The sequence below is a fragment of the Staurois parvus genome, unplaced genomic scaffold (assembly GCF_062004578.1).
Source record: "Staurois parvus isolate SC_StPar_1 unplaced genomic scaffold, SC_StPar_1.0 ptg001698l, whole genome shotgun sequence".
Lineage (NCBI taxonomy): Eukaryota > Metazoa > Chordata > Amphibia > Anura > Ranidae > Staurois > Staurois parvus.
The window spans coordinates 377,153-483,026 of record NW_028319494.1 but is presented as its reverse complement, the minus strand read 5'-3'; the positions used below and the strand labels follow the sequence as shown (position 1 = coordinate 483,026).

General features: G+C 42.6%; 4 protein-coding genes across 5 annotated transcripts; all 4 read left to right on the top strand.

Annotated features, from left to right (window-relative positions):
* The first annotated feature begins 17,099 nt into the window (after positions 1-17,099).
* On the top strand, positions 17,100-20,914 carry LOC149434712 (nuclear factor 7, ovary-like). The gene has a single exon (XM_089663494.1). It carries the CDS (start codon positions 17,100-17,102, stop codon positions 18,528-18,530), a length of 1,431 nt encoding a protein of 476 aa, XP_089519620.1. The 3' UTR covers positions 18,531-20,914.
* Positions 20,915-32,585: 11,671 nt separating this feature from the next.
* Positions 32,586-35,567, top strand: LOC149434711 (E3 ubiquitin/ISG15 ligase TRIM25-like). The gene has a single exon (XM_089663493.1). The coding sequence runs from the start codon at positions 32,734-32,736 to the stop codon at positions 34,348-34,350; it is 1,617 nt and encodes a 538-aa protein (XP_089519619.1). The 5' UTR covers positions 32,586-32,733; the 3' UTR covers positions 34,351-35,567.
* Positions 35,568-51,329: 15,762 nt separating this feature from the next.
* On the top strand, positions 51,330-95,024 carry LOC149434709 (E3 ubiquitin-protein ligase TRIM39-like). Of its 2 annotated transcripts, XM_089663490.1 has the most exons (3): positions 51,330-52,757; positions 94,245-94,350; positions 94,818-95,024. In XM_089663490.1, the coding sequence occupies exons 1-2, from the start codon at positions 51,335-51,337 to the stop codon at positions 94,337-94,339; spliced, it is 1,518 nt and encodes a 505-aa protein (XP_089519616.1). In that variant the 5' UTR covers positions 51,330-51,334; the 3' UTR covers positions 94,340-94,350; positions 94,818-95,024. The 2 variants fall into 2 exon arrangements, with proteins under 2 accessions (XP_089519616.1, XP_089519617.1); XM_089663491.1 differs by lacking the exons at positions 94,245-94,350; positions 94,818-95,024 and having other exon boundaries at positions 51,330-55,668.
* LOC149434710 (E3 ubiquitin/ISG15 ligase TRIM25-like) lies at positions 70,051-79,367 on the top strand. Its single transcript, XM_089663489.1, has one exon. It carries the CDS (start codon positions 70,131-70,133, stop codon positions 71,709-71,711), a length of 1,581 nt encoding a protein of 526 aa, XP_089519615.1. The 5' UTR covers positions 70,051-70,130; the 3' UTR covers positions 71,712-79,367.
* Positions 95,025-105,874: the final 10,850 nt, after the last annotated feature.

The following is a 105,874-nucleotide window of genomic DNA, read 5'->3' as shown; positions in this document are numbered from 1 at the left end:
CCAATGTCCGTGTCACATGCAGTATGTGGGGCGGACGACCAGACGTCTCCGTGACCGATTGAGAGAACATGTGGCCAACATCAAGAAAGGCTATAGAGAGCACTCACTCTCAAATCATTATAAGCGTTTTCAGAATTGTGACCCTTCTTCCCTCAAATTTGTGGGAATTGAGGTAATATCACCATACTGGAGAGGTTTTACTAGGGCCGTGTCACAAGCCGAAACAAAATGGGTTTTTGAATTAGATACTTTACATCCCAAAGGACACAATATCGAAATCGATATTAACTATTACATAGCTAATAATTAGCACCCCATACACCCATCAATAGGCTGTTTTGCACAAACCCCTCTTGTCCTATTGCTTTGCAATTCTTACAGAGTGTCTCATCAGACTGACCAATACGGATCTTATACCTCTATTTTGAACTATTCCATTCATTCTTCATTTTAGCTATCCTATTCAGTTTTAGTTATCTTATTCATTTATGGAAATAATATCCTTTAATCATCCCAAAGGGAATTTGAAGTTTTATGTACTTATCCTCTTCCCCACATTGGAGGGTTGGAACTCTTATCTGTGTTACATTAGCGTTATTTACCACTGCATCTAAACACCGATATCTGCCAAGGATTTATCAATGGTACCTTCCCCCATAAACCCATCGTGTTTGGAGACTAATTATCATATAAGGGATTGGATATTACCATTATCTCCGTGAGATCATATCTTCTGATTTGATTGGTCCAATCTGATTTGCCGATTTGATTGGTCCAATCTGTTTGGTCGATTTGATTGGTTCAATCTGATTGTTAATACAATCAAATCAGACCAACCAACTTGGCCAATCAGATTGATCCACTTGGGTCGTCAGATCAATCCAATCAAGAAAGAAGAAGAAACAGTGCGCTGAAACAGAATAAGAAACAGTGCGCTGTCGTTAGTATCAGTGGGAATTGTTGGTGTCAATGGGAGGAATAGTCCAATCTGATTGGTCCAATATGTTTGGTCGATTTGATTGGTCCAATCTGTTTGATAGATTTGATTGGTCCAATCTGTTTGATAGATTTGATTGGTCCAATCTGTTTGATAGATTTGATTGGTCCAATCTGATTAATCCAATCTCATTAGCCGATCCGATTGGTGCGATCCCATTGGTGCGATCCGATTGGTGCGATCCGATTGGTCCGATCCGATTGGTCCGATCCGATTGGTCCGATCCGATTGGTCCGATCCGATTGGTCCGATCCGATTGGTCCGATCCGATTGGTTGATTTGATTGGTTCAATCTGATTGGTCGATTTGATTGGTCTAAATTAATTGGCCAATCCGATTGGTCCAATCCGATTGGCCGCTTTGATTGGTCCAATCCGATTGGTCCAATCCGATTGGCCGATTTGATTGGTTCAATCTGATTGGTTGATTTGATTGGTTCAATCTGATTGGTTGATTTGATTGGTTCAATCTGCTTGGTCCAATCTGATTGGCCGATTTGATTGGTCTAAATGAATTGGCCAATCTGATTGGCCGCTTTGATTTGTCCAATCTGATTGGCCGATTTGATTGGTCCAAACCAATCAACCAATCAGATCAGACCAATCAAATTGGTCGTCCAAATCTGCAGATCAGATAGACTGGTCAATTGGGCCAACTAAATTGGCTGATCAAATCGGCCGATTTGATTGGACCAACTATTTCAGCTAATCAGATCAGACCAACCAAATCTGACAATCAGATTGGCCCAATCAAATTGGCTGATCATACAGGTCCTCTCAGATCTGCTGATCAGATGGATCCAATCAAATTGGTCGACTTGATCGATCCAATTAAATTGGCAAAGCAAATTAGACGATCAGATCTGGATGATAAGAATAGTCCAATCAAAAACAGCGAGCCAGATGGTCCAATCAAAATGGTCCAATTAAATTCGATGATCAGATTGGTCCAATATGATTGGCTGATAATACTGGTCTAACCAGATTAGTATAATTAAATCAGCTAATCAAATTGGTACAATAAAATTAGCCAACTAGCTTGGTCCAATAATATTGGCTGACAAGATTGGTCAAATCAAATTGACCGACCAGTTTGGACCAATAAAATCAGTCTACAAAATTGGCCAGTTGATCCAATCAAATTGGCTGATCAAATTTTACCAACCAAATCAGCCAACCAAATTAATCCAAATTGGCTGATCAAATTGGACCACTAAAATTTGACCAACCAAATTGGCTGACCAAATCGGCTGACCAGATTGCTCCAATCAAATTTTTTTTGATTTAATTGGACCAATAAAATGGGCTGATCAATTTGGACCAACCAAATCAGCCAATGTGATTGGACCAATCTCATCTATCGACCAAATCGGCTGACCAGTTTGGTCCCATCATATTGGTACAATACATTGGCTGATCAGATTGGTCTAATTACAATGGTCCGACCAGATTGATCCAGTTATCAGTATCCAGTAATCGGCTGATCATATTCACCATAGTGAACTGAGCAAAAGTGGGAGTGGTTACCTGTCAAAACCAGGTATCTGCTGCCCTCCAAAAAAGTGCCAAATATGGCAATGGAGGGGAGGAGGCAAAGCTTGCACTTTTGGGTGGAGCTCGGCTTTAACAAATTACTATCTGCTAACTCCAATGGCTGCTACTTCATCCTCTCATTACTAGGCCTTCCTGCTGCTTTGATACATTGACTACTCGCTTCTCCTCAATAAACTCCGCCCTCCTGGCCTCCCACACTCTGCTCTCTCCTGGTTCTTCTCCTACCTACCACAGTGTTCCTTCAGTGTTGCCTCCAACTCCTCTCCACTTGCCTCCCAAGGCTCAGTCCTCAGACCCCTTCTCTACATCTCCTCTCTTGGTCGCTTGATAACCTCTCATGGTTTCCAAATTCTGAGAGGTGGAGACCTACCTGGACAACATGGAGGAGAATAGAGATGGTTGGGGTGTGGAGCCCTTTTTTAATAAAAGAAATTAGCAAGGCCTCAGTACATACAGTAATAGGATGTAGGGCAGTGTGCAGGGCCAGTAGCTTGTAGGGCAAAATACAGGGGCCAGCAGTTTCAGGTTGAGTACAGGGGTCATGAGTGTGTAGGGCGTGTACAGAGGTCAGGAATTTATAGGGCATATTATAGAAGTCAACAGGACACAGGAAGGGGAGTCAGCAGGGCAGTGTAAAGAGGTCAGCAGGGTGAAGGTCAGTGGGGCAGTGTACAGAGGTCAGAAGGGTGAAGGTCAGTGGGGCAGTGTACAGAGGTCAGAAGGGTGAAGGTCAGTGGGGCAGTGTACAGAGGTCAGAAGGGTGAAGGTCAGTGGGGCAGTGTACAGGGGTCAGAAGGGTGAAGGTCAGTGGGGCAGTGTACAGGGGTCAGCAGAGTGAAGGTCAGTGGGGCAGTGTACAGAGGTCAGAAGGGTGAAGGTCAGTGGGGCAGTGTACAGGGGTCAGAAAGGTGAAGGTCAGTGGGGCAGTGTACAGGGGTCAGAAGGGTGAAGGTCAGTGGGGCAGTGTACAGAGGTCAGAAGGGTGAAGGTCAGTGGGGCAGTGTACAGGGGTCAGAAGGGTGAAGGTCAGTGGGGCAGTGTACAGGGGTCAGAAGGGTGAAGGTCAGTGGGGCAGTGTACAGGGGTCAACAGAGTGAAGGTCAGTGGGGCAGTGTACAGGGGTCAACAGAGTGAAGGTCAGTGGGGCAGTGTACAGGGGTCAGCAGGGTGAAGGTCAGTGGGGTAGTGTACAGGGGTCAGTAGGGTGAAGGTCAGTGGGGCAGTGTACAGGGGTCAGTAGGGTGAAGGTCAGTGGGGCAGTGTACAGGGGTCAGCAGGGTGAAGGTCAGTGGGGCAGTGTACAGGGGTCAGTAGGGTGAAGGTCAGTGGGGCAGTGTACAGGGGTCAGCAGGGTGGCAGTGATTTTACCCATATGAAGAGCAGAGACATATTCCTCTGGTGTCTAATCCCTGCTTGCACTGTTTTCAGTGTAGATATCAAGATTTAAGTTGCAAACATGTAGCTAGTGCTATTAGCAATGTCTTCAAGGTATAACAAAAAGGCAGAAAACATATTTCTCCTTTTACACGAAGGTCACTCTATAATATTTAAAAGATTGGAACCTGAAAAAATGTGTGGTTTGAGTGTGGACGAGGACATAGGGGCCCCATGTTCCCCTATTGCCCGGGGGCCCCATGAGTTGTGAGTCCGCCCCTGATATATACCATAGTTTGTAGGAGCTACAACTTTCACACAAACCAAGCAACAATCACTTATTGTGATTTTTTTTTACCAAAAACTTGTAGCACAATATATTTTGGCCAACATTTATGAAGAAATTAGTTTTTTTAAATGTGTTTTGTAGCAGAAAGTAAAAATTTATTTTTTTTGGATCCAGGGCCAACAAGTGTCTTAGGTCACCCAGGTTAGTGCAGAATGGGGTGTCTCTTTTCTGTGCAGAACCTCAGGAGTCCAGTAAGACCCATGTAGAATGTAAAAACTGGGTCAACCTATGGAAAGGAGATACATACTTCCCTTGATGGAACATTCAAATCAAATTCCTCTGTTTGCTTATAATATAGAGGAAACTTGCCAATGAATGAATGTAGTATTCACACCTAGAGAGAGGATATCAACCCCTTGGTGTACAGTATGATGAGATATGGTGGCAAGTTGCAAGCGGATAGCTTCTTGTTTGGGTTTCACCCAATCCTCCTACCCTTGGGGACTGGATTCAGGAAATGGATACACGTAATGTTTGAGAAATATACCTGTTTTCAACGTAACGCCTCTCAAAAGTTTGAAAATATGTAGAAAAAAAATGGATAGATGTAACACGTTCTAATTTTTTTTTTTTTTTGGGGGGGGGGGGGGCTGTTGGATTGGCCTGTTCTTTATATACTGTTAATAATACAGTATATTGGTTGCTCTGCAATATTTTTCAATATCTCTAGAAAACTAGATGATAACTAATCAAATGTATTGCTGTTATTGCCTTGTAGTTAAAGTGATTTTTGTTTAAATTTTGGGGTTTTTAAAATATTTTTTTGAATTTTCTTAATGAAAACTTCAAAAATAAAATCTGAAAAAAAAAAAAAAGATTTCACCTTCACAGAAAGGTTCTTCACAGTGAGAGCTGTGAAAATGTGGAATAGACTCCCTCAAGAGTTGGTTCTGGTCAGCTCAGTGGATTGCTTTAAAAAAAGTCCTGGATTCTTTCCTAGATACACAGAATATAACCGGTTACTAACATTTATAGGTAACGTTGATCCAGGGAATATCCGATTGCCTCTCGGGGGGATCAGGAAGGAATGTTTTTTCCCTGCAGGAGCAAATTGGATCATGCATTGCTGGGTTTTTTTACCTTCCTCTGGATCAACTGTGGGTATAGGATTATAACTTTTTTTTTTAATGGTTGAACTGGATGGACTTTTGTCTTTATTCAGCCAGACTAACTATGTAACTATATGGTGGATTTTACTAGGTCATCCAGCAGCTGGTTATCAGCCACTACTAGATGTAGGGACCTGTGCCACTTGACAAAGTTGCAGGTACTAGAAAGGGAGATGTATGCTTAGGGAGGACTCCGAGTGGAGTTGTTGAATGTACTTAAAATATCTGTTGCTGTATAGCTGGTGAACAGTAAAGATGAGCATAGATCCTGCTGAACTGGCCGAATTTCACTTTGTGTGTGGCCCTCCCTGTTCAACAGAAGTTGATCATTAGATTGCCTCCTGTAGAACGGTTCTGTAGAAAAACCTCTTTTGACCAGCGGCTTGCAGCCAGTCAGCTGCAGCACTGATCAATGTAATCTGACAGTAGCGGAAGCCATTGTCAGAATACAATGTTTCAGTGAAAGGGATTCCTCCATCCACCTTGCTTTTGTGGAAATCTGTTTGTAACGGTCAATGGCCAGCTTTAGAATTCTGAAGGACCTTCAAATTTGGAAGCCTTGAAGTGTTTTTGCAGTGTTTTTGCTGTGTATTGTGTTTTAAATCTGCCTACCAACAAGAACATTTTAAAAAATTAAAAAGAAAAAACACAAAATGCATCAAAAACGCAAATGCAAAATGCAATGCAGAAATGGCTCAAATGCAACCTGCATAGGTGTTCACCTAGCCTTGTCCTAGGTGTACTGTATAAAGTGAGTTGTGACTAATATTTAGTCACATTAATAAATCCCATCTCCCAGCTGTTTTTTTTTTCTTCAAAATGGTGCTTAGCAGCTTAAAAACATTAAAAAAAAAAAAAGATCTGCCTACAAGACTCACCTCCATTCCAATGCAGTCATTTTTTTCCACTCAGTCTTTTGGGTTATATGACAGCCGGTTCCATTCAACCTGGAAGACTGAGGATGTATGGTTAGTGAAGGATGTCATGGACCCAGTCCCTAAAGTAAATGGCACCCCTGCCTTGACCCTGTAATATTACAGAGACTGGCCCCCATTGAGGGAGAGAGGACCTAATGGGGGTTATTCGCTAAAACTGGACAGGGCATAATCTGGTGCAGCTGTGCATAGAAACCAATCAGCTTTCAGGTTTTATTGCCAAAGCTTATTTGAACAAGCTGAAGTTAGAAGCTGATTGGCTACCATGCACAGCTGCACCAGATTTTGAGTGCTCCAGATTTAGTAAATCTCCCCCAGTGTGTCATGTGACTGGTCTGAAGACATCTGGTACATAATGAAGCCTAATATACTGTACATGTGGGGAACCGCGAGGGGAAAGGTGGGTTGGGAGAAATGATGGGGAGGAGGAGACCCTGCATTGGACTTTCAGAGATAACCTCCATCTGGATAATAGTGATACTGTCTATCAATTAAACTGTATGTGAAGAATTATTACCATAAGACTATACCCCTAAAAAGGCATTTTGAGAATGGCGGCAGTGCCAAGCGAGCATTGGTTGGTGCTCCCCATGACTGTGAAATTTGGATGCGCTTAAAACAGCAACACACTGTGCAAAGACAAGTGCCTAGTCTGCCAATCAAAATATAAACACACCAGGTTGAATAAAATATATACCCAAAATAAATATATATATACATAAATAATATTAACGTGAGACTCCAATCCTTGAAATAATACAAAGTGACCCGTGCTTAAAACCAGCAACACTGTGTAAAAAATGCCTGGTCTGCTAAACAATATGTATACACACCAGGTAGAGTGAAATATACCAAAAATTAGACATCCATTATTAATATATCAAGTGATAGGTGCAACAACACAAATGGAAAAAAATAAATAAACGACAATTGAATAAAATCATTTAGTGTAAACATCGATAGTGACCCGTCCAACAAAAAGTGCTTCAATCTTCAGTGTACACTATAAGTGCTCTCAGTGACACTCTTTGTGACTTATCCCACAGTGGCTAAAGTGCCTCCTCACTTCCTAACATCAACCCTTAACCCTTTGAGGACTGTAAGATTTTGGAACACCAAAAGAATCAATTTTTTTGTTTTTAAAGTTCGTACACTTCAGTTGCTGTAACTAAGCCATTTCATGAAATAATTGACAAAAAGCTAGATTAATTTGTTGTTTGTTGATAAGAACTAATATTTTGACTCAAACAAAAAAAAAAAAAGAGTTTTAAGTTCTTAATCAGATGATACACGCAATTAAAAACATGGGACAAATACGTCCCTTGGTCCTCAAAGGGCCACAACACCTTGGGTAATCCTCAAACCAGACGGCTTCCCACACTATGGCTCCACTGACTCAAATCGGGCTCCGATTATGGCTCAGCGCATCAAATATCCCTTTCACACAATAGGCTCAGGCATGCATGACAGGGGTAAAGAAGATCTGCTGGATCCAGAGGTCTCCTTAAGGATATGCGGGTATTCAGCCTGGGTACAGGGCTCCCTCCTCCTGGATGCAGGATGTATTTGGATTTCTCTGTGGGTTTAATAGCTCCTCAATTGGAGCCAAAAAGAAGGGGGTGCCAATAGTGTAGTAAATTCTGGTAATTTTATTGAACAAATGCTTAAAAAGTAAAGTGCCAGAGTGCATGCACAAGTAAAGTGCCAATATGTGTGAAAAGCAGAGTACTGCAGCACTGACCCTAAGTAAGATGGCCGCCGGACCTCCTCAAGGTCTCGGCCTTTAGGAGGAGCTGACAGCGTGTGACATCATTGCCGCCGAGACCACGAGGAGGTCCGGCGGCTATCTTACTTAGGGTCAGTGCTGCAGTACTCTGCTTTTGTCACATATTGGCACTTTACTTGTACTTGCACTCTGGCACTTTACTTTTTAAGCATTTGTTCAATAAAATTACCAGAATTTACTACACTATTGGCACCCCCTTCTTTTTGGCTCCAATTGAGGAGCTATTAAACCCAGAGAGAAATCCGAATACATCCTGCATCCAGGAGGAGGGAGCCCTGTACCCAGGCTGAATACCCGCATATCGTTAAGGACCTCTGGATCCAGCAGATTATTACTTCACCCAAGCTTGATGACCATTTCCCTGAGGGAAGCTCACCATCTACCTGCTGTTTAACTCCATCTGATAGTTATATACATGCGCATTTCCTATGCGCAGTCGGTGAGTGCGCACTTCTGCCATTTGTTTCCTGTCACAAGTTTTTACGATATCTGCTGTTGTGATTACCACTCGTGCCATTTATGAGATATCATCATTTGAACGAACTTACTATGAACAAACTTTTTGTGTCATTTATTCACTATTAGCGCTGCACTTTATTTATTACAAGTTTAAGGTTATTGTGATTTCCTTTAAGTGTTCCAGCAGCTATCTGTTTATAGAGCGCTCGCTTGATCATTTTTTATCAATCAGATTGCATAGTATATGCTCAGCATGCAAGCAGACAGCATGGAGGGGAAGGAGTTAAATGTGGAACTTTGGTTTCCACATGATAGTACACAATGCATGTTATGTCATGTGACTGTACACATAGACAGCTGAGAAGAAAACATTAACCTTCTCGGAAATCTTGTGGCTGGGGCTCATCACATGATCAGTATCCTGACCAGGCTATGGTGTGGAGGCGGTACCCTAAGGACACGCAGCTGTGGAATCAAACCAACAAGGGAGAGGCTCCCCAGACTGGTATAAATGTGAGTTTGGGAACGGATTGGTGTAACGCTGACAGTCCTGGTAAGGACTTGGATCTGTGGAGTGGCTGGGATTGGGATGGGGGTGGGGGATGCTGAAAGAGGATACATCTGCCTCGTCATTTCACCCTGTCATACACATTTGATAGAATTCTAACTATTGGCTCGTATTCTTTACGTATGGATTGCACAATACCTCTTCTCCCGTCCTGTACGCTGGGTGTTATTCTCAGTATGTGATCTTATGTTTTAAGTATAGTGAACTCGGTGTAGAGTCATTCACCCTGAGGTCATCACAGAGGACAAGGGGGCACTCTTTACGTCTGGAGGAAAAGAAATTTAATCTCCAAACACGGAAAGGTTTCTTCACAGTGAGAGCTGTGAAAATGTAGAATAGACTCCCTCGAGTTGGTTCCCACCAGCTCAGTGGATTGCTATAAAAAAGGCCTGGATTGTTTCTTAGATACACAGAATATAACTGGATACTAACATTTATAGGTAAAGTTGATCCAGGGAATATCCGATTTCCTCTCGGGGGATCAGGAAGGAATTATTTCTCCTGCAGGAGCAAATTGGATCATGATTTGCTGGGTTTTTTTGCCTTCCTCTGGATCAGCTGTGGGTGTAGGAATATAACTTTTTTTTTTTTTAATGGTTGAACTGGATGGGCTTTTGTTTTTTTTTCAGCCAGACTAACTATGTAACTAAGTATGGAAGCTGCCTGGTACCACTTCCTTGTTCTCCTTTCTGGGTGCAATTTTCAGTATTTGTATTTATTCTGAGTGTGTGGACGTATTGGGCGTAAAACTTGGAATCCATTCATATTTAGTATGTATCGATGCTACACATTGTCACCTCTCTTGTTCTGTATGCTGGGTTTAATTCTTGGTATCTGTTCTTATTCTATACGTATAGAATATACATGTAGCGCTACCCCCTTAGGAGTCGCTAAAGTTTGGGTCCTCCTATAGTCCTGCACAGCCAGGCAACATGCATTTCCTTCATTCAGACTTGCATCCAGGAGGCAGTAACCAGTCCTTGAGCTTTGTTTTAAAGTTTGATTAGGGGATTGAATTTGGATGGGGTAAGGGGTGTATGGGACGCCCAAGGATAATGGCTCGAGGACAAAATCCTTAGCAGCTATATACACAGCAGAAACTCTTCTGGAGAGCCTATTGTACCACCCCAGACCTTAGTTGAATCCTCTCCTCATCCAGCTGTACTGGGTGAAAACCTGGGCAGGGGATCCAGTGCATGCCACTGCAGTGTGAACCAGTCCTGGGTAATAAAGCTAATCCAGTTTCCCACTAGTGTGTCTCTTTCCCCTTACTGGCCCAGGGGGTACAGGTCTACTCATTCAGTCCTTTTCCTATGCTACTGCTGGGTCGGTGGCTGCTACCAGGTCTTCTAACTGGGCATCCTTCCATGCTGCATGGGTGGTTCTTGCTTTGGGGGCTGGCAAAGTCCTGAGCATTCCTCCCTCCAAGGTCCTCTGCCTGTAGATGAGCCCTGTCACATCTAGGCTCCCTCCCTTGCTCCTGCTCTCCAGCCTCTTATTTCTCCATCTTCCACCCAAAATGTCCTGCTGCGAAGCAGGCTGTCACTTTTAAGGGGTGTCCTGCCACATGCCAAGCCTCCTGTTGGGGATTGACCAGGAAAACTCAAAAGTGCAGATCATCCACTCCTTACCTCCACCTTACAGAACCTTCTCCAAAGATCCAGAGCAGGGGGGAATCTCAGAGAGCTGGTGTGCAGAGCCTCTCAGCCCTGAACTAAATATGACCATGCTGACTATTCCCCAGGCTGCTGCTCAGCCTTTCTACCTATTAGATTGTAAGCTCTTACAAGTAGGGCCCTCTTAATCCTCGCTTTGATTGTATTGTAGCTGTACTGAATCCCTTTATATTGTAAAGAGCTGGCACACTGTTGGCGCTATAGAAGTCCTGTATTATATTATTAATAATAATAATTTGACCTCCTGACTATTTCACAGACTGCTACTCAGAATCTAGCTCCTCCTAGCCACCTAGGAGGGTGCTACATACGAGGGGCGACTGAAAAGTTCTCAGCCTACCCATGAAGCATTTGTCTTAGCCCAATTTTATTTTTGCTACTCATAGTACATATCTTTGCAAGGTTCCATACCAAATTTCTCACAAATAGATTTTTCTTTGTTTCAGTTATTGAAGACGGAAGCGCAGAAGGTCATCATTGTCTGCAAGATGGAGAAAGTGAGCAAACGTGCTGTTATCCAATACCTGCTGAAAAAGGGAATGAGTGGACAGGACATCCACAAGGACATGATGGAAACATTAGGGGAGGATGCCCCTTCCTATTCCACTGCTAAAAGTGGGTGGTGGAATTCAAGAGGGGGAACCCCTCTGTCTCTGTCCACTCTGGCTGAAAGTGGTGAACCCATGCTTCGTCCATGGTCACAAAACGTTTGAGAAATTTCACAGGATCTGCCTGAAGGAGGGTCAAGTTTGTGGCAGACATGACGGGGTTTATTTACTAAAGCTGGAGAGTCCAAAATCAGACTCCCTCCTGCATAGAAACCAATCAGCTTCTAACCTCAGCTTGTTCAATGAAGCTTTGGCAATGAAACCTGGAAGCTGATTGGTTTCTATGCAGAAGGGAGTCTGATTTTGGACTCTCCAGCTTTAGTAAATAAACCCCGACGTGTCTGTCGCGTTCGTTTTCAGCAGTCAACTTTCTATGGACCCACCGACTTGACACCTTGTGCATGTCCAGCACTACTGTTTAAAATGTGTCCAACACGTTCCTGGGATATGCCTACTTTTCTCTGCAATGAAACGTTCTGTCTCACGCCTGTCTGCCATCATGAGATACTGGATTGAGGTGATGTTTTCCTCCATACAGGCAGTTGCTGGCCTTCGATTGCGAGTGGCATCTTGAACAGAGGGGTTCCCCCTCTTAAATTTCACCACCCACTTTGTAATGGTGGAATAAGAAGGGGCATCCTCCCCTAATTTCCATTATGTCCTTCAGGATGTCGTGTCCACTCATTCCCTTTTTCAGCAGGTATTGGATAACAGCACGTTTGCTCACTTTCTCCATCTTTCAAACAATTATTACCTTCTGTGCTTCAGTCTTCCATAACTGAAACAAAGAAAAGCTATTTGGGAGAAATTTGGTATGGAACCTTGCAAAGATATGTACTATGAGTAGCAAAAATAAAATTGGGCTAAGACAAATGCTTCATGGGTAGGCCAAGAACTTTTCAGTCATGCCTCGTACATGGTACCACTTCTCTTGCGTCCTGAAAGTGATTCTTATTCACGAGGTCTAAGTGCACCGTACACTTTTCAAATTTCTGCTGTCCTTTGTTCTGGCCATACACTGTTAGAATTCTGACTGATTCAGAGGAATCTGCAAAATATTGTAACAATGGGTGGTTTATTACTTAATGTGGAAGTTTAGTCAAACACTAAGGCAGGCCATAGACTATGCGATTTTTCTTTCTGGCAACCATGGGTTGCATTGGAGAGGAGGGGGCGGAGGGGTGCCGCCACCTGTCTCTGCCGAGAGAACACCATGATTGTTGATAGTGGCTATAACTGTATTTCACATGTTTTTTGTTTTGTTTTTTTACAGGCGATGTTATTAGTCCCACTACTTAAACAATTTAGCCATGCCCAGTTTTCTTTGCTGTATGCAGCACTTTCTCACCATCTTATGGGGCCCAGCATGGCTTACCTGCCTCAGAGCTCTATATTCCACCATGACAATATCACCACACATTTTGTCCATCATTTCCATATCACCCCATTTGCATTTCATCAACATCTATGGTACTCCACGTATGATTGGCTTTCCATAACTTTATCCAACTGCTGTGCCCATGTGTATTTAACCACTTCATCACCCGGTTTTGTTCAATGGTGATATCTTCACTTCTACTTACCACCTCATACCACTCCATTTCACTTCTAAGCATGCGCTACACCACCCCAGATTTTCGTTGACCCCCCCTCCCCCAACAGCCATCCACACCTCCTGCCTCCATCCCGACTGCTGTGCTGTGCATCAAACTTCTCCCAGGGCCGGAACACAGCTGGTGTAATGTAGAGGGGGAGGGGCAGGGCACCAGTATCATTGATCGCGTTGGGCATCCATTCACTACCCCAGCTGCGATCTCCAGCACTCGCATCTCTTCAGCCAGGGAAACTACCCCAAGGTTCCTCCTCCTATTGATCAGTGAAGAAAAGGGTGGTGAACAGGGGCGGACTGACCATTCGAGCACTCAGACACTGACCAAGGGCCAGGGGTCAGTAGGGGGCCCCATGAGATGCCCCTGGTGCCTTAATTTGCTTTTTCATAGGCTTTTTTGGCTGTGGGTGAGGACACAGGGGCCCCATGATCCCCTATTGCCCGGGGGCCACATGAGTTGTCAGTCTGCCCCTGGTGGTGAACAGAAGTGAAGGAGTCAGAGAGGAAATTGGAAAGGATGGAGGCAAAGAAGGATGTTCAGGATGGAGAGCATGCATTTATAGAGAAGGATCATAGAACTACAGAAGAGTTACAAAGGGAATGAGAGTGATTGTAGATGGAAGATTTGTGGTGGGGGGGGTAATGGGAGGATTTATGGGGGCATTTGTACAGAAAGGGATGGGGGATTGGGTGGAGAGGATAGCATCAATGCTCATAATGGGGAGGGGGTGTAAGAGGATTTTTTCTAGAAGGAGGGGCTGGGAGTGCAGGGTTTATGCTGGAAAGGTGCAGGGGAAAATAAGAGGATTCATGGTGGCAATTGCACTAGAAAGGAGGGGTGGATAGGATCTGTGCTTGGAAGGCAGTCTGGGAAGGAGGTGTAAGTGGATTTAAGCTAAAATCAGGAGTTGGGGGGACTAAAATGATTTATGCTGGGAGCCCCTCCCACTGTTAGGGCCAGTTCACACCATTCCCGCACAGTAACGCACTGTACAGTCCTGTGTGATTAAAATGCTGTTCTGTGTAGTGCGATTTCAGCCCATTGTTTTTGAATAGGATAAAATCACACCGCCCCAAAAGTAGTACATGCACTACGTTTTAAAACGCACTGCAACTGGATTGTATGGTACAAAAGTACCATGCGATCCGGTGAGGACAAATGCACTGCATTTGGGGTGTCATTAACTTTGTATTGGCACCCGCTGCAGATCGCTAATGTAGTCCATTTTGCATGCAGTCCGAATCACACAGGAACACATAGAACATTCTTGTGCATTTCAAGTGACCTTTGGTAACTTATTAATGAACCATTGCATTCTGTGTCCCTTTTAAGCCAATATTAAGCGCAATGATGGCCACACCCAATATTTGCCCTAGCACTTTGTTTTTCACAGGCAGTAGAGTCCAACTTATGATCTTGCACACAGGCCTACTGTGTTCAGAGAACACTCTGATAACCAACCTTACTGAGCAGGTGGAAAATACACCATCTTATGTCACTCTTGTTATGTGAGAGAGCTGAATCCCTCCCAAAAAATACATACAGCCCTGAGTGTGTAGCTGGCTGTTATGTTGCAGTTCTGACCTGTGAATTGCCCAGATCCGGAATGGCAGCCCAGCTGCAGTAGCTGGCTATACACTGTGCTGTGGGTAAAAGAATGCAATCCCAGCCGTGTGCTGTGTGGGGAAAAGGAGATCTGCCACCTGTGCCTAGGCTGTGTACAATGCAGGGATGGGAAAAGGGCTCTGTTGAGTGCTCTGCCAGCAGGGACCCCCGTCCTCCTCCCTGCTGACACCTGTTCTTCCACCCTGCAGACCTTTGTACACTGCCTTGTTGACCCCTGTGGACCCCTGTGCACTGCCCTACTGACCCCTATCCTCCACCCTGTAAACCCCATACACTGCCCTTCTGCCCCCTGTCCTTCGCACCTACTGTCTGTACACAGCCCTACAAAGTAATGGTCTCTGTACACTGCACTACAAACTGCTGACCTTCCATCCTCTGTCCTCGTGACATTTTTTACTGCACCCCCACAGACAGGCTAGACCTGGCCCTGCTTCTAAGGCTTCATGCACAATGGACGCATGAGGCCAGACAACATAAATTGTGGGTGTATTTTCATGCTCAGGAGACACAGCTGAAACATACAGCCACCCATAATGAAAGGCTGTACATGTATTATATAGGCTTGTGTGGGTTTAGTTGTATATGGCATATACCTACATACAGCTGGTCAATACTAGGGGCTGCTGTATGCTGCAATTGTGTCTCCTAAGCATGGAAATATGCCTGCAGTTTACATTGTATGGCCTCATGTGACTGTTTGCCGGAGACCTGAACCTCCTTAAGTATGCTCCCCTAAATTTTCCATACGTTGCTCCATTTATCCCTATCCTACTCATATCACCTTACTTCTAGTCAACCATCACCTACTTGCATTCCAATCCTGCATAGTCTCTATGTCTCTCTATGTTTACCAAACTTCCCCACATCTTTCCATCCTCCCTTTCAAACCTAACTTTTTAGCCTTCTTCGATGTCAGTTCCATTCTTCTACTTCATGTTAGCCCACTTTCATTTTGAATCTCATGTCATGTCAGCACAGGCTTCTGGGCTTATTCAGTCCTGCTGAGACATTTCGCTCAGTCATCCAGAGGGAAACTGACAGCACCAAATGATCCTATAGTGCATCCAACCAAGCAATGCCACCTGGCAACTATGAGCTGTTTTAATCGGGCTCTCCTGCTGACCCAATGGGTCCAAGCACAAGAGGGCTGCCTGTTTCCCCTATCAGCAGATCTGAAATGGGTATCAAGAATAGGCAGGGGGCTGTGAAGAATGGGGAACTTTGCATAAGCACACAAGCAACCCCCTCCATAGACAGAAACATGCTACTAGCCCTAGAAGAGGGGGTATGATTGCTGTGGAAGGGGAGGACTCACTGCTTTTGAGGAGGAGGAGTCACTGATCTGGAGGGGTCGAAGTCCCTGCTCTAATTCATGTTTGTGAATTTCATCTTGAGCTACTGAGCTCTGGTAACAACAGCATTAAATAGAGTGACTAAGGAATGCCTTAAAAGGTGTACAGATACCAGGAGCTACCAGTATAATAACAAAAATAATATGATGTTTCATCATTACCAGACACAAAAAAAGGAAAAAAAAAATTAAAATTAGTTTTGTAGTGTTGACTGTAATAATAAACAAAGGAAATATATAAAAAAAAACTATTATAAGTTCTGTAGCAAACCTCAGTATTGCCCCTTTTGTTTCACACAAGAAACATTTTTGCCAAAGCTTTTTTCATTATAAAACAATTACTTGTTTCCAGATAGACCCATTTATTTGTATAAAATAGTTTTAAGGATGATCTATGTCCCTCCATATATTTAACTTCTTCATGCCGGCCGCACACATATATGTGGCCTCTCAGCATGTGGGCCTCAACACCGAGAGGCTGCATATATGTGTACCAGAATGTAATCCAAGTGTGCTGAGAACACGCACCCTGTGTGCTCCCAGAACAGTTACCGGCAGCTAACGGAAATCTCTTGATCTCTACTTGAGAGCTGTCCGATCATGTGACTGCTGTCACAGCCAATCACAGCAGTCACGTGATGATAAAACCCTGCCCCACCTCCTGGCATCTGAAACCCCTTAAAGGGTTGGAGGCTCCAGCTCCAAGTGGTTAAGTCTGGCTATAGATGGATTGGTTTTCAGCTGGCTGATCAAAAAAACAGAACAAATTCCCTCTTCCACACAAGCAAAGTGGGTGGGGGAATCCTCCCTGCTGTGCTTTCATATTCTGACAGTGGGGACGACTCCTGATGTCACAATACACAGAACAATGCTGCAGCCATTGATCAAATGAAAATTTTCTAACCAAAGATTAATCAAAATTGGGTTGGCCCCAGCTGAATTGGACAAATCTTGATCCATCTATGGCCAGCTTAATCCTGTGACTGCAAGATGAGTCACAATCTTGGCCTTGCTTCATCCAAGCTTGCGTAAACAAACCCGCTACAGCTCTGTGTGTGTTACAGGCTTTAATATCAACTCCCTCTTCTGCTTTCAGCAATGGCATCTTCTGATCTGAGAGAGGAGCTGAAATGTCCCGTTTGTTGGGAAATTTATATAGAACCTGTAAGCCTGAAATGCGGACACAGCTTCTGCCAGGATTGTATCATTCGTCAGCTGATCACACAGAAGGGATTGGGGTGTTATTCCTGTCCTCAATGCAAAGACGAGTCCCGGGAGTGGCCTGCGTTACACAGGAACATTGCTCTACGGAACATATCGGAACACTACTTATCTAAACCCTCACTAGAGAACCAGCAATGCTCTGCCCACAAACTGAATCTGAAGTATTACTGTGTTCAGGACGGTGCCTGTATTTGTGAAAAGTGCTCAGAAGATGACCATCAGGGACACCAAATGGAGTCACTGGATGAAGCCTCCGAAAAGAAGAAGGAAAAACTCAAATGTGTTCACCGCAAATTGATGATAGAGAAAGAGGAGACAGAGAACAGAGCTAGGAGTCTGCAGGAACACAGGAAGAAAGTAGAGGAAAAAGTAGCTATGGAAAAAGACAGAGTCACTGCTCTGTTCAGAGACCTCAGGAGACAACTAGAGGACTTGGAGAAGAAGGTCCTGAGCCAGATTGCCATGGAGGCAGAGCGGGTCTCAGTCTTAGTCTCAAATCTGATTGATCAGCTGGTGATAAAGAAGGGCGAGCTGTCAAGAAAGATGTGTGACATTGACCGAAAGCTGTGTAACATGACCGATCCGGTGTCTGACCTAATAGAATCAGCCATAGGTGACTTGTGTAATACTGAGGATGGAGATAATGAGGAAGGAGGAAGACAAGATGCAGTTGATCTAGATGTGGCTGGGATTTCCCACACAATACACACAGGTGTTGCCCATGTAACAGGGGTAACGGTATGTTTCTATTTACAGAAACCTGAAGACCTGTTACTGGATATAAACACGGCTCATAACGATCTACACATATCAGAAGACATGAAAGCTGCATCCTATTTACCAAACCAGAATCACCCCAAAACACCAGAGAGGTTTCAGGATTATACTCAAGTGATAAGCAGTCAGAGTTTCTCCTCCGGGCAACATTACTGGGAAGTGGATGTTGGAGGATCAGAGTATTGGAGTATCGGGATGTGTTACCCCAGTATAGACCGGGTAGGATACCAGTCCCAGATTGAATGCATTGAAAAGGCCTGGTGTTTGCGCAGGAGTGGCAATCGGTATTTTGTGATACATGATAGCACCAGGGTCCGGGTACCTGATAATATATCACCTCACAGAGTCAGAATATATCTGGATTATGAGGCTGGAGGGGTCTCATTTTATGCCCTGTGTGACCCAATCCAACACCTCCACACCTTCACGGCCAACTTCACTGAGCCCCTCCATGCAGCATTACGTATATGGAATGGTTGTATAAAGCTATCAAGAGGGGAATCTAGTAGAATATTAGTTGATACTTAGAATACCCTCTGTACAATTATCAAAGACAAAAAACTAGTAATAGAACGCTCAATAAGCCACCACCTGCATTGACATGTGTTCCCACATCTGCACAAAAAATTAGACCGCTTGGATATAGGCAGATAGAAATGGATGATCATTGGTTGCATCTGCCCCCCATAGACATACATTGTGGTTCAGTCTGGATCCGTCTGAAAAACTGATGGATGTATTCAAATTGAACGCAACTTAAAAGCAATTGCCCCCTAAAGAGAATATCAGATCATAAGCCTCCAGTATTCAGCTATTCACCCACTTCCGGTATACGTGATGATGTCATAGGCTCTGCCCCTGCATGTTTCGCCACTAGCCATGTGCCTTTGTCAAAGGACTGCTGCACTAATTTGAAGTGAACTATAATAATTTAGTGCAATTGTATCATCTTTTATAATAAAACGTGGTTTTAAAGTAATGGAAAGTGCAATGATGGTCTTTGCTTTAGTGGTCCAGAAGAACTATTCAGGAAGGAGTCATGGTGACCATTCCCATTAACCCCTTAAATGGTAAGGTGCAGTGAGACCCATTTTTCCATATAGGTATACATCTCTAGGTGAGAGCATAAGGCGACATGTGGAAGAGCACATGGAATTCACATCTTTGGATTTATTCACTGGCACTGGCTGGACTTACACTTAATTTTTTTATTGATTTATTCTACTTATTTTTATTTGGTTATATTATGTATAAAATTTCCAGCAAGCTAGTCAGTTTTTGAAAATTTGGCACTGCTAATGGACAAAAACATTGGACTTCTATTGTAGGATTGCTGGCTTATTTTATTTGGTTGCATTTATTGTTTATATTTTATACATATAACATTGTAAAAAAAATTCCAGCATGCGCATTATTTTGTGAAATTTTGTGTTAAGTACATTTTGGGTACACAATTGTTTTATATGCTGATAGGATGAGGCAGTGTGCAGGGACTGCTGCCATTATCCTGCCTGGTTTTGTAGTCAACCACTTTTATATGAGGTTTTTCCATCTGCCTTCCACTGACCACTGTGATTTGCTCTCATAAGGGCCCGTTCACAGATGCAAACCAATGATCATCCATTTATATCTGCCTACATTCATGGCCTTTGGGTCCATTTATTTGTTTTTTTTTGTTTGTTTTTTTTTTTTTAAACGGAACAGAGTTGCATTCCCTTTCATTTAGATGGACCTATAAGGGATATAAACAGATATTGTATATTTGCTTCAGTTCCATTTATGTCTGTTTTAGGCACAAAAAAAGGTTTTTTTGTATATACTTTTGTCATCTACGATTGGTTTCTGCATTAATTAAAAAAACATGTTGCAAAACTAGATGTAGACTGATTTACGCTGAACTGAATTGAAGTCAGCTGAACTGAACTGGCAACTAATGTAAACTGAACCGAGTATTCATCATTTTGTCTTAACAAAAGACATGACTGAACTGATGACTCCCCTGTGAAAGGAACCTTACTTTTTTATTGCTCAGATGACAGCTAGCCTTCTTCCTATTAAAGTGTTATTAAACCCGTGACCCTGCATTCACTATATCTGGCCTGCCACAGTACACAGAACATTGAAATGCAATTATTTTAATAAACAAACTGCTAAATACCTTTTCTCATCAGCAGTTAGAGCAGTCTTGTGACTTCAGTGTCCAGCTGAGCACTGGTTAAAGCTTGTAAGAGGTTAAAGCTTGTCATTCTTTTCTGACTGCCCTGTGAGGCTGCATAACCCCTGACCCTCTGTCTGAATGCACTGTCTGCACAGATTAGTCCTGTGCTGATTACATGGTCCTGTGCTGATTACATGCACCCTCCCAAAAGAAAAAAAAAAACTCTCTAGCCATACACAATAAACTGAGCATGTGCAGAGTGACTCCTAGAGCTCTGTACTATTAGCAGATGGACTGAGGACAGCAGAAGAAGGGGAGGATCAGAGAAGACAGCCTTTTTACACATGTGGAGGATTAACCCCTTAGGTTCAACAGTGGGTATAACAAGCATGCTTTACTGCATATACAGACTGATATTACTGTTGTGGGTTTAGTAACACTTTATTCAAAAAGGGTGAATCTGAAAATCCCCCTGTACTGGTAGCTGCCATTATCACTTTCACAAAGTAATTCTGTAATGGAGATCTTTATGCTACAATTCAGTGCATGCCTTAATCATCTATCTTGAAAAATAAATAGAAAATATAAGGACAACAATCAAAAGGTTGGTGTCATTGTTTAGTTTTATCTTTTCAGTTTCAGTCTGGTTGTGTGTTAAGGATTTGTTCATGAATGAAAGAATGTGATTGAAATACTAATGATATAATAAAAGTATGTATCAATAAAGTGCGTGTTAAAACTGAAGTTTTATCTACTTATGTTGTTTTGCTTTTCCTGGTTCTTTCTTTCTTTTCCCTCTCATCAACATGGTAATTAAACTTTTAGGGTCCATACACACTGGGTTTAAAAAAACACCAGCTCCATTAGCAGAAAAACAAAAAACACTCATATAGAGCATTTTTGTACAGGCATTCAAAAACATTTTAGCATTTTTTTCTGCCAGAAGACCCCTCTCAAAAACAAACCAGAAGGATTTTTTACTCTGCCTCTAAATGCTGGGCTTAAATGATACCTCTAAACTTCCTAATGTGCATGGCCACAGGATAACATTGAGCTGCTTCTACAGGCAAACCAAAAAACTCCTACAGAAGAAGAGTTTTTTAAGCCCAATGTGCCCAGACCCTTAGAGAAACTGTATTCGTTTTCATTATATACCTTATTTTATACCCTATGGTGCCATCTCTGTGCAATGCAGGCAGGTTATGGCTAATGGGAGGATCTAGCAGTGTCCTCTGATGTCTCACCAAAGCCCCCCCAACGAGACTCCTAAAAAAAAAAAAAAATAATTTAAAACCGGTTAAAAAAAAAAAAAAAAAAAAAAAGTAAAAATGGTAAACTCCCCCCCCCCCCCCCCAAAAAACAAAAAACAAAAAAAAAAAAAAAAAACTACTGACACCAGTAGCGAAACTACCATGGTCACAATGGTCAGAATGGCTACACTTGTGACCAGGCCATTGCGTTCCGCCACCATGCTCAGATAGAAGGTCCCCAACTGAGGGTCAGGGGGGCACTTCATGGTTTCTTGCACCGGGACCCTGAAGGTTCTAGTTATGCCACTGCCTCAAGTGCAACTTTTGAAAATCAACTGAGGGCCACACATAAAATTCAGTGAATATTCAGTGTCAGAGAAAGCAGACACAACAGGATATAGTCAAAGTCTACAGGAAAGAGATGGTCAAAGACTGTGGACATAATATAGGATATGGTCAGACACTGCAAATAGGATAGAAGAAATGGTCAGAGACTACAGACATACAAGAGATGGCTAAAGACTGCGGACATTGTACAGGATATGGTCTGAGACAGCAGACATACTGCAGGAGAATGTCAGAGACTGAACATGCTGTAGGAGTTGTTGGAGACTGGGGACATGGTTCTGGAGAAATTCACTGATTGGAGACATATTACATGAGACTGCTAAAAATCACTATAAATAGGATACTAGAGATGGTCAGAGACTGTGGTTATAGTCAGTGGTGTATTTAGTTCTTGTGCTGCCCTAGGCAACACTGAAATTGGTTGCCCCTCACCAACCATCGCCCCCCACCACTCTGCAACAACCAGCCCCCCCCACTCTCCGACAACTCCCTGGCCCTCTCCACTCTCCGCAACCCCCCCCCCCCACACCCCCGCTGAGAGCAGCTGGCCTTCCCTAGAGCAGAGCCAAGCCCAGTGTGTTCCTTCCTTGTGCAGGAAGCTTACACCCTCCAGCAACGTACAGTTTCCTTGGATTCCATGGCGGAGCCTCACCAGCTCCCCATCTCTGCCACCCCTGTCCCTTCTTCCGTCCCCCCCCTACGAAAATTGGAAAATTGCTGCCCTAGGCAAATGCCTTGTTTGCCTTGTGGTACATACACCGATGGCTATAGTACAAGAGAAACTGCTGACATGATATAAATGATGATTAGAGACTGCTCTCATGATATAAGAGATGGTCAGAGACTGCTCTCATGGTACAAGAGTACAAGAGATGGTTGGAAACTTTGGATGGTATAGGAGATGGTCAGAGACTGCGGACATATTGCAGACATCTGTCAGAGACTGAACATGTTACAGGAGTTGTTGGAGACTGGGGACATGATTTAGGAGAAAGTCACTGGCTGGAGACTTATTACACAAAATTGCCAGAGATCACTGCTATAACAGGGCAATGGGGAAACACAGATTAGTGTCTGCAGGGGCCCCGAGGGCTGAACAAAAAGTGCCAAAGGTCTGCAGGCATGGCACCAGGATTCTTAACACTTGCTTTGCAATATACAGTACATGCGTCAGTCTTGAGGTAAGATTTGATTAAGTATGGTTCTCCCTATGCAGCATGCAATCACTTGTGATAAAGATAAGATTAGTTTTATTGGCTGCAATATTTAGAGACCTTTGGATTGTGATTCAGAAACAGTAAATGATTGCCCTTTGGAACTAGTCACAGTACAATAATGAATAGGCACAGTATGCCCATACAATCGTGTATTTTCACCATTGAGAAGCAATTAATCAAAATCATATTGATAACTGTATTACCATGATTTATTGAACAATTGCAAGGGTGAAAGTGCAGGATTATATGGACATATCTATTCATTATTACACTGTAAGTAGTATTGACTTGTAACTAGGGGACATGTCTTACCCACTCAGTGATATTGGCACAATGCATCTTGTTTGTTGTCTCACTTCATGCTGCTTTTCATGTTTCAATTTTGAAAGTGCTATTGTGCAATGTAGAATAGCGTAAAGCCTCGTACACACTTCTAGTTTTTTTTTCGTCCATCGGACGCTGCCCTACACACAGGCTGAATGTCGTCCGGTTTCTAACGAACCAGCCGATGCTGCCCGACATTTGGCTATTGTGTACTAGCATTAAAGGATAAGTTCACCTTTTAGACAAAAACAATAAATGCACATTTTTGCAGGCAAAAAAATGTGCATGAATTATTTTTGTCTACAGGAGCCTGGAAAGCATTGCACCAGCGAGTTTCCTGCAGACCTGGCAGAATATCTGCTTGCTGTACAGGATGTACGAACAAGCAGATATTCTGGCAGGAAGCTTCAATGAACTACCACAGCGTTCCACAGAGCTCATTGAAAACTACAAGCCCACAAAGCTGCTAAGGCTGTTGGGACTTGCAGTTCATTCATGGAAGTCCGTAAATGAATGATGCGGCTATGTGGGTGGAGTCCCACACGGCCGTGCTGTTTTCTGTCGTACTATCTTGAGGGGGAGGGGTGGCAGCATCTGCGGTTATGGGAACATGTTACACAAAGGTGAACTTATCCTTTTAAGAGTGGGGATAATGTAATGTTGTAGGCAGCGGTGATACTAACGCAGGCCATACATGGATCGAATTCAAAATTAATTTTCTTTAGAAAATTGGAAATTTCGTACATTTTGAAAATCCATGGTGCCACCATTGATTTCAAGATTCGACCAACCAAGCCTTCAATTTCCCATGTTGCTACAGAAAAGAATTTTCGTGGACAAGAATTTTCTTTTCTTTCCAGGTCACAGCTCTTGCTTATTTCTTTTTCAATTCTATTTCATACATGAGTCTCCCATCACGGATTAGAAATTCCTTCATTTTTAAAAAAATTTCCAACATATCCGATCACTCAAATTCGATGGTCGCACAAAAATCGGCCAGATGACGGAGATCGCTGGGGGCGTGCGGGAGGGCGCGATCTGGGAGGACATCATATGACGCCCTCCAAGAACTGGAGAAGCCGTCATATAAACGCAGTTTGCAAGTGTACAGGAGATGAGCGATCAGACAACAGCCTATGTGGATAGTACTTAGTATTGAAAACAGGAGAAGTGTGTTCTGGGTTTTGTAAAGCTCACTAAATACTATAAAATCTGATTGTGCAAACTTCTTTTGATCTACCATCAACTATGTAGTGCAAGGACCTGCCTGATTGGATACAGAGTGATTGGATAGATGGTGTGTCCTCCTATGATATAGTTTTGGTAAACCTAAAGGGGATTGTACAATCAGACTGTTTAATGTATGGCCACTTATACACTTAAATAATGGCACTGAAAATGCACCTACTTAATTTTAACAGCACACCAAACACAGAAACAAGCACACAATTTGACATATGAAAACTCGCAGTAGAGAATGTGCAACCCAAATCACGACAAAATGTTCCATGAGCTACTTTGCCACGTGTAACACAGCCCACTGAAATCAACAGGTTGCCCTATGTGTGTCACTGGAAAAACAAGCCAAAAGACATGCTCCCACTATTCTCGGTGTGAATGGGGTCTGAAAGTGAAACTGGTTTGTTAACACAAGAACAATAGGACTTCATTTACATCTGTATGTTCTTGTGTTATTATGTTAAGGGCACCCCAAGTGTGGCAAATACACCAAAAACTGGTAACGTGCCGTGCTCCGCTCCAAAAAAAGTTTTGGCGTTTCTCTAGGGCGATAGTTGTGTGTAGGGCAGCCCATTCTAAAGTGAGTTTTTGCTACGTGGAGATGCGGACAGGACCTGACAACTGAGTGTCTCCGTCCACTCCCTCCTATGTACTTGTATAAAGATGGCCATATACTATGCAATCTGATTGTACAATCTCTGTACAATTTCCTTTAGATTTACCAAAACTTTGGAAAAGGAGAACACCTGAACAATTTATTCAACTAGTATCAAATCAGAGAGGCCCTTGTACTACACAGCTGATGGGAGATCTATAGGAGATTATACAATCAGATTGTATAGAAAGTGGGCGGAAGGTAGCATTGTAATGAGGGGGGTCTGGTCCAGAGTGGTGAACACACCCTATCACACCCTCTGTGGTGCAACAAGGAAGTGAAGGCTTCTGGGAGATGGCCTAAGGGAGGTGAATGCAGAGAGAGGATCTACAGGAAGTGATGGAATCTGAAAATCATTTAAAAAATTTAAAGAGAAAAAGCACATTGGATGGCTGGGCCAGAAATTGCATTGGTAAACACTTCTATTCATTATGAAAAGTGAAATTCTGCCCGAAAAGGTGAACTTATTCTTTAACTGCTTTCCCAATGCCCTATAGTAGAACTACTCCTACAGGGCGGCAGGGCTGCGCAAAATCACGTATATATATGTGATTTGCATCTCCAAATAGGGGCACATGCGTGCCCTGCCCTAACCGCACCACCATTGGAGGCTAGGGATGTCAATCACCAGGTCCCGGCTGGAGATTCACCGCTGGCATCAGGCGATCATTGGGCAAAGCTGACAGGGGAGAGACCTGTGTGTAAACAACACAGCTCTCTCCTGCCAGCAAGGACATGCTGCTGTGTATTCTTTTGCACAGCAAATAAATACAAAGCAGCATGTCTCCCTAGTTAAACACACAGAGCACATCATGTTAAAAAAGCACACAGTTAACCCTTTGATTGCCCCAGTTAACCCCTTCCTGCCCAGTGTCATTAGTAACAGTGTCAGTGCTTTTTATTCGCACTGATCACTGTATTAGTGTCATTGGGATGTCAGTGGCAGTTAGTCAGTTCCCACCCAGTGTCAAAATGCCCGCCACAGTCCTGCTATAAGTTGCTGATCGCTGCCATTACTAGTATAGAAAAATTAGTAAAATAAAAATTCCAGTAAATATACACACCGCCATTTGTAGATGCTATGACTTTCACGTAAACCAATTTACATGTATTCGGATTTTTTTAATTTTTTTTTTTTAGCAAAGACATGTAGAAGAATACATTTTGGCCTAAATTTGTGCAGAGGTGATCAAATACCACCAAACGAAATCTCTATTTGTGATAAAAAAAAAAAAAAGGACATAAATCTCATTTGGGTGCAGCATTGCATGACCACGCAATTGTCAGTTAAAGTAACGCAGCACCATATCGCAAAAAATGGCCTGGTCAGGAAGGGGGGGTAAATCCTCTGGAGGGCAAGTGGTTAACTACCCAACCTATTATAAACATTTTCAGCCATTCTTAAATGTTTACATTTGTTGTTTTGAGCAACCAGTATGAAGGAGAATTAGTGGTAAAAAGGACTTGTGGGTTTACCCAATCATTTTCTGTATATGCATCCTTTATGATCTGCATAACTAGGGTCATGGTAGAGGGCGTGTCCTTTGCTTTCATACCTGGCGGTGAAAGGTGTCCCTCTTTCCCCATCTCAGAAAACTGGGAGGTATGCAGGTACAGTAAAACACTGGTTCATCTGCCAGAAATCCAGTGAACTCCTAACATCCTGTGTTCTGTTTCTCTGCTGCAATAAAATCCCAAGCATCTCTGCCTGAGTTCTGCTGAATTATACCGCCCTCCTTATCTCCATAATATAAATGGGAGGTGTTCTGTAATCCTGCAGCAAAGAACTGGGCAAGGTTGACAATTATTTTCCTAGCATAGCATTGCTATGCATTAATTTCCAAGATGCTGTCCATGTACTGTGTGTAGGGAAAGGGCTCTTGGGAGTTGTAGTTTTGGTGGGCTTACCTTTGTCAATAGGAAACTACCTAGTTCCTTCCTTCCAGCAGGTGCCTCTGCAACAATTTTAGAAGCATGGTAATGACATCATAGGGAATAATAAAGCTGTTTCTCACAGGATGAACAACGTAAAAAAAAATTATGCACACTGTAGAGGGAAGAGGTTGGAATGGGAGTAAATTTAGGTCATGACATTGTGGGCAGGCCTACCGTGTTCATGCACTGGAAGTACCTTTGCCTGAGGTCACGCTCACCAATGCCCAGAACCAAGCAGGGACTGCGGTCATGTGCAAAGTAAAACATTAAGGCAGTTCCCCGACTGTAGTAATGAAGTGGAGTTGCTCTGTTAGGTGATGTCCCATCACTCTACACACGGTGACTTCTACTTGTTGGAGTGGCCGGTCAAGCCGCACCACCTCCACCAGTCAGCGTACCTCTGTTACCTCACTCCCAGTAACAGTATGTGATCCCACCAGACACATAGCGCGGATCTCATGTGTGTCCTGCATTACGGTTCGTCATCCATGCCATGCAGCTAAACTGAAGGTCTCTGTGACATTGGTCTGCTCCCGGTTGCTATAGCACAGGGGTCTCCAAATTGTGGCCTGAGGGCCGGATATGGCCCTTTGCTACCCTTCAGGCACTATTCCTTCCACTGAGACCAACAATGGGACAGCACTTCTTCCACTGAAACCAATGATGGTGTACTATTCTTCCCACTAATACCATTGATGGGGCACTACTCCTCCTACTGACCATCAACCCTGAGGCCATGTTTATTCTCACTGATGCTGGGGCTAGAATATTTTCTATCCTCACTGGTCCTAATCCGTCCATCCTAAAGTCTGAAGGTCCATATACTGGCCCATTGTTTGAAAAGTTTGGAGACCCCTGCTATAGCAGATGGACCATGAGGTAGAGGGCCAAAAGCAGTGACCCCCCCAGCTACTGGAGGACACCTCACCCTGCCCAGGTACCACACCTAGGACTCGTTGCCTTGTATCTTGAACACGTACTTGGTTACAATTTACAACAACCTTGCTCTTCCTTAACCCACTGCATAGACATTGTAATGTGGTGTTCGGTGAAGCCATTCTCACTCATGCACTATATTGTACATTATATACTTCTCACCATTGTCTTAACAGTTGCCGGGAAGCTGCTGTACCCAAAGGTTTTTTTTAACCTAGAATGCATGAAGGTAAAAAAAAAAAAAATCTGCCTTTATAACCACTTTAATGAAGGTCTTCTGTATGGTAGGCTCAGATAGATAGTGTACACAAAATCAGATGTAATAGAAGATGGGTTTTTTTTGTTTTAAAATGATTGTGCTGAAGTTTATACATGTCTGCAAGACTCATGCTTGTAGTACGGTAATGTAAGCCTATTTTATGGGTACAAGAAGGCTTTTGTTTTAGTTAACCACGCCCCTTTATGCCCCTCCCACTGCTAACCTAATTTTGAAATGTAGAAACCTAGAAAAGTGACAGCAAAAAAAGATAGTGGTCCATCGAGTCTGCACGTTTTTTGTGTGTTTTTTTTGTTTTGGGGTTTTGTAGATCTATCCTGGTCTCAAGCATGTTTGAAGCTATTTACTGTTGACTGGCTCACTACCTCTGCTGGAAGTTTATTCCAAGCATCAACTACTCTTTCATTAAAATAGTACTTTCTGAGATTAGTTTTGAACTTTCCTCCAGTTAGTTTAAGGTCACGTCCCGTGTTCTTGATTTTGTGTTGAAAATACTGCACTCCTGAGCCTTATTCACCCCCTCACATTTGCCACGAAGTACATAGCGTGCCACATTACTTCCCCACCTAAGGTTCTCAAACACTCCTCAGGTCTTTTAAAATCTTACCAACACCCCAACCACAATGAAAACCATGCCCACTCTTTGCTACAGTGCACTAAGCATGCCACAATTTAACCAAGCAATGGGCCCAGCCTATGAACTTGCACACAGTCCCAAACATTTCATAAAACGCCCATGCTTCAGACCAGGCTCAAGGAAAGTTTACCAGGCTTTACTGAATCTCTCAACAAGATAAAGTGCAATACAGTTCCAGACTAACTGAACTTTGTGACAGCCCAGGCATACCTTCTAGAGGTGAGAGTCCATAGTGGCTATTCCTGGTAGTACTCCAGTATTCTCAGTAGCGGCAGACTACAGGACACAGCAGTCCCTCCTCCTGGGTCTCAGTGGGAAAACACAACAGCAGAGCCCCAGGTAGGGTTGCCATCTCATCCCTTTAAAGCCAAACACATATTAATTACACAGGTTCTGTGGCTGATTAAAATGGTAATTAAACTCAGTGCCTTATCTGCATTAAATTAGCCCCAGAACCTGTGTAATTAATGTGTTCGGTTTTAAAGGGATGAGGTGGCAACCCTATACAGGACACAGCAGTCCCTCCTCCTGGGTCTCAGTGGGAAAACACAGCAGCAGAGCCCCAGGCCTCAGCCTTCCTCCAATTTATACCACAGGTGGGCCAACTGAAGTCCAAAATAACAGCAAACCGGGAATAATCAGATTAACCATTTCCCTACCCAGCTTGGGCCAATCACTGACTACCTTAAGCAGTACCCAACCTACTTGCACCTATACCAATCCTTTGGCCTCGTTCACACATGTGATGGTCCTAATGTGACAGCCATGCTCCCGGTTGCTATAGCACAGGGGTCTCCAAATTGTGGCCTGAGGGCCGGATATGGCCCTTTGCTACCCTTCAGGCACTATTCCTTCCACTGAGACCAACAATGGGACAGCACTTCTTCCACTGAAACCAATGATGGTGTACTATTCTTCCCACTAATACCATTGATGGGGCACTACTCCTCCTACTGACCATCAACCCTGAGGCCATGTTTATTCTCACTGATGCTGGGGCTAGAATATTTTCTATCCTCACTGGTCCTAATCCGTCCATCCTAAAGTCTGAAGGTCCATATACTGGCCCATTGTTTGAAAAGTTTGGAGACCCCTGCTATAGCAGATGGACCATGAGGTAGAGGGCCAAAAGCAGTGACCCCCCCAGCTACTGGAGGACACCTCACCCTGCCCAGGTACCACACCTAGGACTCGTTGCCTTGTATCTTGAACACGTACTTGGTTACAATTTACAACAACCTTGCTCTTCCTTAACCCACTGCATAGACACTGTAATGTGGTGTTCGGTGAAGCCATTCTCACTCATGCACTATATTGTACATTATATACTTCTCAAACACTCCTCAGGTCTTTTAAAATCTTACCAACACCCCAACCACAATGAAAACCATGCCCACTCTTTGCTACAGTGCACTAAGCATGCCACAATTTAACCAAGCAATGGGCCCAGCCTATGAACTTGCACACAGTCCCAAACATTTCATAAAACGCCCATGCTTCAGACCAGGCTCAAGGAAAGTTTACCAGGCTTTACTGAATCTCTCAACAAGATAAAGTGCAATACAGTTCCAGACTAACTGAACTTTGTGACAGCCCAGGCATACCTTCTAGAGGTGAGAGTCCATAGTGGCTATTCCTGGTAGTACTCCAGTATTCTCAGTAGCGGCAGACTACAGGACACAGCAGTCCCTCCTCCTGGGTCTCAGTGGGAAAACACAACAGCAGAGCCCCAGGTAGGGTTGCCATCTCATCCCTTTAAAGCCAAACACATATTAATTACACAGGTTCTGTGGCTGATTAAAATGGTAATTAAACTCAGTGCCTTATCTGCATTAAATTAGCCCCAGAACCTGTGTAATTAATGTGTTCGGTTTTAAAGGGATGAGGTGGCAACCCTATACAGGACACAGCAGTCCCTCCTCCTGGGTCTCAGTGGGAAAACACAGCAGCAGAGCCCCAGGCCTCAGCCTTCCTCCAATTTATACCACAGGTGGGCCAACTGAAGTCCAAAATAACAGCAAACCGGGAATAATCAGATTAACCATTTCCCTACCCAGCTTGGGCCAATCACTGACTACCTTAAGCAGTACCCAACCTACTTGCACCTATACCAATCCTTTGGCCTCGTTCACACATGTGATGGTCCTAATGTGACAGCCATGCAGGTGAGTGGCCCCAAACACACTGCATTCAAGTTCTGCACAGCCACGGAGTCCTAATAGACTTGAGACACTAACGGACACTGATACCAATTTAATATATAAAAAAAAAAAATCTTCACCTTTGACCGTGACCTTGACCCAAACACTAACCCTGGCATTGAACTAGATCAAACCTTGATCTTTTGATTTTTTTTCTTTTATTTTTTAATATTTATCTTTTTTTTTTTAAGCGCTTCCTGACCGGCCTATAGCAGATATACTGCGGGTGCGCAAAATCGTATGTATGTATGAGTGTGTGTATATATATATTTATATATAATGTGTGTGTGTGATTTTGCATTTCCGGTAGGGGGGTGCATGCGCGCCCTACCCGTGCCGCCATTTGTGGCCGCAGCTGTCAATCACCGGGTCCCGGTCGGTGCTTACTCGCTGGCGCCCGGTGATTGCTGAGCATTTCTGACAGTGAGAACTGTATGTAGACAAAACAGTTCTCCTCCCTGTCAGCTCATGCACACTGCCTTACATGGCTGTGCACAGCACAGCACAGCCATGCAAAGCAGTAAGCTTACACTGAAGCACATGGATACAGCCCAATGTAAAACAGCACACAATTAACCCTTTGATTGCCCCTTCCAGCACCTGGAAGTTGAGATGCCACAAAAAACCGCCCCGGTCAGATTATACAGGCATCATTGCCCATGTGAACAAGACCTTAGCAAAAATAATTTACAGCTGTATTATTTTGCACATACATGGTTACATAGTTGATAAGGTTGAATAAAGACACCAGTCCATCTAGTTCAGCCTGGGAACATACATATCCGTTTTGTGACTTTATTTATTAAAGCAACATTATAGTCATTTTTTCAGATACTAATATAACGTATATGTATTAGCTGTTTTTCTATAAATTTCCTCTTCTGAGCCTATTTTTTTTAAACTGTCCCCCAGTCGCACTGACATTTATTTGTGCCCTTTGTATCACCTCTGGAGTCGAGTCCCATAGGAGTCTTTTCTATGTGCGTGTGCAATCCCCCTTTGAACTATAACTGTACTTGCAGCTGTTCACACTCATAGGCAGCCCAGATCCACTGTCAATCACTGCTGTCAGAGGAGGACAAGCATGGCTTCTCTGAATGACTGCATGTACAGTTGTAGTTCAAAGCATGAACGTGCACACACAGGAGACTTCTACGGGACTTCATAGGTCCTAGTGACAGAGGGGGGTACAAATAAAACAGGGGTGTGTTTTTTTACAGTTTAAAAAGTAAGTTCAGAGGAAGAAATTTATAGAAAAATCAGCTAATGCATGTAAGTTATATTAGCATTTTTTAAAAAGACATTCATGTCACTAAGTATGCAAATAATAAATATGCAAATAATAAGCCCTTGCTACAAATGTATCTAATCTTTTTTTGTATTACCTTTATTCTTTATCTAAACAGGCAGCTTTGACCAGGGATTCACTTATCAAGGTTGCTCTATGTGAACAATCCTGTGAATGCAGCATGAGTCACAGCCCCAGCCTCACCCTGGGTAGGAACACGCACTCTCAGCAGTCTGAAACATCCTCATGTCTCTCTGCTGGCAGTGATGGCGTCTGCTAATCTGAGAAAGCTGCTGGAATGTTCCGGTTGTCTGAACATTTACACCGATCCCGTTTTGCTAAATTGTGGACACAACTACTGCCGATCCTGTATTGATCGTGTGCTGGATACACAGGAGGGGGCTGGAGGTTATTCCTGTCCTGAATGCAGAGAGGAGTTCCAGGAGCGACCTGCACTGCACAAGAATATAATATTAGGTAACATAGTTGAGGATTTCCTGTCTGCTCAGCCAGATCAAGAGGAACCCGGCATCTCCTGTACTTACTGTATTCATGCTCTTGTGCCTGCTGTTCAGATCTGTCTGCTGTGTGAAGCTTCTCTGTGCAGTAACCATTTGAAGGTCCACAGCAAGTCACAAGAACACGTCCTATCTGACCCCACAACTTCTCCAGAGGATAGGAAAAGCTCCCTCCATAAGAAGATCCTGGAGTATAACAGCACTGAGAACTCTGAGTCTGTCCGTGTGTCCTGCTGTCTGATTGCAATACATAAAGGTGACCAAGTGGAATCAATGAATGAAATCTCTGAGAGGACAAAGAAGATGAAAAATATTCTGCAGAAACTGATGACAAAGAAAGAGGAGATGGAGAAGAAAGTCCAGAATCTGCAGGAACATCAGAGGAAAGTAAAGAAAACAGCAGACATTGAAATAAAGAGGGTCATTGACTTGTTTTTGGAACTCAGGAGACAGCTGGACAACCTGGAGAACAGAATCCTAAGTGAGATCTCCAGGCAGGAAAATGAGCATTATCTTTTAATTTCAGATATGATCCAGCAGATAGAAACAAAAAAGGATGAATTGTCCAGGAGGTTGAATCACATTGAGGAGCTGTGTAGCAAGACAGATCCACTGACTGTCCCACAGGAACTAGACACAGGTGACTTGTGTAATACTGTGGATGAAGATAATGAGGACACAGAGACATTTGCAGAACAGCTACAAACTGATGGTGATCTGAATGTGACTGAAATCTCGCAAATATTACGCAAAGGTTTAGCTAATGTAATAACAGAGGTTAATGGAGGGATCTATATACAGGAAGCCATAGACATTTTGCTGGATGGAAACTCTGCTACCCATAATATTCATATATCAGATGATATGAAAACTGCAACCTTGTTGGGAAACCAAAATCGCCCAGAAACACCAGAGACTTTTCAGTTTTATCCTCAGGTTATAAGCAGAGGGACCTTCAACTCAGGGAGACATTACTGGGAAGTGGACGTCAGGGGATCCCATTATTGGAAAGTCGGCATGTGTTATCCTAGTATACAAAGAAAAGGAGGAGAAAGGAGTGCAGGAGGCCTGTCTGGTCTACAGGAATTTGGATATAATGACAAGTCTTGGGTAATGGAGAGGTGGAATACTGACTATTTTATGATACATGACCACATAAGGTTCCAGTTACCTGATATTATCACAGGTGATAAGATTAGAGTATTACTAGATTATGAGGCTGGGCAGATTTCATTTTATGATCTGGGCAACCCAATCCACCACCTGCACACCTACATTGCCACCTTCACTGAGCCTCTCCATGCTGCTCTACTTGTATGGGATGATTATGGTTTTTTAACAATATGTGGGGGTAATCGACATTAAAATGTGAGATTTCTACCTGAAACTGGTGAGATCATAGGGAATTTGACTAGGTTGAATTTACAGCCAATGGAAATAGGTAGTGTCACTCAGTGTCCTGCCATGTTTTCTATAGAATGTTCCTCTTTTATAGAGCCCAGCTGTCAGTAATGACTGTTATACCTGAAAAACCTGTCATATTATTGGACTCCTCAGATGACCAGAATACGTCAGCACTTGGGGAAGAGTGCTGTTAGGTCAATCTTAACCAACTCCTGTGGCCAAGAACTTGGGTCTTCCCACACCTCAATTTTGTCCAGCAGGCTTATCCATCCTAGTTATCAGTCAATACTTGTGATAGGGACCCAAGCACAGGAGCAGGCTGAGATTTATACAATAGAGGGACCCAGATTTCAGGGCTCCCTGAGTGCTCTACAAGGTATGACTGGGCTGGGGGGCATTTGCCACCTAGGCGAATGCAAATAAGATATGTTGGGCTGGTGGCACCATTGAGACCATGATTAGAATGAGACCCACATTCAATGACAGCTGCTGGCCATTCTATAGATACCTGTCTTCCAGCACCAATTTAGTTGGCAGCTCCAAGATTTCATGTGCCATGTAATTTCAATGTGGAGAGCCATAGAGAAAGATGATGCCATAATATGTGATCACAATCCAGTCTTACTGTCTCTCCTCTCTCCCCGTCCTCTACAATCCAGACTTGTTACTTCTTTCTAGCTTTCTTAATCTCAATGCCCCCAAAAATTAGCTAATGCCCTATTGATTTATGCTTCTTAAAGTGTATGTATAGCCAAACATTTTTTTTTTTGCATAGAGTAGGGAAGGGTAGCATCTTCTGTCAGGTTATTTATTGCTGACTGCCCCACTGGGGAGATTTCCCCTTCCTTCCTGTTCTGGATGCACAAGAGAAAATGGAAATGGAAGGAATAAAAGGGAAAACTAAAGGGAATTTCCATCTTTGACAATTGTCAGCAGAACCTTTATCCCCAATGGAAAATTTCCCCTCACCTCCTGCTCCGGTGCCAACTGTAAAATTTTGCATTTCCCAACACTTTCTGGTCACCAGGACAAAACATGGAGGGAATTGTATTATGTGAAAATAGTTATGCATTTATATATATATTTAAATGAAAATGATATGAAATAATCCTTCCCTACTTCATCCAAAACTGTAAAAATGTTTTTTTACATACATTTTAATAAATAAAATGAACTGAGTTTTTTGAGTTATGTGTTTTTTGAGTTAGTTATCTAAGATTTTGGATAATTGAATATTGTCTGTTTACAAATATATATAAATGGGCCACTGTACAAGAGACTCAGATTTCCAGTATGACTGCTCTCAGAGCACCCAACTCTCTGTACTTCCAGACCACAAACAATAAAAGTTGCTGAGGATGCATTTTTTTTAAATTTCTTAAGCGTGAATTGTATAATAAAGAAAATACAAAAATGTAGGTGAATAGCATTCATTTTACATTTTAGTTCTAAAATTTGTAGGCTTATTTGATACAGTATATTCACACAAGAGCAAACCGCTAAATGCAAAGCATAATAGCATAGAAACCGATGGGAGCTTTTCAATAGTCTGATCTCAGTGAACCAAATTCTGATTGGTTGCTGCGGATTACCACACTGCTTGAAATTGTAATTGCATAGTCTGTATCTGTCTTGCTCAGAAATTTTTTTTATAAATTCCATGTGAAGTCTGTTAGGGCAAAAATATATGCTATACATGCATATTATGTTTTATTTCTTAAAAACCCTGCAAGTACAGAAAAATACCTGTTGATCTGCCAGAAATGCACTCAGCACCTAAATTCTGGTGTGTATTAATACAACAAACAGCATTTCTGTGGTCCAAGTGGTGTCAGACCTGCCCAGTGTTATTTGTTAAACTACTGAATCTCCCCCTCCTTCTACCTATCTCCACACCCTAGAAAAATCATTGTTTTGTAGTCCAAGATAAGCACAGCAAAAGGTTAATAACTTCACATCATCCTCCTCCCTCACCCCTCGGCGAAGTGAAAATTTTCCCCCTCATTCCCAACCCCTGCAACCTCCTGAGCAGGGGCGGACTGACAACTCATGGGGCCCCCGGGCAATAGGGGATCATGGGGCCCTTGTGTCCTTGCCCAAACTCAAAAAAACTATGAAAAAGGCACAGGGGCATCTCATGGGGCCCCCTACTGACCCTCCGGGCAATAGGGGATCATGGGGCCCCTCTGTCCTTGCCCAAACCCAAAAAAGCCTATGAAAAAGTTACCAGGGGTATCTCATGGGGCCCCCTACTGACCCCGGGCCCTCGGGCAGTGCCCGGGTTTCCAAATGGTCAGTCCGCCCCTGCTCCTGAGACACACAAGATGTCCCAGGGGACTGCGGGACCATTCAGAAACCACACTTTGACTTGCACATGGGATCCAGCTGTGAAGCCCCAGGAAGTCACAGCCAGCTTCCCACCAGCAAGATGGGGACCTGATAACCAGCAAAGAACCAGCCGGGGTAATGACAGCACTGGATTATGTATTTGTAGCTGCTGACTTATTTTTTTTTCAAACATAACCGGAGTTCCTCATTAAAATGTTAGTTCATCTATAAAGAAAATCTGTAGGGTGACCTTACACTGGACCCCTTCCTCATCCCCCCCCGGCCCTGCTGTACTAGAGTCCTCTGCTGTCAGACACTGGCATGCTGCTTCTCTCTTCATAATTCAGAAAATTTGCTGAATGGTGAATGTTTTTTGGAGAATAAGGATATTAGTTAACCTCCCTGGGGGTATTCCCAAGTGTAGCTCGGGGTAAAGTTTCAGCACCACAAGCGGTAACCCCGAGCTACATTCTGGAATACCCTGCAGCGTTGTTCCAGGATCTGTTCTTAACTTACCTTGTCCTGCGCTCCCGCGATGTCCCTCCTGCAGTGTCCCCTGCAATGTCCTCGGGCCGATGCCGGCATCCGTCTTCTGGGTTCCGTTCCCTGCGATGTCAGGACATATGGGGGACTGAACTGGCAGGAAATGTAAAAATGTGAAAAAGTGACATTCACTAAATACACTAAAATTACATAGTAAAACATTACTGTATCAAAGCATTTCACATACATTTTGTCCCTAATGCTTTGTCCTGTGCCCTGCCTGCATTTTTACCGTTCTTTCTGCCTGGAAAATGAGAAATGTCCATGGCGTCCAAAAAGTGTCCCTTTAGGTCAAAAGCGATTTTAGACCAGCTAGAAAACCGCGATAGTGAATTTGAACCACTTGCAGAATTGAGTGATAATGATTTGTGGGGAAATTCGTCATCAGACACTGAAAACGATTTTGCGACTTTGCTCAGTGATGTGCAAACTTGGTGCTATATTTCAAATTTCAGTGTTTTTGGTTTGATTATAATATTGAATTAAATTTATTATATTATTTTTTATGATTATTTATTAAATTATAATTTATGATTTCGTGTTTCAAATTTTAACATACCCGAGATGTTTACTAGACACTTGTTCGGACAGATTTCAGTGAGTTATTCCTAAAAATTACAGGCCTACAATAAAAAAATACATATTTCCATGCAAAAAAATGTACCTCTTTGAGCAGAGAAATACTGACATAATGAGACCGCTAGGGAGGCTAATGTCACTTTAGGTCTCATACACACAGGCGTACCTATCTTTACACCTGTGTGAAAGCCAATCTTTGCCCACAAAGGATGCACAAGTGTTCCTTGCATGTGCATGCCTGTAGTTCCATGTATGTCTGTTGGGATGCAGTGGATATAAGGACACAGCCACTGCTCTCAATTTTATTGCCATGTGGGTGCATGTACCTGCACCTGTACAAATGGGACTGTCTACACACGGATGCATGAAACAGCTTTGCATACCCTGCGGGCAAAAATGACCTTTTGCACAGGTGTACAGATAGGTACGCCCATGTGAATGCAATCTTATGCTGCAAAGACATCTGGATTGGGTTGTACCCATGCCACAGCAGTGCTTCCTAAGTGCTTCATAAAAATTAAACCCCCTACTGTGTTCCGAGAGCATTACTGCCACCAAATGTGACCTATTCAAGTGAATGCAGCTTCACCTGCAACTGCTTGGTGTAGGGTTGCAACGTAGTGGTGCAGTGTTTACAGGGTTAAAACAGGTGGTGAGAAGGGGACATGTTGATTCCTCACTGCCTGTTAAACACCTCTGAAAAATAATTTGCCATTAGCCGCTTTTCAGAGGAAAACAGAAACAACTTGTTTTTCATTTGGGGGATCAAAGATTTTACATAAATAGATTAAAGCTGATCATTGTAACCCCCTCATGTCAGTGTTAAAGCAGAACTAAACTCCTAGAAATACTAGCGGTTGCATCCCCCATCAACCAAATTCATCTCCTCCCCAAGTTTCTTCCAGGTGCTTGGTTTTCAGCCTCTTGATTGGTCGTGGGGGGGGGGGTGACTTCATCCCATGCATTTTCATGTGTGTCTGTTATTCTGACACAGCTGCACATGCGCAGCTCAGTGTATATTCAATAGAAAATTGCATGTAGGCAAGTGTCTACTTTAAATGGTTTTTCTTAACCCTCTAACAGCCATTTTTGATGGACAGCTTGGAAAGTTGAAAAATAACAGACTAGCAGAACAACAGGTAAAAAAAACTATTGCAGGGGGATGCAGAAAAACAAAGACTGCATCAGAAAGCATATTTTTACTTATTTTGCATTTAGTCCCACTTTTAGTTAAAAAAAAAAAAATAAAAAAAATAAACAAAGTATCAAAATGATCCTTAGATAATTAATAGTGGCAGACTAAAAATGCTGATTGTAGTCTTTAAAAAAGAGACCACTTTATTAAAGAGGTGGTAAATCCACTTCTTTGATCTTTACCTCTAGGTAAGTCTATAATAAGGCTTATGCAGGCCATAGACGGGAGAAAACTTAAAAAAAAAAAAACGAAAAATCAGTCGTTCAATCAGCCGACATTACCACCATTGGTTAAAAAAAGTCGGCTGATTTTCATCCCATCTACGGCCGGCAATTATATAGAATATGCAGAAGAAGCAGAAATAGAATATGAAGAAGGAGAAGAAGTAGAATATGAAGAAGGAGAAAAAGTTGCAACATTGTATCTATTTGTATCAATTTCAGATACAGATGTTTCTATTTGGATACAAATAGATACAATGTTGCTATACTTTTAAATGTCAAATATAATATCAGACTGAAATTCTTTTTTTTTCTTCTCCTTATTCATATTCTTTTTCTTCTTTTTCTTCATCATCTTTATAGTCTATTTCTTCTTTTACTTCTTCTTATTCATATTCTATTTCTTCTACTTCTACTTCATATTTTATTTCTTCTTTTTATTCATATTCTATTTCTTCTTCTCATTCATATTCTCTTTTTTTCCTTTTCTTCTTTTCCTTCTTCTTTCATGCCACTGCTCATGCGCATTTTTTAAAATCGGAAAAAGATCGGCAGATTTGTCCATCATTGCCACGAAAATCGGCAGAACGACAAATTTGGCCGATTATTTTCCAGCAGTGCCGATAATCCAAAAGGTCAAAATCACTAAAAACGGCCGACCGTTTACCACACTAACGATCCGAAAATCGGCCGATTTTTTTTTTTCAGATGATTTTCAGCCGTTTTTCATTCCATCTATGGCCCGCATTACATAGGTACAGTAAATGTCTCCTAAATGTGCACTGTTTATGAGATATTTACTTTTGCAGCAGCTGGTCACATCACCAGCACATGTGCTCTAAAGGAATGGGATACCCGTGCTGTTCTTTCAGAGCTCTGTGACGCAGTCATGACTCCCATGTGCATGCGCAGGAGTGACGTCATCGCAGCTTAGCCATTCATAAGGCTGAAGTCCATGAACCCAGAAGGAAGACCTGGTAAAGATGGAAGCACCGTGACCTGTGATAGCACGCCGCTGGTGGGCTTCAGTTTGAGGTGTGTCAAAGTACTAGTATGCTGGGCATACTAGCACATTATGACTAAAACCACTTGGTGGTCCATTTTGTTCTTCTTTGGTGCGGTTTACTACCACTTTAAAACAATTAAAATTGGTCACACTTATCAAAAATTTTCCGTAAGGAATATTAATAATCTACAAAGTTTTATGTAAAAAGGTCTGTCATCAACAGTAGTTACAGTCCTCCTATATAGAGGTGTTCCTGGATATTCATCAAAGGTAACTATTATGTCAGAAACAACTTTCCATTCCAGAATTTGTCTAAAGGTATGTCAGTTCTCAGTGTAAAATCAGGGATCTTGATGGCAGCCCTTGTGAGAGGCAAGATGACTACACAGTATGTAGCAGCAGATAATGCTGGATGAGTCAACATTGAATGCTTGACATGTAGGGATCCATTAAGGCTACATTCGCACGTGCATTTTGCCATGGTGTGAATATCAGTGACAGGAATCTACTGATTCCTGCTGCTGTTTTTGACAGGTGTGAGCAGCTAACTGTGGCCACTGAGCCCATACAATGACAGGTTGTCACATTCATAATTTCTAGGGCCAATTTATATACCAGTATGTCTTTGGAGTTTAGGAGGATACCCATGCAAGCACAGGGAGAACATGCAAGCTCCAGGCAGATAGTACCAGGGTTGGGATTCAAACCAACAACCCTAATACTGGCAGGCAGAAGTGCTAACCACATAGCTGCTGTGCTGCTAACATTTTCCATTAGCAATCATCAAAAGCAGCAGATAGATACTACAAATTCCAGGGCCAAAATCTTTCCCCCAATGGAGCCCATCAAAAATATCTTTGTAGTCAAAGGACAGAAATTCACTAGGCTACGGGCTTCACCAGTGCCTCTATAGGTCTGACAACATTCCACACCCATTTGGCACCCATCACTCTTCCTCTGTGGGGACCTTCTCTGTAACCCTAACACTTACCCCCCCCCCCCCCAATAACCCTAATACTGTAACCCTAGTATTAACCATCCATGTAGATCTATTACTAGCCATCTCTGTAAACCCAACACTAATCCTCCCTATAACTCTCCTTGCAACTCTAACACCATACCCTCCTGGTACTCTAATACTAACTCTCCCTGTAACCAATAATAATCCTCTATGTAACCCTAACATTAACCCTCACTGTATTCATTACATTAACCCTCCTTGTAACCCTAACAGTAACCCTCATTGTAACCCCAACACTAACTCTCCTTACAACTTTCCCTGTAATCCTAATCATAACCATCATTTTAACCCCAACACTTAAACATTTAAAACAACTAACAGTACTGAGATGACAGTGTTTAATCTTCATCAGTCCCCAAGGACCACCCAAACCCACTGTTTTTGCGTAAAGTAGCAGATAAAAAATGTAGGCAGGGCCATTAGAACACGAGCATAACATTTCTTTCCTAGGTGCCACTAATGCAGGCCATAGACGGTTTGTTTATCGGCCGATTTTCCGTCCAAAAAACAAAACATCGGTCGTTCTGTAAACTGATGTTGCCACCAATGATTGCGAAAATTGGCCGTTTTTCACAAATTTTCCAGCATAACCGATAAAAGAAATGAGGAGGAACCGCGAAAATCGGTCGATGCCTTTGCCCCACTAACAGTGTGAAAATCGGCCGATTATTCTTTCGGACGGAAAATCGGCCGATAAACGAACCGTCTATGGCCTGCATTACAGGCCTCTTGTTCTAATTTATGTTAGCATGATTCCCTGCTCCATGAGGGAGCATATAACATGTACAGTTGACATCACATGTTCCTTACCATTCCTGACAGTGCACCCTGCATTCTTCATGGCTGAGCCAGATACCAGTTCAGATGACCGGTCATTGGTAGCAATACATTTTCAAAGCTTTACTTTCACAACTTCAAGGTAGACAAGCCACACAACTTCTCACCAATTAAGGCAGCAGTTGTTGGTACTTTCCCAGATTAGGCAATTTATGTCCTTTCCCCAACTTCCTCCTATCCAGGGTACCAGGATCTCTCCAGGCATTTCCCAGCCAGGGAATCCCAGTTGCTGGAAGCTCTACATCGCTGCAGAAAGGGCCTCACCAGGTCCCTTGGGGGCCAACTCTGGAGTCTCACTCTTGTCCTCTAGTCTATCTGCCCAAACTCCTCCTATTCTCTAACATATTCCACTATTTATACATAGGGGAGGGCGTTCTCCTAGTGACCAAACTGGGGATTGTACCAACACCACCTTACACACAGACATAAGGCACCAAATGCACCTTACATGTGTTCAGTGCATTACGTCATGCACTACTTTACACAAATAGCTGCTTACATCTGCCTTGACCTGTTTATGTCTATGGATGGTGTAACAGACTCCTGACATCCCGACTGGGTATCTTTGCCAAGAAGCTGTTTCCTAAGCTCTGGAACACGAAGCAAGTGACTATAGCTGTAGTTACCCCAATGTACTAGACAACACGTTTTTGGAGTAAACAAGAAGAACTGCTTTATTAGAGAAACACACTGAATTTATGCAGAAAACCATCAGATAAGAGCTAATCTCATTATTATAGACAAAGCTTACCCCAGACAGTCCGGCGCCCGCATAGGAATACATTATACATAGGAAGCCATATGTTACAATGATAATTCTTCCTGGATAACTTGAAAACGCAATAAAACACAGAGTTCTCCAGGCAATGTTTCTACTGCTGCCCAAGTCTGTGACAATATTGGCCCCTGTTCCATATTCATTAGATCCAGTTAGATCCAATACAAGTCAGCTTGGGGATGTCTGGAAGCTATACTACAATCCCAGTGTGCCGGGAAAGTCCATTTGCATTGCTGCTTTATCATCCCAGCCTGTACTGCACAGTATAGTTGTAAGGCTGCAGGGCAAGACTCCACCTCAATAAGCATCTGTTGTCCCTGGAAACTCAATTCAACCAGATTATGGGGTTGTGGTCAGTGAGCACCATGAAGGATCATCCATAGAGATATGGCTGAAGTTTTTTCAGGGCCCACACCAATGCCAAACATTCTTTTTCCACAGCTGCATACCCCACCTCCTAGGATAGCAGCTTGCAACTGATGTAGGCAACAGGGTGCTCACTGCCGTCAGCTTCCACTTGGTGTAGCACTGCTTCCAATCCAAAGGTAGAGGCATCTGTATGGACACAAAAATGTCTGTTTGGGTCAGGAGCAGCCAAGACTGGGGCAGAAACTAAAGAATTTTTTTTAGGTGCTGGAAAGCATTCTTGCATTCTGAGGACCACAAGACCTCAGGCGCCCATATAGGAATACTGGACATTATACATAGGAAGCCATATGTTACAATGACAGTTCTATTTGTATAACTTAAAAACAAAATAAAACACAGAGTTCTCAACTTTTCCCCGCTCGTTATGCATATTTGATACTGATGCTTAATGCATTTTTGTACTACTGTTGGTTTATTGTTTGTATAATACCAAAAAACATATTGAAAGTAAATTGTCACACCTCATACAATATCTGCAGAGGGAGAGTCGTCCACCTGTGTTGTATAACATGGATAAAGGAACCTGTTTTTTTTTCTTTCAACTTGCAATTGGCACATCTCCCTGTCCTGTGGATATTTTATCTCCTCAAAGCTTTCATATAATAGACTTCCAGCAGAGGTAGGGAGTCAGTCAACAGTAAGGGAATTAAACCCTTTCACTTCCCAAGCCATTTTTGCATATTTTCTTTCCTGTTTTCAAACAATACTTTCAGTAACAAAATACATTTTTAACCACTTCTGAGCTGCCTGCCTGCAATGTATTACGGACAGGCGGCACCATCAGAACCAGGAACATACCCTGCTGTTTATTTCCTGCTTTGGAGCGCGCATGCGCACAACCCCCCTGCTAACACTTGCTGTTATTCGCTGTAGGAGATGCTTGTCAATGGGTCTCGGCTGTGATTTTGGCAGGGACTCTGCAGATCTCCTACAGCGAATGGAGAAGCAGAGCTGTTCCTGTATTTGTAAGTACAGGCACAGGATCTAGCTGGATCTTCTCTGCCTGGAACCATTGTGTTCCAGAGAGAGAAGATTGAGACACTGCATGTGAGTAAATGCAGCACACTGCACCCACACACCTTAACTAGAGACATTTAACCCTTTGATTGCCACATTATCCCTCTGATTGCCCCCTGTCACCCTACCAGTACCATTAGTACAGTGTCAGTGTACAATATATTTCACTGATCATTGTATTACTGCCACTAGCAATGTCAGATAGCGTCCGGGTCAGTTAGCGCCCCCCCCCCCCAGCCAGGTTCAGCTAGCTAACCCACTATTCCACTCATGCTATAGGCCGCTGATCACCGTCATTACTAGTATAGTGTTTGTACATATCAATATATTGATCACAAACAATACTATACCAGTGCCCCCTTAATATTCGTGTCTCCAAAATTACAGTTTAGCAGGATCAGCCCCGTTTGCTGCCAGCACTTGCGTTTAGCCCCAACGCTACCCCCCAACCTCTAACAAGAAGTGCAGTGTCAGTGTAATTTCTGTTCACTGTCACCTTTGATACATTGCACACAAAACCACAGCGTTAACAGAGTCAGGCCTGATCTCTGCTAGCACTAACAGGTGAATTTTATTGTTAGCGGTTCAAGTAGTCCCTGACTGCCATACGCTCTTTTTCCCGGGAGTTGCACTAGGTACCTGTAAATTTAGAGCTCAAAATGTCCCAAAAAAGGTACACTAATGAAGAGGCCTACAGGATTTTGAGCATGTCAGATGAGAGCAAAGGGGAAGCCTCTCTGACAGAATCCGCCTCAGAATACGAACCTGTAGAAATCAGCGGCACCTCGACAGGTAACTCAGACAATGGAGAAGAGGTCCCTGGTAAGATCAAGCGTACACGACCCCATGATGCTGAAGTGCTAGGAACGCATGATTTGTCTCATATGCAGCAGAGTGAGCTGGTGAGCACCAGCGGCCTAGTATATCCTGGTCTTTTTGATACCAGCACTGCAGTATCACTTGGTGATGTGGCGAGTCCCATAAGTGCAGTACAAGCTGGTGCGGTAGCTAGCAAAAGCAGTGTCCCGCAGTCACCAAGACCTCGCACACTGGCCCGTAGAGGTCATAGTGTCCTTCCAGACGTGCTTGCAAATTCTGATTGGCAGCCCAGAGATTCTGCAGCACCCATACTTCCCCCATTCACTGCCCAACCCAAAATTCAGGTGGAAACAGCAAGTTTAACTACTCCCCTTGATTTTATGGAGCTATTTTTCAGATTTGTATAATTTGATTGTGTGCCAAAGCAATCTATACGCACAACAATATATCGTCTCCAACCCAAATTCAGCTCTTGCCAGACCATTTGCATGGAAAGCTATAATGGTTTCCGAATTTAAAACTTTTTTGGGCATAACCCTCAACATGGGCATTACAAAAAAGAGTTGTGGTCGTATTGGTCCACAGACCAGATTCATCACATGCTCATGCTCTCAGCTGCCATGGCCAGATGTAGATATGAGATGATAATGCGCTTCATGTGGATCGGATCTACAAAATTTGGCCCCTCATAAACCACCTCACTGAGAAATTTGCAGATATGTATATGCTCCAGGAAAACATCTGCGTGGATGAGTCCCTCGTTCACTTTACTGGCCGCCTTGCATTCAAACACTACCTCCCCAGTAAGCGTGCCAGATATGGGGTCAAATTGTATAAGATCAGTGAGGGGGGCCACTGGTTATAGATATAATTTTAGGGTTTATAAGGGAAGAGACAGTGAAGTAGAGCCCCCTGATAGCCCAGACTACATGGGGAGCAGTGGCAAGATAGTATAGAACTTTGTGTCGCCTTTGTTTCGCAAGGGGTACCACTTATATGTGGACAATTTCTATTCAAGCTTGCCACTATTTAGACATCTGTACAATCTTGGAATTAGCTTATGTGGCACCATGTGACCTAATCGCCTGGGCTTCCCCCAACGGCTTGTAAGCACCCAACTTAGAAAGGGTGAGAAAGCCTGCTTGAGAAATGATGAATTGCTTGCAGTGAAGTGGAAGGAAAAACGTGATGTTTTCATTCTGTCTTCCATTAACGCAGACACGACCATCTAAATTTCCATGGCATTTGGGGTTGTTGAGAAACCCCTCTTGTGTCCACAACTATAACCTTAACATGGGAGGGGTGGACTTCAACTATCAAATGATGAATTCGTACCTAGTTTCCCGCATAGTTCGACACTGGTACAAAAAGATGTCTATTTATTTATTTCAATTGACTATATATAAGGCTTTTGCAATTTACAAAGCAACTGGACGAAGTGGATCTTTCCTAAAATTTCAGGAAGAGATCATCACGGCCCTTTTGTATCCAGAAGGTGCTGTGGCCCAATCCCCAAATCCAGATGCAGTTAGATGGCTGCATGCACGGCATTTTTTGGATGTCCTCTCTGGTACCCCAACCCAAAGGTCACCCCAAATAAGATGTGTCTGTAGCAGACACGGAATAAGATGTGACACCGACTTTTTTTGTCCCTCCTGTCCTGGCCAACCTGGTCTCTGCCTCAAGGACTACTTCTGTTGCTACCACAAACTAGTGGAGTATTAGGATATAATTGGGTACAGCATGGCACAGTCTAGGGCACATATTCACCATTTTCACACAGGGTCTCGAAAGATGTTAGATAGTCAGGAAACTGTCTATCAAATTTTGAGGGACCCAAAAATCAGAGGCTGTTCTTAACAGTTTAAAAAAACAAAATTTAAAAAATAAATAAATAACTTCAAAAAAGAGTTGTCATTTTATTGAGTTAATCTTCTATTGTTACTTTGTTTTATTGTTAACCATTGTTTGCCTTGCAGGAATACCATTCAGTTATTGTTTTATTGAGTTAACGTTCTAGTGTTACTGCGTTTTATTGTTAACCATTGTTGTTTGCTTTCCAGGAACACCATTCAGCTGCAGCACCGATCTGTTTATTCTGACAGCAACGGGGTCTTGCTCTCAGAATATATGTCAGTGCGTGCAGCGCTGTTGGATGAGATTTTTCATCTGCATTTAATAAAAGAACATATATGCTCAAGCATGGGGCTTGGGGTGATCAGTGAGTGGATCACCCCTATGCTTCGACGCATATTTTTTCATTTTTTCTGGTAGAGATTTCTGCATCCATATTGATCGATGTGAATGGAGGAATCTCTTAGGATCTTTTTTTCATTCAGCCCACGGACTGAATGAAAAAAATAACTTTACATGTATGCCCAACATTAGAAGTGGGTGGATGCAGGGTGGTATATGCTAATGGTGGGCATATCACACACTTTTTATGGCAGAGATTTTTTCATCCACATCTATCATTGTGAATGGAGGAAACTGCTAGGTTCTCTTTTTTCGTTCAGCCCATAGGTTGCATGAAAAAAAAAAGAACATTGCATATATGCCCAACAAGCACTAGTGACGTCGTTGGACTTGAGTGGTTATACCAGGATGATGCCTGTAGCCACAGGCATCATCCTGGTATTGCTTTTTTAAGCCAAAGGTCAGCAGTCATGTAAAAGTAATCCTAGTGGCTAATTAGCCACTGGATTGCTTTTACAAGCAGTGGGAGGGGATGCCCCTCTTTCCTGCACCCTTCCACAGCTTTTTCGGGCAGTCCCGTGCCACCGGGAAACCTAGGAAAGCAGCCGTGGTTCTGCCTGCTGACTATAGAGCTGACCAGAGACTGGAATGGTTCCAATCATCTCTATGGTCTAAGAAACCAGAAACTCCTAGCATTTTATCAGTTCAGTTTTCACTGGATATAAACAGAAAGCATCTGATCACACTAATCTTGGTGTGGTCAGATGCTTTAAGGGCAGTGGAAAGATCTACAATCTAATAGACCCCAGATTTCTCAGAAAAGAATACCTGTCACTGCCTATTGCTATCATAGAGGATATTTACATTCCCTGTAATAACAAAAAAAAGTGTTAAAAAATAAATAAATAAAAGAGACAGTGTAAAAATAAAAAAAGCGAAATAAATAGTTTAAAAAAAATTAAAGCACCCCTGTCCCCCTGCGCTCGCGTGCAAAGGTGTACACAAGCATTGGCCCCATGTCAATATGTAAACAGCGGTTGCACCATGCATGTGAGGTATCGCCACGAATGTCAGATCAAGGGCAGTAATTCTAGTACTAGACCTCCTCTGTAAATCTAAAGTGGTAGTCTGTAAAGGCTTTTAAAACGTTGCCTATTAAAAATGTATGTAGTTTGGCGCCGTTGCACAGGGCGTGCGCAGCTGTAAAGCATGCCATATTTGGTATCTATTTACTCAGCAGAATATCGTCTTTTAATGTTAACAAACAAATGGCAATATATTGTGTTTTTGTGCATTACAATTCAAAAAAGTGTAAATTACATTTCAAAAAATCACTGCACAAGTACTGTGTGACATAAAAAATTGTAACACCCACCATTTTATTCTGTAGAGCCTCTGCTTTAAAAAAAATATATAATGTTTGGGGGGTTAAAGTAATTTTCTAGCAAAAAATACTGATTTTTTTTCATGTGAACATGTGGTTGATGTGTGTAAATATTGGGCAAAAAATGCCAGTATAGCACAAAACCCACCCTAATGACCCCTTTTTGGAAAGTAGACACACCAAACTATTTGCTGAGAGGCATGTTGAGACAATAGAAGAATTTATTTTTACCACTAGTTTTTGGAAAATTACAAAAAAAAACTATTTACATTTTTTTTACACAAAGTTGTCACTTAAATGATATATTACTGACACATGCCATGGGTATATGTGGAATTGCAAACATATTCTGCTACTTCTCCCGAGTATGGGGATACCACATGTGAGAGACTTTCCAAAAAGGGAGGGGGGGGGGTTGTGCAATCCTGGAATTTCAGAGCCTCTGAAACTGTGATAGGTAGTGAGGAAGTGAAATGAAGAAATTTCACATCTTCAGGCTTTCAAAGGGGTCATTGCATTTTAGACTCCTTTATGCAGCTAGGCTCCCAAAACGTTTCACACATGTTATCCCCATACTCGGTAGAAGTAGCAGAATAGATTTTGGGGTGTAATTCCACATATACCCCTGGCTTGTGTGAGCAATATATCATTTAAGTGACAAATTTGTGTAAAAAATAATGTTTTTTTGTCACATTCCAAAAACTTGTGGTTATAAAAAAAATCTTCCATTGACTCAAAATGCCTCTCAGCAATTAGCTTAGGGTGTATTTGGGGGGGTTGTGCTATCCTGGAATTTCAGAGCCTTTAAAACTGTGATAGGTAGAGAGGAAGTGAAATGAAGAATTTACACACCATCAAGCATTCAAAGGGGTCATTGGATTTCAGGCTCCTGTATGCAGCTAGGCTTCCAAAAAGTCTATCACATGTGGTATCCCCATACTGAGGAGAAGTAGCAGAATATCGATTGGGGGTGTAATTCCACATATAACCATGGCATGTGTGAGCAATATATCAATTAAGTGACAACTTTGTGTAAAAAAAAAAATTTTTTTTTGTCATTTTTCAAAAAAGTGTGGACAAAAAATAAATGTTCCATGGACTCAACATGGAAGCTTAGCTTAGGGTGTCTACGTTCTGAAAAGGGGTCATTTGGGCATGTTTGTACTGCCCTGGTATTTGAGCACCTCAAGAAATGTGATAGGCCGTCAGAAAGTAAAATCTGCGTAAATTCCAATATACTGTATATACCATAGTTTGTAGATGCTATAACTTTCACACAAACCAATGAATTTACACTTATTGGAATTTCTTTTACCAAAGACATGTAGCAGAATACATTTTGGCCTAAATGTATGACTAACTTTGAGTTTAGTGGATATTTTTTATAACAGAAAGTAGAAAATGTAATTTTTTTCACACATTTCGGTCATTTTTCGTTTATATCACAAAAAATAAAAAAAACAGTGGTGGTAAAATACCAACAAAAGAAAGCTCTGTTTGTGTGAAAAATGTAGTTTGGGTATAGTGTTGCATGATTGCACAATTACCAGCTGAAATTGCACAGTGCCAAATAGCAAACAATGGCCTGATCATTAAAGGGGGTACATTTTCCGGAGGGCAAGTGGGTAATTTTAGTTCATACAAACGCAATATATTAGCCAGTTTTTTAGTAGCATATAAGTTGTGTTGAGTACATAGATACCAAACATACCAAGCCTTAAAACTGTGTGTGCTTGTGAAACAGGACAAACTTCGGTACCCAAAATTGTCCATAGGCAATGCTTTAAAGCCCTTAAATGTCATCACTTTCGAGTTAACCATGAATGATGGCCATGGAATTATTGTTCTCACTCCAGTGTGCACAGCGATACCTAATATGTGTAACTCCATTGTAGTTTTCATACATAGATGTATCCTACACTTGCGTTTATGTTTAGATGTACTGTAAGTGTACGTAGGAGGTATCACATATGTGACACAGATTCCTGGTGGCATGTCCTCTTTAATGAGACATTGGGGACTATTAGCCCCTTAATTTGTCCCCTGCTCTCCACTACAGTGATTAAATCACAGATTATGAATGTTGGCTGGTCTCTCCCTCTCTACCTCTGACAAACATCATGCCTGTCCTGGGCCTGCAGTTGTTACATCAGAGCCTGGAATAAATGTCAGAGGGGAAATCACATGGAGGAGGGGAGTGGCTGCGCTTTCTTATGCCTGAGGAAATGATTAGGTGGCTTTGCAGCAGCTCAAATTAATTCCATCAAAATGCTGATAGTCGACTTGAGAGGTGTACACACGCTCCTAGCTGCAACAGCTGATTGGTGTGTGTAAATACCCCTGCTGCAGCCCATGTATTCCTGTCAGTGAAAAGGTTAAACATGCTTGGGACCAACAGATCTATTTTTGATGGACCACTTGGTCTTTTTCTGCCGTTACTCTTCTGTGTTCTGTTTCTATGTAACAAATATCATGAGTCACACAGCCTAAGCCTCTCCCTCAGGAGGAATTTGTAAACTAAACCATGGTCTATGAACTATGATCTACGTCATCATGGACTTTCCCTCTTCTTCCTTTCTTCCTAAGTTAGTGATGGCGTCTTCTGATCTGAGAGAGGAGCTGAAATGTCCCATTTGTTGGGAAATTTATATAGACCCTGTAAGCCTGAAATGCGGACACAGCTTCTGCCAGGATTGTATCATTCGTCAGCTGATCACACAGAAGGGATTGGGGTTTTATTCCTGTCCTCAATGCAAAGACGAGTCTCAGGAGTGGCCAACACTACACAGGAATATTGCTCTACGGAACATATCGGAACACTTCTTATCTAAACCCTTCTTGGAGAGACAACAATGCTCTGTCCACAAACTAGACCTGAAGTATTACTGTGCTCAAGATGCTGCCTGTATTTGTGAAAAGTGCTCAGAAGATGAACATCAGGAGCACCAAGTGGAGTCACTGGATGAAGCCTCCGAGAAGAAGAAAGTAAGACTAAAAAATGCTCACCAGAATATGATGACAGACAGAGAGGAGATGGAGAATAGAATTCAAAGTCTGCAGGAACGCAGGAAGAAAGTAGATGAAAAAGCAGCTGGTGAAACAGACAAAGTCACTACCTTGTTCAGAGATCTCAGGACACAGCTGGAGGACCTGGAAAAGAGGGTCCTGAAAGAGATCTCCATAAATCAAGAGCAAGTCTCGGTTTTGGTCTCCGATATGATCGATCAGCTGATGATAAAAAAGGGGGAGCTGTCCAGGAAGATGCGTGATATTGACTGGGAGCTGTGTAACATGACCGATCCAGTGACTGTCCTACAGGAATCAAACATGGGTGACTTGTGTGACACCAATCATAGAGGTAACGAGGACAACGGGAGACAAGCGGAACTCTCCAATGATGCAGTGGATCTGGATACTACTTGGATCGCACATGTGATACAAACAGGTGTATCCCATCTAACAGAAATAACAGTATGTTTCCATCTACAGGAACCTGCAGACATATTACTGGATGTCAACACGGCTCATAACGATCTACATATATCAGATGACATGAAAGCTGCATCCTATTCACCAAACCAGAATCGCCCCAAAACACTGCAGAGGTTTCAAGATTATACTCAGGTGTTAAGCAGTCGGAGTTTCTCCTCAGGGCGCCATTACTGGGAAGTGGATGTCGGAGGGTCGGAATATTGGAGTATCGGGATGTGCTACCCCAGTATAGACCGAGGAGGATACCAAGCACAGACTGAATGTAATAACAAGTCCTGGTGTTTGCGTAGAAGTGGCGATTGGTATTCAGTTATACACAACAGCAAATGGATCGAATTACCTGGCAGTATCTCCAGTGATAAACTGAGGATATATTTGGATTACGAGTCTGGTCAGATCTCCTTTTATGAATTTTGTAACCCAATTAAACACATTTACACCTTCACTTCCACCTTCACAGAGTCCCTCCACGCTGCGTTACGTATTTGGAATGGTTGCATCAAGATATCTGGAGGGAATCGGGGTTAGTGAGAAGTTATTGGGTTGTAATGAACCTAGAAATCTTTCTTTTTTTGACTTTCATGAAAACAATATTAACTATAAAATGTATTTTAAAGGGTATCTAAGCCCAAGAACAGAATTGTAATATATTGTGAGTTACCAGTTGTTAGATGTGATGGCTGCATTAGTTTTCTTTGTTTTTCAGGCTTTCTTCCTGTATGTTCACCAGATGATCCGGTCAGTAACACTTCCTATCCGGGGGAGACAACTCTTACGCAATGTACTATATCCATGAAGGAGCAGCTTTGACACCCTTGGACAGGACCACAGTACACTTCCCCCTCTCCACTTCTTCTAACTTGAGAGGGAAAGGTTCTGTAATCCACAGAGGAGAGCTGAGATTTCAGTTCAGTGCAAAGGAAATGACAACACTGAATTTCTGGCAGGAACAACAGGAATATTTCTTTACTTTCAGAAAATGCACTGAGCCTTAAAACAGAAAACAAATGCAGCCATCGCATACAAGGAGTGCTGAGCTGCAATATCAGTATGTACTATGTCATGTTTACCATTATATAGAAGTACCAAATAGAAGTAGCTGACATCAAAGTAGGTATTAGTACAGACATAAGTCTTCATGCAAACGGGGTGTTTTGATAACGTTGGTAACGTTAGCTGTGTAAAGTCATGTAAAAAATTTGAGTTTTTCAGATTTTTTTAGCATTTCTACATTAGCCTTTAGTGATGTTTTGCCGCGTTTAGCGGCATTTTCTCGTGGTATTTAAATTTTTTTAGTCAGAAAAAACCTCCAAAAATGCCAGTTTGCGGCGGTTTACCGCGTTTTTCCAGCGTTAGAGCGTTTTTACAGCTAAAAAACTCCTCTAGAAACCCACTAGTCCTGGGTTTTTTTTCCAGCCAAAAAAATGCTAAAAAACGTTGATTACAGTCCGTGTGCATGGACTCATAGGATAACATGCTGGGGGGTTCATTAGCTGTAGAAAAAAAGTCAAAAGCCAAAAACAGCAGCTGTAAAAATGTCCAGTGTGCATGAGGACTTAAAATCACTGAGCAGCTGTGTAAAAACCTATGAGATTTGCTTGAAAGGAAAAATGTAAGGTAATATAATATTGTTATTATGCAATCGCAATGTTTCTCCTATATACTATATTGTATCTTCAATATCTTATCTCTTGATTTATCATTGTAATGCAACAAATTGCTGTGCCATAACCAATAAAAATGACCACATCATTCACCCACCACCTACACTTCAATTAGCATAACCTCCTAAAAACTGTACATTTGAAAGCTAAATGCCAGGTATACAGGTAAATATAAAACATACATACACAGGAGCAATTCTGCCTAACAAGAGATTTGCATTTCCTGTCTATCCAGTCCTGAGATTTACACAGCTCTGTAATACAGCAAAGCCTTATCTGGCAGGGAAGGAGACCTGATTTTTTCCTGCCACAGTTATTAACACAGGTTTTGTCCTTCCCCCAGCCTTGGACTGGACAGTGAAAGGAGAAGCAGCAAACTGACGAGCTTATCCATCTGTCACTCTGCTCCCTCCTCTTATCAGCATGTTCCTTCTTAGCACATAACACATAAAGCACATCTGTTTGGCCCCTTGTGCTGCTTCTCTCTCTCATAGTTTGAGCTCTGGTGTACAGGGATTGCAAGAGGTTGATACCAGTCAAATGCAGGTACTTACACTGCGTGTAGTTGATGAAATACATTTAAAGAATATGTAAACCCAACATTTCATATTCCTGATATGCACCTGCTGTACCATGTACTTATATGAAAAAGTATCCTGTTGTATTGCTTCATTTGTGTTAAATCCCTGGTGTTCCTGCCAGTCCCTCTGCTTTCCTAATTAAAAATGACCACACTAAGCATAAGAGCAGTGTGGTTAGTGCTGGTAACTCAGCCTGTTCTCCTCTGATGTTAAACCTTGTGCTAACACACCAAGCCTGCACATTCTTTCACTGGAAAGCTCAGTGTACTGCTGTTTATCCTCCCATAGCTCTTCTGCTGCTAGGAACAGAGGGTATGTGATCACTTTTAAGGCTGCTTTCACACTTGAGCGATTTGTAGCTTGAAGCTCCAAAAATGCTGAAACTTAAAAAATCAATTGTTCTCTATGGTGTCTGATCGTGCAATCAGGTGTGAACAGGCACCATAGAAAACAATTAATGTTTTTACATTTGAGTGTGAATGCAACCTTAAAAAGGGGGGAAAAGTGTTTATAATGTTTTTTTCATATCTATACACAAATGTTTTGCCTTTCATTTCTGTTTGAAACTGGATGGTTTGTTTTACAAGTTGAGGGATTACATATACTTTAATGAATACAGAGGGCCCATTCATACCATTGTGATGTGCATGCTGTTCTTCAATGTACTTTGATGTCAGGCAGCCCATTCAAGCTTAATATGCTGTTAACACACAATAACACGTGGAAAATAGTGCATGCACCATTTCCAGGAGCACACTGCAATGCATGTCCATCATCAGGGTGCATTGAGGTACCAATCAAGATGAACTGCCCCGCATCACACCAATGCATGTAATGTGTGTGGGCCTATTTTTGCTTTTTTCAGTGCCCTGATGATCAGTGCAGCCCCATCAGTACTCATCAGTGCAGCATATCAGTGCCCATCAGTGCCTCTTCATCAGTGCCTATCAATGCAGCTTATGAGTGTCCATCAGTGCTGCCTCAACAGTGGCCATCAGTGCTGCCTCATCAGTAAAGAAGAAAAATTACTTTATTTGCTAAATTTTATAACAGAAACAAAGAAATCGTTTATTTTCCCCCCAAAAAATATTTGTTTAGCAAAAAATAAAAAACCCAGTGGTTATTAAATACCACCAAAAAGAAAGCTATACCTGTCTCAAAAAATTATTAAAATCTAATTTGGGAAAAAGTGTTGTATGACTGTGATATTATCATTCAAAGTGCGACAATGCTGAAAGCTGAAAATTGTCTTGTGCAGGAAGCGGGTAAAAGTGCTCGGTAGGCAAGTGGTTAAAATAAAAAGGAGTTATTGGCAGCATAAAGCACCTACGCACAGCAACACATAAGGAACCTAAGAGGAAATACCTTACTGCTGAGATGCCTTATTCAAAGATTAAAGTTGACTTCTGTCACTCTCTCAAAAAGTGCTAACCTGCTAGTGATACATACCACACATTACAGAAGGAACCAGGGTTACTATAACTGAGCAACCAGCCTGCAAACAAACCAAATTAACCTGTCGAACAGTATGCGTTAAAAACAGGGGTTTAGTTAGCACACATTTGCAAATACATGCGTAAGCTACAGAGCCTCATCACGGCACCCCGATATTCTGTAGTTCCTAATTCTACAAATTTTGAGAGCCCCCATAATAGAGGCACATGTATTTAATGGATAGACCAAGGGCAGGCGGACCTGAGGGAGCCGACCCCTCCTTAACAGGTACAGGAGTGCAATGGACACCCAGCATGTAGCACAATGGCAGCTAAGGTGTCCAGTGCGCCCCCTCACCAACAATTCAACAGTACAAGAAATGGCCGCTGAGCCAGTCTATAACTGGCCTTTACAGCAAGGAGCACATGGAAGGGCGACGCATGTCAAACAACTGTCTAGCATACTGTTAGACAGGTTAATTTGGTTTGTTTGCAGGCTGGTTGGCTAGTTGAGCTGGAAATTTTTCTCTTTTCTTGTTTGATATGCATCCCTTATATGTGCTCCTTGCTGTGAAGGCCAGTTATAGACTGCAGCAGCGGCCATTTTTTGTATTACTATAACTGACAACAGAAGAAATACCTGCCCGCCTAGCTGTGTTTCCTTTTGTCACTTGCCCTCCACCCTATAGCAGAAGTACTGCTAAAGGGCGGCGGGGCTGCACAAAATCACGCATATATGCGTGGTTTGCATTTCCGGGTGCAAGTGTCGCGTGCTGCCCTACCTGCGCCCTTATTGGCAGATAGAGATGTCAAACCTGGGGTCCCAGCTGGCGATTCCCGTCCGGCACTTGGCGATTGTCGGGCAAAGCTGACAGGGGAGAGACCTGTGTGCAAACAACACAGGTCTCTCTCCTGTCAGCATGGACATGCTGCTGTGTATTTCTCTGCACAGCAAAGAGATATAAAACAGCATGTCTCCCTAGTAAACCACAACACAGTGCACACCGTAAAACACATACAGCACACTGTTAACAGTGGTGTATTTAGGTTTTGTGCTGCCCTAGGAAACACAAAAATCGGACACCCCCTCCTCGGCAGAGAGAGAGCCTCACACTGACCAACACCAAACCCACCCCCGCCCCTGCGGAGAGAGCCTGACAGTGACCAACACCCCTGCCCCATTCCCCCTCCACCCGAGAGAGCCTTCCGCTAACACCCGCCCCACTCCCCCCACAGTGACAGAGAGAAAGACAGCCCACAGCCTCTCTGAGATCTCACCTGGTTCCCATGCCACATATGTCCCTTCTTCCAGGGGGCAGTGTTCTTCCAGGGGGCTAAAAAGTGCCACCCTAGGTAAATGCCTTGTTTGCCTTGTGGTAAATACGCCCCTGACTGTTAACCCTTTGATCACCCCAGATGTTAACTCCTTCCTGCTCAGTGTCATTAGTACAGTGTCTGTGCTTTTTATTAGCACTGATCACTGTATTAGTGTCACTGGAGATGTCAGTGGCAGTTAATCAGTTCCCGCCCAGTGTCAGAATGCCCACCGCTGTCCCATTATAGGATGCTGATCACCGCCATTACTAGTATAAAAAAAATTTAAATAAAAATTACAGAATATATATCGCCATTTGTAGATGCTATAACTTTCACGTAAACCAATTAATTTACACGAATTGGGATTTTTTTTTTTAGCAAAGACATGTAGCAGAATAGATTTTGGCCTAAATTTATAAAGAAATTTTATTTTTAAAATTTTTTTATTGGATACGTTTTACAGCAAAAAATCAAAAATATTGTTTTTTTTCCAAAATTGTCAGTCTTTTTGTTTATAGTGCAAAAAATAAAAACCGCAGAGGTGATCAAATACCACCAAAAGAAAGCTCCATTTGTGGGGGAAAAAATGACATAAATTTAATTTGTACAGCGTTGCATGACCACGCAATTTTCAGTTAAAGTAATGTAGTGCCGTATCGCAAAAAACGGCCTGGTCAGGAAGGGAGGTAAATCCTCTGGAGGGTAAATGGTTAGTAAGTTGGCAAAAGCCCCCATGACCATGACTGCTGTAACAATTTATTTGTCAAAACTTTGTACATGCTCATCTTTGCATCTTTCATGGAGAAAGTTCTTATATCTTGTAACCAAATAAATGTTGTTTCAATTTTAAAGATACGTTTATAGAAATCTGCTATGATTTTAATATTTTTCTAAGGATGTGTAGCACCCTCAAAATCCCTTAACCGCTCTACATGTTTAGCCAGTGATGTATTTAGGTTTTGTGCTGCCCTAGGCAACACAAAAATTGGTTCCCCCCCCCACGGAGAGACCCTGACACCAACCAACACCCCACAGAGAGAGTCTGACATTGACCAACAACACCCCAGCACCCATCGTCACCCGAGAGAGCCTTCCACTACCACTGCCCCCCATACACTGTCAACCGCCCCACCTTGGCAAGAGATAAGACACTCACCTTCACAGCTCCGGACTTCCCTGGGAACAAGAGTTGGGCATACACCATCAAGCAGCCCGCAGCCTCTCTCAGATCCCACCTGGTCCCAACGCTGTCTGTGTCCCTTATTCCTTTCCTTCTTTTGGAGGACAGCGCTGCCCCCCTGAAAAATGCTGCTGCCCCCCTGAAAAATGCCGCCCTAGGCAAATGCCTTGTTTGCCTTGTGGTAAATACACCCCTGTGTTTAGCCCCATGACCATATGCAACAGAGATACTTTCAGCTTAGAGGGTTGTGCTTCTGATTTATTACAAGTCATCTTCAGAATGATAATGTGGGTGACATTGTAAAGCAAAGCCAAAGGTCATTGCTAGGAGTAACTAGAGCTGAGTATCAAAGCCAGTAAAAAGTCAGTAAAACAAGCAAAGTCAGGACAGACATAGTTTAAGCAGGTTAGGTTTAACAAGGTTAGCAACAAAAGTCAGCCTTGCAAAACATCAATCAGCTGGACAAACCATTGACCTGTTGAGTGCCACACTGTGCTGCTGGGCAGTGAACTGCTAATGGTCCTTCGGATCACTGCCAGAACATTATTATATATGGCAAAGCAGGTTTTCCTTTATTTACTATGAATTCTCTGCATTCTTTGACTACAAACAATAAACATATTCTCCCTGGAGAAGAGATGCCTAAGAGGGGATATGATTGCAATATATAAATCTTTAAATGATGACTCTAGTATTGGGAGTAAACAATTTGAAGTACAGCCCTGGACAAACGTTTTGAGAATGACACAAATATTAATTTTCACAAAGTCTGCTGCTTCAGTGTTTTTAGTTCTTCTGGTCAGATGTTACTAAGGTATACTGAAGTATAATTACAAGCATTTCATAAGTGTCAAAGGCTTCTACTTTTATGCAGAGTCAACAATTTAAGTGTTGACCCTTCTTTTTCAAGACCTCTGCAATTCGCCTTGGCGTGCTGTCAATCAACTTCTGGGCCACATCCTGACTGATGGCAGCCCATTCTTCCATAATCAATGCTTGGAGTTTGTCAGAATTTTTGGGGGGTTTTTTGTTTACCTGCCTCTTGAGGATTGACCACATGTTCTCAATGAGATTAAGGTATGGGGAGTTTCCTGGCCATGGGCCCAAAATTTCAAGGTTTTGTTCCCCAAGCCACTTAGTTATTACTAATCACAAACAGGAAGTGAGAGAAAATCCCTGCAAATGAAAGGAATTCCTTAGGGACCCCCATGTCACCATAACTATTATCACCATTGGAATATTTCCCCACTATTACTTTTCTGGGGACAACCCAAAATATGGGAGTTTTATTTACTTTCATTTTTAATAATGGTAAACAATATAAAATAGAGGGGGTGAATCTCCATAACAGGGGGACAGACAGCAATAAAAACTGACAAGAGTTCTAATACCCCTGCACTCTATCCAAAACTAAAAGAAAGTTTTGCCTTTAGTTATACTTTACCCCAAGATCTCTGTAGAAGATATGCAGCCACATAATGAAGTTGGACAAGAGGCGGTTCCATCCTTAACTGCATAGGGAGTCTTTACTGTTAGAGTGGAAAAGATGTGGGACTCCCTTCCATAGTTGGTGGTTTCAGCGGGAAGTTTGGATAAATTAAAAACATTTTAGATGTTTTTTAGTGAACACAAGGTGCAGGAATATGGAAAATGGTATTGACATAAACACGCAGGTTGAACTTGACGGACCAGTGTCTTTATTGAACCTTGTCAACTATAAAACTATGTAACTAAACTTGAGAATGGATGCTGCACTGAAAAATAAGCTTGGCCAATCAGGGTCAAGACTAAAGTCTGCTGGCATGAGGGCATGCTCAGCCACAAACTCCAAGTGGACAGAACACCTTAGTGCTAGGGCCATCTTAATAGCATCATAGGCCTCTGGGCAAATTAATGCACTGGGGTCCCTACCAGCCTGCATTAGGTTCCCCTGTCACAGTGCCCATATACATTAGCTTCCCCTTCACAGTGCCCATACACTGTACATCAAGTGTCCCCTCTCCCCATCACCATGCCCCCTTACATCATGCTCCTTTATCACAGTACCCGTATACATCAGGTGTTTTATACCAGGTTCCCCCATCACAGTGCCTCTTATAATTGGTGTCAGCATCACAGTGCTCACGTACTGTACATCAGGTTTCCCTGTCACAGTGTCCCCTTACATCACGTGCCCCCATATATCAGATTTCCCCATCTCAATGTCCCCTTATATCAGGAGTCCCCATCACAGTGCCCATATACTGTATATCAAGTTCCCCCATCACAGTGCACTCATATATCAAATGTCTTCATCACAATGCCCATATACCAGCAATGGGCAAACTACGGCCCGCGGGCCGTATACGGCCCGGCGGACCTTTTAATCAGGCCCGCGGAGCGTGATACTGTCAGGATGGCTGTCAGGATGTGTGTAGGCGGGGCAGCGTGATGATTGCGAGGGGAGCTAGGCTCCTCTCACAGTCCGCCCTGAAGACCGGTGTAGCATGAAAATCTGTCTCCTATGAGGATCTGTCCCCCTCGACGTGTCTGCGCATGTGCCGGAGATCGCCGATCGGCTGCTAATGCCTGAAACTGGCACATGCGCAGATACGTCGAGGGGGACAGATCCTCATAGGAGACAGATTTTCATGCTACACCGGAACGGCGCGGGAACACGGCGAGAGGAACGCACGGAGCAAAGGTAAGTGAATTGACACAGGGGGGACTTAATATGGGGGATGAATTAATATGGGGAATTAATTACTATAGGGGGGATGAATTACTATGGGGGATGAATTACTATATGGGGGATGAGTTACTATGGGGGATGAATTACTATAGGGGGGATGAATTACTATAGGGGGGATGAATTACTATAGGGGGGATGAATTACTATATGGGGGATGAATTACTATATGGGGGATGAATTACTATGGGGGATGAATTACTATGGGGGATGAATTACTATGGGGGATGAATTACTATATGGGGGATGAATTACTATATGGGGGATTAATTACTATGCTTACTATGGGGGAATATTACTATACTTACTATGGATGACACATACACATCATTCATCTACTCTTGGTCCGGCCCCCGGGTCCAATATATGAACCCATTGTGGCCCTCAAGTCAAAAAGTTTGCCCACCCCTGCCATATACTGTACATCAGGTTCCCCCATCACAGTGTCCCCATACATCAGGTTCCCCCATCACAGTGTCCCCATATACCAGGTTCCCCTGTCACAGTGTCCCCTTATATCCGGTGTCCCCATCACAGTGCCTATATACCGTACATCAGGTTCCCCCATAACAGTGTCCCCATACCAGTGCTAATTTCATTGATGAAAATTTTTTCATCATAGTTTTCAACAGCAGGATGTTTCCAGTAATGAAAACTAAAGCAAACTTGCTCCAAATGTTTGTCAATTGACAAAAATCAATTCTAATTTTCATCAGCGAATGAAAACGAAATGAAAACATGAGAGAGGGACAGTTTGCTTATAAAGATGTTATATAATGGCTAAATCTGTGTCTGTGTAGTTTGTTCAAACCTTAATAACATAAATAATTACGTTATTAGATTTTTTTTTTACACTAGGAGTATAAAATTAGTTTGAAAATTCTATTGAAATGCTTAACCAGTTCCCGCCTATAGCAAAATGACTACCAGGCGGGACTTTCATCGATCCCGGTGGACATCATATGACTTCGACCCTGCGGGACTGCGCGATCTGTCACTGGCTGTGTCCATCGGACACAGCGGATGACTGATCAGTGTACTGGTCCGCTGCTGGTACCATGTGACCACTGTGACCAATCACAGCAGGTCACATGACAATCACACCCCATCTGTGCCATGTGATTAGCTGTGGCCAATCACAGCAAAAAAAAACGGAATGAAGCAATTTCATTCAGTAAAATGCTTGCTTATAGTAATGAAATTCATTGCTATAAGCAATCATAATGTGTAAAAACAAATACTGATCACTTCCCCAGAGTAGTACAATATTACTATGGTAACACTATATTGCTCTGGCCACAGTGTGTAAAAAAATAAAAGAAAAAAAATGTAATAAATAATTTAAAAAAATTATAATTCTTTTTTTTCGTACTGTCTCCAGACAATGACTCTGATCACCGCCACACCAGTTATATCATGATGCTATACTGTACTGGTGACAGAATGTAAAAAAGAAATTGTAAAAATATTTTTTTTTAATTTCTTCATATTCCAAAAACATTATGACAAAAAAATTACAACTTCAAAATACTTGCCATGCCTCTTAATAACACCTTGGACTGTCTACTTTCCAAAAAGGAGTAATTTGGGGGATATCTGTATTGTCCTGACATTGTTGGGCCTCAAGAAATGAAGCTGTCACAGCAGGATTGGTTGATATATACCATGGTTTGTTGACTCTATAACTTTCCTACAGATTAAATAATATGATTTGGGTTAGAAGAAATATAGCAGAACACATTTGGCCTAAATTTATGAAGAGCAATTATTTATTTATTTGTAATATTTTATAACAGAAACGAAGAAAAAATAAAAAATTCCTATAAAATACTTACCGTAATTTTCCTTTACTGATGGACTCCATGGCAGCGCATACATACAGGTTTAGCCCCGCCTCCTCTCCTACCCTATGACATGGACACACTCCTGGTTGAGTGTCAGTAGTATCACTACGATTGGTGTCACCTTATGCGGTAAAACATGATGTCACCCCCACCACCTTAGTACAGACTCAACTTCCTTCCAGACCCCCTTACCCAGCATAAACCAGTACAGATCTCCAGAATGAGGCCCTGAGGGCCAGAGGCAGAGCTGCAGTGGACATCAAATCACACAAAATACATTGTAGGGCAGTCGCTGAATAATCACCATTCATTTCCTCTTCAGTCTTAAGGCAGCTCACCTTTTGCAGACTCTCAGCTCCACTGAACGCTATAGAAGTCTCCCTCTCTACTGCCCACACCTCTGCCCACTTCCTGAACTCCGGATGTTGCTCTCCACTCAACCTGGCCTGTCACACTGTGTCACTGAGAAAAAGGAAACTCAAAGGGCCTGGACCAGTTGGGCCCCTTGCACTGCATCACATGGCTTTACAGCGATACACAGTTTCATGTGAATTGTAGTCCATCCCTCGCCTCAGCTCCTGTCTTGTCCCCCAGCCCTCCCCTCTTAACCCAAGTTACATCACCCACCTGGGTCCTGGCACAAATTTCCACCCCCCAATCCCCCTCTAAGCCCAAATTCCCACCCCCAATCCTGCCTTCTAGCACATATCCCCTCAATCTATACTCTTAGCACTCACCCCCCCCCCCCCCAATCTATAATCTTAGCACTCACGCCCCCCAATCCCCCCTCCTTAGCACATATCCCTCCCAATCCCAGCTTCCAGCGCATATTCCCCCCCAATCTATATTCTTGGCACTCCCCCCAATTCCCCGTCCTAGCACATATCCCCCCAATCTATACTCTTAGCACTCACCCCCCCAATCCCCCCTTTTAGCACATATCCCCCCCAATCTATACTCTTATCACTCACCCCCCCCCCCTCCAATCCCACCTCTGAAGCACATATTCCCCCCAATCCCAGCTTCTAGCACATATTCCCTCCCAATCTATACTCTTAGCACTCTCCCCCCAATTCCCCCTCCTAGCACATATCCCCCCAATCTATACTCTTAGCACTCACCCCCCCCAATCCCCACTCCTAGCACATATCCCCCCAATCTATACTCTTAGCACTCATCTCTCCAATCCCAGCTTCTAGCACATATCCCCCCCCCAATCCTTGCTACTAGCACATATCAGCCCTTCCAATCCCTGCTCCTGGCACATATCCCATCTCCACTCTCTGCTCCTGGCACATATCCCCCTACACCCTCTGCTCCTGACACATATTCCTCCCCCCAATCCCCGCTCCTAGCACATATCCCCCCACCAATCCCTCCTCCTAGCACATATCTCCCCACCAATCCCTCCTCCTAGCACATATCCCCCCACCAATCCCTCCTCCTAGCACTTATCCCCCCACCAATTCCTCCTCCTAGCCCATATCCCCCACAATCCCGGATCCTAAAACATATCCCCCTTAATACCCCCTCCTAGCACATATCCAACCCAATCTCCGCTCCTAGAACATATCCACCCCACCAATCCCCCCACCTAGCACATGTAGCCCCCCCCCCAGTTGGGTGCTAGGATGTGTATAGTTAGGATAAGCATAGCTGTGTTTCTCTGCTTACCAGAGAGGCTGTCAGGTAAATTCAGTGTGGTATTCTGCTTAACAAAGTGCTGTGATTGATTAGACAGGTCTGCGCATGCTGCTCTGATGCTGTTGGAGTTCTGCCCGTCTTCAGGAAGCTATAAGAGCTCCATGGGTATGGGCTAGGCCAGTGGTGGGCAACCTTTTTTTTCAACTGAGCCAAATCTCGCCAAAACTACGATTGAAATTTATTTTGAGAGCCACATTTTTAAAACTGAAAACACATCCCCCATATAGTAATTCATCCCCCATAGTAATTCATCCAGCATATAGTAATTCATCCAGCATATAGTAATTCATCCCCCATATAGTAATTCATCCCCCATATAGTGTCAAGGTCCTACCTTTTCCCTGAAGTTATGTTACTCCATGTGCTGGCGTCCATCTTGGATTCTGCTGTGCATGATGGGAATCCTTTTATGCCTTCAGGTTTCTGTGGTCCATCCCCCAGAGGGGTGTGGCTGATGACATATAAGCCTGTGGCCCGCACATGCTCTTTGCACTTGTGTCTTGTGTCTTTGTGTCGCTATTACTCTGTTCTGACTCTCGTGACTCTCCTGGTATCTGATTCGGCTTGTGACTAGACTATTCTTTGTATTCTCCTTTGATCTGACCCTCTGTTGCTGAACCCGGCTCGTGACCTGTGATTCTCGTCTGCTGTCCTGTACTGTTTTGTCCTGTTGTTGTTGACCCCGACTTGTCTGACTACTCTTTTGTCTCTTCCACCAGCTACACGCCATTGGCGGCGGCCATTACCGCAGCTGAGGTGTCTCGGGGGCCGCGACCTGGTTCCTGGCTGCGTCAAGTCCATCCCCACCATCAGGGGCCCTGGTGAAGGGCAGCCTGGGACTTAGACTCCGCGTCCTGAGGGACTTCGGTCTGTGGGTGGTGGTTGTCGTCAGCCAGTGCGTTACATTGTTAGGCCTGCCTGTCCGTTCCTCAGCTCCTGCCCTGACATATAGTAATTCATCCCCCATATAGTAATTCATCCCCCATAGTAATTAATCCCCCATATAGTAATTCATCCCCCATATAGTAATTCATCCCCCCTATAGTAATTCATCCCCCATAATAATTCATCCCCCATAGTAATTCATCCCCCATAGTAATTCATTCCCCATATAGTAATTCATCCCCCATAGTAATTCATCCCCCATATAGTAATTCATCCCCCATAGTAATTAATCCCCCATATAGTAATTCATCCCCCATAGTAATTCATCCCCCATAGTAATTCATCCCCCATATAGTAATTCATCCCCCCATAGTAATTCATCCCCCATATAGTAATTCATCCCCCCTATAGTAATTCATCCCCCATAGTAATTCATCCCCCATATAGTAATTCATCCCCCATAGTAATTCATCCCCCATATAGTAATTCATCCCCCATAGTAATTCATCCCCCATATAGTAATTCATCCCCCATAGTAATTCATCCCCCCTATAGTAATTCATCCCCCATATAGTAATTCATCCCCCATAGTAATTCATTCCCCATATAGTAATTCATCCCCCATATAGTAATTCATCCCCCCTATAGTAATTCATCCCCCCTATAGTAATTCATCCCCCATATAGTAATTCATCCCCCATAGTAATTCATCCCCCATAGTAATTCATCCCCCATATAGTAATTCATCCCCCATATAGTAATTCATTCCCCATATTAATTCATCCCCCATATTAAGTCCCCAAGTCCCCCCTGTGTCAATTCACTTACCTTTGCTCCGCGCGTTCCTCTCGCCGTGTTCCCGCGCCATTCTGGTCTTCAGGGCGGACTGTGAGAGGAGAGGAGTTCGTCACGCTGCCCCGCCTACATCCTGGCTGCCCCGCCTACATCCTGACAGCTGCAGAGTCCTGACTTTTGGGGCGGCCGCCCGAGAGGAGGGAGGGGAGCGGGCGCCCGGCACACAGAAGAGCCGCATTTAAGTTTGTAAAGAGCCGCATGTGGCTCTCGAGCCGCGGCTTGCCGACCACTGGGCTAGGCAAATGCACAGCATGAATATGGATACAGCCCTGGCCAATTTCAGAGGGCCCACTGAATGCTGTGAGTGGCATTTATATTCTGTGAGTTCAGTGTCTTTCCTGGGAGTGGATTACACCAGCCAGGCTGGAGGCAGGCTGCCTCACCTGGCAACGGGCTGTCATATGACCTCAGGTGGGTCAACCTGAGGGCCTGAAGTTAGAGAGAGAGACCCTGGTTCTTCAGTGAGCTGGCTGAGGGGAGCTGTCTGCCAAAGCTATGTGTGGTATCACTGGAGGGTTTTGCTTGGAAGATTGGAAGGAGGCAACCATTCTGTCCTTGGGCCTTGTGAGTACTGACACTGAGAAATTTGGGGACACCCTGTGCTTGCTACCTTCCCTGGTGTTTGATAGTCAGTGTGGGTCTGGAAAAAGGAAACACTGGCTAGTGTTCTAAAGAGCTTGTCCAAGTGTTGCTACTGCAAAGGACTTTGCTTAGCTACGTTACCTTTGGGCTGTTGCGGTCTGTTGTAACTGGCTTATTAAAAATTTTTTGCAAGGAACTACTGTTTTTTGTGCACAATTGCAGCAGATTTGTCGTGTGAAAAATCGCATGGCAATCACGCCAAAAATGCCCCGCAATTTCATGTGGCATTGCCTTAAATTTCACCTGAAAACAATTATGTGCAATTTCACATTTTAACAGTGCATTTTGAAATTGCGGGCAGAATCGCAGCTTTTCCACCTGCGATTTAAAACACCTATATGTGAACAGAGACTAAATGGCAATGCATAAATAATAATGAACAGGTAAAAGAATCTCCTTGCATGCAGTAAATTAACTGACATAGTTACTAGGTTATAGGTTAGCAGATCGTTTAAATCAGTGCGGCACTAAGCAAGATTAACCTAGTAACAGCAACACCGGTAATGAGCTGTATAAGCAGTGAACAGTATAAGCAATGCTCAGCATAAACAATTAACAGGATCAACAGTAATTAAAAGTTTTACAGTAAGTCCTCTGCAACAGATGATCATGATCAACAGGTGTCTGTGAGTGCACCATCTGTATATCCCCCTAAGTGTAGGTATGAATATATGTATGAGAGTATGAGAGGGGTACCCCTGGAAGGCCGTTGTTCAGTATCTGGTGCCTGAACTGCAAATTTCAGCTGGATAAATGGTGGGGCCCAGTCTGTATAGTGGTGCACTCATTTACCGTACCTTTAAGCCTGTATGCAGTGAATTGTTCTTAGAACTACTAGGAAAATAAGCAGTTTCCTCTTTTCTTGATCTGCTAAACAGTGATAAAGTCAGCACATCTGCAGCAGTTCACCAGTCCTGGCACCCAGTGAATATTGTCCTGGACACTTGTCTGTCTCTGATCTTCAGGATCCCAGTCCACAGTAATAAAGAAATTAATCAGATTATCAAACAAAAATAAATACATAACTACAATGTAACTGCTGCTTTAAACATTATGGTTAAAACCTGAGTCGCGAACTACTCAGAACCTTTTTAAGTAGCTAAAACAAGCAAGGAAAGAATGTTATATGACATGACAATTTGGGAACATATGTCAAAGGTTGCCCTGCACTTTGTAGTCTAGTTATAATGTGAAATTCCACACTTGGTCATTTATTCCAAATTAGATATGGTGACAAGCTGCTAGCATCTAACAATGTTGATCAACCACATTTGTGCCTCTTACACAATATAAATAACCGTTGTAAAAGAGCAACTGTTGACCAGTACTACAGGTGTATGATGTGAATAAACATTTCCTTTGTTCACCTTAAGAGTGGGTCTGACTGAATTCCACAACAACAGTGGCTCAATTCCCAGCACTCTGGCCCTCAGTATCTCTCTCTATCTATCTCTCTCTATCTCTGGTCTCTGCACACCAAGCACACAGGTATGTACAGCTCTGGTTCTCACACAGAAAGGGGAAGCCTTTTTCTGTATCACTCAGGAAAACTGCTCACTCTCTCCTCCTCTTAAGGGGCTCTGTCTGGGAATTGTAGTCCATTGCCCCATTCACACTCATGACAAGGTCCTTTCCTAGCCTACATCTCCCACAGTTCAGTGTGGCCTGCATAAGTCTTTTCAGTTTCTCAAGTCCCAATGGCTCTCCCTAGTGAGAGGAGGCTGAACAGCGCTGAATCCAGGAAAAGAATCCTGTTTGGGTGGCTGAAGCACTGTGTCCTTATAGCTTCTCTCTCTCACCCCCCTCTCTCTCTTTCTCTCTCCCCTTTCCCCCTCTGTCTCTCTCCCCCCTCTCCCTCTATCTCTCTCTCCCTCTCTTCCCCTCTCTCTCTCCCCCCTCTCTCCCCTCCCCACCTCTCCCTCTCTCCCCCCTCTCTCCTCCCCTCTCCCCCCCCCCTCTCTCTCTCTCTCTCTCTCTCTTTCTCTCTTCCCTCTCCCCCTCTGTCTCTCTCCCCTCTCTCCCCCCCTCCCTCTATCTCTCCCCCTCTGTCCCCCCCTCTCTCTCCCTCTCTCTCCCCCCCTCTCTCTCCCTTTTTTTCTTAACTGAGTCATATTTTTCTTATTACTTGCTTATTTTTAAGCTGTATGCATCCAAAAGCAATGGATGTTAATCATTCCACAGACTAAATTCCATTCATGTAGAACTATCATACGCATGGCAAATTTCTGGCAATTCAACCACTTTCTCAAGAATGGCCAACAGATCAAGGCCAGGGCTGGGATGCGGAGGAAGGAGAGGCTCAATAACTTTGAGACACTCTCACTGGCCCCCACTCCCAGCTGCAGAAGACCATTGGACATATTACCTTATGCTACAGACTGAAATTAACTCTTTATATCTAAACCAGTCAACACGCTCTGCTAAAACCTTATAGGACAGCAGAGTACAGAATCACACAACTTCTCGCACTGTACAAAAACGTGCTGCCTTGTGCACCCCCATGCATCTAGCAAATGTGCGTGTTCACACCTACCAAAACGTAGGGTACCACAGTACCATGCTTTTTGGTATGGCACAATTTTATAAATCATGCCTGCACCTTTTTTGCACATTTCACAGGCATTACACATCCTATTGAAATAAATAGTCTGCCATAAAACGCAATGCATGGGAACATAATTGTAATTGTGTGTAACAGCATTAATCATTTTGTAATAATATACATTATCCTTATGATTGTTGTTATTATTATTATTATTATTATTGTTGTTGTTTCTACTATATGGTTGTAGTAGCAATATTAATATGAACAACAATAATTTTTATCCAAAGCATTGCTCCTTAGCAGTGCACTGACTATGCTTACAACTCTCCTGCTGCCTCTTCTTCATTTAGGCATGTTAAGATCAAACTTTTTCCCATGATTCGTAGTTACGCCCCAGTACACATATAAAACACGCCCATGTGTGTTTACACCAGCTGACTCAACAGACGTTTGTTGTAGGACTGCGACAGATGACTGTACTTTGCTTTTTGCTGAACTCATAAGCTTGGGAAAAGACGATGGCTTCTGCTAAAATAAGAAGGGAGCTGGAGTGCTCCATCTGTATGGAGATTTACACCGATCCCGTAAACCTGGCATGTGGACACAATTTCTGCAGGGACTGTATTGATCGTGTGCTGGAAACACAGACAAGGTCTGGACTTCATTCCTGCCCTGAATGCCGAACACAATACACAACACGTCCCACACTGCAGAGGAACATTACGCTGTGTAACATAGTGGAGAATTTCCTGCCTACACAGCCAGATCAAGAGAAGACAGGGGTCTTCTGTACATTCTGTGTGGATTTTCCTGAACCTGCTGTTAAATTCTGTTTGCATTGTGAAGCTTATTTGTGTGATAAACACTTGATAGTCCACAAAACCTCAGCAGAACACGTCTTAACCAATCCTACAACTTCCCTTGAAGAGAGAAAATGCTCTATTCATAAGGAACTTTTGAGGTATTTCTGCATTGAGGACTCAGTCTGCATATGTGTGTCCTGTTGTCTGATTGGGGAACACAAAGGTCACCATATGGAGTCACTGTTTAAGGCCTCTGAAATGAAAAAGAAAAAACTTAGAAATTCTCTTCAAAAACTGATGATAAAGAAAGAGGAGATAGAGCAAAGCATTCAGAGTCTTCATGAAAGCAGTGGTAAACTAGTACAAAATGCAACTAGTAACACAGAGAGAGTCTCTTCCCTGTTTAGAGACCTCAAGAGACAACTGGAGGACCTAGAGAAGAGAGTCCCGAATATGATGTCCAGGGTTGCAGAGCAGCTTTCCCTCGTAGCTCTTGATCTGATCCAACAACTAGAAATAAAGAAGGATGAGTTGTCCAGGAAAATGCATCACATTGAGGATTTGTGTGGCATGACGGATCCATTGACTGTTTTACAGGAGTTTAACGAAGGTGACTTGTGTGATACTGAGGATGGAGATAATAAAGACACAGAAGATCAACTCCTTCATGATGGAACTGACCTTGAGATGGCTGGCATCTCACACACATTATACACAGATTTATTTGATATTGGGGTAAATGAAGAGATTTGTATAGATGAACCTGAAGATATTTTACTGGATGTAAACACAGCTGGTAATAATCTACATATTTCAGATGACAGAAAAACAGCATCCTGGTCTTCAAATCAGAATTGCCCAGAAACACCAGAGAGATTTCAGTATGATCCTCAGGTGTTAAGCTGTCAGAGTTTTTTGTCAGGGCAACATTACTGGGAAGTGGATGTTGGGGGATCGCAATGGTGGAGTATCGGGATGTGTTACCCCAGTATAGACAGGAGAGGAGACCAGTCATGGATTGGCTATAATAAGAAGTCCTGGGTTTTGGAAAGCCAGAGAAATCAGTGTTCTGTGATACATGACAGTACCAAGATCCCATTACCTACTAATATCTCCAGTGACAGGGTCAGGATATATCTGGATTATGAGGCTGGGCAGATTTCCTTTTATAACCTGTGTGACCCAATCCAACACCTTCACACTTTCACAACCACATTCACTGAGCCCCTCCATGCTGTGTTGAGTGTAGGACTATATGGTTGTCTAAAGATAATTGGAGGGAATTGGCAAAGATAAAATACTGTAAACTCAGAGACTGGTAACATCACAAAACAAAATTATGTTCATTTGCTGACATACACCATCTCTAGCATGGGGCAATGAGAGTGGCTCCAGTCAGTGGGTTGCAGGATTTACGCATGCTCCTTAGGCACAGGACAGAGTAGGCATTGTACAGAAACAGGAGAACCACCGATGTGTGAAAGCTGACCTTTTCTGAGTGTAAAAAAATAAAAATATTGGTACATGTTAAAAAAAATATTCTGGTAAGAAAAAAAGGAAAGGGAGTAAGTTAAATTTGTTTCATTTGTGCGTTATTGAAAGGGTGCATTTTGTTGGTGTGCATAGTGTGAATCATTGTTTGAGTATTTATTATATTAGTATATTAGGGTAGGGCCATCTGCCTGTAAAGTGGCTTGAGGGACTTGGTCATCAGTTGCAGAGAAGTGCAATGTTCTTATAAATACAGTATCTGTTTATGTGATCAGGTGGAGGGGGTGGACCTTTCAGTTATTTGCTCATCCTCCATTCATAGATCACATTTCATTCATATAAGCTATATGACTTCTATGTATATAGCAGCTGGATGGAGAGGGGGACATAGTTGGACACTCTTGATGAGAATTTGTGGCATCAGCACATGGGAAACATCCTACTGACTGTAAGTTACAGTATGTCCCTTGTGCTGATTTGTGTGGTTTTTTAAAATTTTGGCTGCATCTAGGTTTTACATTTAAATGGGGGAAAAAGATGGGGAATTTACTTTCACTGCCACGGACCACCAATGCAGGGGAACAGGATGGTTACATTTCACTGCCACTGACCACCAATGTTGGAGGGATTACATTTTACTGTCAGTGACACCAATGTGTATGTTGGGAGGGTTAATAGTACTGACATACGTGCTTGGGGCTATTATTACGGCCACTGACACCAATGTTGGGAGTTATTATTGCATGCACTGACATCAACATTGGGAGTTATTATTGAACTCACTAACCCCAAGGTTGGAGGTTACTTTTGCATCCACTGATGTCAATGTTGGGGGTTATTTTTGCTTCAAGTGACTTCATTGTTAAGGGTTATTAATGCACTCACTGACACTAATGCAGGGGTAATATTGCACTTACTGATACTAATACTGAGGGTTATTAATACACTCACTGACAAGGTGCTAAGAGTTGTTGTTATTACGGTCATTGACACCTATGCCGAGGGCTTACTACTATCACTGACACCCAGATGCTGGGGGTTAATTTTTACACTTAAAGACACAAATGTTGGGGGTTATTATTACAGCTACTGGCACCAATGTTGGGGGTTAATATTACAGCTACTGACACCAATGCTGGATATTATTACTACCACTGACACCAATGCTGGGGGTTATTGTACTTCAACTTCTTCAGTGTGCATTGAGATACGCTGATATAAAAATGCATCAAGATTTTTGGGTGTTGATTTTCATTATAGCCTGTTCATCTTGAAAGGTTGCCTAATTTAACACAATGTGCCTATTTTTCAGCCCTCTGGAAGTGTTGGGCGCCACATTTGAGGCCCTCTATCATTTTCAAGTTGACCACCACTGATCTAAACAGAAGCAAACTCTCAGCTATGAGCAACATATACATTTTCAATAGAACAAGGAGGAGATCCAGGCAAAAAGTATAACAATTACTAGGCATCGGTACATATGGATGGATGTGTCTTTTCCCCCAAAAAGTTGTGATTCCCACCTCCACCTGATCCTGAGTGTCCACATGCCAGCTGAAGGTTCCTATGCCTATGTATTGAGTGCATTTTGGTGTGAAGAATCAGCATCTTCATCACTATAAACCTGCAGTTGATCCAAAGAAAAGTGAACAAACCCTTAGCCCTGGTTTACACTACCACGATTTATTTGCAACTGGGTGACATAGAAAGTCACAAGACAAGTGAAAATACATTGATTTTAATATGTGCCATCTTAATGGCAGTGGTTGATGCGACCAAAAAAATAGATCCTGCACTACTTTTGAGTGACTTCAGTGCAACTTGGCCCAATAGACTTCTACGTATATTATCTTACATATCTCATCAGCATTAGATAAGAATGAGACTTTTATGGATCAGTGTTGCTTTTTTAACTCTCACCTCTCCACCCTGGTCATCTTTGCTGCCTAAAAACTGCCTCCCTAGCACATCCCATTCACACCTGAGAGTAGCGTTCCCGTTCATGTTTTTTGTGCATTTTTCACATGTAAAAATTCACTTGAATGGGCTGCCCTATACACGACAAATGCAAGCAAAGTAGCTCAAAAAACTTTTCTTCATGCACATTTTGGTGTGTTTGTAGCACATTTTATTGCGCAGCAAAGCACGTGTCTGCTAACTGTGATTAGCGTGTCATAACAATTAGCCTGCATTCGCATCTGTGCATTTCCAAACATGCGGCAAATCGCACAGAAAATGCACAACGCATATTCAGAAATGCACAGATGCAAACACAGCCTAAATGGCAACCCACATTTTCTGTGCGGGTTGCCGTGCATTCGGAAACATGCAGATGTCTAAATGGTAACGCAAATACAACAAACATTGCCACGCATTTTCAAATCGCATGGCAAAGCATGTAATTTCTGTGCGAGTTGCCACACGTTTGGAAATGTGCAGATGTGAATGCAGCCTAAATGGCAATGCAAGCACAACATATTTGCTGGGCATTTCCAAAACACATAATAAAGCATGTTTTCTGTTCAAGTAGCCACACATTTGGAAGGTTCAAACGCAGCCTAAATGGCAATGCAAGAGTGACGCGAGTTTGCTGCACATTCTAAAATGCGCAGATGCAAATGCAGCCTAATGGCAATGCAAGCACAATGGGCATTTCCGAGCATTTTCAAAACACACAGCAAACACATACATCTGCGCATTTTTGAACATGCTGCAACTTGCACAGAAAACACATGAATTGCCATGCATGTCAAGAAGGCTTGGCCCGCTTGTGTTGACATTTAGGCTACGTTCACATCTGTGTGTTTCTGAACGTGTGGCAACCTGCTCAGAAAATGCGTGCTTTGAAGCATGTTTCATAAACTTTCATCGAGCTTACATTACTACTATGGTGACGCAAGTGTGATGCATGTTTGCAGCGCATTTCTAAAATGCATGGCAAAGTATGCATTTTCTGTGCGGGTTGCTGCGCATTCAGAAACACGCAGATGTGAACGCAGACTAATTGTTAATGACACCTCAATCATGGTTAGCAGACACAGTTAGCAAAAACGCCCTACAAACGCATCTAAATACACACTTAAAAAACATGTGACGACTGATAATGTTCTTGAGTTAATTTGGGGCATATTGCATGCATAGGGCTGCCCTATGTGCTACACGCGTTTACGCTTAAAAAAAAAAAATGAAAAAACACAAGCAGGAATACACATTTCTGTCAGGCTAAGGTGTGAATGGAATGTGCTTGGGAGGAAGTTTTTAGACAACAAGGATGACCAGGTGAGGGTTAAAGAAAACAACACTGATACATCAAAATCACATGAAAGTTGCACTGAAGTTGCACCAAGTCACAAAACAAATTTGTATTACTATACAAAATTAATTTTTTATTATTATTAGTAGAACATAGGCAGCTTCTACAGCCTAGCGTCCTAGGTTGCTAGAAAGTAAGCAACTCATACCACAAAGCCTCTTAGGTTGCTAGAACACTGGCTGCATCTGCTGCCTTGCATCCTAGGTTGTCTTCTCTTGCAGCCAGTGTCCTGGATTGGTAGGATGAAGCGGGCCTTTACCATCTAGTGTCCTAGATTGCAGACAGAACACAGGCAGCTCCAGCTGCCTAGCCCCCTTGCTATTTGGAGTTAGTAGCATACATTCACACCAATAGCATAATGTGTAGCTACATTCAGATCAGTAAAAAAAAGTACACATTACAGACGGGGGCGGACTGACCATTTGGAAACTCGGGCACTACTCGAGGGCCCAGAGTCAGTAGGGGGCCCCATGAGATGCCCCTGTTACCTTTTTCATAGGCTTTTTTGAGTTTGGGCAAGGACACAGGGGCCCCATGACCTCCTGTTGCCCGGGGGCCCCATGAGTTGTCAGTCCGCCCCTGATTACAGATCAGAAAGCAGCGGCCTAGGCCTGCAGTGCTTTTGTACACACTCCATGTACAGTGGGGGCACACCACCATGTACTGTGTCGGTGGTGTCACTGGAGTGGCCTAGCCAGTCTCCAGACCTTAATCCAACTGAAAATCTGTGGAGGGAGCTGAAAGTTCGACTTGCCAAAAGTCAGCCACCAAACCTTAATGACTTGGAGAGGGTCTGCCAAGAGGAGTGGGCCTAAATCCCTCCTGAGATGTGTGCAAACCTGGTGGTCAACTACAGGAAACGTCTGACCTCTGTGATTGCCAACAAGGGATTTACCACTAAGTACTAAGACATGTTTTGTGAAGGGGATCAAATACTTATTTCCCTCATGAACATGCAAATCAGTGCATCATTTGTTAGACATGCATTTCTTTTGAATTTTTGTTGCTGTTCTGTCTCTCTGTGTTACAATACCCCTACCATTCGATTTTTAGACTGATCATTTTTTTGTGAGTGGGCAAACATTCAAAATCAGCAGGGGATCAAATACTTATTTCCTTCACTGTAAAAGTAGGCCAATCACATCCACACTTCAAGTAAAAGAAAATAGAATCACCTTACATAAAGTGTCTCCATCAGAGTACCTCTTAAATCAGTTGCCCCCATCAGAGAACCCCCTTACATCAGGTATCCCCACCAAAGTACCCCCTTACATCAGGTGTCCCCATCAGAGTGTCCCTTACTTTAGATGTCTACATTACAGTACCCCCTTATATAGAGTGTTCCCATCAGAGTACTCCCATACATCAATTCCCCATAAGGGTGTCCCCATAAATCAGGTGTCCCCATCAGGGTGCACCCTCACATAATGTGTCCCATTAGACTTCCCCCATACATCCGATTCCAACATCAAAGTGCCCCCATACATCAAGTTCACCTATCAGAGTGCTCCCATTCATCAGGTGTAACCATCAGAGAGCACCCTTATGTCATGGTCCCCATCCGAGTGCCTCTTACATCAGGGTCCCCATCAAAGTGCTCCCATACATTAAGTGTCCCTATCAGAGTGCCCCCATACATCAGGTTCCCCCATCAGCATGCCCCCATACATCAGGTTCCCCAATCAGAGTGCCCCCCTGTATCAGGGCCCCCATCAGGGTGTCTCTTTACATAATGTATCCCTATTAGAGTACCCCCAAACATCAGGTTCTCCCATCAGAGTGTCCTCATACATTAGGTTCCCACATCAGAAACCCCCAAACTTCAGGTGTCCCCATCAGAGTGCCCTTTACATCAGGTATATTATTCAAAGTGCCCCCTTATATGAGGCATCTCCATCAGAGTGTCTCCATATATAAGGTGTCCTTATATATGTCCTCTATATTCTGCCGCCCCTTCTACCCAGCTTCCCTCTGCTGCCCCCGGTTCCCTCGCTTCCAGCTCCAGATTGAGCAAACTTCTGCTCGGGAACTAGCCTTAACGTCACGCCTAGCAACCCTCTGCCCTGTCTGCACATCCTAGTGATCCAAGATCAGAGTGAGAAATCCCTAAGCTGCCCGGATCTGGGTCACTGAGCAGATGAGAGCTGTGAAGGGGGGGGGCAACCAGCAGTGTATTTACCACAAGGCAAACAAGGTGTTTGCCTGGGGCAGAAATTTTCAAGGGGGCAGCACCGCCCCCTGCTCACAGTGGCTTCGAAATGTGAGTATTCCATCCAAATACCAGTCTCCGCTCCAGGGTACTCCTCAGCCCGGCACCCCCCATCCCTCCTCCACCCCTGCTGGCCAATGGAGCCCCACACAGCCCACTCCATTCACACACGGCACACGGTCACTAGCTCACGTGTTGCGCAGTGCGCAGTGTGAGGCCTCAGTGGTGGCAGAGTGGTGCCTTTTGTTTGGAACAGTGCTGTGCCATAGATGTCAAAAGGGGGAGTGGTGTTTATGGGGGGACCATGGGCACTGCTAGATCCTTCATAATGTACTGTCCTCTACCCACATATAACCCTGGCATCAATATCCCCATCATCTACCCATATATAATCCTGGCATCAATACCCCCATCATCTACCCACATATAACCCTGGCATCAATATCCCCATCATCTACCCATATATAACCCTGGCATCAATACCCCCATCATCTACCCATATATAACCCTGGCATCAATACCCCCATCATCTACCAACATATAACCCTGGCATCAATACCCCCATCATCTACCAACATATAACCCTGGCATCAATACCCCCATCATCTACCAACATATAACCCTGGCATCAATACCCCGATCATCTACCAACATATAACCCTGGCATCAATACCCCCATCATCTACCCATATATAACCCTGGCATCAATACCCCCATCATCTACCAACATATAACCCTGGCATCAATACCCCCATCATCTACCCATATATAACCCTGGCATCAAAACCCCCATCATCTACCAACATATAACCCTGACATCAATACCCCCATCATCTACCAACATATAACCCTGGCATCAATACCCCCATCTTCTGCTCAGTGGCATATTTACCAGAGGCAAACAAGGCCTTTGCCTTGGGTGGCAATTTTCAAGGGGGGGCGGCGCAGCCCCTCCTGCTGAACCCAACTTCCCCAACAAGCTCATTCAAGCTTCCTTCTTCCTCACCAGCTCTCCTGTAGATTCCCCGGTCCTGTCCATGCACTCTGGGCCAGTCCACATGTTCCCAGCAGGAGCAAGCCATTCCCTCAGTTGGAGTTGAGGAGGACCCGGTTGCCCCAGCTGTCACATCCTTCATGCCATAGTAGCTCTTTCTGCCTCGTCCTCTCCCTTCGGCGTCGCTCTTCACCCAGAGCCACCCTCATCGCCAGGGCACAGCATCCCCGGCATAGCGGGCACAGGCAGGAACATGCACAGGGCAGTTCCTGGAGAGGAAGCTCACAGGCTGGTGAGGCTGCTGTCAGGTCAGATCGGGGGAAGAGGGCACACAGCACATGTCACAGATCCTTCAAAACACAGCAGCTGTATCTATGGAAAGAACTAAAGATCAGAGTTCATAGAAGAGGCCCATGGAACCTTTATGATTTGAAGACTGTTTGTGTGGAAGAATGAGCCAAAATCACACCTGAGCAATGCATGCAACTAGTTTCTCCATACAGGAGGCGTTTTGAAACTGTCATTACCAACAATTAATTTTGTACGAAGTATTAAATACATTTCAGTTAGCGTTTTCAATACTTTTTCCCTGTGTCATTCCATTTTATTACACATAACTTAATTTCTGAGTTTATTCGTTTTGGTTTCTTTGTATGTGATGTATGGATTGCATGGGATGTTACTGACATGTGTTGAACATTTCATATCAATAGCACCTTTAGAAATATATTTACTGAGAAAAATGGTGACGTGTTCAATACTTATTTTCCCCGCTGTATATATATATATATATACAGTATATGTATAATATTATTATTATTATTTGTTTTAATATTGTTATAACTTTTTTTAAATTATTGTTTGACAATATATACTACTACTGTTTTTATTATTTTTAATACCTATATTATCTCATTATTATTATTAATAATAACAATAATAAAATTTGTATTGTTTGGCGATTATTAATATTGTTATTATCCTTATCATTTCTATAATAATACTAATATTTGATTGTATTTTATTATTATTATTAATATTATAATTATTAATAGTAGTATTCAAAGGCACAGCTACAGGGGTCGCAATCGCGACCCAGCCCCATTGTCCAGGGGGCCTGTGTGGTCCCCCTGTACAGCTGAATGGGAGGGGCAGAATAGGCATACAGAGGAACCAATCCCTTACTCCTGCAGCCCTTGAATACCCACTTTCCCTCCTGCAGGCAATCCAGGAGAAGGGGATCGGTTCCTCTATATGCTGCCACCCACCACTTTCTCCCGGCCTCCCTGCTCTCTTAGTTGGGCCCCCTGTGCTCTCTCATTCTCTGCAGCTCTGCCAGATTCCCCCATTCCCTCTCCGGCCGACTGTTGCAGGAGATGCTGTCAGGATGGAGAGTGGGTAAGGGGCCAGTAAATGTGTAATTTACCTGCCCCTTCTTTGTCTGAATAAATAGAGTCAGTGGTTCGTACCGATCACTGACTCTGTCCATTCATTCAACTGTGTTTAATATGCTTCAGTTTGTGAATGAACGAGAAGCTCTGTACAGAGCTATTCCTGTCCATTTATTCTGTGCTGCTGAGGCTACAGAGATGGAGAATGAGGGCTGTTTCATTAATCTCCTTACTCTGTCTCAAAGGCGAAACATCAGAGGTCTGTTTAGACCCCTGATATTTCACCAAAGATCCCCCCCCCCATCAGGGATCCTAGAAAAATTGTAGAAAATAATAAAAATACCATAATAATACTGGAAATAAAAAATAAAATGGTAAAATATCATTTAAAAAATAGAAAAATAAAAACTACTGACACCAGTGGCAGAACTACCAGAGTCACAAAGGTCGCACTTGCGACCAGGCTCTGGCATTCCACCACTGGCCTCAGAGGGAAGGGTCCCGGCTGGGGGTAAAGGGGCCCTTCATGGTTTCTTGCAGGTCTCTGAAGGTTTTAGTTATGCCTCTGCTTACCAGAGTACTCCCTTAGATCAGCTGCCCCCATTAGAGTACCCCTTTACAATAGGTGTCCCCATCAGAGTGCTCCCATACATCAGATGTCCCCATCAGAGTGACCCCTTACATCAGTTGTCCCCATCACAGTGTCTCCTTACATAAGGTGCTCCCCTCAGAGTGCCCTCATACATCAGTGCCCTTATCAGAGTAACTGATATCAGAATAACCTTATATATCAGTTGCCCCCATCAGAGTGCCTTCTTACATAAGGTCTCCCCATCAGAGTGCCCCCAAACAAAGCTGAACCCTCTCTCCAGCAGAAGCCGGCCACTGCTCCTTCTGACAGGAGTAACCAAATCATCAGTGCACCCCCCCCTCATCACAGCACAACCCCCACTCCCAGCTCTGTATGCCAGTCAGTGATAAGTTCCTAAAAATTGGAAACTTATGAATATCGTGCAGGTGCTTTATTCACCTTTATTCTGTCTAAATGTTTCTGGACCATATCAATTTTGAGCCATAGTGGTTAATTTGGGGCTATGTGAATACTGTCTCCATTGTGGACTTGAACACCTCCATGTTCCTTTGTATGCAGAATGCTTTTACCCAGCTTTCTTTAAGAGATATCCAGAAGCCTTGTCAATTGTATTTAGCAGGAATTACGCAAATGTACTTTTTACATATTCTTCCTATGCTTTTCTTTACAAATCTGTAAATTAAATAGCAAAAGGTGTCTCTGACATAACCTTATCGCAGTCACACCTTTAGGCTCCATGCACATGGGGCGTTTTAATAACGGCAGTAACGTTAGCTGTGCAAAGTCACGTTAAAAAAGTTTTTTAGAGGTTTTTTTGACCAAAAAAAATCAAAAAATTCCAAAAATGCTGATTTACCGCAATTTACCGCGTTTTTCAGCATTAGAGCGTTTTTACAGCTAAAAAAACTGCTCTAGAAACCCACTAGCTCTGGTTTATTTTTCCAGCCAAAAAACATTGATTACAGTCTGTGTGCATGAATACATAGGATAACATGCTGGGGAGTTTACTAGCTGTAGAAAAAAACGTCAAAAGCCAAAAACAGCCGCTGTAAAAACATCCATTGTGCAGGAGGACTGAGTCCTCATGCACACGGGGTGTTCTGATAATGCTGGTAACATTAGCTGTGTAAAGTCACGTTAAAAACGCAAGTTTTTCAGGTTTTTTTAGCGTTTTTGCATTAGCGTTTAGCAGCGTTTTTCTGCGTTTAGCGGCATTTTTCCACGTTTGCCTTTTTTTGATCAAAAAAATTATTTTTTTTTTGTCAAAGAAAGTAAAAAAAAAGCCGGTTTGCGGCGTTTTACTGCATTGTACCGCGTTTTGCTGCGTTTCTCAGCATTAGAGCGCTTTTACAGCTAAAAAACTCCTCTAGAAACCCACTAGTCCTGGGTTTTTTTTTCCAGCCAAAAAATGTCCCTGCCAAAAAACATTGACTACAGTCTATGTGTGCATGGATACATAGGATAACATGCTGGGGGGTTACTGACTGTAGAAAAAAATGTCAAAAGCCAAAAACAGCAGCTGTAAAAACGTCCCGTGTGCACGAGGACATAACCAACACCCTCTGTGGTCTGACTGTGGGAGACTTTCACTTTCATTTCTCTCTCCTGCTGGCTGCAATGGCGTTCTCAAGTGTGAGAGCAGAGCTGGAATGTTCCATCTGTCTGAATACTTTCACCGATCCTGTAAACCTGACTTGTGGACACAACTATTGCCGTGTGTGTATCAATCATGTGCTGGATGTACAGGAGGGACCTGGGGGTTATTCCTGTCCTGAATGCAGAGAACAGTTTGTGAAGCGGCCTGCACTGTACAGGAACATTGCTTTGCGGAACATACTGGACAATATCCTGTCTACTGATCAGGAGGAGACCAGAATCCCCTGCACCTACTGTATGGAATTTCCTGTACCTGCTGTTAAGTCATGTCTGTTGTGTGAAGCTTCTCTTTGTGAAAAGCATCTGGGAGTCCACAGCAAGTCATCAGAACACATCTTATGTGATCCCACCACTACCATGCACAACTGGAAATGTTCCATCCATAAGAAGATCCTAGATTTTTACTGCACTGAGGATTCTACCTGTATCTGTTTGTTGTGCAGGATTGATGGAGCACACCAGGGACACCAAGTAGAGATGCTTAATGAGGCCGCTCAAGAAAGGAAGAAGAAACTGAAAAATTCCCTAGAGAAAATGTTGATCATGAGAGAGGAGACAGAGCAAAGAGTCCAGAGACTGCAGGACCATTGGAAGAAATCAGAAGAAAAAGCGCATGTTGAAAAAAAGAACATCACCGCCCTGTTTAAAAAACTTAAGAGACACCTGGAAGACCTGAAACAAAAAGTACTTGCTCAGATTTCCGGCCAGACAAAAGGGGTCTTGCTTTCAGTCAACGATCTGATACAGGATCTGGAAAAAAAGAAGGATGAACTGTCGAGGAAGATGCATGGCATTGAGGAGCTGTGTAACATGACAGATCCATTGATTGTCCTTCAGGAACCATACACTGATGACTTGTGTGATATACAGGAGGGAAATTGTCACCTTCAAAGTGATGTGGACTTTACTCTGGTCTCACACACATTACACAAAGGTTTATCAAGTATAATATCAGAGGTAAATTTATGCTTCTATACATTAGAATATTATATTAACAAAGCTAATGTGACACTAAACAATACCCTTACTCTCCAAAAAGCTCTTTTGTCTCTACCTCTCCTGTGGATCACAGGAGTACAGATCAATCTGCACTCCTTTGACCCATGTTCAGCTGACAGCAGGCTGAAGCCCACTGTCTGCTGACGTCACTCAGCCAGTCCAGGCTGGGGAAAGATCCCAACTTTAATTTCGAGATCCACCCAAGACTGTGGAGCAGCACTCGGTTTAGCCTCTCAGTGATCCACTGAGAGCCTGAGCCACCCGCTCCCCCCCCTCCACAGCCCAGCGCTCCAGTGAGCAGGGGGGGTAGACCAGAAAGTGGTCACCACTCTCTACTCACAGTGGCAGTGAGAACTCAGTGGTCATGTGATCACTGAGTTCTCACACTTAGAGCCAGTGGGGGCCAGATGCAGCATACATTCATACACACCCACTTCTTAAATGCCTTGTATTCTATTTTTCATGAAATTGTTTCATATTGTGTTTTTCTGCATCCTTGTAACATCCTCAGTGAGTTTCTGAACCTTTCCTTTTTCCTCTCATTTCTGTTTGAAATATGCAGTGTATGTGTAGCGTTACCGCCTTGAGGACCACTGGCTTTTGCTGGATCCCCCTAAGCTCTACACAGCCAGGCAACATGTATTTTCCACACTTTCTCTCCGAATCAGTAAAACGGTCCTTGAGCTTGTTTTTGTTGTTTGTATTAGGGGTTAACAATTTGGATGGGCTCTAGGGGTATATGGGATGCCCAAGGAACTGTAAAATTTGAGGACAACTTCTTAGCAAACTGTACACAATGTGGACCAATTATCAGCCCCAGCTTTTAGCAAGGAGCACTGAGTCCTCTTTTTGATGTACCTTCTCAGACCCCAGATGAAACTCTCCTCATCCACCTGGCTGTCCAGAGGGTATCATTGGGCAAGGATTTACAGAATCTACTGCAGGGTAGTCCCAGATGAGAACTGGTTGGGTATTGCACCTGACCAACCTCTTCTGTGGCCCAAGGGGTGTAGAAGTACTCACAGTGTCCTGTCGATTAGTGGTTGCATCTGCTTTCAGGTCGAAGCTGGGCTGGCTCCTTCCCTGCTGACAGGCTGTCTTACCTAGAAGGTTGTAGGGCAATGGAGACCCTTCTGTCTGCTCTGGCTTGTAGGTAGGTCCCCTTCTCTGGGGCCCCCTCCCAGGCTCCAATCTCCAGCACCTTCCTTCAGTCCATCTTCAAACCGACTCCAACAGACACTACCCTGCTGTGCAGGCTTCCTCACATTTAAGGGCTGTCCTAGTCACCATGCCAGGCCTCTTGCCTGGGGATTAGCTAGGTTCCCCTAAACATGTAAATCCAGGCCTCCTCCCCTCCTCCATCCCTCTTCTAGAAAGTTCCCATAGTATCTAGGTGGGTGGACTCCAGAAGCCCCGACCTGTACAGCCTCCCAGCGTGATCTGAGGTAACCTCACTGCTTCACTCTGAGGCTGACTCATCCCAGGCTTCTAACAAGCCTCTGACTAAGCACAAAATCTTATCTACCTAGAGGGCGCTACATATGTTAGTTGCAGTCATGTGCAATGCTGCACACTTCACATTCCATAGTCCTTAATCCATCTAAGTGAGAAAGAGAGGGTGGCTACATTTCTACATACAGTAGGACCATGGAGAATGAACGTAGCCACTCTCTAGCAGACATCAAGGAGTAATTCATCCACAACTTTCACAGCATTTTCTTTTATTTTAATTTTTTCTTCAGTAGATCATTTTGCTCCCCTGTTCCAACAGTAAAATAGAAGCCTCTATTCATTGCTGTAAACCCATATTGGGTGGTGTACAGCAAGAAGGGACAGCAGAGTGCTGAGACCAAGGAAAAGGATACAAAGATACTGGTGGTAGTGGACTCCATAGTCAGAAGGGCAGATAGGGTAATCTGTCTCAAAGATCATGATTGATGAACAGTATGGTTACAGGGCACTCAAGTTCGACACATTGCGGATCAAATGTACAGATTGTTAGGTAGGGCTGGGGAGGACCCAGCTGCCATGGTACACATTGGTACAAATGCCAAAGTTAGAGGAATATGGAGTATCCTTAAAAATTATTTCAGGGGCTTGGTGCCAAGTTAAAGAAAATGACCTCCAAAGTAGTATTTTTAGAAATACTTCCTGTACCAAAATCCATACCTGAAAGGGGACTGGGCTGTTTTGATTTGGCTACTGTCGCTGCAGTAGGGTTGGATTGCACCAAAATGGGGAGGGTGCGGCTCGGTTGGGGGAGAAAATGGTTAAAAGGTTGGATGAGCTTTGAAAGGCTAAGTTCAGCTTTGTTTAAAAATAATAAATGCACGTTTTTACAAGTAAAAAATATGCATTTACTGTATTCTTTTTTTCTCAGGAGCCTGCAGAGCACTGCACCCATGACCAGTATCAGGTGATCAATGTCATGCTCCTGCAGAGACTTTGTACCTCCATACAGCCATCAGTTTAAGAGTGCGCTAATCATTGCTCTCATAGGCCATTGAGAACTACAAGTTCAGCTGCAGCAGTGGCAGGCAGGACATGTTAAAAGATTGGTGTGAATGAATGACATGGCTGTAACCATTGTAATTTTAAATGTGACAATAGCTGTGGGGAGAAGGACCCCTGCCCTCTGTCACGGGTTGGGGGGGGGGGATTTCTTAGCAACATGTCACATGTTACAGCCTAAATACAGGTGTAATGTGTAAAATGTTGCTAAAGGTGAACTAACTGTAGTCTTTAAACTAGGATCTGGAGGGAGGGATCAGTGAAGAATATACCATGCAGTGCACAAGGGTCTAAGTGAGCATTGAATTTGGAGGTGGGCAAAACTGAAGGGAAGGGGGGCTCAAATTAGATAGCAGAGAAACTATAGTGTAGTCTAATGCTGGTAGGGTTGCTGAATATAAATGTAATCCAAGACTGAAAACGTGGAAAATACTAAAAGCTAGTACAAAATTTAAAGGTAAATATACAGAAGAGCTAGAACCTCTGTTACCTGAGGCGTATGGTAAACCTGGTTAGACTGCTCAAATGACTAAGTTGCAAAAATTCAAGGGTATGCTCTGTTTTGCACAGACATGATAGATAGAAGAGGGGAAGGGGCATGTCTATATGTCAAGAACAATCTGAAAGTGAATGTGAGAAATTACATTACCAATGAGACTTATGATGGTGTGGATTGAGCTTTAAAGGAACAAATCAAAAAGTAAATTAATTGCGGGCGTATGCTATAGGTCCCCTATCCTCAGAAATAAGGAGAAGACACTACTTTTCATAGTTAAAAAAGGTGGGGAAGCAGGTCAATGTTTTTATTATGGGGTCAATTATTATTAATATTTATTACCGGTATCAACTACCCTGATAGTGATTCGGCAGACGAAAATGTGGAAGATGTGGAAATTGGAGAAAATCTGTGTGTTAGTAATTACAGAATAATTATGTTTGGTGTAAATTAGAAGACAGAGAGACATGCAGATATGACAAGAACATCAACTTTCAAAAGAGCCAACTTTAATTAGCTGTGTTTCTTACAGTATAATAATAAATTGCACCATTTTTTAGCACAGAACTACAAGTAATGCAATAAGAAATGCAAGAGTACAATCAGGACATCTAAGGTTGAGTACGAAAAACTCATTGCTGCAGAAAGTAAAAAAACAAAACAAAAACAGAGAGTAGTGATAAAGGGCCCTTTTTCTACATGGTCTTGAGTTGTGAGCAGTGTGTCTCAGGGCTCTGTCTTGGGGCCAATTCTGGGTAAATTGTTTACTAATAAAATAGAGGATGGAATAAAATATTCAATCTCAGTTTTTGCTGATGATACCAAACTACGCAGGGTAATAACTTTGCCGCATGATAAAGCTAATTTAACTTGATGAAATAGAGGGCTGTTCAAGATAGAGTAGATGTGAGGCACTGGACCCTGATCTTATATCTATCACTTAGAACAGTTGGCCTTGAGGACTTAACCTCAGTGGCTCTGTCGTAAAATGGGACCCCCCCAAATGGACGGTAGACTCTCAAATTGAGTAAACCAAATGCAATCAAAGATAAGAGTGCTAAAGGGTTGTCCTAAAAGCCCATAATCTTTTATATATGGTAACCATATGAAAACAGAAAGATAAAAGGCAACCAACACATTTCGGGGGCAGACAAACTCTCTTCATCAGTGCTCTGAAGAAAATAACAAGACTTGTTATTGGACTCTGCACATATTCATTGTGATTATTATTGTCCTTTTCCTGAATAACAGGCTTGTTCACACTTGACTAAATTTCTAACTCTTCCCAAACACTCCTATAGCTTTAGTATAGGCGTTAGACAGGTGTTAATGGGTTTTAGTATGGAAGTTAGACTGGCTTTTTACAAGCGTTAAAAAACGCTCCACAAACGCCCTCTGTGCAGTTTTGAAGCGTTTTATAAGCATTTGACAAGCGTTAAAGCCACACCACAAACTAAATAAACTGTAATGTTATTAACACTCCCCAACCGCACCGCAAATGCCGCGCAAACATCTGCCAGTGCTTTTGAGGAGCGTTACCATAGACTTGAATGGGAGGTGTTAAAAGGCTTCAAACTCCTCCTGACTCAACATGAGGCTTCAATTTTGAAGCCATGTGACACTAACACTTCATGTTTTGATAATGTGAATAGCACTGTGTGCTAGTCATTGTATCATATGCATATGCCTCTTTCAATGCCAGTGTGAACTAGGCCTAAGAGCTTCCAAACAGAGTCCACTAACAAGCCTTGTTATTTTTTATCGGAGCCCTGATGAAGGGGTATTGTCTGTCCTTTAAACATTTTTTGATACAATAACCATCAATAAATGATTATGGACTCTTTAGATGACCCTCTGATGCTCTTATTTTTAATTACAAAATAGAGGGGTTGGCAGCTACTTGTCAGTTGTTTACTATTGAAAAATTTACAATTTTGTCCTTGGAGGCTAAATGATATTCAACAGGAACAAATTCTTTGGGGGAATTGAGGTAGAAAATGATCTGGGGGGCTCTGTAAACCACAGACTTAAAAAGTATTTTATCATGCAGCAAAATGGGTATTTATTCAAGAGATAAAGCTATAATTTTACTATTTTACAAAACTCTGGTCTGGTCACAACTTGAGTTTGCAGTTCAATTTTGGTTGCCAATTCTCAGTAAGGATGTCCTTGAACCAGGAAGAGTTAAGAGAAGGGTAACAAAAATAGTGAGAGAGCTGGAGGACCTCAGTTATAAAGAATGACTGCAAACATTAAACCTATTCTCCCTGGAGAAGAGGCACTTAAGAGGTGATATGATCGCAATATACAAATCCATCAATGGTGACTGCAATATTGATATAAAACTGTTAATTTAAGGTCTCTGAAGAAGACACGTGACCACACAATGAAGGTGGACAAGAAGCCTAAGGGGTTATTTAATGTTATAGCAGCAAAGATGTAGAACTCACTTCCACAGTTAGTATTAGCAGCAAAGAGTGTAGATAACTTTAAAAAAGGTGTTAAATATGTTTCTTAATGAACACAATATACAGGGATATGAAAATTTGCAGCCTGCTTACACACGCCGAGCTGGATGGTTCTATGTCTTCATTCAACCTTAGTAACTTGATAACTCGGGGGACTTTACTCTCCCTTCTAATTCTGAGGATGAAATGCTCCAGAGTACCTGCAGTTACAGAGGTCATTATATATTTTTTAAATGTACATAACTTGACCTTTTTAAGAAATACCATCTATTAAAATAACATTAATAATTAAATAATTTATATGGATAATTGTTTCTGCAAAGCAAGAGTTGTAATGAATATGGGAATGTGCAATCAACTATAGTGAATACATGTGTGTATATTTTCATTCTGGCCATGTGCACTGCCTAAAATTTTCGGGCTCTTCAGACTTGTTTGGGCTCTTCAGACATGTTTTCACGCTTTAAAGACAACACTCTAATGCATGAAAAAATGGACCCGAAGTATATTCAGCAATGCAGTGCAGAGCCATGTGCATTTTGTTGGGATGTAGCACAGGTGCATTGACAGATGATTTATGTTTCCAGTGGGGTACTCTCCTAAACAACTTGTACCACAATGCACATAGTACCGTGCATTTGCACTAAAGTGCAATAAAATGCATATTTTACTATGTACTACCACAATTCATAAATGGTAAGTCACCATGAAGGTAACAGACTGTGAATAGACCTCTTACATAGTTCTGTAGTTGGTAAGGTTGAATAAAGACACCAGTCCATCTAGTTAAGAGTGTGTGTGTGTGTGCGTGTGTGTGTGTTTATGTCACTACCATTTTCCATATCTCTTTACATTGTATTTGCTAAGAAACACATCTAAAAGATTTTGAATTTATCTGCAATCTCACCAGCTACTATGGAAAGGGGTTTCACATCCTTACTGCTCTAACTGTAAAGAATCCCTTACACAGTTTATGATGGGACCTCTTCTCATCCATCTTCATTGTGAGACTCTGAGTTTATTTACTAAAGCTGGAGAGTCCAAAATCAGACTCCCTTCTGCATAGAAACCAATCAGCTTCCAGGTTTCATTGCCAAAGCTTCATTGAACAAGCTGAGGTTAGAAGCTGATTGGTTTCTATGCAGAAGGGAGTCTGATTTTGGACTCTCCAGCTTTAGTAAATAAACCCCTCTGTGTCTACTTTAGAGTCATTAGATTAACTAGTTTCTTCTCAATGCCCCTTAAGTGTGTGTTCTACAGGGAGACAACATTTTTGTAATTGTTCATTGTAACTAAAGTCCTCCAACATCCTTGTTAGCTTTGTTGCCCATCTTTGGACTCTCCAGTTTAGGGACATTCTTCCTGAAGATTGGTGACCAAAACTAGACTGCATACTCAAGTTGTGGCCGAGTTTTGTAAAGTGGTGGAATTATAGCTGAGTCTGTAGTCTACTAAGAATCCCAGGTCTTTTTCCATCCTTGATTCCCCAGACGTTCTCCCCCTAGTGAGTAACACATTCATATTTTTAGCTCCCTAGTACACCCAAACTTTACATTTTTCTACAGTAAACCTCCTCTGCTATATAGCTGCCCATTCCTCTATTTTAACTAGGTCTTTTTGTAAAGTTACTATAACCTATTGTGAAGTTATTGCCCTGCTTAGCTTTGTATATTCAGAATATACGTTATTAATAACCACCCTCTGAACTCACTCCTGCAACCAGTTTTCTGTCTGGGTACATATAATATCATCAGTGCTAAATGATCTCAATTTGTAAAGTTCAGCAATTATGGGTTACTGTATCAAATGCCTTAATGAAATCTAGATACACTACGTCCTTCCTTTATCCAAATTAAAGCTCACTTCCTCATGGAATTTTATAGAGTTGGTCTGGCAAGAACAGTCCTTCATAAATCTATGTTGGTTACCACTAAATATACTGTTCTCATCAGCAAATTCTTGGATATGGTCCTTTATCATGCCTTCTAACAGTTTACATACTATTAATGTTAGGCTGACTAGTCTGTAGTTTCCAGGTATATATCCCAGTCCTTTTTTGAATATTGGTATCTCGTTTACTTTTTGCTAATCTGCCACTACCATTCTGATCAGTAAGCTGTTTGTTAAAATTAGGAACAATTGTCTGGCTATAACATGGCTAAAAGCTTTGAGAACTATTAGGTGTAAGCCATCTGGTCCTAGTGATTTATTCACATTAAGATTTTCTAGTCTTTTTTTGAGCACAGGTTTCATTCTGTATAATGTTATTAACATGACTGTCTTGTTTGTTATACCCCTTTTTGTTTCTGTAAACTGTGGAGAACAATGTATTTAATACAGTTGCCTTCTCCCTATCACTAGTGACCAACTTCCCTTGATCATCTTTTATGGGGCCAATATATATGACACAGCCTTCTTACTGTTAATATACACTGCTCAAAAAAAATAAAGTAACACTTTTTAACAGAGTATAGCATCAAGTCACTTAAACTCCTGGGATATTGATCTGGTCAGTAAAGTAGCAGTAGCTTAATCAGCTTCAGCTGCTTTGGTGTTAATGAAATTAACAACAGGTGCTTTAGATGGACAACAATGAGACAATCGCCAAAACAGGAACGGTTTTACAGGTGGAGGCCACTGACATTTTTTTCCCTACTCCTATTTTCTGACTGGTTTTCACTAGTTTTGCATTAGGCTATGGTCAGTGTCACTACTGGTAGCATGAGGTGATACCTGGACCCTACAGAGGCTGCACAACCAGTCCAACTCCTCCAGGATGGCACATCAATACATGTCATTGCCAGAAGGTTTGCTGTGTCTCCCAGCACAGTCGCAAGAACATGGAGGAGATTCCAGGAGACAGGCAGTTACTCTAGGAGAGCTGGACAGGGCCATAGAATGTCCTTAACCCATCAGCACGACCGGTATCTTCTCCTTTGTACAAGGATGAACAGGATGAGCACTGCCAGAGCCCTACAAAATTACCTCTAGCAGGCCCCTGGCATGAATGTCTCTGGCCAAACAATCAGAAACAGACTTCATGAAGGTGGTCTGAGGGCCTGATGTCCTCTAGTGGGCCCTGTGCTTGCTGCCAGGCACAATAGAGCTCGATTGGTATTTACCATTTAACACCAGAATTGGCAGGTCCACCACTGGCGCCCTGTGCTTTTCACAGATGAGAGCAGGTTCACTCTGAGCACATATGACAGACGTGAAAGGGTGTGGAGAAGCCATGGAGAATGTTATGCTGCCTGTAACACCATTCAGCATGATCCTTTTGGTGCTGGGTCAGGGATGGTCTGGGGACCTCTACAGACAATGGGACCCTGACTGCCATTAGGTATCAGGATGAAATCCTTGGACCCATTGTCAGACCCTACGCCTGTGCAGTGGGTCCTGGGTTCCTCCTGGTGCATGACAAGGCCTCATGTGACGAGAGTATGCAGGCAATTCCTAGAGAATGAAGGAATTGATACCATTGAATGGCCCCCACGCTCATCTGACCTAAATCCAATAGAACACCTCTGAGATATCATGTTTTGGTCCATCTGATGCCGCCAGGTTGCACCTCAGACTGTCCAGGAGCTCAGTGATGCCCTGGTCCAGATCTGGGAGGAAATACCCCAGGACACCATCCGTCATTTCATTAGTAACTTGCTCCGACATTGTCAGGCATGCATACAAGCACGCAGGAGCCATACAAACTACTGAATACCATTTTGAGTTGCTGCAATGAAAATTTAGCAAAATGAACTAGTCTGCTGCATCATTTTTTCATTTTGATTTTCAGGGGGTTTCTTTGAATTCAGTCCTCTGTAGGTTGATAATTTTCATTTCCATCAAACGATGGGGCATCCTTATGTTCCTAACACATTACCCAGTCCATATCAGTATAGATATCCAACAGGAGATTGTTCCCCATTGAGATCTGATGTCCTCCTTTAATTTTTTTGAGCAGTGTATTTGAAAATATATTGGGGGATTTTTTTCTCTCATGTCCCTCATAATTTTATACCTGCCCCGATTGTGTTCTTGCATTTCCTGCAATGCAGTTTTGGAATTCCAATGGTGATCATTCAGTCTTATTCCATTCAGTCTTATATTTTTTAAAGGACAGGTTTTTTTCTCATTAATGTGCCTTTTTATGTTAGTATTTAGCCACCCAGGTTTAACTTTTGTTCTTTTATAATTGTTGCCCATTGACTGACAAATGCCATTGTTTAACTGCTTGAGCTCTGGAGGGTTTTAGCCCCTTCTTGGCCAGAGCATTTTTTGCTATTCAGATCTGTGCTACTTTAACTGGCAGTTTGCTTGGTTTTGAAACACTGCACCCAAACGTAATTTATATAATTTTGTTCACTCAAATATAGCTTTCTTTTGATGGTATTTGATCACCACTGTTTTTTTATTTAATATAAATGAAAAAAGACCAAACAGTTTGAAAAAAACAATATTTTCTACTTTCTGTTATAAAACATATCCAGTATACAAATTAAAAAATCTAATTTCTCTTTATAAATTTATGCCAAAATGTATTCTGCTGCACGTTTTTGGTAAAAAGAAAGTCCAAATAGGTGTATATTAATTAGTTTCTGCGAAAGGTATACCATCTACAAACTATGGTATATATACTGGAATTTACTATACTGCTATGGCGGTGATCAGTGACTTATAGTGGGACCATGATAGTGTGGCGGGCAATCTAGGGCTAGCTGATGCTGGGAGGTACACTAATTGACTAATCGACACTGACATCTATAGTGAAACTAATACAGTGATCAGTGCTAATACTGTACACTGTCACTGTATTAATGACACTGGCTGGTAAGGGGTTGACATCTAAGGGCAATCAAACGGTTAGAAAGTCTACAAAACGTGTAAAAATTGAACTAATCTAGCCATCACCACCAAAAGAGGTAGCCAAACTCCTGGGCAAAACAGCTCTTGTTCTGATACAAGCACTTCACGATCCTTCCTGATCCAGACCCACCCAGATGGCTCTCAGGGCTCTTGGACAGCACATAGGACTCACATGAATGGCTACCAGGGAATATCCAAATGACATACAGAAATCCCATCGATGACTCCTAGAAACCATAAAGACACACTCCGGGCCAGCCTTTCCAGCTGCCACACCACATCAAGTACGGACCATATAATAAAAGCATGTTGCAAATATCATAATACCATTTAAAATGTTCCTATTTATTACAAATATGGGCACCCTCATAAAACAAGTGCATGTGCAAAGTCTGCAATCAACAGGTATACTTGCAGTAAACAAAAATGGTGTTATCGGGATCAATGACTAGCACACATGCACAAAAATGTTATGATGTCAGACGACATGCTTCGCCAGATGCGTTTCGTTACAAATAATGTCTTCAGGAAAAATAGAAGCACAGAGAGAGAATTTGAACTTTTCTTTCCAATTTTTGCACTATTTTAATTAAAGATTATATTTGTTTGGAATTGACACGTGGCGTGTTTTATTTAAAGGGACAGTAATCTTGTTCACAGTTTATGAAGAATGAGGATAAGTGCATTACATGTGGTATTTTGGGTTACTTTGATGTATCTGTATGTGGGTATTTATGTGAGCAGCTTTCCTCATACAAAAATTGGTTTTGTGTTTTATAGCACTGATATATTTGTATTTCACTTAGGTTTTTTTTTTTATCTATATGTATATTTTTGTATATACCGTAGGCAGCAAAAATGATGCCAGTCTCCACTCCACTTGCCATGTCTTCAGCCTTGCCATGGGAGAAGGTGACAGAAACCTGGGATGGCCTCACAAGTAACATTTATGAAGGTAAATTGCACAGTACAGTCTCATTTTACTTTTCTTCTGTGTATTAGCTTATTTATTTGTTTTATTATTTTATCTGATGGGGGCTGAAAATTTCTATTCTCCCCCAACAAATTTTTGCAGAACATTGTCAAAATACAACACTAAGGCCTTGTTCACATCATACATGCAGAAAACTGATGGAAACTGACACGCAGATTTCACTTGCAGAAACATCAGTTTACAAATGCGCTTCAATGAGTTTGATAAACATTGCAGATTCCTGGGCAGAAAAAAATCTGCACGGGACACTAGTGTTGTGGTGTGAACAGGGCACAGAGAGAACAATTGATTTTGTTGTACCCTTGCAGAATGCGTGCAGAAAAACTGATGTCTCTGTACCATGGTGTGAACGAGCCCTAAAAGAAGCCTTATTTAATTATTTGTATTATTTATATTTATATCATTTATTTTTATTCATGTCTGCCCAGAAAGAGCAGGTGCCCTCTCATGGGAACAGCTAGCCCGGTCTCAACCTCAGTTTTACCCTCACAGCATAGTGGAGGAGAAGAGCACCTCTGAGCAGCCTATGCAGAAGGTAGAAGAGAAGGAGTCTTCTTTTCAGGAGCACCAGGGAGCTGAGATATTTAGAAATGTGAGTCTCCGGAGGGAGGAGGAGTCTGAGGAAGAAGATCCTGAGGAGGAGGAGTCTGAGGAAGAGGATGCTGAGGAGGAGGTGTTCGAGGAAGAGGATGGGGAGGAGGAGTCTGAGGAAGAGAATGATGAGGAGGAGAAGTCTGAGGAAAAGGATGCTGAGGAGGAGGAGTCTGAGGAACAGGGTGAGGAGGAGGAGGATGTAGAGGAGGAAGAGTCTGAAGAAGAGGATGCCGAGGAGGAGGGATCTGAAGATGCAGAGGAGGAAGAGTCTGAGGAAGAGGATACAGAGGAGGACTCTTCTTCTTCTGAGGATTCCTAGGATGAAATAACAAGAGGAGTATGGAGGAGTAGGCAATTTCCATAATAAAATCACAGAAGGAAACAAAAAGAGAAAAGGCATAACATCCAATTAGAAACAATGCTCTGTTGGACCTACTTATTTCAAATAACATGGAGATGACATCAGATGCTGAAATTAATGGACAACCTGGCTTACAGTAGTCATACATTTAGGTTTGCTGTGAATTACAGGAAAGAGAAAATGTTGGTATGACATAAACAAAAAATTTCAGAAAGGCCAACTTTAATAAGCTGTATTCCTTACTGTGTGATACTAAATGGGACCAAATGTTCTCCTCAAAGGAGACAGACGAATAGCAATGAGCTGAAAATCCCTGGGTTTGATTCGGCAAGGGTTCGCTGAATTTTCAGATGCTGAACCTGAACCCCATTTTTGTAAAAAAATTACAATTTTGTTGGGTAATATGCAAGGGGTTGTCCAAGAAATAGCATGGGAGGTGGGCACTGCCCTGGGGAACATGTGCCAATGCATAACAAAAAAATGTTTAAATTCCATAGAGCCAAGAGCAGTGTTTTTTTTTAGAACTGACATTTAAAAATAAGTTTTAAAACTGCAGACAAAAGACTTTGAAAGCTGTCATTGCCAGCAATTAATGTCATTTGCCAGCAATTTAAACTGCTTTTTTTTTTTTTCTTTGTAAATGTCATTTTTGCTGTAGCACATTCAACAGCAACAGTGAAAAAAATACAGATCCTTTGATTCTGGTACAGGGTACCTAACACAGAAAAATTACCGGTACCCTTAATGCGAGCATGCAGCCTGGCTGGCCAGGAAAGTGGGAGGATGAGTGTGCAACCCCCCCACCCCCCTGAACCATACCAGGCCACATGCCTTCAACATGGGGGGGTGCTTTGCCAGGGGGGAAACCTCCTAAAAAAGCACCTTGTCCCCATGTTGATGAGGACAAGGTCCTCTTCCCCACAACCCTTGCCAGGTGGATGTGTGGGTCTGCCAACAGGGGGCCTATCAGATTCTGGAGTCCCCTTTAATAATAAGGGGCCCTCAGAAACTACACCACCACCCCCATGTGGATACTCATTCACAAAAAAAAACAGTTGAAGCCTAGAAATAAAGACATCCAAACATAAACAGTCCTTCATTAAAAAAATAAAAATCCCAAAAAAGTTTCTCATTGTAAATCCATCATCAATCGTAATGCCCACAGTCACAAAAAACATGACAGCCTGTGACACACGACCAATCCTCAATGGTGACATTAGCTGAATGACAGCTTCCCCTACTGTTATCAGCTATATAAAGGCAGGGGTGGAGATAGTGGTAACATCAGTGCCCAAATATGGCCATGGCATGGATTTATGAAGGACCATTCTTGATAAACATACCCATTGACATTCAATGAGGAAAAGAGGCTGTAATTTAGATATAGGAATGCAAATAGACATTGTTTATCTGTATTTTGCTTAAGTATTTGATACAGTACCCCACAAAAACCCTAATTTGCAAATTAGCCTCCCTGGCGGTATTCCCGAGTGTAGCTCGGGGTAAAGTTTCAATACCACAAGCGGTAACCCTGAGCTACACTCGGGCTTACCATGTGGCGCTGCTCCGGGATCTGTTCTTCTCTTACCTTGTCCTGCGCTCCCGCGATGTCCCTCCTGCAGTGTCCCCTGTAATGTCCTCCAGCGGATGTCGGCATCTGTCTTCTGGGTACGGGACGTACGGGGGACAGAACGGCGGGAAATTTGAAAATGACAAAAAGTGACATTCACTAAAATAACATAGTATAACATTACTGTATCGAACCATTTCACATACATTTTGTCCCGAGTGCTTTGTCCTGTGCCCTGCCTACATTTTTACTGTTCTTTCTGCCTGGAAACTGAGAAACGTCCGTGGTGTCCAAAAAGCGTCCCTTTAGGTCAAAATTGGTTTTAGACCGGCTAGAGAACAGTGATAGTAAATTAGAACCACTTGCAGAATTGAGTGATAATGATTCGTGGGGAAATTCGTCATCAGACACTGAAAATGATTTTGCGACTTTGCTCAGTGATGTGCAAACTTGGCACTATAGTTCAAATTTCAGTGTTTTTGGTTTGATTATAGTATTGAATAAAATTTTTTATTATTATATTATTATTTGTTATGATTATTTATTAAATTATAATTTATGATTTTGTGTTTCAAATTTTAACATACCCGGGATGTTTACTAGACTCTTGTTCGGACAGATTTCAGTGAGTAATTCCTAAAAATTACAGGCCTACAATAAAAAAAATACATATATTTCCATGCAAAAAAATTTACCGCTTTGAGCACAGAAATATGGACATAATCAGACCGCTAGGGAGGTTAAGGTCTATTGACAATAAAGAAATTGCATATGCATAGAAAACTGGTTACAGGAGCTCGTCCAGAGCATAGAAATAAATTGCTCATTTTCCAAATGGTCTAAGGTTGTGAGTGGAGTGCCCCAGGGTTCTAGGACCAATTCCGTTTACCTTGTTTACAAATGATGTAGAAGTTGGAATAAATAGCTTAATCTCAGAGTTTGATTATGATCTCTATGTAGGGCAATACTTCACAACAGGATATAGAATCTCTACAAGAAGACCTGGATAAAACTGAGTAGTGGGCAGCTACATGGCAGATGAGAGTCAATAATGTAAAGTTATGCACTTGGGAGATAAAACTATGTATGCAAGATACTCATTAAAGCGGTAGTAAACTGCAGGTTAAAAATAAATAAATCCCCTGAAAGGAAATGTCATAATGTGCTAGTATGCATTGCATACCAGCACATTATGAAGGACTTCCCCTAAAACAAAGCCCTGCTGTCACCGCTGCAGAGGATTCCATCCTCCCCAGTTTTCCTTCTGGGTTCGGGAGCTCCGGCTCCCTGACTGACCGAACCGTGATGACATCACTCCTGTGCATGCATGCGGGAGTCCCAGGCCACAGCACCATACACTAAAAAGGAGCAGCACGGGTATGCCATTCCTTTAGAGCACATGCACCAGCTCTAAAAAAGAGCTAATATCTCCTAAACATTGCACGTTTAGGAGATTTTCATTTTACCTACAGGTAAGCTTTATTATAAGCTTACTTGTAGGTAAAAGTTAAAAAAAGGAGTTTACTACCACTTTAAGAGGTTCTACTAAATAAGAAAAATAAGAAGATCTGGGGTCCTTGTGCACCACAAACTCAGCAATAGCATGCAATTTCAAGCTGCAACTAGTAAAGCCAGCAGACTATGTTCTTGCGTCATAGGAGAATTTTGGAGTTGTTAAAAAAAACACATACTCATCAACATACCCTGCCAGCTCTAAGCCCGAGAACTGAGAGATCACATGACCAATGATCTCTCAGGAATCTGTCAGCTTTGAGCAGAGAGAGGTGACTGTCAGTCACCACTCCCCACTCTGCCCCTCCAGGACTCACTAGAGTGCCTGACTGGAGAGGGGCTGGAAACAGCTGGCTATGGCTCTCAGCTGAGCATTGAGAGACTAACAGGCATCTGGAAGAATCCCAACAATATGAGGCATTTGGCATCTTCGCTCTGGGCGATAGATGACCTTGTCCCAGCATTGGGAGAAGAGATGCTTAAAAGAGAAGTATAGCCAAAGATTTTTTGGTCATACTTCTCTTGTGGATCACTGGAGTGCACTTACGTTTGCTCTCCTGTGACTCAGAGTCAGTTGATAGTGGGCTATTGCCCATTATCAGCTGACGTCACAGCCTCTCCAGGCTCTGGAAGGATTCTGACCATACTGGCAGGATCCACCTGGCTGTCTGATTGACAGCTGGTTCTGGCTCTCATTTTGTAGCCTGACCTCTTCTGCCAGACATTCCAGTGAAAGTCCTTGCTCTCCGCTCAGAGCTGAGCAATCAGCAGCCATTTGATCACTCAGTTCTTGATTCTCAACCTACTGTTCGTGCTAATTTACCATAAGCTGTAGATATCTAAAAGATATTTTAAGGATTAGTTCATGTTAAAAGTTTTCGTTTTGTACAAAGTGACAAGGGGTTAAGACCCCATCAGGTTTCTATTGCTCTTTTTGTCTCTGCTGGGAAGATTCACTTTCTCTATTTTGCTTGGTGACCACTTTCACTGGAATTGGAAATGAGCAAAAAATGTAAATTTAAGTTGCCCTGGAACCGAAAAAGAAGGGAAATCTTCCAGCGACTACACTTGTTCCAGTGATAACTGTCTAAGAAGGATTTCTCTAGACTTTGAAAAGATTCCTTTTCATATCCTGATGTATATAAAGAACAGGGAGTAATTGAAAATCTCCCCAGTAGACACAGGCTGACAAAAAAGGCCTGGGAGGAGTTTTAAGCAATTCCTTCTTTACCAAAACTTGAAAAACTGAATTTTTGACTTGAAGCTTTTGTATTTTCTCAGTACCTTAACCACTTGAGGGCAATAGGTTTGTTACACATGTAAAAATAAAACGTCATGGAAACACACAGGACGTGTGTAGTACACATCATGTCTTCTGCCCCTCTGCTCACCCCCCCACACACACATACACCACCAAAACACACACACACACACACTGTGTGAATACAGCAGCTGTATAGGCTGCTGGTGGAAAAAAATGACTGCTGGTGGAAAAATATGGGATTGGACCGACACAGTCTCTTGTACAAGTTGCTATTACCGCCACGAGGCAAACCTCAACTTCCTGATCAGTACAGCGTCCCAGCTCCAAGCTGGTTCAACAGCATTCCTTTGGGGTTGAAGCCAGTCCACACATGCGTGTAAGGGAATGGGTGACTAGTCCGCAATAGTTAGCTGGGTATGAAGGTTATGCATAACCTGACATCGAGACGTAGTCCCAGAGCATCCTAATGTAGAAGCTACAGTTAACGCGTTTCACCTATCTGCCTTAGATACGGGCTTCCTCAAGACCAATCAAGACTGGCTTCAACATGGAAGGAATGCTATTGAACCAGCATGGAGCTGGGACACTGTACTGATAGGGAGGTTGAGGTTTGCCTCGTGGCGGTGATAGCAACTTGTACAAGAGACTGTGTCAGTCCAATCCCATATCAGACTGTGAACTACATTGCAGTGACAATGTCATGACATTGGTGGTACCTTGGACGTAAGTGGGAACTTTACATTGTTTTATTCCCTATCTTACTTTACCACTGGTCCTAGTGGGACATGGCTATTCAGTCTAGACTGCAATCTTAGTCTTCAAGCTATTTTATCCACAACCACTGTGGCCCTATGGTCACTCTTTGAGGCACCTCCTTGGTCATATCCTATCCGGGTTCCAACATTGAGACTGTCTAATCAGGCCCGGCAACAACTATGCTCCTTAGTGAGATTTCCTCCTGAAGGCTCTCAGTGACTGCGCTCTCTTTGTACTAGAGGGTGCTCCGCACAGCACTTATAAAGGCAGTTGAACATTCTTATGCTTTTCATATTTGTTTGAATTTTGCAATTCATTAATGTTGCTGGAATGGTTGAGGTGTATAGCAGCCTATTTGCCTTAATATATATGGCTACATGCTCATTCATTTTTCTTAACCTCAGCTTCTATCACTAATGATTTGTTACCCCCCATGCTATACCTTGACTCTGCCTCCCTACACGGTTTGATGTTGCGAATGTATGGGTCTAGTGTCCCTCTAAGTGGAGGTTTAAAGTCTTGTGATATCTCATTGTGGGGTTTTGACATCATATACTTCTAACATCTGACCTAATTTTTAAAGTGACAACGTTGTCATGTTTTTAATGGTGACGGGTGGAGACATAGTTTAATTTTTCTATATGCATTTGTTTAATGTTTCATTAAAGCTATAATTTCAGTTAAACTACTTGGGTCACCTAATAGTACCTTCTTTATGGGGACTTTCCCCAATAAATATTTTTTAGTATCAATTAAAGCAACCCGACAAGTTTAAAAAAGTTTTCTTTTTGTTAATAAAGTTTGTTGCTATTCTTTATCGTTTATTAACCCTTAGATTACTCAAATCAGCCCTAATAAACTCTTTCTTCCCTTGTCCCCTTAACTATTATTTTCCTGCTTTTTTAAAGTTTCTATTTTTCTAACCATTAATATTTAAACTTTATTTTCTTTGTTAATTTTTGCAGTGTCGCATTTAAAAAGTATACAATTGGAAAACAAATGCATTTATTTTATGTGTAAATAACTTTGCAATGCTTTGTACCAGAATCCTAATTTTAGTGGCATGTGGGATAATCGATTGAATAAAATGTATACTATTTATTTACAGTAACACAATTAAAAAAAAAAAAACACTCATGATGGTAGAATAATCAGTGTGTTTTTCAGTTTTGTTACTTTTTTTTGTCTATGCATTGCATTAAAAATAAAATCATATTTGCAAGACTATATCACCAAAAAAAAGTAATTTATTCTAAAAAAAAATTATTTTGCTATCTTAATTATTGAAAACATTATTGCCAAATAAAGGCCCATAAAAATGCTCTGGTCCATGGGGGGGGGGGGGGTTAGAGCTTAACTGGTTATAAATAGTTTTTAGGACTTTGTACAATTGTCATTGATTAATTTGAGGCCATCATTTGTGGGATAATTCAAATGCTAATCGTGCAGCAAATGCCTGCCTTTCCACACTCCAGACATGTTGGTAGGTTAATTGGATCCTCTCTAAATTATCAATGTGAGTTAGGGACCTTAGATTGTGTGCTCCTTGAGGGTTAGGGACTGATGTGAATGTACAATATATATGTAAATCGCTGTGTAAATTGACGGTGCTATATAAGTACCTGAAATAAATAAATATTTTTTTTTTTTAAATGAACACATATGAAAAGTGTTATTAAAAGTGTTATTATGCACTATGGCCACTTGATGGTGCCAATAACTAAAAATAAACTTAGATAGTCAATACATAGTCAATGGACACATAGAGCTGGCTGAGGAACACAAGTGCCCCATAGCAAACAGCTTCTTATGGGGGCACTCAGTGGGGGGAAGCCAGGTGCGCCGGCACGGGACCCAAGAAAAGGAGTCTCAGGGCTTCTCAATGCAAAACCATTGCACAAAGCAGATAAGTATGACATATCTGTTATTTTAAAAATAAAAACCCTGAATGTTTACAATCACTTTAAGGCAGGGGTGTCAAACTGGTGTCAAACCCTCCAGCTGTTGAGAAACTACATCCCATCATGTCTCAGCCTTTGGGAGACATGCTTGTAACTGTCATCTTTGCAATGTCTCATGGGACTTGTAGTTTGGCAACAGCTGGAGGGCCACCATATTGACATCCCTACGTTAAGGTATTAAAAATTAATAAATATGCTCCACGATGTAAATCCATCATCAATTAAGTGATCCAGTGATGCAAGTCCATGTTAATCACCATGAACCAGGCCCACTGACCCACCAAAAGAATACACCTACTGATCACCAACATAACTGCTTGTCCCAAATGACAGCTCTTGGTCCCCATGGTATTACTGACCAATTATGGACATGTCCATATTTGGTCAATTATGTCACCTGGGAGACCTCTTTGTTTACACCTAGTGACTGGGAGCCGTCATTCGCAGCGAGTACTGATCAGGAGTAGTTGTCGGCAGGTTTTTCCTTTTTTTGGGCCAGCCGGTATTGTTCATTGTGATTGTTGAGTATCTGCATTGCTAGGCAATGTCACTGACAATGTATACACATCGTGGGACATTTGTGGTATATTTTTATTAAAAGACTTGTCAAAATGTGTTTATTTATTATTTACTTTTTTTGTGTATTACTATGTACCTTATTCACATGGGGGGCAGTCCCTTGGTTTCCCTCCTATTTTTAAAGGAGGCTTCAAGATTCCAATAAGCCCCTGCAAGCAGACCCCCACATTGGGCCGGGGTTGTGAGGAAGGGGCCCTTGTGCTTATTAACATGAAGACTAGGTGCTTTGCCAGGGGGTTCTCCCTTTCCTTACCTCCCAGGCTGCTCACTCAAACAAGGTTCTAGCAGGGGTGTATTTACCACAAGGCAAACAAGGCATTTGCCTACGGCGGCACTTTTCAGGGGGGCAGCACTGCTCCCCAGAAGAAGGGACACAGGAAGGAAAACACACAGCATGGGGACCAGGTGGGATCCGAGAGAGGCTGCGGGCTGCATTACGGTGTATGCAGAGCCTGACTCTCATTCCAGGGAATGTCTGGAACTGTGAATGCGAGTGTCTTTCTCTCTCTCGCTGGGGGGGTGGCTGATGATTTTTGTGTTGCCTAGGGCAGCACAAAACCTAAATACTCCACTGGGTTCTAGTATGGGTTTTGCGGTGGTTCCTTTTAAATCCTTGCGAGACCTGAAGGGCCTAGGGTTGCCGCCTCATCCCTTTAAACCTGAACACATTAATTACACAGGTTTTAAGGCTACTTTAACCACTTGCCCTCCTGAGGATTTACCCCCCTTCCTGACCAGGCCTCTTTTTACTACTCGGCGCTGCATTAATTCAACTGATAATTGCGCGGTCATGCAATGCTGTACCCAAACAAAATTTACGTCCTTTTTTTCACACAAATAGAGCTTTATTTCAGTGGTATTTGATCACCTGTGCACTTTTTATTCTTCACGCTATAAACAAAATAAGACCAAATATTTTGAAGAAAAACAATATTTTTTTACTTTCAGCTATAAAAAATATATAGTAAACTCAAAGTTAGTTATAAATTTAGGCCAAATGTATTCTGCTACATGTTTTTGGTTAAAAAATCCCAATAAGTGTATATTGATTGCTTTGTGTGAAAGTTATAGCGTCTACAAACTATGGTATAGGTACTGCAATTTACGCCATTTTTTTGCTATACAGCGCTGCGCTAGTTTAATGGACAATTGTGCAGTCATGCAATATGGTACAGAAATGAAATTTACATCCTTTTTTTCCCACAAATTGAGCTTTCTTTCGGTGGTATTTGATCGCCTGTGCGTTTTTTATTTTTTGTGCTATAAAAAAAAAAGGCTGACAATTTTGAGAAAATAAACAATATTTTGGACTTTTTGCTATAAAACATGTCCAGTAAAAAAAATGTAAAAATCAAATTTAGTCATAAATTTCTGCCAAAATGCATTCTGCGACATGTCTTTGCTTCAAAAAAATCCCAATACGTGTAAATTAATTGGTTTACGTGAAAGTTATATTGTCTACAAATGGCGGGAAAGATACTGGGATTTTTTTTTTATTATACTAATAATCACGGCAATCAGCGACTTATGGCAGTGATCAGCGATTTATGACAGTGATCAGCGACTTATGGCGGGACTGCGGCGGACATTTTGACACTGGGGGGGGAACTGACTTGGGGTCACTGACATCCCCAGTGACACCAATACAGTGATCAGTGCAAAAAAAAAAAACACTGACACTGTACTAATGGCACTGGGGAGGAAAGAGTTAACTTTTATTAGGTAATGAAAGTGTTAACTGTGTGAGTGGAGTGTTTTACTAGGGGGCGGGGGTGTGTACTTCACAGGAACACACTGATCCAGAGAGATAAAGTCTTCTCTCAGGTTCAGTGTGCTCTGAACTGACAGATAGCAGAGCTGCAATGTAAATACTGCAGCCTTGCTATCTGTCAGTGATTACTTGTAATGACCCGCCGGGAGCCAGTGATGGACACTCACTGCCACGATCGGTGGGACGGGTAGGGCAGGCACACGCCTTGCGCCGCCCTGCTGCAGTGAAAACACTGCGGCGGGTCGGCAAGCGGTTAATGCAGATTAGGCACCAAGTGAGTTTAATTACCACCTTAATCAACCCCAGAACCTGTGTCTTTATTATATGTTCAGATTTAAAGGGATGAGGTGAAGACCCTAGAAGGGCCAGGTATAAATTTGGGGAGGACCCAATGACATTCTGTTACATTATCCCTGCCCCTTTGTTCACATTCACCTGTCAGCCAAAAATTCCCAGCTGACAGATAAAAGGGCTGGATGGGGATGAGTTGTGGTTTTAGGACACCAATGACCGTCAGCTCTCTAACAACTAGGAGCCTTGAGCAGCAGCTGTAACATTTTGCAGCAAGTAGTAATAATGCTGCTAATTGTATCACTTCCCAATGCAGCTCAAAGTTTGATGTGGCCAAACACCTATTTAGTGTATCCCTAATGGTGACAACAGTGGACTATGCCTGTGTAATGTGTGTGTCACGTACCTTGGTTGGAGGCTGAGCTGACAAGAGGGCTTCCCTTGCGGCTCTGGTCCAAGAACCCTTGAATGTGGTGACAGAGGTACAAGGCTCAAAGAAGTATGGGTGCCGGTAGCTTGCTAGTAAGTGACTGCCAGAGTCAGAGCTAGTCAGAGTAGTCAAGATGAGCACAGGGTCCAACACGATGAGGCAGAAGGGTGGTCAGGAAGCAGGCTGAGGTCAGTTCCAAGGAAGCAGGCAGAGTGTAGTCAGAGTCAAGCCAAGGTCAGTATCCAAAATCGACAGATCAAGGTCAGGAACTAGCTGGGTAAGCAATGGGAAATCAGTCAACAAAAGCAAGAACACACCCACATGGCAGAAAAATATATTTTAAAAATATTCTTCCATATATTTGAAATGCTACAATTTTGGCCATATTCAATATAT

Coding starts and splice junctions, on each gene's coding strand:
- LOC149434709 (XM_089663490.1), top strand. CDS start 51,335: ATGGCGTCTTCTGATCTGAGAGAGGAGCTGAAATGTCCCATTTGTTGG. Junction 52,758..94,244: donor GATATCTGGAGGGAATCGGG/GTTAGTGAGAAG, acceptor TATATACCGTAG/GCAGCAAAAATGATGCCAGT.
- LOC149434712 (XM_089663494.1), top strand. CDS start 17,100: ATGGCATCTTCTGATCTGAGAGAGGAGCTGAAATGTCCCGTTTGTTGG.
- LOC149434711 (XM_089663493.1), top strand. CDS start 32,734: ATGGCGTCTGCTAATCTGAGAAAGCTGCTGGAATGTTCCGGTTGTCTG.
- LOC149434710 (XM_089663489.1), top strand. CDS start 70,131: ATGGCTTCTGCTAAAATAAGAAGGGAGCTGGAGTGCTCCATCTGTATG.